Here is a 116,887-nt window from a genome sequence, read left to right as displayed (position 1 = left end):
CTTCTCTTGGTCCACAAAGCCCTGCTCCATCTGGCCCCTCCAATCTCTTCAGCTGTCTCTCTCCTCATCCTCTGCCCCAGCCTCAACCTTTCTGGCTTCTTTCACTTCCCCAAACTCAAGGGGTTTCTGTGCAGCACCTGTGCCTGACAGGATGCCTTTCTACCCGCCCCCACCCCTCCTTTGTATGGAGGGGATCTCAGCTTGGAATACTACTTCTCCAGAAAACATCTCTGAAACACAGCTCACCTTCCCACCACCCCACTTCATCCTCCTGTGAGGCACTTTCCTTTCATAGGACTCACTGCAGGGAGAAGTGTGTTGGTGGAGATCTTTAATGTTTCTTGTGTGTGGATTTCACACTGGCAGGACCGTTTCAGTCTCCTCACCTTGGTATTTTCAGTCTTGGCCCCAACACATCTTTTGACTAAAGAACGAATAGGTGCCTCCTCCTTGGTCTTTCCTGATGCTCCACAAAGGCCCCATAGTTCTTACCTGGCCCCCACACCTGACCTCTCTCCTCAGGGGTAGGGTCAGGTGCCATGTGGGGAAGATAGGCTACTATAGTCCAACTGAAACCTTAGACTCTGCAAGACTCTGTAGCTAGGATACAATTTCCCTCGTACTATTAACTGGTCAAGTAGCCTGCACCATCAGGGTACTCATAGGCAAAAATAAACAGACATTTGACAAGCACAGACATTTCAAAAGAAAACATCTTAAAGAACAGTCTTTTGTACTCTGTGGGAGAAGGCGAGGGTGGGATGATTTGAGAGAATAGCATTGAAACATGTATATTATCATATGTGAAACAGATTGCCAGTCCAGCTTCAATGCATGAGATAGGGTGCTCAGGGCTGGTGCACAGGGATGACCCAGAGGGATGGGATGGGGAGGGAGGTGGGAGGGGAGTTCAGGATGGGGGATACATGTACACCCGTGGCTGATTCATGTCAATGTATGGCAAAAACCACTACAATATTGTAAAGTAATTAGCCTCCAATTAAAATAAATAAATAAATTTTAAAAAAAGAAAAAGAAAACATTTATTGGGGAAAGGATCGGAATACATGGATCAAAAATTCAAAACTAGCCTAATAAACATATTACAAAAGATAAGGTAGAATATTAGCCATATGAAACAAGAAAGCATAAAAAAGAACAAGCAGAGGGGACTTCCCTGGTGGTCCAATGGTTAAAAACCTGCCTTGCAATGCAGGTAAAGTGGGTTTGACCCCTAGTCAGGGAACTAAGATCTCATATGCTGCAGGGCAACTGAGCCTGCATGCCACAACTACTGAAGCCCGTGCACTCTACAGACCATGCTTTGCAACAAGAGAAGCCACTGCATGGCAACAAGAGAAAAGCCCCTGAGAGTGGCAACCAAATAATAAATAAATATCTTTTAAAAGAACAAGCAGAAATATAAGGTAAAGAAATATGGCTTCATAACAAATTACCCCCAAAGATAGTGACTTACAGTGATAATCAACAAAAATATTTATTTGCTCACAAATCTGTAAACTGAGTGAGCTTGTCTCTGCTCCACATGGCATCACTTGGGGCTGGAGGATTCATTTTGAAAATGATTCATGGGAATTCCCCGTGGGTCCAGTGGTTAGGACTCCGTGCTTCCACTGCCAGGGGCCCTGGTCAGGAAACTGAGATCCCACAAGCCGAGGAGCATGAGCAAAAAAAGGATGATCCACTCACATGACCAGTAGATTGTTACTGGCTGTAGGCTAAGAGCTCAGGGGGACTGTGGACTGGGACACTGGGTCCTTCTCATGTGAACCTCTCCCTGGGCAGCTTGGCTTCCTCATAGTACAGTGGCTACAGTCCATGAGTGTGTAAGCATCCTAAGAAGCAGGACAGTTCCCTGGGCCCAGGCCTGGATGGGCACAACATCACTTCTGCCATATTTTACTGGTCAAGCAGGTACAAACCCCAGATTCAAGGGGTGGGCAGACATAGAATCCATCTTTGGATGGGAGAAGTATCATAGAAATACAGGACCATGTATAAGAATTACCACAATAGTATGTCAGACAACACAATAAGTGATCTAATAGCGATAAGTTTTCATTGAGAATGAATCCATAAATTAGAAAGACCAAGTTAAGGAATTCTCCCAAAAGAAGAAAAAGAAAACAAGAAAGATATGAGATAGAAAAAGAAGTTCTACTATCTGCACAATAGGAGTTCCAGAAAAAGAGTAAAACAAAAATGGAGAAAAAGTGCAACATGAATGAACCTCGACATTATGTTAACTGTAGGAAGCCAGATAGTATATTCAAAAGCAGAGACATTACTTTGCCAAAAAAGGTCCGTCTAGTCAAGGCTATGGTTTTTCCTGTGGTCATGTGTGGATGTGAGAGTTGGACTGTGAAGAAGGCTGAGTGCCGAAGAATTGATGCGTTTGAACAGTGGTGTTGGAGAAGACTCTTGAGAGTCCCTTGGACTGCAAGGAGATCCAACCAGTCCATTCTGAAGGAGATCAACCCTGGGATTTCTTTGGAAGGAATGATGCTAAAGCTGAAACTCCAGTACTTTGGCCACCTCATGCGAAGAGTTGACTCATTGGAAAAGACTCTGATGCTGGGAGGGATTGGGGGCAGGAGGAAAAGGGGACGGCCCAGGATGAGATGGCTGGATGGCATCACCGACTCGATGGACGTGAGTCTGAGTGAACTCCAGGAGATGGTGATGGACAGGGAGGCCAGGCGTACTGCGATTCATGGGGTCGCAAAGAGTCGGACACGACTGAACGACTGAACTGAACTGAACTGAACTGAACTGAGGAAGCCAGATACAAAGGTCATATATTATATGACTCCATTTGTAAGAAACATCCAGAACAGGGAGATACATAGATACAGAGAGAAGATTGGTGGCTGGGGGAATCACAGGATCAGGTGCAACTGCTTAATAGATAGAGGGTTTCCTTTTAGGATGGTGAAAATATTTTGGAACTAGATAGAAGTGGTGGTTGTATGACATTGTGAATGTACTAAATGCCACTGAATTATTCACTTTATTTTTAATTTTTTTAAACTTTATTTTTTATTTATTTGGCTGTATCAGGTCTTAGACACAGCACTTGGGATCTTCGATGCCATGCGCATGCTTTTAGTTACAGCATGTGGGTTCAGTTTCCTGACCAGGGATCAAACCTGGCCTCTGGGAAGTCCCCTGTAATTTGTTCTTTTTCATTGCTGTGTTCTCTTCCATGGAGTTAACACCACACCATTGATTTCTCTATTGTTGGGTTATTTTCAGTTTGAAATTACTAAACATAGTCCTTCTCTAAATATGTTTGTTCATGTCTTTCTGTGCACATGTGTGCAGGCCTTTCTGTTGAGTCTTTAGGGGAGAAAAATGGTTAAATCCTTGGGTATTTGTGTCTGAATATTCATTAGAAGGACTGATGCTGAAGCTGAAACTCCAATACTTCGGCCACCTGATGCGAAGAGCTGACTCATTGGAAAACACCCTGATGCTGGGAAAGATTGAAGGCGGGAGAAGGAGATGATAGAGAATGAGATGTTTGGACAGCATCACTGACTCGATGGACATGAGTTTGAGCAAGCTCCGGGAGTTGGTGATGGACAGGGAAGCCTGGTGTGCTGCAGTCCATGGGGTTGCAAAGAGTCAGACATGACTGAGCAACTGAACTGAACTGATACGTGTCTTTAACTTTAGTAAATAATGTGGAACAGTTTTTCAAAGCAGTTTTTTTTTTTTTAATCAGTTTACACTGCCACCAACTGGGTATGAGAAAACCTTATGCTACACATCCTTAATAACACCCTATTGTTCATCTGTTGAATTTTAGTTATCTTTTTCTGTGAGTTTTATTTTGCATTTCTCTAGTGACTAGTAAGGTTGACAGTCTTTTCATTTTCTTATTGGCCACTTGGATATCCTCTTTTGTTAAGTTCCTTTGCAAATGTCTTGCCCATTTTTATACTGGCTTGTCTGCCTCCGGATATATACCTTTCGTCAGGTATACATGTTGAAAACTTTCCCCACTCTCTGACTTGCTTTTTTCACTTTCTTTATATTTATTTATTTATTCGGCTGCACCAGGTCTTAGTTGTGGCACAAAGGATCTTTGATCTTCATTGCAGCAGGCAGGATATTTAGTTGCGGTATGCAAACTCTTACTTGCAGCATGTGGGATCTAGTTCCCTAGTGATTGAACCCGGGTTCCCTGCACTGGGAACCCACAGTTTTACCCACTGGACCACCAGGGAAGTTCCTGAGATGATACTCTTTAAGTGGAAGACTCACTCTCCTAGATATCAACGTGTTTTAATAAATGGAACAGAATTCAAAGAGAGACCCACAAGTGTATGGACACAATTTATAACATAGTTGGCACTGTAGTCTCTCTGCTAATTTAAAGTTCCCATGGAAGGAACTTAGATCTGGCTCTGGCCCACCCTGTGGACTGGGAGAGGAAAGTGACCAAAAGATGAAGGGTCTGTAGGAAGCTGAGCAGAGGTAGACCTGAACAGTTTCTTTTCTTTCTTTTAACAACTTGATTCCACCCCTGCCCATTAAAAAAAAAAAAATCAGTTTAACAAAAATCAGAGTACCTTATCTGAAAAATCTTCACACGCTTTCTCTCTTGATATTTCCAAACACATTAATTTATTCTATAAAAGGTATCCTTAAAAAAATTTTTTTAAAAACCTTTCAGAGAGAGATTGGGAATGTACCCTCTGTTATATTCCATGATGAGATCAACTCTGAACTTGATTCTTTAGCGCTCTTTTGTGGGCTCAGGCTTTTAGCGTAAGAATAAGGTAAGGTTCTTCTGCTTTTCCAGAGAGAGAGAGACAAAGCTGGAAGCCAATGGGAACCAAACATACTGGGCAGCTGGGGGTAGAACCTAAGACCCCTCACCAACCAAGAGCCCATCAGACCCGACCCCTTTCCCTGTGAAGAAAGGACAGTCACACCTGGCTCTGAACTTGAAATGTTTATTCTCAGCCTATATAGGTTTGTGCCTGGATGACTAGAAGGGAAACTTCGTGAGACTTTGGGTTACTTCGTCCCCCAGTGACCTCTGGGGGACGAGCCAGGTCACTAGAGCCACAGGATGAGGACTGAGAAGGTGGCAGCAGCCACAAGGCCTAGAATGAGTTGTGGGGAGGCTTTTGGGGTCCTCTGGAGGGCCTGGTTAGTTAGCCACTTGTTTCTCCCCCGGTGTGTGGCCCGAGGCTTACTCTGACGTTGAGTCAGGAGGTGGGAATGGCACGACCTGCCCACCTGCCTGTTTGGAAATTCATCCTCCAAAGGACTCTGACCTTTGTTTTCCTCTCTCACCTGAAGATCAAAGTCAGCAGTCAGTGGCTTCCACAGTGCCCCGTCACCCGCTGAAGCCACCGAACCCTCTGCGGCCAGCCCAGCATACCTGCTCCACCTGACCGAAGACCCGCAGCAGGTTTCCACGAAGGACGCCCTGAAGCTCTTCCTCCTTCCAGCCTCGCCTCAGCAACTCCTCTATGAGTACCGGGTATGTGGACACATCCTCCAGCCCCTCGGGGAACCTGTGTGGCCACCAGCTGGCTAACTGTGCTCCTCAGCCCCGATCCTGGCTGAGGGCCCAGTGTCATACCAGCCCCAACCACATATGGGAAGTTAAAGGCCGTGTTCCTCAGGCTACTGAATGCAACTTTGGAAGCTCCTGGAAGACGGCTTCAGCAGCACTTCCCTGCTGAGCAGATGCTCAGCCCACAGCACATCTGCTGGGCCAGGAGGGGAGTATGTGCTGGACAGGTCTTGAGAGGGGGTGGGGTTCTTAACAACTGTGATGCTCTGGAGTGGGAATGGGTCCACTGGACCAAAGAGGGACAAGAAGAATCCAGGAAACAGGTCCTGAGAGGGGAAAGATGCCAGGTGGGCTGAAAGACCAGAGTCTGTAATGGAGGATGAAGGATGGGAGGACCATGGATGGGGAACTGAGAATAAGGGACTCCCCACTGTACCCCAGTCAAGACAAACCCCAGGGAAACACTCACCGGCCAGACCCATCATAACTCCCGCTAATCCCGATGAACTCAGATCCCATGACTGCCCTGATGTGGTCAAAGTGATCTAGGAGATGAGGGTAGTGGTGGGTAGCATGAGGCTGGAGTTAGATCCTGGGACCAGCCCTGATCTGAGGAAGCTCAGCGTGGCTAGTTCCCCTGCCCAAGGCAATCCAAGACAGGACAGCTGACTCCATGGAGCTCCTAGCCTGCCGTGAGTTCTGGAGTGGCCTCAGGCTAGACACTAGACCCAGAGTAAACCTCAGGGCCTGAACCCCTTAGGACCTTTTCCTGCCTAGGAGCCACCATGCCTCTGGTTCCTTGAGAGCCTGCTCACAGGGCTCTGCCTGTCCGGTCTAGTGATATGGTAGCAAAAGAGAGACTCAGAAGCACAGGCAGTTGCCTCCCCCCAAACCCGTTGCACTGGTTGGAGCCCCAGATCTGGGTTCAGGGCAGTGAAGAGCTGTGTCTGCTCCCCTAAACTGTTGGGAGGCCTGCCCAGGGCCCAGGGTGTGCTAGGCAGCCACAGGCAAAGCTACAACTGCACAAAGAATTGAAGTGGGGCTCACCTGCCACGGTGGACACATTAGCAAACAGGTTACACTGCAGCACCCCCATGGACAGCGACACCATCACAATGCCACCATTCTTCTTCTACATGGATGAACAAAGGAACACTCAGCTTGCCCCTTCTGACCTGACAGCCTGCTACCTATGCCCTGGGGGCCCTGATAAGGCAAATGCTGAGCCCTCACCTGAGGGCCTGGGTGAGGCTTTACCTCTCTTGGCCCCTGGGTGGGAACTGATTTGGCCTTGAGTTCCAGAGATGGGAGAGGGTTAACCAGCAGAGGTCCAAGGATGAGTGAGGACTGGACTGGCAGCTTTGCTCAGGGTCAAGGATCTTTGGATGAAGTCCTGGGTTTGAGGGCTGGGGTGGCCACTCACCAGAAGTTGCAGGATGTCATCAGGAATGTTAAGCATGTTGTCACACACAGCTTTGGCAGCCGAATGGGAGAAGATCACAGGAGCCTTTGACACCTTCAGGGCTTGCTGTGCCAGGGCATGCGACCCATAGGACAAGTCCACCATCATGCCCAGGCGATTCATTTCCTCTATCACCTTCTGCAGGGACAAGTGGAGGATTTTGGGGGGGGGGGGGTTGTCAGGAGGGATGCATGTGTGTGCATACCTGTAGGGGGTGGCTGAGGTAGGGTATTGAAAAGGAGTCCTTACCTCACCAAAGCTTGTCAACCCACTGACGTTGGTGTAGAAGAGCTGAAACTTGGTGGAGCTCTCTGCCCTGAAAGACAGCCAGAGGAGGGCAATGTAGCAGGCCACACCTTGGCCAACAGAGCCTGGACATCCAGGCTCTCTGTCCATGCGTTCCACCTCAGAACAGGGTGAGGATTCGGACCAGCTGCTTTCTGGGAGTGTGAGGGACCTGCTGAGAGTCCAGCCTCTATCCTCACCTCTCTGGCACTTTACCTACCAAGCAGCTACCATTCTACCCCAGGCCAGGCAGTCTGCTCACCAGGGCGTGTTGCAGGTAAAGGTGAGCGTCAGGTAGCGAACTCCCAGCAGATAGAAACTGCGCAGCACAGAGAGGCTGCTGTCAAGTGAGTGACCGCCCTCCACGCCAATAAGGCAGGCCAGCTTTTGAGTGCTGTTCAGTCCTAGAAGAAGATAGAGGATCAAGTGGTCAGAGGCCAGGGCCGGAACCACCAGAGTAGCCCCTGACTCCCCTCCCTTCCCCCAGCCCACCTTCGGCTGAAGTCACGAGCTCCAGTTCATTGTAGGAGTCACACATGCGGCGGATGAGATCAATCTGCTCCAGTGTGAGGCGCACGGCATCCTGGTCCTGAGTCTGGCATGGCGCGTAGGCTGACCAGAACTGGTGGTTGGCCCAGGGGTCCAGAATGAGATTAGGCTGGTCTCAATGCTATAGGCCTGCTACTAACTCCTCCTCAGCCCTCAAGGTACTCACGTGGGTCAGTGGCCTGAGTGCAGCACCGCATGCCCCTGTGGTACCCTGATGACTATTCAGCTTGCTGCCAGCAGCCCAGTTGAAATCATGACACATCATTGCTTGCTGTTTGTCCATGGGCTATGTGAATGCCCCAAGGGCAATCCACCATACGTTTCCTTTGTGGTTTCAGAGCCCCCACCCTCACCAAGGATTTTCCGATCACTTTCTGTGTCTCCACAGAACCTGGGCACCCATGCAGCTGGCCTGTCTTGACCTCCTACACCCCTACACTCACTCCCCAGCAGCCACATGATGGCACATAGTATGTGCTATGTCCATCAGATCCCTGTCTACCAAGGTTTCTGTGGCCCCCAGCTTCCCCAGAGGCCATTATGTGTGTCCCTCTGGTACCTGTGCACCCACGAAGCCATCCCTGAGCTTGTCTAGGTTGGTCTGGCCGAGTCTGAAATTGCGCAGGTTCACACCTTGTAGCTTGTTCTGGAAATGCCGTTTCAGGAGCAGCGGCAGGTGGTTGTGGCTGGGGTTGTCAGGACAAAGCAAGAAGAGTAGGGGACATGGCCTCCAGGTCATGGGCCTACCCTGTGCCACCCCACGTCCCCACTTCGCACAGATGATAGTCCTGAAGAGCAGCTATTAGTTAGGGGTTTCTACCAGCCACAGCGTAGTGGGGAGGAAGGCGCCCTATGGGGGTGGTGGAGGAGAGGGGTGTGTCAGGGAGCCTTCTCTCTAACCCTTCACGCTCTGGACCTCCTCTCCTGTCCGGGAACGGGTTCAGCGCCCACCAGCCCGCACACCCCCACCTACGCACCCATCCACCAGCCGGAAGTGCCGCATCAGAGCCCGCGCGCGCTCCTGGAGATTCAGGCCTCTAGGGGTGCCTGGCGCTGTTGGGGTGCTGGAGGTGGCCGGCCTGGTCAGGGCGCTAGGGGTTCCCCACGTGGTCTGGGCGCTGGTTACCAGCCGCAGCAGCAGCCAGAGCAGGAGCAGCAGACGCAGCAGAGGCCGCTGGGTGAGCACGTGGGGACGCTCGAGGCCAAGGGGCAGCATTGCTGCACAGGGCCGAGCAGCCGGGCAGAGGCGGGTCTCGAGAGCTAAGAGGAGCGGGCGAGGGGCAGAAGGCGACAGTGGGGTCCCGACCGTCGATGCTGGTGACCCAGCGGCACGGCTTCGTGAGGAGCGGCTGGAGTCAAGACCCTAGACAGATTAGCTCGGGGATCCGCAATGCCGCCGCCCAGCGTTGCCGCCAGGGGGCGGCAGGCCCTTCCCTCACATCTAGGGTGGCGCCCCATTGGGCCAGGCCAGCCTTTGCCCCGAGCGCCCTCAGGCGGCGCACTGCGGGTTACCTCTGTCCCTGCTTCCTGCCCTGCACTCATCCCTCCCAAGCGCCAGGGGGCTGCTGATTCGGGGAGGAGGCCAGGGGGTGACTAGGAGGGGCCCAGGAATCTTCCCAATTTCACCTCTAGGCAGACAGGTCGCAAGCCCATGTGGGGTTTTAGCTGCAGGGATATGCCTGCACTCCAACTGGTTAAATATTCCATGAAATTCTGGGAAGAATTAAATTTTAAAAGAGTGAATTAGATCTGTATGTTTTGACTGACAGAAGAAAAAGATTCCCTATATATTTTTAACAAAAATGAAATTTAAGTATAATATTTATGGGAGGCCATTTTGTTTTAGTGCCTGTTCATTCACTAAGTTGTGTCAGACTTTTCTGTCACCCCGTGGACTGTAACCTGCCAGGCCCCTCTGTGCGTGGGATTTCCCAGGCAAGAATACTGGAGTGGGTTGACATTTCCTTCTCTAGGGGATCTTCCCCAGGGATCAAACCTACATCTCTTGCATCTCTTGCATTGACAGGTGGATTCTTTACCACATCTCGTATTAAAATTTACTTCTGGGGACTTCTTCGTGGTCCAGTGGTTAAGACTGTGTTCCTAATGCAGGGGGCATATGTTTGTTTTGTAGGGTGTGCCTCCGCCCAGGAAACAAAACAAAAATCCTCCCCCAAATTTACTTCTGTACCTATGTTGACATACACATACACAAAAAAAAGACTCTAGAGGACTATACACACTAAACTTTAGTTAATAATAGCCATCTTGGGAAGAGGGTTACCTGTGTGTTATGTGTGTGTCCCTCAGTCGTGTCCGACTCTTTGTGACCCCATGGAATGTAGCCTGCCAGGCTTCTCTGTCCGTGGAATTCTCCAGGCAAGAATACTGGAGTGGATTGCATTTCCTTCTCCAGAGGAACTTCCCAACCCAGGGATTGAACCCTGGTCTCCTGCATCAAAGGCAGATTCTCTACCGTTTGAGCTACAGGGTAGTCCTAACCGTTTTAGGAAGGGGGTTACCTACTCCCTGGTCAATTTATGTCTCATCTTTTTTTATATTTTTTCTTTAGCTTATTTGGCTGCACAGGGTCTGAGTTGCACATGCGGGACCTTCTAGTTGAGGCCTGTGAACTCTTAGTTGCGGCAAATGGGATCTAGTTGCTGCATGTGGGATCTAGTTGCCTGACCAGGGATTGAACCCAGGCCCCCACATTGGGAATGCGGAGTCTTAGCCACTGGACCACCAGGGAAGTCCCTAGCTCATTATCATTTATGGACTGGGGGAAGATGTAGTGGCTAAGTAGACTGAATGTCTTAGAAAGTCCCTGAGGAGCAGGGGGAGGGGTGGGCCCACCTCTAGAGCTGTCCAGCCATTAGAGGTCTGTGGCCTGGCTCTGTCCAAATAGGAACAAAGATCATTTGTGATCCAGGCAGGTTCTCTTCTTGGGAATCTGAGCCAGAATTCCCTAAAAGATCTCCAGGTGGTAGATGGTGGGTCAGGATTGAGGTGAGCTACTCAGAGGGAATGAGTAAAGTCTGCCTTCCTGCAGCCAGAGCCTCCCACTGTCTTCTCCTGGTGCGGAGCCAGACCCCCTGGGATTCCTCAGGCCACTGCCAGCAGGTCTGCCTTGAGTACCTGGTGTCTGAACTGCAGGGTCCCCCACCAAACCGCAGTGTTGGGGCCTGTACCACAGGCCCCACTACAGAGAAGGACAGCTCATGCTGATTCCATTTCTGAAACATTTATTTTTGGGAAATGTTTGTGCTTGCACGAGAGGAAACTTTGTGGATGTCTGCATCTGCCAAAGTGACATCTGGCAGGATTAATGGATCACCAGAGCCAAAGAATGAGGACCAGGAAGGCAGCAATAACTGTGAGGCCTGGGGCTGTGTTGGGGGAAGATTTTGAGAATGACCGCATAGTTGACAAAATAGGATTCCCATGCCTTGGAGTTCTGCTTAGTCTCTGGTCTTGAGCCAGATTCTCTCTCTGCTGCAGATGCGAGAGCACGGAGCGGCAGGAGCTCCCCAGCTGCTCATCTGGGAACTCATCCTCCGAGGGACTCTGTCCCTTGTTTTCCTCCCGAACCTGGAGGCGTTAGTCAGTGGGCAGCAGCTCCCGCAGCAACCCCTGCACACACACACACCTGCTCAGAGCCCCTCTGCCCCAGCCCAGCATACCTGCTCCACCCGGCTGAAGACCCGCAGCAGATTTCCACGAAGGACGCCCCAGAGCTCTTCCTCACTCCAGCCTCGCCTCAGCAACTCCTCTATGAGTACTGGGTATGTGGACACGTCCTCCAGACCCTGTGGGAACCTGCGTGGCCACCAGCCAGCTAGCCAGCTATTGGGCCTCAGACCCGCCCGCTGGTCCTGAGTCAGAACCAGTGTCCTGTGTGTGCAGGGTCCACGGAACCCCGGCCCTGGTCAAATATGGGAGATGGAGACTTGGAGAGAGTAAATGATTCAAGCCTGCTCTTCATCCTTCAGAAGAAGAGCCCTAAAGTTCCTTGAATATTCATCAAAATTCTTTTAATTGAACTATTAAGATCTATGCCTTTCACTGAATGCAAACTTTTCCTTCTGTTTATAAAAAGAAGAAAAGCTTTTGAAGAACTGGGTTGACCCCCTTGCATGCACAGACCCAATTGCAGGCAGAGAAGATGGTTAGCCCACCCCAGACCCTGCTAAGAGTCTGCTCAGAGGCCATGGGTCTGCTGGCACTGACTGGGTGCAGATGCTGGGCAGATGAGGTCTGTCTGGTTGGGTTAGCCAAATATGATGGTCTAGAGTAGGGCCAATGGGATGCAGATAGACAGGAGAGCCCAGCAAACAGACCCTGGGAGAGGGGAGATACCAGTGGGGCCTGCAGACCTGAGGCTATGGTCAAGTCCATGAGGACCATAGTATGGTGGGCACCGTGGCTATGAAAGCCCCCCGTGACACATCAGCCCAAGACAAGCCCACATGGATGCACTCACCGGCCAGCCCCATCATAATCTCCTCCAATCCCGATGAACTTGGATCCAATGACAGCCCTGATGTGGTCAAAGTGATCTGAAGGATGGAAAGTCAGCAGTGTGGGACTTCCAGGGTTGAGGGGTGGGTGGTGAGGACTGGCCTCTGTTGATTCCCCTTCTTGCAGCCTGTAGGCCAGACAGGCCAGTTCCTTCATGGCCTGGCACCCAGAGCACCGAGTAGAGAGCCCTGAGGTTTGGTCTGAAGTGATCCCGGCTGGCTCCAGACTGGACTTCAGATTTGGAGTGGACCTCAGAGCCACCCATTTGGGCCAAGATTCACTCTGCCTCTCAGTTCCCTTGAGAACCTGTGAGGTGGCCTTTCCATGGGTGGTGAGAAATGAACAAGAAAACAACTGGCAGAGACCCCAGAGACCTATGGAGCTGCCCAGTCCCTTGACCAGAGGCACAGGCAATGTGCTTTGGAGCCCCTGCAGCGGTGCAGATGGGCAGCACACGGACTCTTTGTCTGACTGCCTCCCGGATATCCATCAGCATCTGTTTCAATTCCATGGCTCCAGTTCCACATGGCACCAAGAACTGTGTACTGTTCATTATTGGGCTTGGGGGAGCAATGTCTATTGCCAACAGTGGGTCAAACCCATGGGGCCCTTCTGAGGTCCTCCTCAAATCTGGGCCCTGCTTCAGGTCCAAATCAGAACTGTTCAGAGAGCCCAGGGTGAGGCTTACCTGCCACAGTAGACACATTGGCTAGCGGGTTGCACTGTAACACCCCCACGGACAAAGACACCATCACGATGCCACCGTTGTTCTTCTGCAGGGTTGGACAATGGACATTTGACTTGGCCCCTGGCACAACCACCTGCCTCTTCACTCTCTCAGCCCTCTGAGGAAGGTGTTCAGTCCTGGCTTTGAGATCAGAGACGTCTCCTCTCTGGGTTTGTGTGAATGGGGGAGCCTCAGCTCTGGGTCTGGGTGGTGTCTTGGCACTTGCTTTGTGGGTTTGGAAGAGTATTTTTATTTAATCTTTTAGCTGCACCATGTCTTAGTTGTGGCATGTGGGATCCTCCATCTTACTTGTCGCATGCGGGATCTTCTGTCGTGGCAGGCAGGGTCTTTAGTTGCAACATGTGAGCTATCAGTTGCGGTGGGTGGGATCTATCGACCAGGGATGGAACCCAGACCCCCTACATTGGGAGCACGGAGTCTTAGCCACTGGACCCCCAGGGAGGTTCTTGAGGAATGTTTACCACCTAGAACCCCCACCTAGAGTTCAAGAGTCCAAGGGCTGTGGTTCGTGCGTTTGGGGGCAGAAGATCTTTAACCTGGGGTTTGAGGAAATTGAGGGAGCAGAAGCTCAGGTTCAGGGGCTCCTGGTTTGAATGTCTTGCTTTAGGTTTGCAGGCAAGGGCAGTCTCTCACCAAAAGCTGTAGGATGTCATCAGGAACATTCCGGGTGCTCTCGCACACAGCCCGGGCAGCCGAGTGGGAGAAGATCACAGGTGCCTGCGACACTTCTAGGGCTCGTCGTGCCACAGCATCTGAGACATGGGACAAGTCCACCATCATGCCCAGACGGTTCATTTCTGCCACCACCTTCTGCAGGGATGGGTTGGGGAGAGGGTGTCAGGGCTGCATTTGTCTTAGGTGCATTTATCTGGAGGGACCAGGTGGGGCTGTGCATTCACATGGGGCAGGGTATGGGGCCAGGGTCCTCACCTCACCGAAGCTGGTCAGCCCACTGACATCTCTGTAGAAGGGGTGGATGCCTTTAGCTGAGCTCTCTGCCCTGCAGGGTGGCCAGGAGGCAGTCTGACTGGTGGTCATGACTCAGCTACAAGAAGCTAGACAGAGGTTCCATCGAGCCCTCTACACCTGCAACTCCCCTGGAGCAAGAGGAGGAACCCAAGCAGGGCTGTGTGTGGCAGTAGGAGGGCTCTTCTGGAGATCCAGTCTTGCTTTGTAGACCTCCCTACTCCAGGTTCAGGGCCAAGTCCCAGGGGTGAAGCTTGGTGTGGGCCCCAGCATGATCTTGGGCAGATCCCTGCCTCACTGGGCCCATACCATCTGCACCAAGCTCACCAGGGCGTGTTGCAGGTGTGCGTGAGTGTCAGGTAGCGCACACCCAGCACATAGAAGGCACGCAAGACGGAGAGGCTGCTGTCCAGTGAGTGGCCACCCTCCACACCAATGAGGCAAGCCAACTTCCGGGTACCATTCAGAGCTGGGGGCAGGTGGGGCAGATTGTCATTGTCAGAGACATGGGTAGCCTAATCAAGCCCCTGACACCCACCACCACCCATCTCTCTACCTTTAACTGAGGTCACAAGCTCCAGCTCAGAATAGGAGGCACACATGCGGTGGATGAGATCAATCTGCTCTAGGGTGAGGCGCACAGCATCCCGTTCCTGGGTCTGGCATGGGACGTAGGCTGACCAGAACTGAGGGAAGGCCAGGGGACGGTTTGGGTAGGGGCTCCTTTAGAACTTCCGGGGCTTCTCACCGCCTCTGCAGCTGGTGCAGCTCTCCCTGAGCCCAGTGTCACATGCGATGCATGGCTTGTTCTGTGGCACTTGGATGCCCATTATGTTGACTCACTGTGACCCCTGTTAGCCCCCAGCATCCTTGTCGTGGCACTTTCTAGGTTGCTATGGTAACTGAGTTCCGATGTGACTAACCCACCCAAATTCCCCCACATTCCCCCAGAGCCATGGTGGCACCTTGTGTGTCCCCTTGGTACCTGGGCACCCACGAGACCATCTTTAAGCCTGTCCAAGCTGGTCTGGCCGTGGCTGAAATTGCGCAGATTAACATCTTGTAGGCCCTTGCGGCTAAACTGCCTCAGGACCAGGGGCATGTCGTTGTGGCTGGAGGGAGGTCAAGGCAAATGGGTGGGCTCCTTCGGGCTCGGGCCAGCCAGGGGATTCCCTCACCTCACACTGTCACATAGACTAGCTGAGGCCTGGGCTGAGGGGGTTCCCACCAGAGAGGGAGTGACAGAAGAGGAGAAGGGCACCCATGGATGATGGAGAGGACACCCAGGGGTGGTGTGAGGGACCCGCCCCACTGCTCTGCATGCTCTGACTTCCTCACCTGCCCAGGGCTGGGCTAGGCCCCCACCAGCCCCCACGCACCCATCCACAAGCGGGAAATCCCGCATCAGGGCCCGCGCACGCTCCCCCAGACTCAGTGTGCTGGAGGTGTCCAGACTGGTCAGGGCGATAGGGGCATCCGGTGCTGCTTGGGCGCGGGTTACCAGGCGCAACAGCAGCAGCAGGAGCAGCAGAGGCCGCTGGGAGAGAGTGTGGGAATGTTCGAGGCCCCCGCTCGGCATGCTGCACAGGGCCGGGCAGGGGGGCAGAGGCGCGTCTGAGAGCGGTGGGGGTGCTGGGGTTCTGCCAGTTGACACAGATCACGCAGTAGCGCGGCCTCTGGGAGAGGGGCATGGAGTGAGGGGATACAGAGTCACAGGACCCTGCGACCCCTGTGCAGAGAGCTGTAATCCGCAAAGCCCGGGTGCCATGGGGGCCCGAACTACCCTCCTGCCCTCTGCTAAAAGGCTGCTCTTGTGGGCTAACCTGGCCATTCCCCTCCCATCTCGGGTTCCCTCCGTCCCCACCGCTCTCCTGACCCCTCTATTCTGAGGGGGCCGCCCTAAATTGCTCTCCCCCTGCCTCTAACCTTGCTGTCCAAGAGAGAGTCCAGGGCGCTTCTGTCAGAGAGTGGCCTTCAGCCCCAGGCAGCCCCTCCCAGGAGCACAGCTTGTCCCCATCTGTCTGCAGCCTGCCCCACCCACCCCAGGGCCTCGTGCCAGTGTCTCTGTCTCCATTGATCTGGGCTCCCAGTTTCCATGTGCTGGGCCACGAGGGGTGGGTGTGAGGGAGAAGATAGGTTTTAGAAATGGAGGGTTAACCTTGTGGGTGCTAGATTCAGGAACGGCCCCTCTGCCCCCAACCTCCTGTCTCCTGCTACTTGACTCCCCAGTGTGCGTGACCATTCTCAGGGGACTTCAGCCAGCAACTGGGAATTGTCAGAGGCACCCCTCCCCCATTTCCCCCAGTCACCCTCTGGAAAGAGCACCTTCAGGAGTTGCTGCACTTCTCCAGGGCCTCACTTGAGGAACTTTGGTGATGTGAACTGAACAACCATCTGGGAAAAGTCAAGGACCCTTTTACTCAACAGAGCAAGAACCCGGTTAGTAGGTTATTAAGTGGAAGGAATTGAAGTCACTTCCATGGCAGGAGATTCCCCACCCCAGGAAGTTTCCTCCCAGAGTTGCGGGCTGACCTGCTGGCCAGGATCCCTCCTACCTCGGTGTGGAATGCCTGGCGTCTGCTGCTACCGTCGCTGTATCTCGTGGCTCTTGTGGGTCTAGCTCTCCCAGAAACCTCAAGGTCTAAGTTCCTGTGCTTGCTGTGAAGCCCCACCCCATTCCTCATTTCTAGTTTCAGGCCCTCACCCTAGCTGACTCCTCTAGGAACAGCTCCCCTCCCACCACCACCACACACATACACTAGGGATGTGCCTTCTTACAGAAGCTCAGCCACTGAGATGCTTTCAGAACCTTGCCCAGACTCCTTCATCTCCAGCCTCTCAAGTTTCTGCTCTGATCCTTGGCGGCTCATGGAGCTGTTCAGCCTTTGGAACATTTCCCGGGTGGCAAGAGTGACTAGCTCAGCGGTAGGGACCTAAGTCTGAGTGCTGGAGACCCTAGAAATCTCTCTAAAAATGAAATGAGTAAAACTCTTCCAGCAGAACTAGAGGTCCTGGGCTACCTGGGAGGGTAAGGGTCCCTGCTTGTGTATATTTCAAGGCTCATGTATATTGAATTTGACATTGCCCAGTGCCTACAGGCCAGAAGGAAGGGCACACTGGTAGTGCTATGTTGGAGGTGAGTCTGCTCCTTGCTCACTGCAGCTGGAGGGTTCTCTAAGCAGCCCGCCTGCAGAGCGTGGGTCCCCTAGGGCTCTGCTTCTGAGTACAGCATGGTGTATCCCTGCCCTGGGCACCCAAACTCAGACCTGACTCCTTTCCCTCCCCTTGCTGGTCAGCAGGCCCCACAGTCACTCTCACAGTGGGGAGAGGGAGGAGAAATTCTTGGGCTGGTTTCCAGGCCAAAAAAAATATGAGTTTGGGGGATAAACAGTTCATTCCACTCTTGATAGACCTCCAGGAAGTGCAGACAAACAGCAGCTGCTGACAGAGGAATGAGAAGAGAGACTTTAGCCTTTTTTTTTTCTTTCTTTTTTTAGCTATTCTGCAGGAACCAGATGTCTAGACAAGCTGTTTTGACCTAGAGGAGGTAGGCACCATTACTGTAGAAGATTAGCCAGGCAACAACGTTTCTGTAATGTTCAGCTTCAGTCCTTAAACAGGCTGGCACTGGTGGCCATGGCCTTGAGGTGACCATATAAAGCTGATTATGGAAACAAACACACATGTACATTCTTATATACTCAGGGGCATGGGAGTACTTACACCCAAGCGGCAAGCAGATTTTAGCCAACAAGGTGACCTGTCGTTCCCTTAATCTCACCCAAGGCATCTTCATGCCCTGTCCCCACCAGGGGGAAATGAGCACACTAGCAAAGTCTTGTCCTCTAGGATCCCCCCCATACACAGGGACAGTATGGGGGCAGAGGTTGTGACAAAATTTTCCCAGGTGCTGCCGACAATGGGCGGAAGTGAAAAGAGGATGGAGGCAGAGAAAGCCAGGGCCTGGCTCCAGAGCTGACCTGAATGTCATCCATGATACCCTCGACTCTCTGCGCACCTCTCCCCTTTCAGGGCATCTTCCAGTTCTGCTGATTCAACCTCCGAACAGCTCCCGGTCTGTCTCCTTTCCATGCCCACCGTTCCTTTCCCGGTACAGGCCATTTTCATCTCTCACCTCCTTCTGGTCTCCCCATCTCCAGTTCATTTCCCACAGAGAGGGCATACCCTGTCTCTCTTTGAAAAATCTGGTGCCATCCTCCTGCCCAAAGTTTTTCTGTGGCTTCTTGTTGCTCCTAAACCTCGGATTCTTTTATTTGGCTTTCAAGTCCTGGGGAGTCTGCCCTCACCTGCTTCTCCAGTTTCAACAAATAACACAAACCTCTAAGATCCCCTGGAGAAGGAAATGGCAGTCCACTCCAGTATTCTTGCCTGGAAAATGCCATGGAGAGAGGAGCCTGGCGTGCTACTGTCCATGGGGTCCCAAGAGTCGGACATGTCTTAGCGACTAAACCACCACCACCACCACTCTGCCCCCTATTTTCTGGCCACACCAGCCATGCTGCCCCTCAGCCTCCAAATGGTGGCGCTGTTGAGGCAGGGCCAGGGGAGGAAATCTTGCCATCAGGAAGGGTTGAACATACCATGGAGAACTCTGCTAAATCCAAACCCTCTTTGGCAACTTACCCTCTCTAAAAACAGGGGCATGAGTGAACCTCTCAGACTGCTCAGGTTCAGGTTTTTCTGGGACCTCTCCCTCTTCCTCCCCACCCCACCCTGCCCCAGCAGTCAGAAGTGGTTGCCCCTGTTGGAGCTGGCCGGTGAACTCAGTAAGGCCACGACCACCACATTCTGGCACCTGGCACCACACTTGAGCACAGCAAGCACTTGACCAGCATCCAGTGAAGAGTGAGTTGAGTGGGAGCACAGGAGGCTGCTGCCTTCCCTTCCTTCCCAGAACACAGAGATGTGACAGCCAGTGGCAGTGCATCCGGGGAGCCAGAGTTACTGTGTGCCCAGAGCTATGCTGCCAGTTAGTAGCCCATAGTGCATTCAGTCTTCACAATAGCCCACAAGGTAGGTTTTTACCAGCCTCATTTTTTTTCTCTGATTGATATTTTTTTTTGTTTTAAAATTGAATTATAGTTGATTTGGGCTTCCCTGGTGGCTCAGATGGTAAAGAATCTGCCTGCAATACAAGAGCCCCAGGTCTGATCTCCTTGGGTCAGGAAGATCCCCTGGAGAAGGGAATGGCTACCCACTCCAGTATTCTTGCCTGGAGAATTCCATGGACAGGGGAGCCTGGGGGTTACAGTCCATGGGGTCGCAAAGAGTCAGACACAACTGAGCAACTAACACTTTCACTTTTTCACTATGGTTGATTTACAAAGTTGTGTCGTTCCGGGTTACAGCAAGGTGATTCAGCCACACATGCACACACAGATATGTGTGTGTGTATATATTTTTTCTTTTTCAGATTCTTTTCCTTTATGTGTTGGTGTGATGTCTAGTCACTAAGTTGTGTCTGACTCTTTTGTGACCCCATGGACTGTAAGCTGCCAGGCTCCTCTGTCCATGGGATTTCCCAGGGAAGAATACTCGAGTGGGTTGCCATATCCTTCTCCAGGGGATCTTCCCGACCCAGGGATCGAACCTGCATCTCCTGCACTGGCAGGCGGGTTCTTTACTCCTGAGCCGCCAGGGAAGCCTCTTTTCCCTTAGAGTTTATTGCAAAATACTGAGTATAGTTCCCTGTGCTATACAGTAGGTCCTTGTTAGTTGTGTTTTATATACAGTAGTGTGTATATGTTAATCCCAAGCTCCTTATTTATCCCCAGGCCTCCCATTTGGGGGCAGCTTGTAAGGACAATGGAACTAAAGATTCTATGAAGGAGAAATATCCTTAGTCTTCTGTTGTCTGGGGCTCTGGGACCCCAAGCCAGACCTACTCAGACTTTGTCTCTTTTAGCTCATCCTCTGTGTGTGCTCCAGGCCCTGATGGGCCAGAGCTCTGAAGAATAACAGGCAGCTGTTTGGTCAAGTCTGCCATGTCTGACTTTGCATACCTCCTGTTCACCGCTGCCGGGCTCACCAGGGTTGACTCTGTCTTCAGTGAGGAAAGTTCATGGTTCATAAGGCAGGCACCTGGGGAAGCCAGCAGCGGTAGGCAGAGTAGCCCACTGGCCCTGGAGTAGAACCTACCTGCCTTAAAGCTGGCTGAGAAGGACAGGTGTGGGGAGACCAGCTGCTGGGCAGGCGCATGGTCTCAGTGGCGCCCTCCTGGCAAGTCAGAGAGTTCTTTGGACGTCTCGACTTCCAGCTGCTCCCTCTCTTGAGGAGAATCCCTTCCATCCATCTCTTTGTCCTGATATCCTTTGCTGATTACCTGCCATTGCTGGCCTTTTGCTGAGGTGTGCAGTGAGGGGGCTGGACGAGTCTCCAGTGATCAATCACATGTGCTGGCATAACACACAGAAGAGTTGGCTGTGGGAGTGCCAGGTGCTGGGAGCCAGCCCCAAGCAAGCAATCGTTTGCTTGACAACATACGTGATTGCTCATTTAGCCTCGAGTTCAGACTTGTTGTCTCTTTCCTGCTTATCTCTCAGGCCTGTCAGACCTGTCCTCCACACCACCAGGCTGCACATAGCTCACCCTGCCCGACCCGCCCGCTCCTCTCCCTGCTTTCATATGGGGAGCTGGCCCTCCTCTGCCTGACTTCCAGGGCTTGCCCAAACTAGCTCACCCTGGGAAGCTGACCACCTGAGTCCTCACTGATTCCAAATCTGGCTGAACATAGGCTCCATCTGAGAAGTTTTTATTTCTTTTTGCTTAGTAGGGAAAATGTTCAAACATATGAAAAAGTAGAGAGAAGAGTATATTGAACCCCTTTGTACCCATTGCTTAGCTTCAATAGTTATCAACTAATGCCCTCTTATTTCATTTATACCTTACTCATCCACTTTTGCAGAATATTTTAAAGCAAATCAGACATTTATTTCATCCACATTTAAGGTTGCATCTCTAAAAGACAGGTGCGTTAGTCACTCAGTCATGTCTGACTCTTTGTGACCCCATGGACTCTAGCCCACTAGGCTCTTCTGTCCATGAGATTCTCCAGGCAAGAAAACTGGAGTGGTTGCCAGTTTCTTCTCCAGTGGAACTTCCCGAGGGGCTCTTTTTAAAAGTCAGATCCTGGCAAAGGATCTAAATAGACATTTTCCTGAAGAAGACATACAGATGGCCAAGAGGTATATGAAAATGTGCTAAGCCTCACTAACCTTCGGGGAAATGCAAATCAAAACCACAGTGACTTGTCACCTCACACCTGTTAGGATGGCTGTTATCAGAAATAGAAAACAATTGTTGGAGAGGACCTGAAGAGAAGGGAACCCTTCCACACTGTTGGTGGGAATTAAATTGGTGCAATCACTATGGAAAATATTTTGAAGGTTCCTCAAAAAAATTAAAAATAAGACTATCAGATGATTTAGCAATTCCATTTCTGGGCATTTGTCCAAAGGTAACAAAAACACTAACTCAAGATATATGCACCCCCGTATTCACTGCAACATTATTTACAATAACCAGAGATGGAAGCCACCTAAGTGTCCATCATGGATGAGTGGATAAAGAAGATGTGGAATGGGGGTTCAGGATGGGGAACACATGTACACCCATGGATGATTCATGTGAATGTATGGCAAAAACCACCACAATATTGTAAAGTAATTAGCCTCCAATTGAAAGAAATTTTAAAAGTAGCTAAAAAAAAAAAAACGATGTGGTATATACATCCGATTCACTGATGAGGAAGATGGGCCTGAGATACAGGCCCAAACCCTGTAATCTTTCTTCTCTCCTAATATTCCCCTGCCCCAACTCTCCAGGATCAACTGTCCCCTTAACTGCTGAAAGAGGCGTTCCACCAGTAACATCCAGCAACTCACTGCCATGGCACACAGCAGTCAGAGTGGCCTTTCTAGCACCTGCATCAGATCACTTCACTCCCCTGCTCAAATCCTTTCCTCAACTTCCCATCACACTTAAGAGCCACACTCTTCAGTATGGCTGATGAGGCCTACTATGATCTGGCCTGTTCCTACTTCTCCAACCACATCTTTCATTCTCTTTCCTCCTTGGTCACACTGGCCCTTCTGCCGGTTCTAGTACAGGCCAGCCTCACTCCTACCTCAAGGTCTTTGTGCTTGCCATGTCCTCCTTCAGAAATTCTCTTCCCAGCTCCTCACAGGATTCTTTCACTCGCATCTCCACTGAAATGTCAGCTCCTCAAAGAAGCCTTCCCTGACTACCTAGTATAACATAGCAACCCCTCATCACTCTACCCCATTATCCTGTTCTACTTTTCTGTATAGCAATTATAATTACTTGAAATTATTGTTTGTATCTTCTTTTAGGTTGTGGGTGCCATGAGAAGAGGGTGTTTGATCATCTCACTCACTGAAACATCTCAAGCAACCAGCACAGCGGCTGGTATGTAACGGGTACATGTGTACTTGCTAAGTTGCTTCAGTCATGTCCGACTCTTTGCAGCCCAATGGACTGTAGCTCACCAGGCTCCTCTGTCTCCAGGCAGGAATACCAAAATGGGTTGCCATGCTCTCCTCCAAGGGATCTTCCAAAAAAAAGGGGGTCGAAACTGCATTTCTTAGGTCTTCTGCATTGGCAGGCAGGTTCTTTACCACTAGCACCACCTGGGTACTCAGTATTTGTTGAATAAATGGATCGACAGATGGGATGACATCTTCCCAGTCCTTCCTCTTTTCTCCTTACACACACACACACACACACACACACACACACACACACACACACCCAGGGAAGTACTCATCAGGCTCCACATTTCTTAAAGAACCTGCCTACATCCTGCCCCGATTTGCACAGGTGTCATTGCAGGAATATCAAAGGTAGAAACTACCCCCAAGGGTCTTTTTAGAGGTAGAAGTTCTCAAAGGACCAGGAGCTCCCTGTGGGAATATACTTAAAGGAAACAGGGAGGTTTGGGACTTGGTCTTAGATAACTTGGATTTCAAGTCAGACACTATTACAGAAAAACATTTTATTGAGCAGTAAGGGATCCCGTTGGGGCCAGAAAGGGCTGGGAATAAAGGAGCATGTGAGCCTCGGGGAGGGGTTGCTGCCACTTGACTCTCCATCATGTTCTTGCTCCAGGGAGCAGGTCTTCCTGGGTCTCTTTATCCTGCCTCCTGATCCAAGGCAGGAGGCTTTTTGGGAAGTTGCACATTGCTTCTTTCAGTTCGGAAAAACACAGCTTCCCTTGGTGTGTAGTGGTGGCAGCTGGCCAATGGCTCAGGCAGGAGCCTGTGTGGTAGACAGGGCCCCTGCAAAGGCTACTCCACACTTCTCTCTGCTCCTGGGTCCGCCTTGGCTCACAGTGTGCAGATTATTCTTTCTTCTGCTCACAAAGGGGCTCCCTAGAATTAAGCAGAGGAACATCAGGTTTTCTTCCAGGCCAGCTTCCGTCCTGGGATGTTCAGAGCAGACTCTCAACCCTGTTTCTGAGGTTCCTTGCTCATGGCCATTTAGTGTGGAAGGAGGCTCCTGGTCGAGGAAGGAAGGCTCAGACAGAATGGCGCAGGTTCTAATCTGTGGCAGTGGGGGTCACTGCAGGAAGCAGCATTTGCTGCCCTTAGGCAGTTAAACCATTGCCCTCTTTTCAGAGTGTGGCTCAGCTGGCAAGCTTCTGCGGGGTCAGCCTCCTGCCATCATGCTGCAGTCGCTGAATTCTGCGGCTGGAGCAACTGAGGTCTTTATCCGACTCCACCAGAGCTCGCTGTCTCTTGGGAGTGCGGCTGAGGACTGGCTTCTCTGCTTCCACCTTGGCTGGGGTGGCCACAGGAGCACCCCCATAGGCCCGGTAGCCACTGACCAGGCAGTATGTGTCCCCATGCCAGCCTGCCTGTGTTTCTCCATGCCCTCGGTAGAGGACATGGCAGTGACCAGGTGTAGGAGGGAAAATGGGAGCCAGAGCTGCTGCAAAGAAAACAGTTGATCAGTCGCTTCTGCTGTACATAGTCTTCTGCCGGAATTTCCCCCTCTCACCTCTCTCCCAGTTTCTGGCTGAAGCCCTTTAGTCTGCTTGACATCCAAAACACAGCCTCTGCCCATCGCCCCATGAGTCCCTAGAAAAGGAACATTGGCTGCCAAAGCAATTCCTAGAGCCTGTGACTGCAGCTGATGAGGAACTCTGCTCGCCATTTCCAGAGAAAACCTGAAAATAATTGCAACCAGGATCCCCTCCATCTCTCCCTTCCACACCAGAGAAAACACTCCTTAAGGTCTGTCTTTAATGGAAATGCATTTCAAGTTTTGGGAAAAGGAGTCTAATTTGGTAAGAACCCCTCCCACCTTGGCAACCCCTCCTGGGCCCCATTTATATTGCCTGTTTCATCCACACTGAACTCTAGCCCTCTGATACTTTTATCTAGATTAGAAAATACTGAGGCAGAGGGACCAGGAGATTCAGAACCAGATTGTGGGTACCAAGTCTAGACTTGCATCAGCCTCCTGGGACACCATCTCCTCAGCCTTCCAGTCTTATTAGCATTTCATCACTCCCCTGGGTTCTTCTGGTCTTTCCCTCAATACCACACCACTCTTTCCCCCAGTATGCAGCAGCTCAGTCTGGAATGTGTCCTAGGGGACCCATGTAGATGTCCCCATAACTGCACGAAGGTGCCTGGGCTTGAAGATGCAGTTCAAGAGCAGCGCTCTTCCTCAAACTGCTCCATTTATCATTTGCCAACAAAAATGCACTTGCCTCTTGCTAAGAGGCCAATCAGGAAAGGATCTGAATGGAAGCGTCCTGTAGCCCAAAGAGGAAGGCTACATTTAAAGACCGGGACCTTCCTGCTCACTTGCCCAGGGGTGACCTTTTGCTTATCCTCAGCAATGAGCACTGTGGGTCCCTGAAGGTGCCCCAGGGCACTCGTATTACTTACAGCTGGGAAAGTGCTGAGGTGTGTGTGTGGGCAAGCCCAAAAGGAATACGTGGTGGCCAGGTGAGGCTGTGTGTACACAACACCTCTTATACAGATGTCCAGTCTCAGCCTACCTGCTGTGTTGCCCTCCCAGGGGACAGAGGACAAGTTAGAGTGAATATAGAAGATTCGATCAGACATTCTCTCTTACACAGCCAAAGACTGCTATCTGGCAGAGGACTGGTAGGGAAGTTTCTCCGAGAGTAGCATATTTGTGCAGTTACCCTGCCATGGAAACTGTGATAAGGGCTGTGAGGTCATCACTACCCAGTGAGGTCATATAAGGAACCTGTGACTTGAGGGGCAGGCCGTAGGCTTTTGGGGTTTTTTGGAGGAGAGCAGAGTGAAGGCAGAGAGGTACCTTGCCTGGCCCCTCACACCTGGGCCTCCCCACATGTGCCCTAGTCTAGTAGCCACCCCCTGGGAAGTATGCCTGTGGGCTGGCACAGCCCCTGGTGCCATGGGAGGGTAGGAGAAACCCACATTCTGAGATTGGCTTGAGAGGCAAAATTGACCTAAGAGACACTAGGCTGTATGGTACTAACCCAAAGAGAGACAGAGATTTGTGTGGACTGGGGAATTGGGGAAGGTTGCTTGGCAGTGGGCCTGAAGGACTAGTGAGATATGGACCCACAGGGAAGAGTGGGGAGTCATACCAGTTTGAAAGAATAAAAGCAAAGACACACTCTTCTCGACCTTGTTCTGCCCCAAATATAAATTCATAGCCCTCTCACATTTTTACAACTGCCAAGACTTAAAAGACCGAGAGGTTAAGGGGCCTACCCAAGGCTACACAGGCAGTGGAGTGGTTCTGCTCAATGGTAGGTTCATATCAGGGTCCAGATTTACAACCAATAGGAATGTGAGGACAAGCTCATCCCAATTTAAAGTGACACCAAGAGATGTTAAAGGTGAAAAATCAGGGCCCTGATGACTTCACAAAGTGGGAGTGATAGACCCATTTTAACAGGAAATTCAAAACAAACTCATGACAAAATGACAACGTAAGCATTACACTCCCCTCTCCCTTAAAAGCAAAAATCATTATAATCCCCCTTCTCTCCACCATGAAAAGATGAGATAACAGGCTAAGTAGCAACCCAGGTGAAAAACATGGTTAACACCATGAAGAGGTGTTACTAAGGCAGTTTGATCCGACTCAAAGAAGGAAAGAGACAGCTCTGCCCTTAGCCTGATCAGGTTCACAGGACGGAAAGTCTGGGACAGCCTTTGGTAATGTGGCAATGTAAGATAACCTTCTTCAGGGGCTCCCTGTGGCTGACCTTAAAAAAGCAAAGATGGGACATTTGTTTACTGGGGCTGTTGCAGAGGGGATGTGCCCAGGAGGTGGAGACATCTTGGGCTATTATTTGAGAGGTTGGGCCACTCTGGTTGCAAATCACAAAAACCTTCCGTCTACTCCTAAATTGCTTGAATTGGCGGGTGCACATTAGGACAGATGAAGTCAGGCCTAATTAGAGCAGACTGCCTTTGGGAATGCTAGAAGGTAAAATGTGAAGGGAAATGCTCTGTAGGTTTTTCATGGCAAGTAGGCCAGAGTGAGACCACTGATTGTCCAAGGCTTCAGAGATTACTTGTCTGAGAGCACCCCTCCGGTGTGGTGGGGGTACCAATACCTTATAATAACTCAGCTGGGCACCTGGGGAAGGCAGAATACATGGTTTAACTTAAGAGGGTCGGAAACTCATCTGGGGATTCCACAAAACAACAAACACTTGTATGTGGAGTTTTGGACCAACCCTCAGAAAACTTACGTAGCTCTGAAGTAGGGTTCAGGGATCTGTACTTTTAACAAGTTGCACCAAAGTGGTCCATGGATAGTGACTAAATTATTGTCTATTTGGGGTTGCTTTTGAGAGTCAAAGTGGGCAATATTAAAAATTGCAGCAGGCATAGATATAAACAAGGAATATTCAAGGCAAACAGAAGTGTATAGTTATTCTACATGTGAATCACATTTGAGAAAACTTAGCCTAGTGGTTAAAGAACACAACTCTTAGGACACAGACCAGATTCTGTCCTTATTTGTGTGATTTTGAGCAAGTTCTTTTATCTTTCTGACTCTGTTTCCTCATATGGGAGACTGTACATTTAGTGCAATATTCTCTTTTGGCAAAGGTTGCTCTGAGCCCATTTATGTTCTCTGCAACTTAATCCGTTTCAGTGTGTGAGCAGTTTTAAGTTGTTTTCTTAAGTATTCTCTCTTTCAACCGTACCTTACTTTAGGCAAAGCTTATATAATGCTCCTACATTCTATAACACTTATAGAACGTAGGAGATAGTGAGAGGATGCTATAAGCTTATTTTGCCAGTTTTATAAAAATGTTTAACCTCTCCTCTTTCTCTGCAACCAAGAGATGGGAAAGAAGGCAGAGGCTGGAAATGCACACTAAGGAATACTTGGGTCAGTCTGCCTTTTATTCTGCCACTACTTCCCAGAGAGATTTCACTAAGACAGCCTGAGCTTGCCATGGCCATTGTTCATAAAGAAAATTTCTCTATTGCTAGTCACATCCCCTTTTCCTTCTCCTGAGGGCTCAATGGATTTTTTTTTTTTTTTTTTAAATTTGCCTGTGTAAGGTCTTAGCTGTGGCCACAGGGTGAGGCTGGGATTTAGCTGCCCTGTCCCACAGCATGTGGCATTTTAGTTTCCCCACCAGGGTTCAAATCCTGGGGATGTGGTTCAAACCCACATCCCCTGCATTAGGAGGCAGATTCTTAACCACTGGACCATCCAGGGAATGGATGGTTTTGGGGGCAGGAAATAAAGTCAAAACAAAAACATCAACTGAAGGAGCCTTTGTCCTAGGTGTAGTAGTTTGGGAGTGTGAATTTTCTCAGAATCCAGTGAATTGTGCCCCAGGTGGAAATTACAGAAACATCACTTATTGTTAGAAATCATGACATGATACAAAGCCAAAATCAACTTTATTCTTTGTGTGAAAGACTACAGAGAGCCACGTTCAGTAGTTCACCCTCCAGTGTTGACCAGCAGCTGGGGCCTTTAGAAGGTGACTAAGCAGCCCAGAGCATCCTGCTGACAAGTGTGCTCACCCATCCAGCACACAGGGAAAGATCCCTGTTATGGCATCATTTTTAAGCCTGCTGCAGTAAGGTTTCCTGGTGCAAAGGCTCACTTACGGAGGACGCTAGACCTGGTAGGCTTCTCCTTCTGCGAGCTGCCAGCTCAATCTTCTGAACCAGGCTCACATCCCAGGGATGGGTCACAAAGCTGATGACTGTTCCTGGCACCTCACTCCCCACACGGCCCACTCTCCCTGCTCTGTGGATGTAATCCTGCAGGGTGAGAGGGAAATCATAATTGATGACGAGTTCCACCTGGGTGCTGTCCAGGCCCCGCGAGGCGATGTCTGTGCAGAGAAGTATGTCTCGGGAGCCCTTCTGGAAGGACTGGAAGATACCTGCCCTCATGGAGGCTGGCATTTGTCCCTGCAGTCTTAAGTGTTGGATTTTGTGGTCATCCAGAATATATCCCAGCCAGTTCACAGTGCTGGAGCTGTTACAGAACACAAGAACAGTTCCTGTGGAGCCAGTCCTGTGTGCTCTGTCATGCTGCTTGAGGATCTGCACCAACTCAGTCACCTTCTCTGCTCCTCTCAGCCTCATGAACGTCTGTTTGACATGAGGCATGATGCAGTGGAGCTTGGAACTGGTAATGGTGGTTAGAGAGTCTAAGCTGGCAACTTTACTCAGCAGCTGGCCTACACCGTCGGGAAATGTGGCCCCCACCAGCACTAACTGAGCTTTGGGATTGAAAGGGTCTTTTAAGTCAGCGGGGCCTTCTGCTATGTGACTCTTCTCCAAGATATAATCCACCAGTTCCAGGAAACTTTCATCCAACAATGTATCTACCTCATCCAACACCAAGAAAGAGAGGTGCGCCAGGCTGATCAGTTGACCTTTCAGGGCCTTCCACAGAGCCCCTGGAGTGGCCACCAGTACATCTGCTGGAGGATGTTTGGACAGTTGCAGCCTGATCCTACTCATGCCATGGCCTCCCCCTAACTCCTGCACCCGGAGGCCTAAGGAGCTGCCCAAGGGCCGGGCCACGGCCCGCACCTGTTCAGCTAATTCTCGAGAAGGCACAAGGACCAGGGCTCGAGGAGCAGGGATACGACTGGCGTCCAGGCTTGGCTGGCCCAAGAGCCGTTGAAGCAGAGGTAGCATGTAGCCGAGAGTCTTGCCACTGCCGGTTTCCGCGGCGCAGAGGATGTGGCGGCCGCGAAGTAACGGGGGAATGGTACTCGACTGCACGGTTGTGGGCCGAACGACTTCGGGAGCAGCTTCTTCGAGTGCGCTCAGCACACGGGGCTCCAGACCCAGATCGGCGAAGCTGCCCTTGGACGAGAGATTCCGCAGCGCTGGGGCCTCATGCTGAGCGCGCTCAATGGAGAAATAGTCCTGGCGAGCGCGCCGATGCTTCCAGCCTCGCGAAACGAGTGGCGCAGCCTGCCAACGGCCCAGCGTTTGGCGTGCGGGCTGGTTCAACTCCGGCCGTCGGGCAGAGATCAGCAGCGGGCCAGGTCGCACCAACACCGGCCGCAGGGGGCTCCGCTGCCCGCTCTGCCGCTGTTCCTGCCGCCTCTGTAGAGCCCGCGGGATGCGCACCACGGGCAGGGGCTCGTCGGGACCGCGGACTGTCAGGTCCCGTCGAGGCGCCAGAAGCAACCGAGGCACGAGCGACAACAGCCGTAGATGCAGGGCTAGACCCATAGTCCCCTTGGTGCGGAAGAGGCGCACGACAGTGACGTCATGCGCGCGCCAAGTCCTCGCGGACGGTGGCCGGCGCGGCTCAGTAAGACATGAGGAATTGGCGAACTGGGTGGAAGGAGGGAGGATCTGTAGAGTTCAGCAGCGGCGAGGTCTGTAGCTCCAAACCGGATGGTGACGTCCAGGCCCCGGCTAACCCTGGGGAAGGGTGTGCGATGAAGGCAGGATCAGGGTCCGGCGACAGGCGGCGATGGGGCCCTGGCCTTAGGAATCAGGAGGGCTTCTGGCGATCCGATGTCGGATCCCTACAGTTCCCCTTTGTCGCCCTCACAGCTCTTGGAATGACATGTCCAGTTCTGATCGCCCCGTGTAAACTGTGAGGGTGCGGCGGTGTTTTCACAGATGTGCTCCCCTTGTAAGGTCTTCTAATATAAAAATTTATTGAGAATCTGAGTGAATGGTCAGGCCTGGGGGCCGAGACCAGGAGTAGATCTAGGCTCAGCGTTGCCCCACCGCCCAGAGAGCTGAGGGCCCAGAGGGCAAGCCAATGGACTTCAGCATATCATCTCTTCACTCAAGAGAACTCATCTCTTCGGACCTTTTCCGCTTGCTTTTCAGCTGAGGTTCATTCTTCCTTCTCTTGTCACCCTTTCCAACTTCTCATCCTGAAGGTCGCCTAACTCCACCGGCTTTCAGGTTAGATACCTAAATTACTTGAATAGTAGTGGGAGGGTCCTGCTACAGGTATATGACTTGTCTCACAAAGCCATGATCAGGCAGAATATTTTACCTAAATTCAGTTCAGGTTGCGAAAAAAACCTTACACAATTGGTACTTCCTGAACGGATCCAGAAAATGGGCATCAGATCATTTCTGTAATCTCTAGTGCCTGGGGTAGGAGATAAGGTAAATGTGGGTTAACTACTTGGAAGAGTCTTAACATCGGAAGAAAGAGGTTTTGGGTGTTTTTTTTTTTTTGGCCACTGCTGCACAGCCTGTGGTGCTGCCTGGAGTGCAAGTATGGAATCTTAACCACTGGACCACCAGGGAAGTCCCTGGAGAAAAGTTTTACTTTCATTAGATACTGTTATAAAGATAAATACTTTTATATTTCAAATAGTACTTTGATACACGATAGGCTTTTCTGGAGAGTTACCTGTTAAACTAGAGGAAGAGAGTTTTGAGTAATGACAGGTAATCAGAGTTACTGGATGGAGTGGTGGCTCTTGAGTGAGAGTGATTTTTGCCCCCACCCTTCCTGCAGGACATTTGACAATGGCTGGAGACATCTTTATTTGTCACATCTGGGGAAATGCTACAGGCTTCTAGCGGGTAGAGACCAGGATATTACTAAATATCACACAATGCACAGGACAGCCACCCGTCCCCCCGCCCCTGCCAAAAAAGAATGGTCTGGCCCAAAATATCAACAGTGTGCTGTTGAGAACCTTGGATAGAGGATGGGGACTGAAGAGAGGCTGAGGCTGCTGCATGTACTCTGGTTTCAGGGAGCTACATTTGCCAGGTTCTCTTGTGGCCCAGCCCCTTCCCCAGAATCTGTACCGGGCATAGTGACGTCATTGCTTGTCATGCCCTTGGGATCAAGAAACCTTGGGGGGCCCCTGAAAGCCAGAAGCACAGAAAGGAGTGATTTAAGGAGGGTGGTGTGGGAGAAGAGAATTTCGGGAAGAATAAAATTGTCCTCACGTGTTTGGGGACTGTGTCAGACGGAAAAGAGATGAGGTGTGCTGTGGGATGAACCATTCCAGAAGGCAGACTGGGACTGATGACGGAGTCAGATTCCAAATTTGACATAAAGACTACTGTAGCAACCAGAAATGCCCAGATCTGTCTGGAGAGTGCTGGATTTTCTGTCACTGAAAATTTCATGTACAGGTCAATGACCACTGAGTGGTGATATGATAGAGGGGAGTTGATACAAAGAATATGCTACAATATTGTGATTCTACACTACTTTTATGATTCTTTCGCAGAACTCAGAGCTCCTTGTTCCTTAGCAGAAGGGCTCCTTGGATGTCTGATTTGACAGGTTTCATCCATTTACCTGTGCTACTCTTTTTTCAGATACAAAACAAAGAATTCTTTTGCACTGAGGCAGAACAGATACATTGAAAGAATTATCAGAAAAGAATAATACATAGGTATGTATTTGCATTTGACTTTCATCCAAATATTTGGGACAGGGTAACTGGTTAGTGGCTGCTTTCTCATGCTCAAGCTCTTACAATGTGATTACCTCAAAATGTCATAGGGATTAGAACCTGTCTGAGCCTGTCTGTCTCTTCTCATAGCCCCTAGTTTCTTACTCTGATTTCTTTCTTTCTTTTTTTTTTTTTTCGGCTACCCTGCACGGCATGCTGGGTCTTAGTTCCCTGACTGGGAATCAAACCAGTGCCCCATGCAGTTGGAAGAATGGAGTCTTAACCACTGGACCACCGGGGAAGTCCCTTTCTTATAATTTCTTTAGATATTCTGTAAATCCCCTCTTTCCCTCCTGCTCATAGCAGACATTGAGTAACCTCTAGTTGTTATTGAGATGGATATTTTACAAGATGTTTTACAAAGCACTTTATCAGTTCAGTTCAGTTGCTCAGTCGTATCTGACTCTTTGCGACCCTATGGACTGTGGCACGCCAGACTTCCCTGTCCATCACCAATTCCCGAAGCTTACTCAAACTCATGTCCGTTGAGTCGGTGATGCCATGCAACCATTTCATCCTCTTCTCTTCCTGCCTTCAATCTTTCCTAGCGGCAGGGGTCTTTTCCAGTGAGTCAGTTCTTTGCATCAGGTGACCAAAGTATTGGAGTTTCAGTTTCAGCATCAGTCCTTCCAATGAATATTCAGGACTGATTTCCTTAGGACGGACTGGTTGAATCTCCTTGCAGTCCAAGGGACTCTCAAGAGTCTTCTAGAAATAAGAAAGGTTTACTTATTGTGGAAAAAATGCAAGCTCCTGCGAGTGGTAGCCTCATTAGGTAATATTTTTCTCAGAGCTGCCATGGAAACTTATGTTGCCTAGTTACTCCCTAAATTTTAAAAGGAATGTTTCCTTGAGTCTCAGGTGATAGTGGTACATTCATTCATTTATTCAAGCAGTAAATATTTTCTGAGCACCATGTATGTGCCAAGTACTTTTCATGTGAACAAAACAGGCAAAATTCCTGCCCTAGTGAGCTTCATATTCTGATTTAATTGACTTGAAGGCAGGCCTGGACACTGGTATTTTTTTAACTTTTTATTTTATATTGGGGTATAGCCATTTAACAATGTTATAATAGTTTCAGATGAACAGTAAAGGGACTCAGCCACATATATATGTATCCATTCTCCCCGAAACTCCCTTCCCGACCAAGTTGCCACATAACATTGAGCAAAGTTCCCTGTGCTAGATGGTAGGTGCTTATTGGTTATCCTTTTTAAAGATTTTGGGGGTTTTTTTGCTTGTTTTACTCCTGTTGACTTTACCTTCAAAGTTTATTTAGAACATGACCACTTCTCACCACCTCCACAACTCTCTCCCCATCCTGAGCCACCATCATCTCTCATGTCAGTGACTGAAGAGTCTAAGTGGTCTCCCTGTGTTTACCATGGCTTTTCATGCAGCAGTCACTGTGATCATGGGGAAATGTGATCAGTCATGCCACTCCTCTCCTTGAAACCCTTGCTGGCTCATATCGTGAAGAGCTAACAAAGCCCATAGAGCATCCTACAAGGCCATTTGGGATCTCACCATTGTGTCCTATCTGCTTAGGTCATCCATCCTGTATCTGACGTCCATTACTCTTCTTCTTTCTGTGCTCAACTATGTCGGCCTTTGTACTAGTCTTCTAACACATCAGACTTGCTCCTGCCCCAGGGCCTTTGCACTGACTGTTTCCTCTGCTGTGCACTCTTCATTCCCCACCAGCATGAAAGCTCTAGCAGAACAGGAATCTTTGTTTTCTTCTCATGTATCCACAAAGACTAGGACAGTGACTGGCACGGACCACACACTTAATAAATATTTGTTGGATGTGTGAACGAGCTTGCATTGTTTTTATGATCAGAGAAAAGGAAAACAAAGTACTACATGTTGGGAGGAAAAGGAAAGCCTGCTCTGGGTAACAGAAGAGATTTTTCTCCATTTGAATTTCTGACTCTTCTTTCTTCAGGAATGATTGTGAACAACCTCTCTCTGTGCTACCACAACAAACTCATCTTAGCCCCTATGGTTCGGGTGGGGACTCTCCCAATGCGGCTTCTGGCCCTGGACTATGGAGCGGACATTGTGTACTGTGAGGTAAGGGGCTCCTAATCCTCCCGGACAGAGAGCTTTTCCACAAGTGCAGCCTCCTAACCTGTGGGTGGGTGTGTTCAGAAGCTAGAGGAGGCAGAATGGGCCCACCCTTCACAGGTGCTCACTGAAAGCATCAGAAGACAAAAACACAGGAGTTTTGTGAGCCCTGCCAAGGATCAGAAGCCTGGGCTGCAGGGAGGCATTGTGGGACACCTGGGCCAGGTGGATAGATGAGCATCATGTCAGGTCACTGCTGTGGCTCCTGTAGGAGTTAATACACATTCATTATGTGAATGAGGAAGCTCAGTTTCAGAGTGAGAAGGAAAAGGACCAGATTCAGGCTAGAGAAACTGGACGGGGTTGGTTTGGGAAGCCATAGAATTTTCTGATAGCAATAGCTAGTAGGCCAGTTACTGGCCTGCTGCTTTGAAGAATATTATTAATAGGACTTCAGACTCAGGTTTAGAAAACATCTTCTAGGAAAAACAGTTAAAGGAGTAGCTGATATTGGATAGGGACTGTGAGCAGTGGTTCTCAGTTGGGCAGGTAAGCTTCCCCCACAACCCTTAATCCTGCTATGCCTCTCTAGTAGGGGTGAGAGGTTAAAGAAATTACCCAAGTGCTTCTGACATTTCCATCTTGAAGAGCCATCTGTGGAGGGAGAACTGTGGCTATAAGAGGGCTACACAAGGATCCTTGTGCTGATGGATCTATTCTGTGTCAATATCCTGGTTGCAATATTGTTACTACAGTTTTGCAAGACATTACCATAGTGAGAAATTGGACAGTGGGTACACAGGATCTCACATTCAGGTTCAATTGCATGTGAACCTCCAATTATCTCAAAATAAAAAAAAGAAAGGTATAGAAAGAAGAGAGGGTCTGGGACTTCCATGGAAGTCCAGTGGCTAAGACTCTGTGCTCCCAATGCAGGGGACCCAGGTTCAATCCCTGGTCAGGGAACTAGATCCCACATGCTGCATCTAAGAAGCCTGCATGCTGCAACTAAGACCCAGCGAATCCAAAATAAATAAGTAAAATAAATATTTTTTTAAAAGGAAAAGAAGAGAAGGCTTAAGAGTGAATTTGGGAAGAATGGGCCCTTTACCCAGACCTAGCTCCTGTGGAGCAGAGTCAGGCAGGCAGGCAGGCAGGCCAGCTGGCCCCTGTTTGTGGTGAGCAGATCCATCTCTGGGAACTGAGCCCTGAGTACTGGGAAAGGCACAGCATGGTGCCTGGTGCCCCCTGGTGGATCCAGAGTTGCTCTGCAGGCCAGCCTTGTGATGCTCTGTCTGTGTTCACATGAGGTGACCCATCTGTAAGGTTAGTCAAATCACTTCACCCACCTCTCAGGACCTAGTGTGGGACCTCAGGTAGTCCATGTGTACAGGCACCTTCTTAAAAACCCTGCAAAGCCCTGAGCAGCTTTAGGTGAAGAAAGGATGAACCCGCTCAGCAAAGGTTAAGGTTATTCCCCACCAAGGTCTGCCCTGTTGGTAGAGTTTTCTAGGAGTTAATCAGATGTCACATACTTATTCCTTTCTGTTATTATAAAAATGTTATTACAATGGATAGATGGACCTAGAGATTGTCCTACTAAGTGAAGTAAGACAAACAGAGAAAGACAAATATCATGTGTTACTGCTTGTATGTGAAATCTAAAAAAATGGTACAAATTAATCTATTTACAATACAGAAAGGGTCACAGATGTAGAAAACAAATTTATGGTTACCAAGAGGGCAAAGAGAGGGGGATACATTGGGAGATTGGGATTGACATATACACACTATATATATATATATATATATATATAACCTATATAATAAGAACCTACTATATAGAATAGGAAACTCTGCTCAATACTCTGTAGTGACCTATATGGGAAAAGAATCTAAAAAACAGTGGATATGTGCATATGTGTAACTGATTCACTGTGTTCTACACCTGAAACTAACACAACATTGTAAATCACCTACACACCAATAAAAATGAAATAAACAACAACAAACAAACCAAAATAAAATGGGACTCTAGTGACCCAGGCGTGAGAGGACACCTGCCCTTTAATACACAAGATGAAGGGAGAAGACAGTGGCCTTAGAGACCTTGATTACCAAAATGGGTACTTAAATTTTTTTTATGGTAAAAAATACATAAGATTTACCATCTTAACTGTTTTTAAGTGTACAATTCAGTAGTTGTGAAACAGATCTCTAGAACCTTTTCATCTTGTAAAACTGAAACTCTATACCCATTAAACAACAACTCTCCTTTCCCCCATCCCTCACAGCCCCTTCACCATTCTACTTTCTGTTTCTATGAATCTGAATACTTTAGATACCTCATGTAAGTGGAAATATGCAATAGTTGTCTTTTTGTGACTGGCTTATTGTGGCTCAGCTGGTAAAGAATCTTTCTGCAATGCGGGAGACCTGGATTCAATCCCTGGGTTGGGAAGAAGCCCTGGAGAAGGGAAAGGCTACCCACTCCAGTATTCTGGCCTGGAGAATTCCATGGACTGTATAGTCCATGAGGTCACAAAGAGTCGGACACGAATGAGTGACTTTCACTTATTTTATTTAGCATAATATCCTCAAGGTTCATCTGTGCTGTACTATGTGACAGGTTTTCCTTGCATTTTTAGGCTGAATAATATTCCATGGTATATGCACTGCATTTTGCTTGTCCATTCATTTATCTGTCGATGGACATTTGGGTCACTTTTATTTCTTGGCTATTTTGAAGAGTGCTGCTGTGAATGTAGGTGTGCAGATCCCTCTTCAAGACCCTGCTTTCAGTTCTTTGGGATGTATATTCCCAGAAATAGGGTTTGCTGGATCATGTGGTAGTTTTTTCATTTTTTGAGGCATTTCCATACTGTTTTCTCTGTCTTTTGGACTATTTTACACTCCCACCAGCAGTGTACGGTTTCTGAAATCTTTCCTAACACTGATTATTTTCTTTTCTTTTTTAATATTACCCCTGTTAATGGGTGTGAAGTGATAGTTTGTTGTGCTTTTGACTTGCATTTCTCTGATGATGAATGATATTGAGCATGTTTTTGTATGCTTCTTGGCCGTTGGTATATCATCTTTGAGGAAATTTCTATTCAAATCTTCTGCCCAGAATGGGTAATTTTTTAAAACTTACAAAGAAATTATTTATGGAAAAAATTGCAGGAATGGACAAAGAACATCCATATACCATTTACCCAGATTGACCTACTGTTAACCTTTTGCTTGATTTGTTTTATAATTTGTTCTCTCTCTCTAATATATGTATTTTCTCCATAACTATTTGAAAGTTTCATATTGTATGATGTATTACTTCTCAAATACTTCATGATATTTTCTAATAATAAAGTCATTCTTTTTTTAAGATTTTTTTGGGGGGTAGTGGACCATTTTTAAAGTCTTTATTGAATCTGTTACAATACTGGTTCTGTTTTTTATGTTTTTTTGTTTGTTTGTTTTGGCCCTGAGGCATGTGGGGTCTTAATTCCCCTGATTGAACCTACACTCTGTTCATTGGAAGGCGGTCTTAACCACTGGATTGCCAGGGAAGTCTCTTTCTGTCTTTTTTTCTTTGAGATTGTTGCCATCCTAGTCACTCTGAAATGCTATCTCACTGTGAGTTTTTTTTGTTTGTTTGTTTTTAAAGATAGGTTCTATTTATTATTTTTTACCACACTAGGGATTAAACCCAGGCCCTTGGCATTGAGAACGGAGTCCTAACCTCTGGACTGCCAGGAAATTCTCCCCTTTATGGACATTGTGGTTTTGATTTGCATTTCCTAGTAATGATATTGAGCATCTTTCGCTATGTTTATTTTCCATCTATATATCTTTTTTGGAGAAATATCTCTTCATATCTTATGTCCATTTTAAAATTATTTTTTTTTTATTCTAGGAGTTTTAAGAGTTCTTTATATATTCTGGATATTAGACTTTTAACAGATATATGATTTGCAAATATTTTCTCCCATTCTGTGGATTGTCTTTTCAGTTTATTTTTCAGTTATTTATTTTTTAAGACTTCATTTTAATTTTTAAAAATTTTATATAAGTATAATTGATTTACTTTATTGATAGTATCCTTTGATGGGCAAAAAATTTTAATTTTAATGAAGTACAATTTATCTAATACTTTCCTTTGTTGTTTGTGCTTTTGGTATCATCTCTAAGGGGCTTCCTTAGTGGTTCAGATGGTAAAGAATCTGCCTGAAATGCAGGAGAACAAGGTTTGATCCCTGGGTTGGAAAGATCCCTTAAAGAAGCAAATAGCTTGGAGAATTATATCAACAGAGGAGCCTGGTGGGGTGGAATGGAGGAGATGAAGGTAGCAGGCCATAGTTCAGATATAGGAAAATAATATCTGACAAAAATGGAAGAATAAGCCCATACATGATAAGGCACTTGAAAATTAAATGCTGTTCAAACATTTGGTAGCCATATGAATAAAATAATTTGCTTGCTGGAGAAGGAAATGGCAACCCACTCCAGTATTCTTGCCTGGAAAAGTCTATGGACAGAGGAGCCTGGCAGGCTGTAGTCCATGCAGTTACATGACTGAGCATGCATGAATAAGGATGGTGGAGGGAGATGGGCTAGTAGAAATAAACTGGTAGAACTGGAAAAAAAAAAAAAATCCTCTTGCAGTGCAGGAGGGCATACCTGACTTATACATGGCCTTACTTATCAGGTAAGTTAAAAAGGCAAAATTAGTTTCACCAAGAAGATAAAAACCAATTAAAATTATATTCTTAACTGTGATGGAGATAGATTTGGGAACTAGAAAGCATTGTTTGTGGCAAAATTTGAGTTGTCTCTTCTGTAAAAATAAATGTCATATATTGTTGAGGGATATAGGAAAAATAGTTGTGATAATTGAGGTATAAAAATAATATCCTATTTGACAAAGAATAGTTTTTTTCTGCACAACTTTTATAGATATAAAAGTCAGTTTGGTAGGAAGATGCACAGATGAACTCTATCGCATGGGAAAACAATGTTTGTTTTCACCAGTGAAGGAAATACAGTGAAAAAAAAAGAGAAAACCCTGTGAGGTTCTACACTATAACCAAAGAACTGACTAAAATGAATAAAGTTGATAAACAATAGTGTTGAAGACGTGTGGGTGAGCAGGCACACGTGTGGTTTTACTGGTGACAATTGAAATTAATTTCTCCACTTAACAATCAGCTGAGCATCTGCTGCATGTAAGGCATTGAAGCAGCTTCACCAGATGTTCAGTAAGCACTTGTAACATGCTGGGCGCTAATGACACCAAGATGAACGAGACTGTGTCCAAGCCCCAGAGGCTCTTTGGATATAATGGGGACACAGAAAAGAAAAGAAGACATTTCAAGGGCCATTTTGCCTCAGCTCCTCCTCTCAGGTCCTCAAAGCCCACCTTTATGTGAATCCAGAACCTTCCTCAGGGTGTTCATCATTTAATGGTAAAGGAATGACGGATGCATCTATAACTAGCATACAGAGAAGAAGTGGTCCAGCTGTGAAGGTGGGCGTGGCAGAGGATTTGAGGAATTCCAAGGGGGACAAGTTACTGCTGCCAGGGCTGGGATCCCAGCAGTAGGGACCCCAGCTCACTCTCACTTTCACTCAGCTCGCCTTCCCCGACTCATTCTCAGCCAAAGCTCAGCCTGGCTGCAGCCCTTTCCATAAGCACAGGTCACTCAGTGCTGCCCACTTATGTACTGGCCTTCTTGCCTACCCCTGCAACCAGGATCACTGGTCTTCCCTGCTGTACCCAGGACCTGTGTGTCTAGGACTGACATGTGCCCTTTGATTCCTCTGCAGGAGCTGATCGACCTCAAGATGCTTCAGTGCAAGAGAGTTGTCAATGGTGAGTGTAGCTGTGGTCCTAGGATTGTGTATATGCCCATTCATGCCCAGGCTGCGCTAACATTGCCTTTGTCTGGGTGTCAGTGTCCTCTGGTGCTCCTTGCCTGGCTGTGTCATTTTGTGGCTCCCATGCTGTCTTGAGTAGGGCTTCCCGACCACCTACAATGCAGGAAACCCAGGTTTGATCCCTGGTCTAGAAGATCCCCTGGAGAAGGAAATGGCAACCCACACCAGTATTCTTGAGTGGGAAGTCCCATGGACAGAGGAGCTTGGCAGGCTGTGGTCCATGGGGTCACAAGAGTCAAATATGACTTAGTGACTAAACCACCACCATCATGGTCTCTTGAGAATAGTCACTGCTCTCCAGAGACCATGACAAACTGCCAGTTGTGAAGCAGGCTGTGAATACCTTCTACCTGCTGGCTTACTGGAATATGAATCACTAGGTTTTGTAGTACAGGTGACCCCCTTGGGGTCAGGGTGGCTTCAGCACTGATCCTGACCCTGCTGCTCTCTGACTGTACCCTGGGGCAAGTCACATGACCTCTCTGGCTCAGTGTCTTTAGCTGTAAAAGGAAAATCACAATCCCTGCTTTATTTAAATCTTAGGGTTGGAATGAGGATCAAATAAGATACGGGACATGTAAGTACTTTGCAAATGGAAGTAGTTGTGCTAAATTGTGGTTTTGCTTATACTTTATTGATAAGGCTGATTCTGCTTTAATGAGAGTTGGGGTATTGTTTGAGGTTTTTGAAATGTATACACGTTTGTGAAATCTTAAAATAACTTCACTCGAAGTTTTGTCAATTTCATGTTTAATTCTTTTAGATATATGTTTTCTTTGTGTTATGAAAAATTCAGTGTTATAAATATCAGTTCAGTTCAGTCAGTTGTGTCCGATTCTTTGTGACCCCATGGACCGCACCATGCCAGGCTTCCCTGTCCATCACCAATTCCCGGAGCTTGCTCAAACTCATGTCTGTTGAGTCAGTGATACTATCCAACCTTCTCATCTTCTATCATCCCCTTCTCCTGCCTTCAATCTTGCCCAACATCAGAGTCTTTTCCAATGAGTCAGTTCTTTGCATCAGGTGGCCAAAGTACTGGAGCTTCAGTTCAGCATCAATCATTTCAATGAATATTCAGGACTGATTCCCTTTAGGATTGGCTGGTTTGATCTCCTTGTAGTCCAAGTTACTCTCCAACACCACAGTTCAAAATCATCAATTCTTCGGTGCTCAGCTTTCTTTATGGTCCAACTCTCATCCATACATGACTACTGGAAAAACCATTGACTAGATGAACCTTTGTCAGCAAAGGTCTCTGCTTTTTAATATGCTGTCTAGGTTGGTCATAGCTTTTAAAATTATTACTCCTGAAATAAAAGGAGCAAGCGTCTTTTAATTTCATTGCTGCAGTCACCATCTGCAGTAATTTTGGAGCCTAAGAAAAGAAAGTCTGTCACTGTTTCCATTATTTCCCCATCTATTTGCCGTGAGGTGATGACTGGATGCCATGATCTTCATTTCTGGAATATTGAGTTTTGAGCCAGCTTTTTCACTCTCCTCTTTCACTTTCATCAAGAGGCTCTTTAATTCCTCTTCGCTTTTTTGCATAAAGGTAGTGTCATCTGCATATCTGAGGTTATTGATATTTCTCCCAGCAATCTTGATTCCAGCTTGTGCTTCATCCAGCCCTGCATTTCACAGAATATACTCTGCGTATAAATTAAATAAGCAGGGTGACGATGTACAGCCTTGACATACTCTTTTCCCAATACTAAAAAATGAAAATTCCGCATAATCTCATGCTTGAAGAGTAATCACAAAGAGAAATGACATGTACTTTTTACACACACTTGGGATCATGATACGCGTTTTTTATTTTTTTTATTTTTTGGGGAGAAAGAGGGCAAGGGGTCCGTGAATGGCTACATGCCACCATCTCTCTCCCCATCACTGGGGACAGAGGGAAGGACATGGGCACGGACGTGTGACAGCGGCAACAGGCTTGCCACTGGCCCCCTGACCACACACATCCCCCCCAGGAAAGGGGCGGCAGGGCCTCCCTACGATGTCCCCGGTCTCTCGTCTGTGCCCTGCCTCTCCCCTGTTCCCTGTCCCAGCCCATGGGCAAGGCCCACAGCAGGGCAATGATACACATTTTGCCCCTTGCTTTACTATTAATACGAAGACATTTGTGTTTTCTTGCAGAGGCGCTCAGCACAGTGGACTTTGTTGCTCCCGATGACCGAGTGGTCTTTCGCACCTGTGAAAGGGAGCAGAGCAAGGTCGTCTTCCAGATGGTAGGACATCCCAGGGCCAAGCACATTTCCCATCTCATGCCCTGGGCCGGGGGAGTGTTACGTGCCTGGGCTCCGTTATACAGTGGTCTTCAGTCTTCCTGAAGATCCTGCATTCAATGATTTCAGAGCTCTGCTCATGAGTGATTACACTCTTGGAGACAGTTTATGGAAATCAAGCTATTAGAGGTTTATTACATGCTTCCAGTCTCAAATTTAACTTCCTTCATTGTAGGAATTATCTGTTTATCATGACTAATATATATTTTATTCCCTAGAATCAGTTGTTCAGATCATGGTCTTTGTTTTGTATAGTCTATATATATTTACCATTTAAAGAAACTAGGTTTCTTTAAGAGTAGTTTTTGGGGACTTTCCTAGCAGTCTAGTGGTTAAGACTGTGCTTTTACCACAGGGGGCATGGGTTTGGTCCTTGGTTGAGGGAGTAAGATCCCATATGCCATGCAGTACAACCAGGGAGAAAAAAAAGAATGGTTAGGATTTGTGTTAGGGTCATAGCGATTCTGTCGTTCTCTCACTTTGGGCATTTCTCAGTATTTTTTCAGAAATACTTCCTGGATAACATTTAGGTTTGTTAAAAGAAAATTGATAACAGGACTTTCCTGGTGGCCCAGTGGTTAAGAATCTGCCTGCCAATGCAGGGGACATGGGTTTGATCCCTGATCCAGGAAGATTCCACATGCAGTGGGGCAGCTAAGCCCATGCACTGCAACTAGCCAGCCCGCATGCCCTAGAGCGGGTCCTCTGCAATAAGAGAAGCCACCACAATGAGAAATCTGCTTGCTGCAACTAGAGAAAGCCTGTGTACAGCAACAACAACAACAAAAAAATTTTTATTAATTGATATCAATGAGTAACCATATGATAAAGTAGATATAGAAGAATGTTAATTGTAGAATCTAAGTGGTGGGTATATGAACGTTCACTCTAAAATCTTTCCAACTTTTTTGTATGTTTCAAAGTATTGACACCATGGATGACATTTTCTTAGCTCTCCAGCGAGCCAGTCCAGTGGGCTAGCTATTTGAGAGAGTAACACCTGGTCTCCACTTGCTGATGTGTGTGTGTGTGTGTGTGTGTGTGTGTGTGTGTGAGTGTGTGAGTGTGTGTGTGTGTGTGTGTGTGCGTTTGCCCATATGTGCCCATGCATGTGTGCATGGTGTGCCTGAGTGTGGTTGTCTGTGCATATGGACTGTGTCAGGGCCTTGGTTGATATAGCCTCTTGTTTTCCCAGGGGACTTCAGATGCAGAACGAGCCCTTGCTGTGGCCAGGCTTGTGTAAGTTCTTCCCTCTTGGGGGACTGCCTTTGCCTCTCCTGTGGACCCTGAGGTCTTACTGTTCCCTGTGACCTTGGAGGTGACTACCCTTCTGCTTCCTAGTCCACTACCTTCTGTTTTCAGGTTAAGAGGGTCATATTTCCTTCTCTATTTGTGGTGAATAAGGGCTGCCCCAGGTATGATGTGAACCCACTGTGTCTGGACCCCAGAGAACCTTTGGGTGGAAGCCTGTTTGTTAGTGGTTATTTATGAGGCTTCCTTTCTGGAGACTACCATGACTATGAACCCTGAGCTTTTAAATCTCATGAAGTGTAAGTAAGACTTACTGCTTTCTAAATTAATGAAGGCAGCAGAGTAATGTGGTTCAGGAGATGGGGTTTTGTGTTAGCTCTGGGCTGGAATCCTTACTTTGCTATCTGCTGACTGTGTGACCTTAGATCTGTTACTTAACCTCACTGAGAACTTAGGTTTCCTCATCTATAGAATAAGACCAATAATCTCACCTCCCTCTGGCATTATAGGGAAGGGTACATGAGATGATGCATGTAAATATCTTTGCAATATGTGGCATGTAGTGAGTGCTTGGTAAATTGTTAGCTCTTGTTATTAATTACAATGAAGGTGAGAAGAAACTTGGGTAGTAGTTGCCACTGGTCACAGACAAGTAACTGTGTATGTACCAGATGATAAGGAAAGGGTCCTTTCTACATCTGAGGACTGTTTGGAGGAAGCTAACTATGTAGCCGAGCACACACCAAGACAGTCCCCCACTTCCACCAGAACCAGTACTCTGGGAAAGGGCTCTTGTGCCTGGGTCACTTTTGTGCATCGGCAAATGGCTTTTACTACCCAGTTAGGACTGGAATTCTGGGATGGAGTTCCATGTGGCTATCACTCAGTATTCGAGTCATCTGATACAACTGAAAGCTGGCAGAATCCTCTACAACTAGCCTTTCCTACATGTGTGAGCACCTTATATTCTTCTTCTAGAGTTCTGCCCAGGAGGAGAGGTGGTTGCATATTTTAGAGACAGAATTTTTCATTTCCTATTCCTGAGGGTTAGTGTGTTTCAGAGAGCCAGTAAGAATTTCAGGAGCACAGACCCATACCTTTGACTTTATGTCCTACCCTCAAGTTGAATATTTATTACCTTTCCTCCTTCATGTTTTTCCAGAGAAAATGATGTGGCTGGTATTGATGTCAACATGGGCTGTCCTAAAGAGTATTCCACCAAGGTAAACTGCTTCATTGTACTCTTCACAAATATAGGGTGCAGATTAAAGGAAACTGGAGGTGACAACTAAGTACAGTGCCTGACTCTGGACTAGATCCTGTACTCATGAGCAAGAAGCTCAAGAGGGTGTTATTAGATCAGCTGGCAAAATTGGAATATAGATGATGGTAGATGAGCTAAAAATTACTGTATCAATGAAAATGTATGAAGTTGATAACTTCTGTGGTTATGTAAGAATATCTCTATTAGAAAATACACAGAAATATTTAGGAGTCAAGGGTTATGATATATATATATATATATATATAATTACCCTCAAATGGCTCAGAAAAAAATTTTTAATTTTATTTACTTATTTTTGTCTGTGCTGGGTCTTTGTTGCTCCATACTGCCTTTCTCTAAGTGCGATGAGTAGGGACCACTCTCTAGCTGTGGAGCATGGGTTTCTCATTGCCATGGTTTCTCTTGTTGCAGAGCACAGGCTCTAGGGCCTGCTAACTCAGCAGTTGGGGAGCAACGAGTCATGTGCAGTCTTGGTTTTGGAGGTGGTTTGGAGCAGATGAAAATGCCTTAGTTGCCCCGAGGCATGTGCAATCTTCCTGGATTAGGGGTTGAACTGGTGTCCCCAGCATTGGCAGGTGGATTCTTAACCATTGGATCACCAGGAAAGTCCAGGAAAAATTTTAGATGTGCATACACATACACATGTATACATATAAATATTCACACACACACAGAGCACTCGTGCCCAAGTAATAAGTGGTGTAAATGTTAAAAGAAAAATGTGAACAGAGCTCTGTCTTTTTCATGATAAAAATAGAGGATACAATATATGTATCCAAATTGTCATATCAGGAGAGACCAGACAGGACTGCAGTGGAAGCTCTGAGAAAGGAACAGAAGGGCAGCCCTTAAACACAGGCTCTTGTGGGGAAATGTGGTCCATGAGGAGGAGGCTTGGGACCTGGCAGGCCAAGAGAGTGGTACAAGCTGGGACCCGGAGGCCAACGTGAAGTAGAGGCAGGGAACCTTGATTTGACCGGAGGGTTGAGAACTGGGAGGGGAAGAGGCAGCAGAGAAACATGTGATTGAAAATCTTGGTTGACACCAGGTTAACTGAATTTTGACCTTTTAGATATCTCTGACCTGTTTTGGAACAGAGAAGGCTTGTGATTAGAAACTTCATCTCTTCCCCCAGGGGAAGTCAGCGTTACTAGTTTCTTCTGTGTCTTTCCAAATATATTCTGTAAATAGAAATGCTAATCTAGAAGCCATGTGTCTAGTGGATTCAAGTGTAAAGAGGCTAGAGGTCAGGACACAGATATCTGAGATGAGTATCTTGAGTCCACAGGGGAAACCAAGGATGGCGCAGAAGAAAAGCCAAGTTGGGGCTGAATTTGGCAGTGCTTGGCTGGCAGATGATCACACTGGGAGTGGGAGGTGGGGTGAGTTGTGGAGGCAGAGGGAGGGTAGACTGGAAGCCAAGAGGATGGTTGGTCTCAGGGTCACTGGGACTGCGGGAGGAAGAGGTGGCCTGGAGAGGATGTAAAGGGCAGCTTGGAGCTAACTGGGTGCAAGGCACCAGAGCAACTCCTGCAGGGTCACCTCAGAAACCTGATCATAGGGTGCGAGGGTCTGCAGATGTGGCAGATTGTCCCCATAGCCCTCTGCCCAGAGTCTGCTCTCAGGAGTTGGTTGGCCTGAGGACCCTTGCTTTAGCCCAGGAGGCTGAGACTGCCTGAGGGAAAGGCCCCTGGGATACTTGAAAACCAGAGGACCTTTGTGGGTGGCTGCTTCAGGGAATCGTGGAAGTTTGCCCTTGTTTCTTCCTAAGTGGCTCAGTGGTAAAGAACCTGCCTGCCAACACAGAAGATGCGGGAGATGCAGATTCAATCCCTGGGTCAGGAGGATCCCCTGGAGTAGGAAATGGCAACCCATTCCAGTATTCTTGCCTGGGAAATCCCATGGGCAGAGGAGCCTGGCAGAATACAGTCCATGGGTGGCAAAGAATTGGACATGGCTGAGCATGAACGCAAGGAGTTGAAAACATCAGGCTCTGTTTTGCTACCTTCTAATTATTCCTTTGTGCACCTGAGTTGTATATGGAGCAGAGCTGAAATGGTTGGAATATTCCCCCTGACATCATGGCATGAAAAAAGCAAGGAGCAGGATTGTATATGATGTGTCACCATATCTGTGTGGGAAATGGGGAATGAATTTATATATTTATACTTCTTTTTATATATTTGGAAAGATACACAAGAAACTGGTGACATTTGTTTCCCCTGGGGAAGGAAACTAAGTTTTTCTTTGGTTTTACAGAAGAAATAAGGTTCCCTTGCAGGGGTGCTACTCCAGATAATTAACAAGGTCACAGCACTGGCACTGACCAGTCAGAACAGATACCTCCCAGTGTGCTGTACCCAGTACCTGCCAGCTGAATATCTGCTCTCTTCTCATGGTGCAAAAATGGAAGTCATATTAAAAAAAATAAATTGAATAGTTTTCTCTCCTTCTAAGCAGGGAGAGTTCTTACTCTTCATCCTTTTGAACCTTTAAGATTTTTAATATGTTGCCTATTCAAAAAAGCAAATTAAGAAGTTAAATAGAAAGGGAAGAAGGAAGGGAGGGAAGGAGAGAGGAAGGAAAGAAACGCCAGTTAGAAAAGCCATTGCTGGGGACGGAGCAGAGAGACCAGAGTTTAGATTCTGCGATTCCATAAGGAAGGGCTGGATTGTGTGCGAGGTGAGGGACAGTGGAGCCAGGGTGAGTGGCCAGGGCTTCCTCGAGGCCTTTAAGGTTGTGTCTGTGGTAGTCTAGGGCTAGAAGCCCTGCTCATCCCGTTCTCCTCTGAAATGCAGACTCAATCTGTACCAGTTCAGTGTTCTCTCTGGTTCTAATGTGTATTTCTGAAACACGACATTAAACTGTAATAAGTAAATTTAAACCTCCTGAGCACATTCGGTGAGCATTCATTAGTTTGTAGTTTATATACTGACAGCATATATTTACTGGATTTGTCTTTCTTCCCTTCACCTCATTCTGAATGGATTCAGATTTTTAACATTCCCTCCCTTCCAATTATTAAAGTAATTCATACCATTGTCCAGAACTTGGATAATATAGAAAAGGACAAAAAAAAAAAAAGCAAAAAGAGGAAAATCATCAGTAATCTCACCATCAAGAGACGACGACTGTTATTCATGTTGAGATTTAAGTGGCTCTGGGGATTGTTGGTTTCCATTAGTTGGGGATTTTGTTAGAGTTTGACATTGGTCTGAGTGCCCAGGACCGGGGGGCCACTGTTGCTGGCAGGGGAGCAGGGCCTGGACATTATTGCAGATTGTGCCTGTGTGTGGCTTTGCTGGCAGTGGTGGCAAGTGACGGTAGGATAGGAAGAAGGTGGATTCGATCTCATTTCAAAGGAAGACCAATCCTTTTTTTTTTTAAAAAGAGACTTGGCAGCTGGTGGGGTTTAGTTTATTAAGGCACTGAAACCCTTGGTAGGAAATGGGCAGTGCTGAAAAATGATTTTTTTAGAACCCGTTTCCAGGTAGACCTGCGGGTCTTGCTAAGGGGATCAGAGTGACGGCTTTTAGAATTCGTCAAACTGATACCTGGTGTTGTGGGTGCAGATGCTGCTGCTTTCTTGCTTGCCCAGGAGAAGGGCTGATCACCAGGGGACCTTGGTTTCTGGGAGGCAGGTGCTGAGGTGCTGCCAGGTTGCCATCCCACAGGGAGGAGCTGCCCTCCTCCAGCTGTAAGAGCCCCTGTATGTGCTTGTATGTGCTTTTCCTTAGGGAGGAATGGGAGCCGCCCTGCTGTCAGATCCTGACAAAATCGAGAAGGTAAGTCTTGCCCTTAAGAGGTTTCTTACGCGTGCCTGTGAGCTAGAGCTGTTGGGAGCACCTTCCCTCCCCTCCCCTGAGATTGAGAGAATCACTCACTCTGGAAATTTTTTAAAATACTTCCTGGTGATTTTGACATGCAGCCAGATTCAGGAACTCCTGAGCCATCCTGCAACAGCCTTGGTGTTCCTGAAAAGCCCAGGCCTAGGGATGTGTCAGCCGAGAGCCAAGGGCCCTGAGGACTCATTTAGAACCACCTCTATATGCCTCTCTTCCTTCTGAGAAGATCATGAGAGCACAGGTCAGGCTAACTGTGGGTTGTGGACATGCTCGGTGCCCACGTGTGTCAAGGCATAGGGTACTGGCCTCTCCCAGTGGGTCCCCTGCACACTGACAGAGTCCACCATCCGTATGAGAGCAAGCCAAGCTAGGGCCATACAAGGTAAGCTGAATTCGTCCCCTCTGGTCCCCTTCCCCTGTGATTCTGGTGGCCAGGTTTCCAAGGCATTAGGGTCAGACTGATGTTTGCCACCCAGTGTTGTGAGCTGCCAAGGCATGTGGGAGTAACATTTTCTGTCACACCACATGCACCTTTGACTTTTCTCTATCAGTTCACCAGCTTTCTCCTTGCTGTTCCTATTAGCTACTTTGATTTCCTTTTCTTCCTCCATCCCCACTTCTGTCTCTGGGCCTTCAGTTCAGTTCAGTTCAGTTCAGTCGCTCAGTTATGTCCGACACTTTGCGACCCCGTGAATCGCAGCACGCCAGGCCTCCCTGTCCATCACCAACTCCCGGAGTTCACTCAGACTCACGTCCATCGAGTCAGTGATGCCATCCAGCCATCTCATCCTCTGTCAGCCCCTTCTCCTCCTGCCCCCAATCCCTCCCAGCATCAGGGTCTTTTCCAATGAGCCCCCTAATGCCTCCCACATGCTAACAACATGAGACAAGGCACCACCGATAAGAGGTGCCATTGCCATGTCAGCAGCTCAGCCTTGTATATTCCTCCAGCCCTACTGTCTCTGGGGTCTAGGAAATCCAGCATGTTTGTGAGTTAGGGGCCTTCTCATTTTTCCTGGGTATGGATAGGCACAGAAAATGACCTCAGATGCCTCTCTGCAGGCTGGAGTGTATGTGGACAGTTGTGGGTGTCCACCCTTAGGGGAGGGGCCTCAATAGGGGGTTTTCTTCACAACATGTACATATAGGCATTTCTGTTATCCTCTGGCCTCCTGGCTTCTCCCACCTATGCTGTTAGCTCTGTCTTCACCACTGCCCTTCTTTGGGCATGTGGCACACAAGAGGCAGCAGAATTCACAGCTCACCTTAGAAGCTCACTTCATTTCTGTCTTAACTATTTTTAAGTGGCACCTGGGCCAGCAGGCCCTGTCTTGTCTGTGATCTGTCCTAACAGCCTAGCCTCTTGGTCCAATGTCTCCTGCAGGGCCCTGCCTTAGCCTGTCCCTGAGAGAGGCCTCCTTCATTGGTTCTTGTAACCTGGCTGTCTGCTGCCCTCTCCTGTCTAGAAGAAGACTGGCAATGGCTGCCTGAATGTCCCCTCTGCTCTGCTGGACAGGGATCCAGTTTCTTGGAAGAGGGCTCTTGGGATCACCTTCCCTCTAGCTTTCCTGGCCCAAAATTTTTGATGAGGGAAGAAGATAAAGATAGCAAGATCACGAACTTGCAGTGTCATCTACCCCTTTCTTGGTCTCTGACTCTTGGTCTGGTGTTGTTACTTCCCTGACACTTTCCTATGTGACTTTCTTGATCAGTGTTTAGAGTCCTTTGCAATTAATGTGCAAAATAAACCCTTTTAAGTAGGATGACAATGTTGTCTTTTCCTTTCCCAGTTTCTCTGCTGTATATCTGACTCCCCGAAAGGGAGGACAGGGCCCAGGACCTGTTCAAGCTCTCTTGTTCCTACACTTGGCAGACCCTGGCACAGCACTCAGGGAACATGCCTTCAGACAGGAATGGAGCTGTGAGCCATGTGTTCTCAACCAGTGTTAGGCCTCAGAATCATTTCGAGGAGAGGACATGTTGGACAAAGTCTTTTGAAAACATACATTCCTAAGCCCTGCCCCTGAGCCCTGCCTCATTCAGGAAAGAAGAGGTGGAATCTATGGAGCTGCATTTCTGAGGCTCTCCAGCTGATTCTGATCCTCTCCAGCTGATTCTGATCCTGGTCCCAGCAAAGGATCGCATTGTGTCCTGCACAGGCATGTATGTAGATCCATCCATACATTCATTCCCTCACTCATTCATTTACTGAATATATGTATACTGCTATGGACCAGGTAAGGAACTGCTGGGGCTGGGGCTCTAGTGGAGAAAAAAGGTGAGCTCCTTCCTTCACGGAGCTTCCATGTAGATGGTGTGCAACAGATGCATTCACATTTACCCATACATGGACGTAAATGTGTCTGTGCCACTGGGCTCCACGGGTCTGGAGTGAAATTCATCAGTACAAGCAGCTGTGGTGATTATTCTGGAAGAGGCAGATGTTCTTGTGTTCTCCCCTACCATAGATCCTCAGCACCCTTGTGAAAGGGACGCGTAGACCTGTGACCTGCAAGATTCGCATCCTGCCATCGGTAAGGATGGTGTTTTACACCTGAAGGTCCATTTTCTCTGCAGATATTGGTCGGGGAGGGGTTGGTGTGAATGATTCTTGAGGGGACGGGTCAGGTTTGGAGGAGTGGGGAGATCTGAGCCCACTTTGGGAGCTGGCAGCTGCTCCCTGTGTGGCTGCAGTAACCACCCTGTGTGGCCCCGTCCCTCAGCTGGAAGACACCCTGAGCCTTGTGAAGCGGATAGAGAGGACCGGCATTGCCGCCATCGCGGTTCACGGGAGGTAAGTTGTCCCCTTGCTAGTGACCGACTTGTACGGAGGTCCTCAGCCATTTTGATGCTTCTTCACCGGACCCTGGGCACCTGCCAGCTTCTCTTCTATGTACCCAGCCTAGCTCTTTGCTTAGCTCTTTGACACCCCCTGAATCTGGAGGTTTGCAACCCCCATTTCTGGGGTTGCATTTTTCTTTGTTTTATTCATTGAGCATCTACTGGGTGGTAGAGACTGCACTGAGCTTCAAAGATACAGACACACCAAAGGGAAGGAGAAATGCCCCTACCCTCAGGATGTGCAAATGCTAGAGATCGAGTGATTTGCTCAAAACTGGGTCGTGCAGTCAGGAAGTGGTGGAATTAGAACTCTGCCTCTGAATCTCATTTTCTTTCCACTACATTCAGCACTAACTTTTCTCCCGAATGACCCCAGGCAGACCGCTGTTCTTTTATAGGCACCGCCTCTTTTGTCTGCCCTCGTTGGACTACCAGCTGTCACAGGGACTGCTTTAAACAGTCCTTAGGTCTGTAGCGAATGTGTTCTTTGCTGAGAGCTGAGGTGTTGCTGAAGGCTATCCTTGGTTACCCAGTCGAACTTGCTTCCTGTGTCCAGGATGTACTTGTGTACCAAATCCCAGGTTGGCAAATTTCGGCTGGAGTGACCTCCCTTCTGAATGATATTCCTTGTGAGTTCAAGGGTCTTATAGGAACAGCCCATTTCTTGCAGGTGTGTCTATTACAGCATTTTCAGAGATGGGAACCCAGAACTTCAACATATGAAAACAGAGAAAAGCAGAGCTGTGTGTGTTGAAGCCAGCAGCGGGAAGTGAAAGGCCACACACCTATACATACACACTCCTTCCAGAGGCAGCAGGCTCTGGGCTCAGATGCCTGGCTTCAAATCCCAGCTCTGCGCTGGTTGGCTGTGTGTCCTTGGACAAGTTATTTAACCTCTCTGAGCACTACAGCCCTCATTTGGAAATTAAGATAGTTTCTGCTTTATAGGGTTGTCGCAAAGCTTTTATGAGATTGTGAATATACAGTCTTGGCATAGTGCCTGGCAGATAGTGTTCCCTGAATAAATAAAGCTATTCCTTTTTCCCAGTAGTTGGAAAGACTAGGAAGACAGAATTGGGCAAGTTTAAAGAGGGACTTTCTGGCTATCAAAGCTGTTAAGGATGGGTTAGAATTGGGCTGCTGGGGGTGTGGGAAGGTGGAGGTGGAGGCTGGATTGATGGGACTTTCTTGGGCCCTGTGGGCCCTGACACTTTGGTTGAGGAGTATAGCAGAGGGACACCATAGATAGGGCCTGGGCAAGGGCTGTTTGGTTGGCCATCTGGTTTGCCTGTGAGCACAGCTCAGTTTGGGGTTTACCTTAGCATCCCTAAGACTCACTCACTCATACACAGGAACTTCTTGCAGCTGATCTTAGATTCAGGGGCCTCGGCCTCCCCGTGACCCTTGGTGACAGCCCTGGTCTGTGGCCTGCCCGTGCCAGCTACCTCTCCCCAGGATCAGCTGCCCAGCTTGACTTCAGCAGAGGCAGCTGTGTGGGAGTGGCCCGTCTGAGCAGCGGCAGCTGTTCCCTGTCCCCCGGGAAGGGCAAGACCAGGACAGTAGGGGCAGCATTCTTAGGGCAGTGTCCCTCATCTCCGGCAGAGGCGAGGAGAAGTTGGGGTTGGCCATGTGACCACCCTCATCGGCTCCCAATAGCCACGCCTCACCTGCGGGCCTCTGAGGGCTGGATTCAGTGTGTACCTGCGCTGCCCCTGTGTCCTGCAGCTGGGGTCAGGGAGAGCCATGCCCTGTAGCCTGGAGCTCTGTCCCTGCCGGCCACGCAGCCTTCCTGAGTGCCAGCAGGGAGGGCTCTCGGGCCTGGCTCATGTCACTGGGGCTCAGTGTGATGCAGCCTTTGGCATTCAGCCCCCAGCCCCATCTCTTTATCTCCAAGGAAGCGAGAGGAGAGGCCCCAGCACCCTGTCAGCTGCGAAGCCATCAAAGCCATCGCCGAAACCCTCTCCATTCCCGTCATAGCCAAGTAAGCCTTCCTTCCTCCTTGTTTGTTCTTTTATGCCTGATTTTACTCAGAGGGACTTGAACTGACAAACAGAAAATGGAATGAGATAGCATCAAAAAAATGACCCTCAGGGAAAAGAAGACAAGAATGTGGCAAAAATGAACTTGGGAACAAGGCTGAAAAGTATCTGTCATGTCCCTTGGCCTCTGGTGAGCGGCTGACGTAAGTATGTGGTAGGCAGGGGCCCAGGGCATTCTGATGGAAGGGTCGAGGTGGAAGTGTTTAGGGAGAGAGCAAGAAAGAGGCTGCCGAAAGGCCCCCCGGGGAAGGTGGCGTCCCCCAGGGCTAGGTGTGTGGGGTGTGGGGGGAGGCAATCCATGCCAGAGCACAGAGAGCCGCGGCTCAGGGGCAGGAGGCAGGTCACAGGCCAAAGCCCAGGTCCTGGCAGGGGTCAGGGACTGATGACCAGCCTGCCGGCTCAGCAGTGGGACAGCAGTGTCTTGATGTCACTGGAGAGCTGGCCTGTGTCAGCCAGCTGGGAGTCCAGCTCAGCCCTGTTCCTGCCCAATGGCAGGTTGAAAACAGAGGTTCTAAAGCCCTGACGAAAGTCCTGCCTGCCTGGAGTCAGGGAGTGAGAAGCTAAGGCAGAGGTGGGGGGCGGTGGTGGCAGCCAGGTCCACTTTGCCCAGGCCACGGTGCGTTAGTGGTGGCTTGGAGAGAGGATGGGGCTGCTCAAGACCCTAGACTCTGTTGCTACCTAAGGGAGCTCCTCCAGCCCTCATCCCACACAAAGTGCTGTCTCTGAGCTGAGGGTGCCACCTGGCTCCTAATGAAACAGACAAAGAGCAATTTCCAAGCGGCCATAGGATGGCCCGAAGGGAAATTGCGACCAACCCAGGCCTCCTTCCTTCATCTCACGACCGCCCTGCATCTGTTCCCTTTCTAGGGTTTAATCCAGCCATTAGTGGGCATGTAGGGCCCCAGCCTGGGGCTTTTCCTGTCATCCCTGTATCCATGTACAGATAGCTGTCCTTCGGATATGGGCTGGCTTTAGTCACTGTTGAGGATGAGGGGCTAGGGAGGGTAATCTTCCTGAGTACCTGTGAAGTGCCAGGCACGGTTTGGGCTGCCGTACTCTATCATCTCACTCACTGTTCCTGGCCCCACAGCAGGGTGCGTGTTGTGCTCTCCAGTCTCCAAAGCTGTCATAGCTGAAGGGCTTGGCCAAAGCCACATACTTAATAAGCAGCAGATCCAGGAGTTGCCTGTTTCTGACAATACTGGTACGAGGCTGGGGCTACCCTTCACCAACCCCCCATCCCCGCCGGCTGTTGCTTTTCAGTGGAGGATCTCACGACCACATCCAAGGGTATTTGGATATAGAGGACTTCCGACGAGCCACGGCAGCCTCTTCAGTGATGGTGGCCCGGGCGGCCATGTGGAACCCGTCCATCTTCCTCAAGGAGGGTCCACGGCCCTTGGAAGAGGTCATGCAGAAGTACATCAGATATGTACGTCTACACACTTTTTCACAACAACCTTTTCTCTCTGTCTGCCCGCTTTCTGCAGAAAGTGCTTTGGGTGAGCCTTTGATGGTGAGCCCGGCAGCCCATGTGGTTCCTCTCTTTTCCTTTGTTGTGTCGCGAGGCATTGGGTTTTCCTGGCTGCAGTGTGAAGAGTGGGCTGCTGGTGGGGAGAGGGTCATAGCCCTTCCATCACCCCCTTCTAAAGCCTCCAAGGGGTGGGGGTCATTGCATGGGCCTCTGGATCCAGGATGCTGTCGGGGCCCCTAACCCATGATAACTTTCTCTAAGTCCCTGTCACCCCTCTGCCTCCCATGTGCACAGTGACAGTGCCAGTGGGTAGACACTTCAGCAGCCACAGCCAGGAGTAGACATCATAGCGGCTGTTGCTGACAGATTCTCTCCATAAAGATGTGTCACCTGGCCATCAGTCATAATCACTTCTCAAGCTCTTCTCTTGTAATTCCCAGAAAGCAAAAAAAGCAAAAATGTAATTCCCAGTTAGGCTACTTCCTCTGACTCAGGAAGTAGCCTAACTTTAACCCTTTCCTTGGGGAATAGCTTTTTCTTCCCACCAGGATGGTGATGATAGTGCCAGGGCATTTCCTATAAAGGAGTTTTTTGTCACCTACTGTGTCTCATTGGCACAGCCCTGGCACCCTGTGGGACTCTGTGACCAGCTGTGTGTGTGTGACTGTCGGCAGAGACAGTGAGTGGTCCGCAGACTCCCACCCTCCTCTTCAGTCCTGGAGCTGCCACCCACCTGGAGGGTCAGGAGCTTCTCAGACTCTCAGGCGGCCATGACCGTGCCTGGGCAATTGTGGCTGCTATGACATGTGGGTGTCCTCAGTGCTGAGCAAGCTGGGGGTGGGGGAGGCCCTGAGGCCCGTGCCAAGAGCTGGCAGCCTCTGTTCTCAAGCCTCTTCTGCTCACTGCTGAAGCCTTCATCCCCTTGGTCCCAGATGTCCTATTGGCCAGGTTAGTGACCACCAGATTCTCTGATGGCCTGGGTCAGCCAGAGGTGAGGGACTGGGCTCAGCCTAGGTGGGCTGGCTGGTGGCCTGTGGCTGGGATGGCACAGTCAACAGAGCCAAGCTCTCACTGGCTGAATGGTGATGGTATCCTTCCTGCCCAGCCCGTCCCTTGGCAGCACCTCACGAGAGTGTGTTGGGCCAGAAAGGGAGTGGCTTTCCAGCACAGGCAGGGCTGCTTCTGGTCCAGCCAGGTGCCTCTGTCCCAAACAAGCTGAGTCAAGGCCTTGCCGCTGGCCGGGACTTACCCCTGGGTCTCTGCTTTGTCGTGACGCACTGAGGCAAGGCCTGAAGACACAAGCCTAGGTGAAGGGATTAGAAGAGTGTAGAGGGTGAGCGGTGAAGGGGTGGGTTCTGTGGGGCTGGGGCACCCTTCGACACTTGCTCTCCTGCCCTCCCCAGCCAGGCCGACTTCCACTGGGCATCCCCAGGCACTCGACTTGCCTCCTTGAGCCTGCATTTCCCCATCTGAGTAGTGATACCCGTTTGTTGAGCTCGTAACACATGTGAACATGCTTGGTCCGTGATGCTGGGTTTTTCCACGTTGGGGGAAGCTGTAGACAGGGTGTTTAAGATGTGGGAATGGCAGGTGCCTGCCAGGGTTATGAGTAGAGGAATCTCACCCCTGTCCTGGGGCTTGTCCTGCCACACCTGGGCTTGGCTGTTTCCCACTCCTCACCATGGAAGATGCTTGGCAGCAGGTCCTCAGTGGTAGCTGATGTGGGAGCAGCTCCCTGCACATCTGGACCTTGCTCAGGCTGTCCGGTAGAGTGTTCTCCTGACCGGGGGCCTTGGCTACAACCCTCAAGCCTTGTGTCACTAACCAGAGGAGTAGATGGCCAAGGTGGAGGTGGCTCTTTTGTGGGGGCCTCAGCTCCAGGCCCCTCTCAGGCCTCCTTGGAGCCACTTTCCCTGCTGTCAGAGCAGCACGAGCCTCAGAACCTGCCTGCACAGTAGGGGGGCTCACGGCAGTTCTTCTTGCAGGCTGTGCAATATGACAACCACTACACCAACACCAAGTACTGCTTGTGCCAGATGCTGCGAGAACAGCTGGAATCACCCCAGGGAAGGTTACTCCATGCTGCCCAGTCGTCCCAGGAAATTTGGTGAGAGGGGGCAACAGGCTATCATCTGTCCATGCAGACATACCCCGGACCTGACCCTGAGCCCTAAATTGACTACCAGGGGACCCTGGGGGTGGATTTGCAGAATGCTGCAGGATACAGTTTTGCCTCACACAAGGGGGTACTTGCAAAGCTTTAGAACCTACCATCCCTGGACTGATCTCAGCAGCAGAATTTTGGAAACTAGGGCACCAGTGGGATAGGGGAAGGTGAGGGCTGGTCTTGGGAATCCCTGGGGAGGAAGGGGCTTTCCTGGTCACAGATCTGTCACATGCCAGGCCACTAGGATCCAATGGTTAGGAGACTTGGGGTCTTAGGATGGAACCCCCAGCCTGTGCCCATACCTCCACCCCATCTAGAGGCTACCCCTTGGTTCTCTAGATCTGCTGGAGCTCCAATTCGGGTGGTAGACTTTGGGGACCATCACAACCTGGCCTCATGCCTGTGCTTCCTGTGCTTGTATGGGGCCTCCTGCCTGGATGCTGTCTCCCCTGCACGTTCGCAGTCTTTACCCTCCTTCCCCCAGAGAAGGCTTTCTAGACCAGGCTCGCCCTCAGGCAGCCTCCAGTCCTTAAGATGCTCCCAGAGGGAAGAGCCTTTCCAGAACCTTCCTCCTCGCCCTGGGCTTGTGGTGCTCAGTCTGTCCCTCTCCCATGTGGCTTACCAGCTCGACCTCAGTACCTTGTCACTCTGGGTAGTAACTCATTTTAGGTTTGGCCTAACTGTTTGTGGTCAGGGCGGGAAGTGGGGAACCAGTCAGTGGTCAGGCCTCCGTGTCTTCCTCCCACTGGCCCACATGAGAATGAGGCTGTGCATACCCCCAGTGCTTGGTCCCTCACCCACTGCTGGCTGGGGACACCTGCCTGTGTGTTCCTCCTTGGAAAAAAGGCTTCAGTGACGTTTGAAACCTTTTCCACCCAGCCCAGCCCGCTCTCCAGTGCTCACGCTTAGGGGGCACCTGCTCCATTCTCCAACTGCTAGTTCAGGCTGATCACAGGGAGGTGTCCCTGGTGGTGTTCCAGTGCGTGTAGGGGACGTTTCTCAGTGGCGGGCCCTGAGTTTCTGCAGCAGTTTCCTGAGCGCTGGCTGCACTAAGGGGCTTGCCCTACTCTTCTCATCCCTTCAAAGTGAGGCCTTTGGCCTTGGTGCCTTCTACGAGGAGACGACACGAGATCTGGACGCCCGGCGGGCCAAACTTCTGACCAGGAGCCCAGAGGAAGCAGAGGAACCAGCTGAAGACACTTCTGGTATCATTAAGATGGCCATCAAGTTTGACCGGTAGGTCTCCAGCTTGGCTTCAGCTTGGGCAGGGCCAGTCCTCAGGTCTGACTGGGCCAGCAAGCTGGCTGGTTAATGCCAAGCCATGGGACCACAGGCCTCCTTTAATTTGGACGCTTGTTCTCAGTTTTCAGCAACCCAAAGAAGGCACTTTGGAGAAGACAGACCCTGAAAGCCCAGGCAGTGCTGTCAGGGTGTGCATGCTGTCCCAAGGGTGACTAAACTATACCTTTTTCCAGACCCATCCCCTCCCACAACTCAATCTGGGGAGACTTGTCCCCTTCTTTTACTGAAAATATGTGTTTTCTCTCTGAAAAAGTAGTGAAAGTATTAGTCACTCAGTAATGTCTGACTCTTTGTGACCCCATGGACTGTAGCCCACCAAGCTCCTCTGTCCATGGAATTCTCCAGACAAGAATACCAGAGTGGGTTGCTATTTCCTTCTACAGGGGATCTTCCTGACCCAGGGATTGAACCCAGGTCTCCCGCATTGCAAGCAGATTCTTTACCATTTGAGTCACCAGGGAAGCCCTGGTTTTCACCTTGGTCCTCAGGAATTAGCTGCCCATAAGAAGCTCCAAAAGAGCCTCAGGCCCTGAGCCCTTATCTAGCTGAGCAGTCCACCCTTCACTGCCCCTTGTTAGGCCTGTGGTGCTGTCTGTAGGCAGAAGTAGCCTCAGGCCAATTATTGCCTCAGCCGGTGACTCAGCTTCAGATGGGGCCCTGGCCCTTATCCTCTGTGATCTAGGATCTGAGCCTTTCTCGGGTCCCCAGACCCAGACAAGGAGTCAGTCTTGTCTGGCAGGGACTTGGGAGGTGGGATGTGGGCTCAACTGTTGGGCAGTCATACCCCGGGAGAGCTCCTGGTGGGAAGTTGGAATATGGTGCTTCCGTCCATCACCACTTGGCTCTGGAGCCAGAGTCCACTGTGCCCACTGACTCTCAGGGGACATAATCAGGGTGGAGGTAGAGCCTGAGACCATTGTATGACAACCTTGCTCCCCACTCCTACCCACTCCCTCCTGAGGTTGTCTTGAGAGGCGAATGGTACCTCCCTTCTTGGCTGTTTAAGGCTGTTTCCCAGGCTGGCGCACACTTCCCACTGTGATTCCCCAAGCAGCCGAAGCTCGTCTTCCCTTCAGGTAGAACACAGGCCCCAAGCTGCAGGTGGGACAGAAGCGGGAGATGCAGGGACTCGGAGCAGGAGTCCTGAGGCAGCAGTCTGTGGTCTCAGTTCATGCAGCTCCTCCAGGCACTGAGTCAGGCCCCTGCTGAGGAATGCAGTGCTGATGGTCGGTGGGCCCTGACCCCTTCTCTGCCTCTCTCCAGGCGAGCATATTCACCCCAGATCACCCCCAAGATGTGCCTGCTAGAGTGGTGCCGGAGGGAGAAGCTGGCACAGCCGGTGTATGAAACGGTGAGTTCCTAGCTGTGTCCTGCCCTCGTCCAGCCCAGGCACTCCTGCTGCCGCTGTGGCCCCCAGCCCACCCATAGCTCTGCCTGGGCTCCAGGTCACTTGGCTGGAGCCTGATGTTGCCTTCTGTGGGCTGAATGCCACTAGTTCCTTCCCGGTAACAGTGGCCCTACTGTCTAGTTCTGGCCACTTTCAGAAAACGAACTAGAGACTTAAGTAAGTAGTGCTCAGGGCGGTCCCTTCTGCTGGCATTGCCTGGGCAGGGGTCTCGTCTCTGGAAAGGGCTGACTGGTTTAGGAAGGATGATCCAACCTGAAAGTTAGATTGATGGGTTTTTGAACCAGGCCTCAGCCAATGGGGCACAGAATTGGGCCCCCCACATCTGGGCCCCTCAGTGGAAACTGAGATAGTCTTGCTTCACTTCCTTTGGTCCCCATGGCCGTGCCTGTTTAGCTTGCTCTGTCTCTTCTAAACTGGCCTGTGGACATCCAAGCTTATATCTTCTGGGCCTGGTGTCCCCGTCTGCCAGAGTGACTTTTCCAAAACAAATCTGACTCTGTCTCCCTTGCTCACATCTTCATCAGCTCCCCAGCGCCTTTGGGATCCAGCCCTCCCACCTCAGCACAAAGCACGCGTGCCCCACGTGTCTTTCCACTTCAGGTCGCGCCCACTCAGCTGCCCACCCACCACTCCACCTGGTCGCTCTGCCTGGTGTACTTTCTGCGCCCGTTCTTGTCCCCTCTCACCCCTTTGCCATCCGGTGAGCTCCCCCTCACCGAGGGGACCTGGCCCATCCAGATGTCTGCGGGAGAAGGCTCCACAGTCATGCGCAGTTGAGGGCTGTCATGGCCTTTCGCTTAGGTCCATGACAGAACCCCTGACACACTGGGATGTCATTGACTGTGTATCTGCCTCTCTTCCCTGGAAGATGTATACAGGCCCTTCTGGGGAGGAGCATGTGATGGAGGTAGCCTTCATGTGACCTAGGTGAAAGTAATTCCTTTTCTCTGCCTTTGTTGTGACCCTGGCAGGTGGGCCTCCAGGGCTTGGCCCTCTGGCTCTCATGCAGCTGTCTCTGTTTCCTTTGCTCTCTCTGTACCAGGTCCAGCGCCCCCTGGATCGCCTCTTCTGTTCTGTTGTCACTGTCGCTGAACAAAAGTACCAGTCTACCTTGTGGTGAGTTTTCTCATCAGTGGGCATGAGGCTTGGCGGCAGGGCCTTATCCTTGCATTGGCCTGGGAGGGTTAGGGGGGCCGGTGTACCTAGATAGTGGTATCCCTGGGTGATGACCACTTCTCCAGTTTTGTCAGAATTTCTGCCAAGGGTGTATAGAGTCAAGCCTCTCAGCCTCTCAGCCTGTAACCAGTCTGCCTATCTCCCTGCCTTATTGTCCCTCACCTCGTCTACCCAGGGACAAGTCCAAGAAACTGGCGGAGCAGGCTGCAGCCATTGTTTGTCTGCGGAGCCAGGGCCTCCCAGAGGGTCGGCTGGGTGAGGAGAGCCCCTCCTTGCACAAGCGCAAGCGGGAGGCCCTTGACCAGGACCCTGGGGACTCCAGAACTCAGGAGCCGGCCGTGCCTGGGGAGCTGTGCAAGAAGCCTTTCGTGGCCTTGGCAGGTGGTCAAGAGAGCCCCCTGGAAGGCTGGTGACTGCTGCCTCTCCCTGGCCTGGCCCTAGGATGGCTGTGGCTGCAGAGCATCAGCCAGATGCCACTGGACAATTTTCTGCCCCTGGTGGACAGGAATTGAGAGGTTCTGGCTCGGGTCAGCAGCCCGGAGCACAGGCCGAGCAGTGCCCAGAGTGTCCATCTCCCTCAGTGGGTCTGAGCAGCAGAGCCAAGTTCCCAGTGACCTCAGTCTTTTCTTTGCAAACAGGAGCTCTCAGACGGCACCTCTGCAACCTGACATTGGTACGGTGCAATGAATTAAAGAGAATCTACCCCCGGCTGACTGCTTCAGCCTGGCTCTTTATGCATGGGGGGATGTCTTGGCATTAGTCTGCTTCCAGCCTCTGGGCAGAGCTGGGGCTTCCTGAAGCATTTCTCCTACCTATCCTAGATGGAGGTGGGGAATGGGGTATCACCTTTAATGCTCCCTGGACTCCTGGACTCAAGTTGAGCGAGGAAAGCCCAAGAGGCCCATTCTGCAGATGCTAAACCTGAGGCACTGGCCATCAGTTGGCTTTCCTGATGAGAGATGATATGGAATCTAGGGGAACTGTTAGGGTATCTGGTACCCTAGTAAGGGACCAGGTCAGGCGAGTGGCGGGGTAGGGGGTGCTCAGTGTGACCCACCCCACCTAGCTGGAGTTCAGGCCTATGAGGCACCCACTCTGGGCAGAGGACACCGGAGACTGCTGATGACAGCAATTTGGGGCCCTTGTGATTGCCTGCCCACACCACTGCTCCCCCGCCTTCCGCCCCCACCATCCCATCCCATTGGGCCGGAAGGAAGTGGCAGATTCTCTTTAATTTCCTCCTGGCAGTGAGAAGCAAACAAACGGCTACTACCACATCTTGTGGGACCTCCCCCACTTAACTGGGAGGGGCCTTCTGACCAAAGGTCTCTGCCCAGCACCGCCCACGCTTCCTCCGCTGTAAACACGTGGCTTCTCCTCCTTTCAGAGCTCTGTGTGGACGGGGGATCCCCCTCTGGGTCAAGGCCTTGTTCATCTCATCTCCAGTCTGTTCTCCTGGCCCTGAGGACCTGAGTCAAGGGTTGGGTGGGGTGGGTGAGGCCCCTGCCTCAATCCTGGAGCGGCCCCTCCCTGCACCCACACTTGCTCTTCTGTTTGCAGATAAGGATACCACAAAACCAGGGCCTCTAGGAGCCCATCACTCTTTGACCTTGGGCGAGTCACTTCTAGTTCTTGCTGGGCCCAAGAGCCCTTCTCCGAGTGGGATCAGCTGTTCTACTGCCTGAGGCCAGAGGATAAATAGTCTCACCTGGCACTGTGCAGCTAATGGGGTCACTCTATGGTGAGGCTGCCCTAACTTCCCAGACCAGATCCTCCAGAGAAGGGCCCCCACCCAGGAGACAGACTGAGGCTTGGTTCAGTCTCAGTCCAACTTTAGCATAATTTATTTCTCATTTTTCCCACAAAAAACTATTTTCAGTCAAAATGTCCCCTTTGCTTTTCCTCATACCCAACTGGAACAGCACAGACAGGTCCCAGTGGATCGACCCTCCAGGCATCCTGAGCTTGTCAGAGCTTGTGGGAGGACCCTGGTGGTCCAGGTACCAAGTCCGGAGATCCACTTCCCTGGTAGGGTTGGGCTCTGTCCTCAGACCTCTTCTTCCATCAGTGTAGTTTTCTTGCAGGGGGGTGGGGGCGGTCCCTGCTCTAGAGTGGTCAGGTCTATTTCTGGGCTATGGGCAAGGAAAGGCAGGGGTAGAGGTCAGCTGCTGAGACAGAGGTTAGAGTGTGGAGACTTTCAAGGGCCAGGAAAAGTATCGAGGAGAGGGTGAGTCACAGGGGAGCAAGTATGGGGGCTAGTGTGTTCGTTGACTGAGGATGTCCAGCAGAATTCTGGTTGAATATGTTGCCCCTTAAATGGTCTCACTTTAGCACTCCTCAGTGATGCCTGCCCTGGTCTCAGAGAGACGTAAGACCTGGGACCAACTGGGAGGGCCCAGTCAGATCTGAAAGCTGCACCCACTGTGCTCACCATGCTCACCTTAAACTCAGGCTACTTAGATACCCAAACTGCTCTCTGATCCATTCCAGCCACCTTGATTGAGGACTTCCTCTTAACGCATCATATTTTGGGGACGCTTTTTTTTTTTAAAGATTTTTTTTCGATGTGGACCATTTTTAAAGTCTTTATTAAATTTGTTACAGCATTGTTTCTGTTTTGTTTTTTTTTTAAGTTATATATATTCTGTTTTTTTGACGTGAGGCATGTGGGATCTTAGCTCCCTGATCAAGGATCTAACTCGAACCCCTGGCACTGGAAGGTGAAATCTTAACCATTGGACCACCAGGGAAGTCCCACACATGGTTTTAATATGAGCACGGGAGCAAGAGGGGGGCAGGTCTTACGAAGGCTATGACAAACAGACTGGACTAGATGCAGTGATGGGTGGGGAATCTCTTGCTCCTGCCGTTCTGCACACTTGGTCCTTCCAGGTGTCACTCCCGCTCAGAAACTCCTCCAGCGCTCTCCGCTGCCCTCTGGATTAAGTCCAAACTCCACAGCCTAGCGCTTGAGGACAAAGTGCTGACCCTGTCTTCTCAGCACCCTGTGCTGACTTCAGCAGCTAACTTTTCTCGATTGTAGTTGGCTGGTCACATCCCCTCCGCCAGATTGGGAGCTGCTCAAGGGCAGTCCTTTTGCCCCTCTGGCCAGCCTGGGTGTTGGGGTGGGGAGCAGGCACAGAGGAAAAGTCAAATAAGAGTTTGTGGTGGGGGTGGGGAATGTGTGCCATGGAGGGGAAGAACTTTTCTAAACTCTGACTTTTCTCCAAGGCTCCTGTTGTCCCTAATGTGGAACAAGGTGGGCAGGACTGAGCTAAGCTGTACCGTCACTCAGAGGCCACAGGAGAGCCTTCAATGGTGAGGGCTCAGGGCCAAGCATGTGGCAGCTGACAAAAGGGATGGTTTCCCTCATCTCAGGCCCTGACTGGCATACACACAGGAGGGAGAAGGGACCCACACCATCCCTGTCCATGAGCCTGGCGCAGTCTGGGGTTCTGTCTATTGCACTGGGTCCCTGGGTCTCCTGGTTTTGCACAGGGCTCTCAGGAGGCTGGAGGTGGGTCAGATGGCCACCTGCCATCTAAAAGAGCTTTGGGAGCTGACCTGAATCCTGGCCCTGGGTAAGGAAAAGGGGTAGAGAGAATTTATGTATGGATGTGTGTTGATTCCTCACAGCCTGCAGGGCTCCCAGCCATTGCCGGCTTTATTCCAAAGGTGCTAACACTCTTCCTGCAGTTGGTGCTCACTTCCACCCCAGCCCTCATCACACTCCAGGTTAGGTTCTGTCTCCTCCATAGCAGAAACCTTCCCCAAGACATGAGCCTTTTTAAGTGTTCTCCAGGTGCACAGTGGCTGGGAACACAGATGCATCGCTGAACATTTGATGAATTGGTGAATTTCTGCAACCGTCTATAGCTTCTGTGGTCCCTGCCCAGTGGTGGGGCTGGTGGGCCCACCATCTCCCTCCTGTCTTCTCTCTGGCCTGACCAGCTGAGCCCCTGGTTCAGATAGTCATGTGTGGAGGGCAGAGGGGTTAGATAAAGGTTCATTTTCTCCATCTAGATAACCTGGGAGGTATTGGTGTATGTGTGTGTGGCCAGGGGGAGGGGGAGGATGGGGTGGTAGGGATGACACATCCTGAGATTGCATCATTTTATGATGAGGAAGAGGTGAGCTGGCTAAACTTTTGGGGCCTTTTAGTATACTAAGGGTCGTGTTACGTGTAATACTAATTGGCAGACCAAACATCTGCCTGGGGCAGAAGGCTGCAGTTAGTGTGATGTCTGGACTCTAAATTCCATACTTAGGCCCTCAAGGTTGGAGATCCTCTGAAGGCAGGATTGCTTATTGGAAGGCTCTTTCACCCACTTAATGCTGTTTGCTCCCTCTCCTTGACTACTGTTGTCTTCTGCCTCAAATCTTCCCCTCCTCCACTCCAAGCCAGAGATTCATTCAGGATTCTGAAATGGAAATCTCCTGCTCTAAACCCTTTGGTGGCTCCCTTCTGCACTCAGGATAAAGTCCAGAGAGCTCACAGTGGCATGAAGCCCTCTCCCCATTCATCAGGCCTTATTTTTGGCTTTTATTCACTGCATGTACTCTCTGGTTTCCAAGTCTTTGGAAATCTGTTCTCTGCCTGGAACCATCATGCCCATCTCTCCAGTTCCTACTTAGCCCTGCAGCCAGGGTGATTATGAGTTTCCTCTGAGTTGTTGGCAGAGCCATAATCTCTTTGCACAGTGATTATTAGATTTGTTGGCCTCTCCCTGATGCCTGAAGGGAGATTCATTTATCTCTGCCTCCCCAGGTCCAGCACAGGTATGGGTACAGAGCATAGGGCAGGAAAAATTTTCTGATCTCAGGGATGAACCAATCCAAGATAGACGTCTCACTGGTCTGGATGTGCCCTGTCTTCCTGACCCTAGGGCTTAGTAGGGCTCTCCCTAGGGTTCCCTTGTAGCTCATGTTGTCAGTCCACATATTGAGATATTTCTTCAGGGTGGTCCACCTTGCCCTCTTCAGTTCAGTCAGTAAGTCAGTCAGTCATGCCTGACTCTTTGCGACCTAATGGACTGCAACACCCTAGGCTTCCCTGTCTATCACCAACTCCCTGAGCGTCCTCAAACTCATGTCCATCGAGTTGGTGATGCCATTCAACTATCTCATCCTCTTGTCATCCCCTCTGCCTTTAGTCTTTTCCAATGAGTCTGTTCTTCGCATCAAGTGGCCAAAGTATGGGAGCTTCAGCTTCAGCATCAGTCCTTCCAATGAATATTCAGAACTGATTTCCTTTAGGATTGACTGGTTGGATCTCCTTCCAGTCCAAGGGATTCTCAAGTCTCTGGCTAGGGTTTTTTTTTTTTTTTGTGGACAGTGTAGAATATGCCTGGGCTGTTGCATCTGCCTGAGACCCTGGTTCTTCTGGCAAGACACTTCTAGGGATGCTATGCCCTTCAGAGCCTGGAACTAGGAGAGTTGGTCACTGTTATCTCTCCCAGATTTTGGTTCACCCTGTGCCTTGGAGGAGTCCTAAGTAAACAAGCCAGGCTCAGCGTCCCTGGGCACAGCCTCCACCCCAGGCTCCAGGAGGAGGCATGTTAGGTTGTCTCCGGGGAAGACTGGCCCGCTGGGGAGGGGCCGAGAGTTTGAAAACTGTTGATACAGTGTCACTTCCTTCCCACTAACAGCCACTCAGTTTGGGCAGTACAGTTACTCCCGCTTTAATGGATGTGCATCGGGATGCAGAGGTCACAAGAGCCCTTACAGTGGCGTGAGCTCATGATGGGCTTTCCCGTTCAGTTAGCCTGACTTACAGCAGGGGACAGACCCTGCTCCTAGGACTTCGCCAAGGTCTCGAATGCGCCGCCTGTCCTCGAGAGAGGCGGGCTGGCGAGGGTAGACAAAGGCTCAGTCGGCGAAGCGCGGGCTCCGCCCCGCAGGGGTGGGTCTGCAGCGACGGGTAACTCAGGCTTGAGGATCATCTCGCAAGCCAGGTCTTCTCCCGCTCTCCTCTAGCTTAGCTGGAAGCCCAACCCAGTCCCCGCCCTCTGGAGACTCCGCCATTAAGGTTGGGGTGAAGAGATGAGGGTGTGAGTGATAGCCACATAACCCTCCCGAGCGCTGTTGCTTTCCCAAAACTCAGCCAGCAGAAGTAACTCTGCAGCCACCAGTCATCGCACCCTTAACCCCAAGGCTCTTAGCGCCCCTTCCCCAGCTAGGGGTCCACCCAAGAAGGAAGGGGATCTCTGATTGGCCGGTAGTGGGCTCCTCAATCTAATTAGAGGGCTATGGACCCCACACTCTGGTACCGGATCTGGAGGTGATGGAGTAGAGGCCAAACTACAACTCCCAGGAGGTAGCAGGGCTACCCGACTCTCCATGATCATATGGCTTCCTTCTCCGGGAGAGGGAGTCACGCGGTAGGCCGGTTGAGAAGGCGGGGCCGTCGGGCTAGCCCCGCGGCGCCAGTAGCCTATGGGCTGCCGGGTCAGACGGGCGCGCGGTAGGGGGCGGGGCCTGGCGCGCGTTACGGCGCGGGAGCGCGCCGGTGGCGGCGGCTGTTGGGGGGCGGGGAATATCGTCTAAGGCGACCGTGGCAGCTTGGGCACCCACAACTGCCAGTGGCGGCGGCTCGTGGTGCGGCTCGGCGCGCGGCCAGTTTTCGAGTTCGGAACGAAAAGCTCGGCGTCGCGGTCCCCGCCCGGAAAGTTTGGTGCGGAGCCGCGAACTCCTGGCCGGCGCGGCCCGGCATGAAGCGGCGCTGAGGAGCCGCCGCCGCCGCAGCCGCCTGAGGAGGAGCCGCAGCACCCCGGGCCACGCCGATGACTACTGCAAACTGTGGCGCCCACGACGAGCTCGACTTTAAACTCGTCTTTGGCGAGGACGGGGCGCCGGCGCCGCCGCCCCCGGGCTCGCGGCCTGCAGGTGGGTGCCGGGCGGGGCGAATGAGGAGCGTCAGCTCTTCTTGCTCGCACGAGCTCGCCCCCTCCCTGGTCCCCTGGTCGTCCGGAGTCTGGTAACGTCGTGTGTGTGTGGGTGTGTGTGTGTGGTGAGTATAGAGCGGATTTAAACCACTGAGGAGGCGTGTGAGTCGCAGCGACTTGGACGTGGCTGCGGGCTTGGCTGGAAGCAAACTAGTGGGGACCTGGACTCCGGGAGTTTTGAGGCCGAGGGTCGGGGCCGCTGCCCAAGTGGCGTCTGGTTGTCTCTGCTTTGCCAGCGTGGTGTGAAGGAAATGTCCCTGTGAAGTGTAAGCAGGCTTGGTTTTTCATCTATTCTAGGTGTTAAAAACAATCTCCATTTGAAAGATGCGCATTCTGGAAGTGCAGGAGATCTCTAAAATTCGTGCTCATGTCTATTTAAATATACTTCGCTAGGAGAGTAATGCTGTAGTGTTAAATTTCCACTTGTGCAACTTAATGGCTCACATTTAATTAGAAGTGTAACTATAACGGGACTTTTCTGAAAAATAGTTTTTTTTTTTTTTTTGCAGCAAAGTGTTTCGGAACATTTTTAAAAGTGGGGTGCCTTGTCCATAATTCTCCTAGAAAGTTCTGGAAGTCAGTTTTTATTTTCAGAAAAAGCTCACCTCGGAAGATGTTTTGAAGGAGATCCTGTATTGAGTTTAAAGGAGATCATGAAAGGCTGGGCACCATAATGCTTGGAGGTCAGACCAATCAGGAAATAGAAACAGGATGGCTGGGGACTTGGAACTCTCCTGTGACCTGGTTTGGAATACTGTGGTTCATTAAGTTCAGTTTCCCTATTACTTATGCAAGCGAACTTCAAAAGGAAAATGTATAAAATTAATCCCCCCTTTATTCTTTCCGGGTGTTACGTGAATTACTTAATGTTCATACTGATGTTCAACAGACTGTTCTGTAGGCTTGCCCTGAAAAACATATCAGAACGTATTATGTAAAAATTCTCTGCGAAGTATTTGTACTGTATTATCAGTTCTCTTAGCTTTTTTTTTTGTTAGATGTCTTTTTCAATTCCATTGATATCGTTTGAGCACCTGTTATACTCAGCATGGTGTTTGGTAGTGTTATGATGGGCGAAGAAAGAACTGAGAGGCCCCTCAAGGAACTTGGGAAATGGGATGGAGGCACATAACCCAAATAACTGTGCTACTAGGCTAACTGAATGGTGCAGGTTATGATAGAGGTAGAAACGGGAAAACTGGCTTTTGTGGAGGGTTGCATTGAATTGTACTTAGATCATTGGGGGTTTAACAAAAAAATACATCGTTTGAATGAGTATTTTCATTATAGAGAAGATAAACAGTTAATGATGTCAGCAAACTTTTATTGGACACAAATTTGATTGAAAACATGATCTACCAAACAGATGATCCATAAGGATGTTAATCAAACATGTAATAAAGGAGAATCATCATGTAGTTGGAATTGTATGTACATCTCAAACATTAACATTTACAAGCTATGAAAACAGCTTTTTAAGGAATGATTTTTGCCATAAGTCCTCTAAAAAACATTTTGATATGGGTCAAAATCAAAATGGGTCTAGAAGAAGTTAAGATTTGAAACTTGATTTATAACTGGTTTTCCCAAAGTTAAACTTGAGCAGTTTTGTGACGAAACGTCCCTTTTAAAGTAGTCTGGTAGCTATTTTTTTAAGTCTTAAAAACTTCGGGTAGAATACACATGACACAAACCATTTTTAATTGAATGATTCAGTGGCATTTAGTGCAGTCACAGCATTGTGCAACCACATCTGTCTAGTTTCAAAACATTTTCATCACCCTGAAAGGAAACCCCAAACCCATTAAGCAGTTGCTTTTCTTTCTCCCTTGCCCCCTCCCAGTCCCTGGCAGCCCAGTCTCTAACCTGGGATCTGTCTCTGTGGATTTACCTATTCTGGATATTTCATATAAATGGAATCATACATATATGACCTTTAGTGTCAGGCTTCTTTGACTTAATGCAGTGTTTTTGTGGTTCATCCATGCTATAGAAAATAGCAGTATTTTTTTCCTTTTTATGACTGAATTACATTCTATCGTGTATTTATTGCGATTTCTTTATCTATTCATCCATTGATGGACATGAGTTTTTTCTACCTTTTGGCAGTTGTAAATAGTGCTGCTATGAACACCTACTAGCTAATTTTAAAATTCTTTTGAAAATGATGTGTTAAATGGTCAAAATTAAGGTTTCAAAGTTATTTGTCATATTAATTTTCATTAAAAAATATTTATTTATTAGGCTGTGCTGCATGTTAGTTGAGGCATGTGGGATTCTAGCTCTTTAACTCAGGATTTAACTCAGGCCCCTGCATGGGGAGTACAGTCTTAGTCACTGGAGCACCAGGGAAGTTCAAAATAAATTTTCATTTTATTAAGCATAATTAAGAGTGTGTAGTTTGAAGGACTAAGTGGATTAACTAACATGCTTTTAGGATGATAATATGCAGTAAGGTGGGCCATGAGAGTAAAATTGCTTACTAGAATTCAGATCAGTATTGGGTCATATCAGTGAGTTTGCTTGTGTCCGAGTTCTCTTCCTCAGTGAAGTGGAACATTCCACGAGGGCAGGGATGATATAGATATCTTGTTTATAGATGCCTAGCACAGTGCCTTTAACATAGTAGGCACCCAGTATTTGTTCAGTTAATGAAAAAGTACCACTTAAGTTTTGAGTTAGTTGTTTTTTCTTTTTTTTTTGTCGTAAGGGAAGTTTATGAGTCTTGTCTTAGTTCTTTGACTTTTATTGGTCAATACCATAAGACAGTCATTTTGAGTTCCAGGTTTTCCTTCTCTCTAAAGGCTTGAGAGTACTTGTGTCATATCTAAATTTCCATACAGATTTTAAAAAATATTTGGAGTTGGAGAGGATAGTGGATGAAGACTGAGGACAAGGCAAGAAGCTGAATTTACTGAATATCCTAAGTAAGCTTGTAAAATACAAATTAGATGATTTGACACTTGAGAAAGTCAATACATTGTGACTGACTTAAGTTTATTACTTACCAAGGTATTTTGAGATTTTTTTTCCATTAAAGAAAATTTAAGATTCTAGAGTCTTTAGCTTTTTTTTTTTTAAATATGAGGACAGTGTCAACTTTGACATTTTTTCCAGTTAAAAGTGAATCAAAATACTATGTTTACATTTCCTTTACTTAATGCCTAGTTTGAAAATGAAGATCTACCTCATGAGTAAATAGAGAATTTTAAATTGGTGTTTAATGTATTTCGCTAATATTATTTGCCACCATGAAGGGTAGCTTCTGGTGCTCTATTTTAGTGTATTGATATATATTAGTTAGATGTTGTAATAATCTTTATGTTTCAGATTTAAAGTTTCATTCTTAGGATTTGTTCGTTACTAAACTTTGACTTTCTAGTCCCGGAGGAGAGTCACTGGGAGGAGAGTGTGCTGTAGGTGTGTTGTATTTTATTTGTTGTTCGTTTTTAAAAGGGGAGAACTAGATGGCATATGTATTTTTACTAGAAATTTACTTTGTGATAAGTGTAGTTTTGTCAGATACCACTTTAATATGCAGCTTTTTCACACATAAAGTTGAGGGGAAATTTTTTTAAAATAAAAATTAAACAGTGAGTTTGAGGAACTTTTTCTAGATCATTGTCCTAATCTTTAATCTGTAGTGTTTGACTTTGTTTAGTGCTTGGACATCTGATTCATGTATTCTTTATAATTTACTGTCTTTTAGATAATTTCATTTTCTCACTTTTTTGTTTTTATTAAAATTTGTACTCTATTTTTGTTTCTCTTGTTTTAAATGAGATAATGTATTTAAAGGTCTTAGCACAGTCCTTGGCCCAGTGATACTCAGTAAGTGGTGGTAATTTTTTTTCAAAATGGTAAGATTTTTTAAAAAACACCTGAAAATTGATGATTGATTATTTTTTTATTTCCTCCCATTTCCTAGACCTTTTTTTTTTTATAGTAAACTAAAATATTGAGAGAGAGAGTAAGGGCAGATGAGAGATCTAGTCTTTTAAACCTTACTAAATGTGTTGGAATATTTGTCTTAAATATTTTTATTTTTTCCTTTTAATTTTATTCCAGTTTTCAATGTTACCTCCTTTCTCATATCTTTCTAAATAGACGCACTGAAGGTCACTTGCTTTTAATTACATTTTTCTACTTACTTGAATTAGGTTGTTACTAGCTCAGAATGGTGTGAAGGATGGTTGCTTTACTAACCATACTAAGTATAATTGGATATTTAAATCAGTATGAAAAAGGGAAGTTGCGTGTATGGTTTCCTGTAGGAATTAATGGTGTGTTTATACAGCACATTAGATACCATAAAGGAAGATTTGATTATTGCTGAACCTTACTTTCATACCATCAGTCAGCTTTTTCCTTAGACTTGAATGCAGTGAGAATATATATTTGGTGATGGAATCAATGATAAACGTTTCACCATTTCACTTGGAAAAATAATATTCTGTTTCCTTGACATTTTTCCTGATAGACGTAGACAATACTCCTGAGGGTATTAGCAGAATTTTGTGATGGAGATTAGTGAATAACTGTGTTTTAGTGAGTATGGGGGAAAATTAAGGAAAACATTTTAGTTGTTTTGTTAAAACTTTTATCATTGTAAGAGCACTGCTATATCTGTGCTTTCTTAGATTTCCCCATTTGCTAATTGTTTTTGTTGTTGTTTATAGTTGCTCAGTTCAGTTCAGTTGCTCAGTTGTATCTGACTCTTTGTGACCCCATGGACTGCAGCACGCCAGGCCTCCCTGTCCATCACCAACTCCCGGAGTTTACCCAAACTCATGTCCATTGAGTCGGTGATGCCATCCAACCATCTCATCCTCTGTTGTCCGCTTCTCCTCCTGCCTTCAATCTTTCCTAGCATCAGGATCTTTTCCATTGAGTCAGCTCTTCACATCAGATGGCCAAAGTATTGGAGTTTCAGCTTCAAATCAGTCCTTCCAATAAACACTCAGGACTGATCTCCTTTAGGATGGACTGGTTAGATCACCTTGCAGTCCCAGGGACTCTCAAAAGTCTTTAGTTGCTCAGTTGTGTCCAACTCTTTTACTACCCCATGGACTGTAACCTGTCACGTTCCTCTGTCAATGGGATTTGCCAGTACAGAAAGGTTGTTTTGGCATATATTCTAAACTATTACCAGAGATAATACTATAGTAATTTTATTAGATGATATAAAAATTAAAACTTGGGTATTATGTATATTGCCAAGACACTGTGGGGAGGGTCTAGTAAGGCCTGAAACTTAAGTATTTAAGGGCATTTGAAATATTAAGATAAGTTGTAGAATTAACTTTAATAATTTATTATGACTTGCCTTTGGTAGCAACCAGTGAACTTTGCCTAAAATTATTGTATATATTTTTACTTGAATTATATCCCAGGCTTTGCTTTTGAGTCTTGCTCTGTGTTTATTTTTTTCAATGAAGTGTGATCATGAAGACATTCTTGGTAAGAAAATGTGGAGTTCATTGTTCTTTAGAAAAAATGATAAATACTAATATATAAAATGGAAACATTTTAAGAGAAGATAATGAGTTGTGTTATTGATTGTGAAGTTTAATGTATCTTTTACTTTCCTTCTTAGTATGTGATTCAGTATGGTGATGTTTTATATTAAATAAGAGGTAAGATTGAGGAAGCCAGAATACATTGAAGTCAATTGTATTACTCCTAAGAGATAGGAAACCTGAGTTGGTTGAGCCTCATTTGATAGGAAGCAGTGGTTTGACTGCTCACAGCAGTAACATAAATAAGGAAGGTGTTGTCTAAAGCTGTCCTGGTGGGTCAGGGGAGTAGACATAGCAGACTTGGCAGGAAGCCTGGCTTCTAAAACAAAATCCAAGTCATCAAATTTGCCCAGGCATGCCATATGAGGTTCAAGTAACAGTGGAATTTAAGAGGAGTGAATTTGTTCAGGGAGGCTTAGGAGAGTCACAAGCAGTAGCAAGCTTTTTTAACAGCCATAATTTTAGCTCACATATAGCATGAGTCTGCATAAATTTCAATATTTCTGGTAATGTTTGTAAATTATATAGCACGAGTCTCACCTGTTTGCATGAATTCAGTAGACTTGAGAAGACAGGAACAATTGGATCTGTAAGATTTGAGCAGAATATTCTATGAATTGTCTATGAATTGATAGCTGAACTTTAGTTGTTGGGACAGTTCTAATTAGCATATTGATATTCCTGTGTGTAAGGGAAATGCATCTTTATGAAAACCTGAAAATCTCAGGTACACTGGAAAAGTCACTTGATGGTTTCATTTTCTTACAAAATGTACAGTTTCTATTTATCTTATGTTTCAGAAGTGGGTGAGATTTTTACTGTTTTAAAATCTATTTTCAGTGTCTTAAAATTTTTATATTTCTTAATTTTGTATTAAATTTGTATCACCTTTGCTGTTTAATTAGAAAATAGGATTATGTGAGCTTTGAAATTATAACTTTTTAAAAATAATGTTGATTTATGTCACACGTAAAAATATTTCTAAAAACATTTTTTCCATCATTGGCCAGAACACTTTTATTGGACAGTTTGTGAGTCATACTTAAATGTAAATATTTTTCAATATTAGTTTAAAAATATTTTTAAATAGCATTCAGGAAAAATATGACATTCAGAAATTGTTGAAGCTAGATGATGGATATATGGGAATTCATTGTAATATTCTGTATTTTTATGTATGTTTTAAAATTTCCATAATAGAAAGTTTTAAAATGACAAACTCTTCAAGGCTCTCTATTAGGATAAGAAAAATATTCACTTAAAAAGTAGCATTGTGAAGTTGATAGAATTTGCTGTGGCATGTACTTTTTTTGAAAACTGCTTTAGCAAAAGCTAGTTGTGGTATGTCTGATTTCCAAAACCCATTACTCTCTTTGGGAAGAATTAGCAGTGGGATGTTGGTGTTGTACATAAATAGGAAGGAAACTGATCTTGTGATGTGCTTTTGAGTAGGTATTTTTTAGTTTTTCTAAGTTTTTCTAAAATATTTTCTAAGTAACTACATGGGATCAGAAAAATTCACTTACTGTTTAATGATTTAATGGCTTGAAATTATTAAAAAAAATTTTAATGTTTGAAAAGTTTTAATGTTTGACCGTGTTGCTTATATCCATCAGTCTAATATTTATTAAGTATTGTTAATCTCTTAAAGTTTTAAATTTAATATGAAATGAAACTAGAGAACTTGATCTTAATTTTAAGACTAGATTTTAAATCTTAGTGGGTATCCCTTCTCCAGAGGATCTTCCCAACCCAGGGATTGAACCCAGGTCTCCCACATTGCAGGCGATTCTTTACCATCTGAGCCACAGGGGAAGCCCTGTACGTAATTAGTGGAGATTAATTCACAAAAATAATGCACATATAAATTCTTTTGATTGTGTACCTTTCAGAGCAAAGAAGATTTGAAATTTATATCTTACGTTTTGCCGTTTATGAATCATACTGAATTCTAAAGGAATATAAGTTTTAACCTTGTCCTTTATATAAGGAAAGTCTTTGGGGAAAATACAGAAAGTTGTATCTAAATGTTACTTTTTAGGGACTTCCCTGGTAATCCAGTGGTTAACAATCCACCTGCCAATGCAGGGGACACAGGTTCGATCCCTGGTCCAGGAAGATTCCACATGCCACTGGGCAACTAAGCCTGTGCACCACAACTACGGAAGCCCATGCGTGCTCTGCACACCATAGTGAAGACCCAGCGTAACCTAAATAAATAAATTATTTTTTTAAAGTTACTTTTTAATTTTTTATTGTTGTATAAGCATTTTAAGGAAACTTGATATTTCCTCTGCCAGCAACATTTCCTTATTAGTTTTCACTTCCTTTCAGTAAAGGTTCAGTGAAGAATGACGTTTAGAAATTGTTGAAGTTACGTGATAAGGTATGGGGACTAATTATACTGTATTCATTACTTTATGTTTGAAATTTTCTATAATAGAGAGTTTCAAAACCTTTAGGCCATGATGCAGAGTAAGAAATTTTGTTTTGAGCCAGCAAACAGATACATGTTTAAACAGAGAAAACTGAGACAGAAGTGTCAATAAAGTAGCATTTACCTTTATTCTGGCATTACTTTCATATTTTCTTTTTCATTATTTTCTTTTATTATTTTTTTCTTTTTCATTATTTTAAAACATTGTTGGTCATGTCTCACTAATAGATAACTACCTTCAGTTTGAAAAACAGCTCTAAAAGATGGTTTCATATTTCTGATTATATTAAAACTGGTAGGTCGTTGACAAGTTGTTATTATTCAAGCCATATTTCCTGTGTCTGTAGTTCTTTAATACAATACAAAAAAATACTTTTTATTGTGGTTGTCATGGTTGTCAAGGGAGGAGGGGAGGGAGAAGGATGGACTGGGGATTTAGGGTTGGTAGATGCAAACTATTATATTTAGAATGGATAAACTACGAGGCCGTACTATATAACTATATCCAGTCTCCTGGGAACAATCATAATGGAAAAGAACATTTAAAAAAGAATGTATATGTATGTAACACTGAGTCATTTTGGTGTAAGATTGGCACAGCATTGTAAATCAGCTCTACTGATTTACATTATTTTTTTGTTGAATTAGCATATTGCTGCCTTTTTATTTTATTGCTGTCTTTTATACAGCATATTGCTGTATTTTTATTGCTGAATTTTGCCACTTCCTGAAAATGAGTTATATCTCCCCCTTTCTCTCTGCTCTTTGTTCTAACTCAAGTCTTGGTCAGCTTTTATTTGGATTTATGTAGTTTTCTCTTCATATTTTATTCCCTAATTCAATTTTAAAAGTCACAGCTAAAATCATCTTTGATTCTTGCTCCCTTCTGTCTGTAACTTGCCTCTAAACTGGTTTTCCTCATTGTGCTTTTACCTTTTTTATATCCCTTACTCTATACATTAATATAACATTTTCTTTCTTTATCTCCTTTCAGGCCCAGTATGAAATCTTTCTACCCATTTGTCTGAACTGCCTCTGCCAGCCACATATTGTTTCATAGTCTCTTTTGTGAGACAGTTTAGAAACATTATTTTGAGGTAGTATTGAACTAGGTCTGGGTTCTATATTCATATCCATTGCTAGTTGAGTGACACTGCCAAAAAGCACAGAATAATTTCAGGCTCATTTTATTCTTTCATTTTATAAGAGAGGAAACGTAGGTTCAAGTTGGCTCGCCCAGGGTCATTTAACTAGTTAGTTACAAAACAGAGGCCCGGGATCTCTGGCTCCTAGTTTTTGTTTTTCGTTAGTAAATTGCTTAATTTCTACTTGAAAATCTTGAACTGTTTTTGCCTAGCCTGTAATTTTCATCAGTTTTGTAACTTCTGTTTTTGTGTGTGTGGTGTTAAGTAAATACTTAACCCAACATTATTGAGTACTATTATATGCAAATTATTTATATATATATATATTATTTCTAAGTCTTATGATAACCTGAAGAGGTAGGTACTATTTCCATTTTACCCGAGGAAGCATAAATGAAGGTAGATTTGATCATCTAGAAAATAGAAGGGTTGGGATTCGAATCCTGGTTTTCTGACTTTGGCTCTTTCTGGTATTCCTCTTGCCTCTCTACTCCCAGAAAGAGTTCAAGTACAGAAATAGTTTTTTCTTTGGTAAAACCAAGACTCATGATGAGCACATGGAATCAAACATACCTGAGGCAGTTACCCGTGTTCCTGTGACTAGACTTTCTCCTTTGGGCTCAGAGTGGCCGCTTGAGTGCCTCTTACTCCTGCCTGCTCTAGACCTTTTTAAATGGTAGCTGTAGTACAGCCAGACCAATAAAGGGTACCATGCAGCTAACCATGCTCGGCCAAAATTTGGCTCTTCTGGATTTCTTTGCTTCCTTATGGGTCTGAAGGTCGAGAAGTCATACTTTCTAGGTTTTAAGTAGTAAGGATTTCGTCTTTCTCTTTGGTAACTCTCTCCCAAGTTGTCCTAATTAGGGTCTGGCTTGTGGCCTTTGCAGGCCAATTATGCACTTCTTAAAATTTAAAGCACTTTTAGATTTGTCATGAAAATTATCCTAAACCTAAATAAGGCAAAAGTTCAAAATTTACAAAATGCTAAATTACTAGTTAAGATAGTTTTTTTTTTTTTTTAATTTAAACATTTTGCTTTCAAATGCTTCAGCAGATACATAAGTACTACTTATTTCTTTGGTTGAATTTAGAACTGAAGTAAAACTGCTCTACCTTCTATAGCCGCTAGTGCTGACACATTTTTTTCCTTGATATTTTGATCAGTATGCCATCTGCCACTTGTTCTTATCTCCCAAGATCAGTACTGCCTTTGGGTTTCTCTTTGTCTACTACCTGTTTCTTTTTACATACACTCTTATGACTCTAACCAGAACTCTCCTTTCAGAGCAAAAGCAAGAAGGTTCTTTTGTTATGTTACCTGGTACATGTTGACTGATCATTGTTTTGAAACTTGCTTTGACTTTTTATCATCTGATGACTGTTTAAAGGAAATAGTAGTGCTTTTTATTTTCTAGTTTAAACATATGCAAAATAGGTATGTTTGGGGTTGACATTTGGTGAGGGCAGGGGAAGAGACATAAACACTGACTTCACTTGCTTCTTTTTAAGCATGAGGACAGATTTTTCCAGAAGCCTAAAGCAAATATAACCTCTCATTTCATTGACCAAAATTGGGTTACATTCCCTTTCCTAAATTAGTAACTAGTAAAGACAAATGGAATTATTCTTAGCCAACCAGGCCCATCCCTTGGCCTGAGGAGGTGATTGGCTTTCCCTGAGGTACAAGGCTGCACAGAAGAGAAAACCTGTTAGGAGGAAACGGATGCTGGGGCAGGAGGTTTGAGATCCTTCAAAATAATTATCTGTTTTTTCTATCCACAGTATGCTAGCAGTTGAGGAACTTTAAAATGTAGATGTGACTTTTCCTTTGCAATTACTTTTACTGGCACTTGAGTTTGTGCTTTGTCAAAGTTCTTCGGGTAGACAAGGGAGCCTATATAAGTGCAGGGAAAGAGAATGAAGTATGGTTAGTAGGTTTCTAGTGGGCTTGGTATCTGGTAGATGGCATATATGAGGCACCAAATCATGTTCCTTGTATGGTTCAAATGGAATCAGATGGTCTTGCAGACGTACAGAAACATAAGGAAAGAACCTTCTAGTTAAACCAATCCCAATTTAAAATTTTTTTTATTTATTTTTAAATTGAAGGATAATTGCCTTACAAAATTTTGTTGTTTTCTGTCAAACATCAGCATGAATCAGCTATAGATGTACGTATGTCCCCTCCCTCCTGAGCCTCCCTTCCCATCCCACCCCTTTAGGTTGATACAGAGTCCCTGTTTGAGTTCCCTGAGACATACAGCAAATTCCCATTGGCTATCTATTTTACATATGATAAGTGTAAATTTTCATGTTACTCTCTCCATACATCTCACCCTCTCCTCTCATGTCTATAAGTCTGTTCTCTGTTTCTCCATTGCTGCCTTGGAAATAAATTCATCAGAACTGTCTTTCTAAACCAATCCCAATTTTTAAAAATAGACATAGTGAAGTATTTTTTACATGCTTTATGTATTTATCTAGTCTGTCTGTGTAGATATCTGTCTAGCTGTCTGTCTATCTTTTGGTCTTGCCTTGTGACTTGCAGGATCTTAGTTCCCTGACCAGGGATTGAACCTTGGTCCTTGGCAGTGAAAGTGCGGAGTCCTAACCACTGGAGCCCAAGGGAATTCTTTATAAATGCTTTTTAAAGTATTTTATTTCATCCTTTATCTTTAAAGCTAGTCTAAAAATAACACTTGTTAAAAGATAAAACAGAAGGATATGCATGGGGAAGAGAAAGTAGAAACCAGACAGGGACGTTGTATAAGAGCTCAGAGTAACTGAGTGGGAAGGGACCTCTAGATCATTAGTTGAGTGAATATACTAAAATGCTCAGTCTTTCAATATAGCTTACTGTGTCAATATTATTACGTATGAATATGATTCAGTTAATTGGAGTGGATGTATACTAAATACAGTAGTAATACAGGTATAGAGAAGGCCCTCTGAGAGCATAAATGACAGCTTAACTTGGAGAGGCCACAGAAGTTATATTTGAGCTGAATCCAATAGGATTATTTGCCTAGATAGGGTAGGAAATACATTTCAGGCCCACTTTCAAAAACACAAGTTAGTGTAGTCCTTTTCTTGTTGGAAGACGAGGCTGTAGTATCCAGATGTGACTGGAAAAGGAGAGCCTGTTGTGCTGTATGAAGGAGTTGGATTTTAGACTGAAGACAGGGAGCTGTCAAAGAATTCCAAGCTGGACAAGAATGTCAGATTTATGACTTAGATCTCTCTGCTACACTGCGGATAATGGACTGAGTAAGGCAGGAATGGAGGCAAAACCAGTGTTGTGTCTGAGAAATGATAATGGGCAGAGGTGTAGAGATGGCAAGTTGGAAATGATGCTGAGATAGATTGAGGGGAAAGCAATCAAAAGGACCTGGTATCAGCTAAATAAAGAGAGGAAAGAGACTAGGATTATTTCTTTTTTTCTAATTTGGGTCAATTGTGATAGGAGAAGCAGATTTGGAAGTAGGAGGGGGGAAAGTGATTTATTTTAATAAAATGTAACAGGCACTGTGAAAAGTCTTATCAAAGAGTGGAAAAATATGGAGAAGAGACTAGACAAAGTAAAAAGGGGGTTGGGGCTTTTGGTGGGGTTTACGCTGTGGGAAGGTGACTAGGAAATGTATTATAAATAAAGGTTGTTTTTGTAAGATTTGTTATGCAGTTAACAGTAGTTCTCTTCCTGGTATGGGAGAGGGGAACACCTTTACAAAGGGAAATTTATGCCCAGCTTTTGGGCAGAAACGGAGAGAGAGGATAGAGAGGTTTTCCTGTTTGCTGTTTTTCAGTTGACTTCAGCTCAAATAATCCTTATGCCATAGTAGCATATTTTGGAATAGCATATTCTGATCTCCTTCAATAATAAACTATTTATTTGAATTGTGCTATTTGATAAGTTTTGACACATGTGTATCTATGAAAATTTCATCACATTAAAGATGGTGAACATATCCATCACTTCCGAAAATTTCCTTGTTTGCTTTGTCATCATTCCCACACACTTACCTTTCCCCTTTTCCCAGACAGCCACTGAAATCACTATAGAAAACATATAAATGGAATCATGAAGTATATAATTTTGGTCTTTTTTGTTGTTGTTGTTTTTGTTCTAGTTTCTTTCATTTGGCATTGTTATTTTGAGATTCATCCATGCTAGTGAGTATATCAATAGGTCATTCATTCTTATTGAAGAATAGTTTCCATTGTATGCATATCCCACAGTTTGTTTATCCATTCACCTCTTGATGGACTTCTGGATTGTTTTGGGTTACAAATAAAACTGTTATGAACATTATGTATAAGTCTTTGTGTGGGCACTTATTTCCTTTACCCTTAAATCTGTGGTTGGTTATATCGTAGGTACAAGTTTAACTTTTTGAGAAACTGATAAACTGTTTTCCAAAGTGGATGTATCATTTCACATACCTTACTAGCAGTGGAAATGTACATTTCCACATTTTCACCAATGTTTGAATTGTAGTTTTAGTTCCAAATAGGTGCATAGTAGTATTTCCTTGTCGTTTGATATTTCCCTAATGACTAATGCTGTTAAACATCTTTTTATGTGCTTTTTCGCCATCTGTATGTCTTTTTTGGTGAAGTGTCATTTAAATCTTTTGCATATTTAAAAAAGCTTTTTATTTCAAAACAATTGTAGATTCACAGAGTGTTGCAAAAAATATAGAGAGGGAGTTTCTGAGTATCCTTTACTCAGTTTCTTCTAATGTTAAACTCTTGCAAAACTATAGTATAATATCAAGACCAGGAAAATGACATTGTTGCAATCCACCAGACTTATTCATTGTTCCCATTTTTACGCACACTGTCTGTGTGTGTATGTGTGTATAAAATGTTATATAAATTGAGTCATACAGTGTTTAACCTTTCGAGCCATTCTGATGTGTGTGTAATGACATCTCATTGTGGTTTTAATTGATATTCCCCTAAAGGACTACACTATTAAGCATCTTTTTAAATCATCCATGTATAATTTTTTGGTCAAGAGTCTGTTCAAGTCTTTGCATCCTTTAAATTGTTTTTTATTGTTGAGTTTTGAGAAGTCTTTTTTTAAACACAAGTCTTTATCAGGTGTATGTTTTACAAGAGTTTCTCCTAATCTATGGCTTGTCTTTTCATTAACTGTCCTTTGCAGAGGTTTTTAGTTTTGATGACATTTGTTCCTTTATGGATTATGCTTTTGATATTATAGCTGAGAAATTGTGCCAACCTATATAACAAAAAAGAAGCAGACCTCATAGAGAAGAAACTAGTAGTTAACAGTGGAGAGAGGGAAAGGAAGAGGGGCAATAGAAGGGTAGAGCATTGAGAGATAAAAAATATTAGATAGAAAATAAGCTACGATTACATATTGTACAACATGGGGACTATAGCCTACATTTTATAACAACTATAAATTAAGTTCAATCTTTAAAAGAAATAAAATAAATTGCAAGGAAAAAAAGAAATCTTTGCCTAACCTGAGTTCACAAAGATTCTCTCCAAGGTTTTCTTTTGGAAGTTTTATAGTTGGGGTATCGTATTGAGGTCTGTGATCTATTTTGATCTATCTATTAATTTTTTGTGTGTATGGTGTGAGGTATGTACCGAAGCTCACTGTTTTTACATGTGGATGTCCAGTTCTTCCAGCCCTATTTCTTGATAAAGCTATCCTTTTCCCCACTGCATTGCCTTTGAACTTTTTTGAAAACTCAATTGACCATCTATGTATGAGCTTATTTTTCGACTCTGTTCTGTGTTAAGCTGTGTGTCTGTCCTTTACCATTACTATACTGTCATTTCTGTACCTTTATAATATTCTTGAAATCAGGTAGTGTCATTTTTTCCAAATTTGTTCTTTTCCAGATTGTTTTGGCTATTCTAAATCTTCTACCAGTCTGTATAAATTTTAGAATCTGCTTGCCATCTTCTACAAAAGTGCCTAGTAAAATTTCAGCTAGGATTGTGTTGAATCTATAGACCAGTTTCAGGAGAACAAATATCAGTATTGAGTCTTTAAATCCAGAAGTGTCTCTCTCCGTTTATTTTATTAAATATCTTTATTATTTTATTATATTGCTATTATTACTTAATTTCAGCAATAGTTTGGAGTTTATCATGTGCAAGCTTATACATCTTTTGTCTGATTTATCCTTATGTAGTTAATATTTTTTGATGCTATTGTAAGTGTTTTTATGAATATTCATGTACAGAGTTTGTGTGAGACCTTTGTTTTCATTTCTTTTGGGCATATACCTGAGAGTGGAATTGCTGGATCATAAATTAATTCTATGTTTAACCTTTTGAGGAACACCAAACTATTTTTTAAAAGAGCTGCACCATTTTATATTCCTGTTAGCAGTTATATGAGAGTTCCAGTTTCTCTACATCCTTGCTAATACTTGTTATTTTTCCATTGTGTTTTCTTAATGTGCTTTTGATTTTCATTTCTCTAATTACTGATTATGTTGAGCATGTTTTTATTTTTACATCTTCTTTGCTGAAATGTATATTCAAGTCCTAAATATATTTCCATTTTTAAATAGGGTTGTTGTCTACTTGTTGTTGAGTCTTAAGAATTCTTTATGTATTCTGGATACTTTTTGAGATTATATCATATGCTTATAAAATAGTACATTCTTTTTGCATTGTGTGCATTCCATCCTGGAATTCCCCAAACTCCTTGTTGATTTTTTAAAATTTGCATAGGTTAAAGTTTCATTCTTTGTGATGTACAGTTCTTTGGGTTTTGGCAAATGCATAGCGTTACTTATTCCTTACCTGAATACCATAAAGAACAGATGCGTTATTTTAAAAATTCACCCACTCCTTCTTTCCTTTGTGTCTGGTTTCATTCACTTTGCAAAATGCATTTAAGATTCATTCATGTCATTGGATGAAGAAATATCTAGTTCCATTTTATCACTGTAAAGTATTCCACTGTATGGATGTATCACAGTTAGTTTATCCACTTATCTCTTGAAAGATGTTTTGGTTCTTCTTGATGTTTGGCAGTTATGAATAAATCTTCTGTAAAGAGTCACATACAGGATTTTGTGTGACCGTAAGTTTTTAATTCACTTGGTCTTCTCTTACAGTCATGTTTCGGTTTCATTAATTTTTCTCTATTCTCTGCTTTCATCTTCATCATTGCTTTTCAAACAGAATCTTAAGAAAGAGAAGTGGTTGATGTGTCTGTTTCTTCAAGGAGATCAATATAGGTGCAGTGAATGGATGAGACTTGAAGCCAGATGACACTGAAGAGTGAAGAAGTGGTGACAGTGATGGTACATTACTCTTTTCAAAAACTGAGTTTCTGGAGCAGAGTCTTTCAGCTTTGGCATTACTGACATTTTGGACTAGATATCTTTGTTTTAAAGGGGGCTGAGGAAATTCCCTGGTGGTCCAGTGTTTGGTACTTATGCTTCCATTGCAGGAGGCCCGGGTTCAATACCTGGTTGGGGAACTAACATCCCATGAGTTGCATGGTGCAGCCAAAATAATAAGTAGAGGTGCTGAGCTGTATATTGTAAGTTCTTTAGTAGAATCTTTGGTCCCTGTATGCCAGTTGTAGCCCTCTAGTTGTGACAATCAAAAATGCTTCTAGACATTATCAAATGTTCCAGGAGGGCATTATGCTCATTATGAGAAGCTGTTGTTTTAGAGAAAGGAGGAGAGAGAAGACCCTAAAGAAGAACTCATATCAAGGAAGCTTTTTTTTTTTTTAAAAGAGATTTTATTTGGCTATGCCAGGTCCTAGTTGCAGCATGTGGGATCTAGTTCCCTGAACTGGGATAGAACCCAGGCCCCCTGCATAGGGAACATGGAGTCTTATCCACTGAACCACCAGGGAAGTCCCAAGGAAGCTTTTTTTAAAAAATTACTTATTTATTATTTTTATTTAGCTGTGCTGGGTCTTCATTGCTGCTCCAGCTTTTCTCTACTTGTGGAGAGTGAGGACTACTTTCTAGTTGCATTGCACAGGTGTCTCATTGTGGCTTCTTGTTGTGGAGCATGGGCTGTAGGGCACACAGTTTTCAATAATTGCGGTGCATGGGCTCAGTAGTTGTGGTTTCTGGACTCTAGAGCACAGGCTTAGTAGTTGTGACTCGAGGAGTTAGTTGCTCCTCGGCATGTGGGATCCTCCTGGACCAGGGATCAAACCTACGTCTGCTACATTAGCAGGAGGATTCTTCACCACTGAGCCATCAGGGAAGCCCTTAGGGAAGCTTTTTAAAGGAAGTGAGAGATTGAGGGAAGTAGTGAGTAAGAAAAAGAGAGAAGGAGAGGGTTGAAGTTATGAAAGAGAAGATAGCTAATGGAACTTGGGTAGGAATTTAGATCAGAGGTGGAGAGAGTAGGTTTATATCTGAGACAAGGCACTTTTTTCATGAGGAAGGAAATGAGAAGGTGATCGTAGAATTTGTATAGATACATATTTTTTTGAGGGTGATATGGAAGATACTCGCTTTCTGCTGCCTTTGTCAAGTAGGGTCAAGATCCCTTGCTAAATGAGGTGTCACTATGGAGAAGATGACTGAAGAGATGAGAGGTTTGGGATATGGAAAATAAGGAAGGGAGCTGAGCAGAAAAAAACTGATGAAGATAAGACAGCTAGTAAGTAGTAGATTTGACTTTAAGGCAGTGTTCTCCGTTGTAGTTTTCTCCTTTAAGTCCCCCATTTAGGCTTTTTTTTAATTATTAGTTTTTGGCTCTGCTGGATCTTCATTGCTGCACTCGGGTTTTCTCTAGCTTAGGTGCATGGGCTTCTCATTGCGATGGCTTCTTGTTGCAGAGCACCAGCTCTAGGGCATGCAGGCTTCAGTAATTGCAGCTGTAGAGCCGTGGCTGAGTAGTTGTGGTAATGGGCCTAGTTACTTCATGGTATGTGATATCCTCTCCGACCAGGGATTAAACCCGTTGTCCCCTGTATTGGTAGGCAGACTCTTAACCACTGGACCACCAGGGAAGCCCTGTTGTCATTACTGTTCTACGTACTTCAGTTCAGTTCAGTTGCTCGGTCATGTCCAACTCTCTACAACCCCATGGACTGCAGTACGCCAGGCTTCCTTGTCCATCACCAGCTCCCAGTGCTTACTCAAACTCATGTCCATTGAGTCGGTGATGCCATCCAACCATCTCATCCTCTGTTGTCCCCTTTTCCTCCCGCCTTCAATCTTTCCCAGCATCAGGGTCTTTTTCAGTGAGTCAGTCCTTCGCATCAGGTGGCTAAAGTATTAGAGTTTCAGCTTCAGCATCGGTCCTTCCAATGAATATATTCAGGACTGATTTCCTTTAGGATGGACTGGTTGGATCTCCTTGGTGTTCAAGGGACTCTCAGGAGTCTTCTCCAACACCACAGTTCAAAAGGATCAATTCTTTGGCGCTCAGCTTTCTTTATTTATAGTCCAATTCTCACATCCATACGTGACTACTGGAAAAACTAAAGCTTTGAGTAGACAGACCTTTGTTGGCAAAGTAACGTCTCTGCTTTTTAATATGCTGTTTAGATTGGTCATAGCTTTCCTTCCAAGGAGCAAGCGTCTTTTAATTTCATGGCTGTAGTCACCATTTGCAGTGATTTTGGAGCCTGAAAAAATAAAGTCTGTCACTGTTTCCACTGTTTCCCCATTTATTTGCCATGAAGTGATGGGACCAGATGCCATGATCTTTGTTTTCTGATTGTTGAGTTTTAAGCCAACTTTTTCACTCTCCTCTTTCATTTTCATCAAGAGCCTCTTAGTTCTTCTTTGCTTTCTGCAAAAAGTGTGGTGTTATCTGCATATCTGAGGTTATTGATATTTCTCCCAGCAATCTTGATTCCAGCTTCTGCTTCATCCAGTCAGCGTTTCTCATGATTTCCTCTGCATATAAGTTAAATAAGCAGGGTGACAGTATACAGCTTTGACGTACTCCTTTCCCGATTTGGAACCAGTCCATTGTTTCATGTCTAGTTCTAACTGTTGCTTCTTGACCTGCAGGTCAGGTGGTCTGGTATTCCCATCTCTTTCAGAATTTTCCACAGTTTGTTGTGATCCACACAGTCAAAGGCTTTGGCATAGTCAATAAAGCAGGAGTAGATGTTTTTCTGGAACTCTCTTGCTTTTTCCATGATCCAGCGGATGTTGGCAATTTGATCTCTAGTTCCTTTGCCTTTTCTAAATCCAGTTTGAACATCTGGAAGTTCACGGTTCAAGTACTGTTCTGTGTACTTAAACTAATTCATTCCTAAGGTCTCCTCCAAGTGTCTGAATCTCTTCTCAACACTTTCAGACACATTAGTTGGTCTATCAATTTTATTTTCTTGGAAATTTCTCTTAGAGCCTTCTAAATTTCTCAAACCTGGACTGGTTGTACAGCTTAGGCAGTTGTACGTCTGTCATTCTAAGATCTCTCTTCTCCATCATCTTAAGGAATCCCTTTGCCTTTTGTTGCATCACCTGTTTCTTGCATGTTTCTTGGCTATATATCATATATCCTCCTTTTGCTTGGTTACTTCACACTCATTTTGGTGGAGTATTTACTCCAGGAGCATATGAGAGGTAATGGGAGGTAAATATTCAAGAGCTTACATATCGGTTGGCCAGAAAGTTTGTTTGGGTTTTTCTGTACGATGCTATGGAACTTTTTGGGCAACCCAATGTTTTTAAATGTCTATATTCTCTCCTCACACCTCATTATTCCTGGTTTTAAATATCTAGATTAGATATAATTTTTTCTCAAGTTTTTGAAGGTATAGCTCTCCATTTTTCTTCTAGCTTCCAGAGTTGCTTTTGAGAAGTCTGATGACATTCTGATTTCTGTGTTCTTCATGTGTAACCTGTTTCTCGCCTTCCATTTTTAGAGTTTTTCCTCTTAGTTCCCTGTATTCTGAAATTTAATGATGATGTGTATCAGTCAGGATCTGGTTTTCACCCATTGTGCTGGACTCTTCAGTGATCTTTATTCCTCTTCATTTTTCTATTCTCTTCTTCTGGAACTTAAAAAAGTTTTAGCTGGAACTCCTGGACCAGTTCTGATATTCTCTCCCATTTCCTATTTGTCTTTTTGCTGAACTCTTTGGGTGAATTTCTTCAACTTGATCTTCCAGTTTTTCTTTGAGCCTTTTATTTGTTACTTTTAATTTCTAGGGGCTCTTTATCTTTTTAAGTAAGCATATGTTCTTGTTTTGGGGTTGCAATATCTTTTTTCTCCAAGGTTGTTGAGATGAGTTTTATTGTTGAGATTTCCATCTTACTGCATAGTCTTTTCCCCCCCATATTTCTTTTCTTCTCTACTTGCCTCTGTCTTTAACGTTGAAGGTTTTCTTGGATCTTTGATGATCTTTGGCTATTTGCTTGTTGTTATTGTTTTTTAATGGGGCACCAAAATCTTAATGGCAGTTCTGTGATCACAAGTGGCACTTGCTAACTGCAGGCCTCACTATAGGATTTTTGCTATGTTACCTGTGCTGTCAGTGTGTTGCCTGCAGAGTACAAGCCCATTGTACTATGACAAGGGAGGAAAAAGTCCTGGGCGTTTCAGTATACACGTTTCTAAAGAGACTTTTTAGTTCATCACTCTGTTTTCGGTATGGTAACTGGCTCTCAGTTATCTTGTTTTACTTCTTCAGAAAATCTCTAGCCTTATGCCTAGAGGGACAGTTGTCCAGTAGTGCAGAGTTAGGAGGTATGTGAAACTGGGGAGGTGATTAGTGACTAACGAAATAAGTAAACTTTGTGTCAATCTTGTTTTCAACTTTGCCTTCATGTCTACTTCCAAATGTACCTGGTAGTGTATTTCCTGAGTGTTTGGTTGTTTATTGGAAATAAGTTTTCTTTTCACTGTTGGCTTAAGATTTAGCTTTTTCAGGTGCTAAATCAGTTACCATGTGTCCTACATTCCAGCTTCTAAAAGTTTTGTTGCCATGGTTTCATGTCCTGTTTTGTTGTTGTTTCTCTTGTGAGTTTACACCCTTAAAAAAAAATCCTTTTACTATCATTTAACGGAGTTTCAGTAAGGAATGGGTGAACTTGTGTTTTCAGTTCTCTGTGTGAAAGTTCTTTCGATTTGTTTTTGTTTTTTTATTGAGGTAAATTTATATAACACACAGTTAAACATTTTGAAGATTACAGTCAAGTGGTGTTTGGTGTATTCACAGTGTTGTGCAACTATCAGTTCTCTAGTTTCAAAACTTTTTCATCACCTCTTGAAAACACCCCATACCATTAAGTAATCACTCCCCATTTCCTCTCCTCCCCCAGCCTCAGTAACCTGTAATCCTCTTTTGCATATTCTGAAACTATCATATAAAAGGCATCATACAATTTGTGACCTTTTTAGTCTGGCTTTTTTTCCTTGCTACGGTGTTGTTCTCAGGTTCATCCAGGTTGCGGCATCTGTTAATATTTTGCCTCTTTTAATGGTTGAATAGTATTCCATTGTATGTATACACCATAATTAGCTGCCCTATTCATTCACTGATCCAGTTAGTTGTTGTTGCTTCTTGACCCACATACAAGTTTCTCAGGAGACCAGTAAGGTGACCTAGTATTCCCATCTCCTTAAGAATTTTCCACAGTTTGTTGTGATCCGCACTGTCAAAGGCTTTACTGTAGTCAGTGAAGCAGAAGTAGATATTTTTCTGGAATTCCCTTGCTTTCTCCATGATCCAGTGAATGTTGGCAGTTTTTTTCATGACACTGGGAAAGATTGAAGGCAAGAGGAGAAAGGGGTGGCAGAGGATGAGATGGTTAGCCTCATTTACTCAGTGGACATGAGTTTAATGGGTTTAGCTGTTATAGTTAGGTCATTGATCCATTTTGAGCAAACTCTGGGAGATAGTGGAGGACAGAGGAGCCTGGTGTGCTGCAGCCCATGGGGGTCGAGAAGAGTCAGACACAACTTAGCGACTGTTATGAGTAATGTTGCTATAAATATTTGTGTATAAGCTTCTTTCAAGACATATGTTTGCATTCTCTAGGGTATATACCTAGAGATAGAATTGTTGGATCCTGTGGTAATTTTATTTTTACCTTTTTGAAGCAATCTGAATGTCAGATTGTTTTCCATAGCCTCTGCACCATTTTACTTGGCCACCATGAATGTATAATGATTCCTATTTTTCCACATCCTTACCAATACAACACTTACGATTTTCTAGGGGTTTTTTGTTTGTCTTTTCTTTTAAAATTAAAACCATTCTAGTGGGTCTGAAGTGGTATCGTGGTTTTTATTTGCATTTCTTACTGACCAGTGATGTTGAACATCTTTTCACATGCTTGTTGACAATTTATGTATCTTATTTGGAGAAATGTCTGTTCAGGTCCTTTGCCCATTTAAAAAATTGGTTGTCTTTTGGTTGTTGAGTTGTAAAGAGTTATTTATATCTTCTGGATACTAAACCCTTATTAGATATATGATTTGCAGATATTTTCTTCCATACTCTGGATTTTCTTCACTTTATTGATAGTATCTTTTGAAGAACAAAAGTTTTTAATTTTTATGAAATCCATTTCATCTAGATTTTCTTTTGTTGTTCATGCTTTTAGTGTCAAATCTAAGAATCCATGCCAAATCTGAGGTCATGAAAGTATGCACCTGTGTTTTCTTCTAAGCGTTTAATGGGTTTAGCTGTTATAGTTAGGTCATTGATCCATTTTGAGTTAATTTTTGTGTAAGATGTGAGGGTGGGGTTCAACTTCATTCTTTTGTATGTGATTATTTAGTTGTCCCAGCACCATTTGTTGAAGGGCTGTTCTTTCCCCATTGAATTGTCTTAGGACCCTTGTCAAAAATTAATTGGCCAGAACGTCTTCTGGTGGTTCAGTGGTTAAGAAGCTGCCTCCCAATGCAGGGGACACAGGTTCAGTCCCTGGTCTGGGAAGATTTGACAAGCTGAGGGACAACTAAGCCCTCATGCCACAACTGTGGAAGCCTGCTCACCCTAGAGGCCGTGTTCTACAACAAGAGGAGCCAATGCAGTGAGAAGCCTGCACGCTGCAGTTAGAGAGTAGCCCCCACTTGCCGCAACTGGAGAAAGCTCACATGCAGCAATGAAGACCCAGTACAGCCAAAAATAAATAAATAAAAATTTAAAAATTCGTTTGGTCAGATTCTCAGCATTGCTAATTATTAGAGAAATGCAAATCAAAATTATAGTGAGATATCACTTCACACCAGTTAGAATGGCCATCATCAAAAAGTCTACAGATAACAAATATTGAAAATGGTATGGGAAAAAGGGAAGCATACTATACTGTTTGTGGGAATGTAGATTGGTGCAGCCACTATGGAGAACAGTATGGAGATTCCTTAAAGAACTAAAAATAGAGTTACCATATGATCTAGCAATCCGACTACTGGATACATCCAGAAAAGACAGAAGCTCACATTCAAAAAGGTATATGCACCCGTATGTTCATAGTAGCTCTATTTACAATAGTCAAGACATGGAAGCAATAGAAATGTCCATCAACAGATGTGTGGATAAAGAAGATGGAGTATGTTTAAATAATGGAATGTTACTCAGCTATAAAAAAGAAGGAAATAATGCCATTTGCAGCAACGTGGATGGACCTAGAGATAATCATGTATAATGAACTAAGTCAGACACAAAGTATAATATGATATCACTTATATGTGGAATCTAAAAAAAATTAGAGAAAGCAACTTATTTCCGAAGTAGACTCACGGACATGAAAATAAATTTATGGTTACCAAAGGGGAAGGAGTGGGGAGGGAGGGATATGTTAGGAGTTTGGGATTAACAGACAGACACTACTATATAAAAAAATAAACAAGGACCTACTATATAACACAGGGAACTATATCCCATATCCCACTCTCAGTTCTGTTTGTTCCATTAGTTTGTGTGTCTTTCCTTGGGCACTGTTTGTAGTAAGTTTTGAATTGTGAGGTGTGAGTTCTCCTGCTTTGATTTAAAAGTCTTCCAGTTCATGAACAAGGAAGTCTCTTACCATTTATTTAGGTTTTCCTTCATTTCTTTCAGCAATGTTTTGTTGTTTTTAGTGTGCAAGTATCACCTCTTTAGTTAAATTTATTCCTAAATATTATATTTTGGAGGTTGTTGTACATAGAATTCTCTTAATTTCCTTTTTGGATTGTTCTTTGCAACATATAGAAGGACAGCTGAATTGTAGGTATTGGTATTTTAACCGGCAACTTCCCTGAATTTGTTTATTAGCTTTAGTTGTGTTTTGTGGATTCTATGAGAGTTTCTATATATAGAATCATGTCATTGGCAAATAGAGATAGTTTTACTTCTTCCTTTCCAAATTGGACGCTTTCTATTTTCTTTTATTGCCTAATTGTTCACTAGGACTTCTAGTACAATGTTGAATAGCAGTGGGTGAAAGCTGGTGCCTTTGTCTTGTTCCTGATTTGGGGGAGAAAGCCTCCAGTTTTTCACTGTTAAGTATGATACTACCTGTGGGTTTTTTGTAAACACCGCTATTCATTTTAAGGACTTTATTTCTGTTCTTAGTTTGCTGAATATTCCCTCCCCCTTCCCTGCCACCATGATTGGTTATTGAAATCTGTCGCATATATTTTCTGTGTCAATTCAGATGATCATGTGTTTTTTTTCTTTCATTCTGGTAATGAGGCAAATGATTTTTGTATGTTGAACTATCCTTACGTTCTTGGGATAAATTCCACTCGATCCTTTTAATGTGGTGTGGGATTTGTTTAGAGTTTTGTTGAGAATTTTTCCTTCTATATTTATAAGGGATATTGGCCTGTAGTTTTCTTGTGGTATTTTTGTCTTGCTTTGGCATCAGGGTAAAATTGGCCTCATAGAATGTTTAGGAAGTGATATCTACTCGTCTATATTTTGGAAGAGTTTGAAAAGGATTGCTGTTAACTCTCCTCTAAATGTTTGGTAGAATTTACCAATGAAACCATGTTGTCTTGGACTAATTTTGTTGGGAAATATTTTCGCTAGTGATTCAATCTCTTGATATCAGTCTCTTGAGAATTTTTGTTTCTTCCGAGTCACTTTCGGTAGTTTGTGTGCTTGTAAGAATTTGCCTGTTTCTTGTATATTGCCTAAGTTGCTGGTGTGCAGTTGTTCACAGTATTCTTGTTATCATAGTATTCTCACATATGTTTCTACCAGTACCAGTTATAATAACATCCTAACAGAGTCCACTTAGGTGGTACTAAACTATTTTCTCAATTTTGAAAACATTGTTGCTTGAAGTTGTTCCATGCAAACTATTCATGCATGCGTGTTCAGTCACTAAGTTATGTCCAACTCTTTGCGACCCCATCGACTCTGTGTAGCCCACTAGGCTCCTGTGTCCATGGGACTTCGCAGGCAAGAATACTGGCATGGGTTGCCATTTGCTTCTCCAAGGGATCTTCCTGACCCAGGGAATATAACCTGTGTCTCCAGCATCTCCTTGCATTGGCAGGCAGATTCTTTACCACTGAGCCACCTGGGAAGCTTATGCAAAGTATTCATAGGAGGCTAATAATTCTTCAGTAAACTCTGCATTGAGTCTTCAAGTAAATAATAAATAAGTAGAATCAGTAACATTTGGTTACACATCAGGAGCCAAGGAAAACCTTGAAACTTTTTGTCTTGTTTTGTAATTGCTTCTTGTTGCTACCAGTGTTTTCAGTCTTTCAGTCATTCTTGCTGATGGTCTTTACCAGTTTATTTTCTCTGACATTTCTTCAGTCACAGCAATCAGACACAGTTTAAGTTTCACCATTAGTAAATGGCTTTTTTGCCTACCTGACAAGTGAACCATTCAGAAACTTTCTTTGGTTACAGCCTCATTTTAACCTTATCTTCTTGTGAAGAAATCTTGCTGTGATAAGATATTCTGTTTTTTTCTGATCTGTTTTTTCTTTTGTTTTCCTGTAAGTTGGTATTGTGATGAATGCTTACTGGTAATGCTGATGTATAAGGTATTCTTACAGCACAGCCGTAATGTTGTTGTACAGTAAACATAATCTTTGCCCTCTAATTTGATAAGAAGATAGCCCACACTCCATTGTGTCTTAGAAGCATGGCATTCAATTTGAAGTCCACTCTTTTCTTTCCTCTTTTTTAGTGATATCTATGCATGACAAGTTTTTTGTTTCTTTTTTACTTCCCGTCCACCCACCTGAAATTTTTTTTTTTTTTTTTTAGTATTTATTTATTTGGCTGTGTTGGGTCTTAGTTATGACATGCAGGATCTTTCGTTGTGGAGCACTGACTCTGGTTGTGGTGCACGGGCTCCAGAGAGCTCAGGCTCAGTAGTTGTGACCTGTTCATGCTTAGTTCCTCTGCAGCAGGTGGGATCTCAGTTCCCTCACCAGGGATCAAACCTGTATCCCCTGCATTGCAAGGTGGTTTCTTAACCATTGGACCACCAGGAAGTCCTTGCACTGGTAAGTTTTTTTAAAGTGTTGCAATGTTAACATCAGTATGCATTGCACTCAGAATACTGTCCAGTTTGTCACTGCAATTTGTTAGTGCACCAAGTAACAGTGGGAAACATCTCTCACAGCTCCTCAACTCTACCGTTGTTCTGTGAGATTAACCATAGGCTGTACATAAATGAATGAGCATGGTTATATTCCAATAAAACTTTATTTGTGGATACCAGAATTTGAATTTCATATTATTTTGTGTCATTAAACAGTATTATTTTGATTTTCTTCCAACCATTTGAAAGCCATTCTTAGCTTGTAGCCCGTGCAGAAACAGGTGGTAGGCCAGGTTTGGCCTGTGGGCTGTATTCTGCCAGTGCCTGCTTTACAGTTTAAATACATTGGTAGGCAACCTGTGTTGCCCAGATTACTGCATGCTTGCCTGGGGCCCCCTGGTGGCTGAAGGGAGTAAATAAGTCTTGAGATGGTCAAATTTCTGAAGCACCATGAATCTTAGAATACTACAATTGGAAATCTAGATGTAGGACTATTTATCATAGGGAGATTGTAGTGGCCACTCATCATTTCCAGAATGTGGGCTTTGGTGACACTTAGGAAAAAAGATAAAACAGCACTCCCCGAAATTTTGTATGCAAATCTTAACAGTGCTTTAAGACATCATTCTGATATAAAATATGTCTCTTCATCTGCAATTCATTTGTGTGAAGGGTGTGAATTTCAGCATTATTCAACACAAAATGGCACTGGTACAGTAATTACATTTGAATGAATCCATATCTTCCAAGGGTAACTTTATTCTCTTTTCACCCACCCTTTTTTTCCCACTCAAAGGCTTCAAGTTTAATGTATTGATAATTTTTGCTACTTTATTAAGTACGTTTCTAAGTAAAACTGTGTTTTAACTATGAGAGTATGGTAGTAAAGAATTCAGTGATTTTGTATAGTTGAGTGCTGCTATCTTGCTTTGAAGTAGGGTACCAGCAGTTTTTGTATTTTTGTTTTTTAAATTTTAGTAAACTATACATAGCATAAAATCTACCATCTTATCCATTTATAAGGATATAGTTTAGTAGCATTAAGTATAGTCCCATTTTTGTGCAACTACAGGGGTGAGTTTTTTTAATCTGCCATTTTAAACTCTTGATCCGAAAAAATGAAACCCTCCTGTTCTGGTCAATCCTAGGTTTACTGTAGTAACTAGGAATGAAATTATCCTCGAATATAGTAGAGATCATGTCATTGCCTTTGTAAAGCTTCGCTGGTTTATATCACCCTTAGAATATTTAAGCTCTTTACCTGATCCTTCCAGGCTTTGCCTCTTTCGGTTTTCCCCTTTTAGCTGTTAGCTGGCTCTGGCATAGTTGGGCCTTTCATTTCCTCAGAGAAGCCAAGGTCTTATCTGACTCACCATTTTCTTGTCTGCCCCACGGTGCTGGAGCTGCCCCGGTGTTGAAGCTTGTATACCTAGGCCTCCCCCCCACCACCACCTCCTCCCTTTTCTTTGCTTGCTGGTTCCTGTGCTCTCTTCTCAGAAAGTCCATCCCAGTACTCTCTGTAAAATAGGTTCCTTCTTTAGACTGTTTCCCCCTACTTAGTAATACTTAAAATTTTTGGTTTTTTGTCAATCTCCTAACCTATCCAAATTAACTTCCCCTCCTACTTACTCCATTCTCCTTACTCTTTTTTATTTTTCCTTATAGCAAATATAGCCATCTAACATTTTACTAGAATGTAAGTTCTAAGAGGATGGGGACTTCGTTTTGTTTACTCATATGTTTTCAGTGTCTACAACATGTCTGCTATATAGTACCTACTCGAAAAATATTTAACTGAATGATCACATTACTTTTGGCTTTAGGGCAAAATACACGTATATGATTGAAAAGTGAATACGACAAAGTTAGGACTGGCAAAATGGGAATATGGAAAGAAACTTGTTGAACTGAAGAAATAACCAATACTGGAGCTATTCTACCTTTGGATTTTGTGTTATTGTTGAATGATAAATATCACATCCCCTTCAGCTATTTTTGAGTTCAGTTTTCTGTCCTTTACAACCTGCAGACATCATTTTCATACAGAATCATTTCAATCCTAAATAGCACTAAATTAAAAACAAAAACTTTCTATTTATTGTCCACACCTGCAGCCAACCAGAGATCGAACCCATACTCCCTGCATTGGAAGTATGGAGTTTTAACCCTGGACCTCCAGGGAAGTCCCTAAATTACACTAAATTTAAAAATAACATCTTGATTGAAGAAACTGATTCTTCTGTCCCTCCAGTGTTGCAAATTGCCAACATTCATTGGATCATAGAGAAAGCAAGGGAATTCCAAAAAAACATCTGCTTCATTGACTACGAGAAAGCCTTTGACTGTGTGGATCACAACAAACTGTGGAATATTCTTGAAGGGATGGAAACACCAGACTACCTTACCAGTCTCCTGAGAAGCCTGTATGTGGGTACAGAAGCAGCAGTTAGAACCTTACATGGGACAGCTGACTGGTTTGACATTGGGAAAGGAATATGTCAAGGCTGTATATTATCACCCTGCTTATTTAACTTCATGCAAAATACATCATACGAAATGCCAGGCTGGATAAATCACAAGCTGGAATCAGGAATGCTGGGAAAAGTGTCAAAAACCTCAGATATGCAGATTATACCATTCTAATGGCAGAAAGCAAAGAGGAACTAAAGAGCCTGTTGATGAAGGTGAAAGAAGAGAGTGAAAAAGTTGGCTTAAAACTCAGCAATCAAAAAACTGAGATCATGGCATCCGGTCCCATCACTTCATGGTAAATAGAAGGGCAAAAGTCGAGGCAGTGACAGATTTTATTCTCTTGGGCTCCAAAATCACTGTGGATGGTGACTGCAGTCATGAAATTAAAAGACGCTTGCTCCTTGGAAGGAAAGCTATGACAAACCTAGACATCGTATTAAAAACCGAAGACATTGCTTTGCCCGCCAAGGTCCATATAGTCAAAGCTACTGGTTTTGCCAGTAGTCATGTATGGATGTGAGAGTTGGACCATAAGAAAGGCTGAGCACCAAAGAATTGCTGCTTGTGAACTGTAGTGCTTGAGAAGACTCTTGAGAGTCCCATGGTCTGTAAGGAGATTAAACCAGTCAATCCTTAAGGAAATCAACCTTGAATATTCATTGAAAGGGCTGATGGTGAAGCTGAAGCTTCGGTACTTTGGCCACCTGATACCCAGAGCTGACTCATTGGAAAAGACCCTGATGCTGGGAAAAATTGTAGGCAAAAGGAGAAGAGGGTGGCAGAGGATGTGATGGTTAGATAGCATCACCTATTCAGTAGGCATGAATTTGAGTAAACTCCAGAAAATAGTGAAAGACAGGGAAGCCTGGTGTGTTGTAGTCCAGGGGGTCACAAGGAGTCAGACACGACTTGGCGACTAAACAACAATAACAGATCCTTTCCATTAATAAACTAGTGTGTATACTTGCAATTAAAAACTTTTCAAAAACTCTGCTTTATCCTTTATTTACTTCATTTTAAACTGCTGACTCCAGATGAGGCTGAATTTATATGATTGTATCCTTATATAGTTTTGGGGATATTTTTTAGAATTATGGATGTGATTATTTCTTTTATAAAAACATTTATTGTTTTAAGATTTTCAATTTTAGAAAAATGTGGAAATAAAAAGAAAAAATTGCATAAAAAAATGATAATTGCATGTATCCACAGATACATTAAAACACACAGACATGCCACTCTTTAGTGGAGCTAATGATGTACATTTTTTGTTCCACTCTCTTCTCTCAAGATTATTATTATTTACATTCTCATCTAGTAATTTATACATCTAAAATTTCTGATTTCTTGTTTTGTTAATTATTTTTCTTTTTTGCTCCCCCCAACCCCCATAGATCTTGAGCCAGATGATTGTGCATCCATTTACATCTTTAATGTAGATCCACCTCCATCTACTTTAAACTCACCACTTTGCTTACCACATCATGGATTACCGTCTCACTCTTCTGTTTTGTCACCATCGTTTCAGCTCCAAGGTCACAAAAACTATGAAGGAACTTGTGAAATTCCTGAATCTAAATACAGCCCATTAAGTGGTCCCAAACCCTTTGAGTGCCCGAGTATTCAAATTACATCCATCTCTCCTAACTGTCATCAAGAAATTGATGCTCATGAAGATGACCTACACGTAAATGACCCAGAAAGGGAATATTTGGAAAGGCCTTCTAGAGATCATCTCTATCTTCCTCTTGAGCCATCCTACCGGGAATCTTCCCTTAGTCCTAGTCCTGCCAGTAGCATCTCTTCTAGGAGCTGGTTCTCAGATGCGTCTTCTTGTGAATCTCTTTCACATATTTATGATGATGTGGATTCGGAGTTGAATGAAGCTGCTGCCCGATTTACTCTCGGATCCCCTCTGACTTCTCCTGGTGGCTCTCCAGGAGGCTGCCCTGGAGAAGAGTCCTGGCATCAACAGTATGGACTTGGACATTCCTTGTCACCTAGGCAATCTCCTTGCCACTCTCCTAGATCTAGTATCACTGATGAGAATTGGCTGAGCCCCAGGCCAGCCTCAGGACCCTCATCAAGGCCTACTTCCCCTTGTGGGAAACGGCGGCACTCTAGTGCTGAGGTTTGTTACCCTGGGTCCCTTTCACCGCATCATTCGCCTGTTCCTTCTCCTGGTCACTCCCCCAGGGGAAGTGTAACAGAAGATACCTGGCTCAGTGCTTCTGTCCAGGGTGGATCAGGCCTTGGCCCTGCGATTTTTCCATTTCAGTACTGTGCAGAAACTGATATTCCTCTGAAAACAAGGAAGACTTCTGAAGATCAAGCTCTCATACTACCAGGAAAATTAGAACTCTGTTCAGATGACCAAGGGAATATTTCACCGTCGCGGGAAACTTCAATAGATGATGGCCTTGGATCTCAGTATCCTTTAAAGAAAGATTCATCTGGTGACCAATTTCTTTCAGTTCCTTCACCCTTTACCTGGAGCAAACCAAAGCCTGGTCACACCCCTATATTTCGGTGAGTTGATGGAAATGACTAATGGTCATTTTTCATGTTTATGTTTATTGGTGGCATGTAATTACTACATTATCTATATAGAATAATTTGACCATCTTTCCTCCTCCTTTTTGTTCTTTAGTTTCTTCCAGACAACTTAAAAAAGACCACATTTATTTTCCTTTTAGTCTTAAAAGTGTCTTTAAATAGGCTAAAGTTATCATTTTAAAAGTGTATAATGAATTGTGAATAATAACAAATTGCATTAGAAGCCCTAGAATGAATTTTCTGTTTTAAGAATGAATTTTCTTATCCACAAAAGCTTCTTATAAAAGATAATGGTATAAATTACTGATTATGTCCACTTAGGGATAAGGTTTATATTATATATATTTTTTGAATTTTTATATTTTTAAGAACTCAATAATATACAAGTGAAATTTGGCTTTTTTATATTTGTGACAAGTGTTTTTTTTCCATAATTTATTTTATCTCTAGACTTCCTATAAGTTTGTGATTTTTGTTGGTTTAGAGGAATTTTTAAATTTTATATATTCAAATTTGTCTTTTCCTTCACAGCTTTTAGATTTTATGTTATATTTGAAAGCCTATCCCATTCTAAAATAACTACAAATAAAGAGAAAATCTAACTTTCACGTTTCTAATTTTTATGCGTAATTTTTATAATATATGTATGTAACTTATATACTGTTTGTATTTGTACATATATATATATATTTTCGAATCTTGAATCCAGCTAAGGACTAAAGACTGTTGTAATGACTGTTTTCTCAATGGCTTATCAGTTATCACAGTGCCATTTTTAGAATCAATCTAATCTATAATTGATTAGGGAATATAAATTATCATGTGTTAATCCTCACACAGATGTGGGTCTGTTTACTTTTTTAAAAAATGCTTTGTTATTGGTACAAATGTTTATTTCTGAATCTAGATATTTAGAAAATTATAATGTGGAATTATGGTATTGAAGACTCCTTTGAACCCATCACTTTGCTTCTGAAAATTATCTTAATCTTTTTAGGGATTTGCTTAAACAAGTACAGAAACTTGCTGAGAGTTGATGAAGTTGACTTGTTTCAGACTAATAAAAATTACTACCTTTGAGCTTCAGAGTAGCTGGTAATGCTAAGCCAAGGATATTAAGGGAAGCAATGAAATAACTTAGAAATTTACTCTAGGCATGGTATCATTCAAAGGTAGAAAAGACGTCTAAAGTCTCATTTCACCAATTATTAAGATATTTTTTTAAATAGAAGATATTACTTTTTAATACAAATCATTCTAGTTTTGTGTCCATTAATATTTGACCTATAGACTTAGAAGTTGTTTCTTTTCTAATTTCATATTTTCATTGTTAACATATCTAAATGAACCTGTCCCCTTTAAGCTATTTAAAAATTGTTTTGATTGTTTTTGTGGTTATACACATAGTTGAGAAATAGTTATAGTTTTATGGAATTTTTTATTTTTAATGAAATATTAGAATTTGTCCTTTTTTTAAAAAAAAATAGAAACCAAAAATAAATAAAATTGATTTTATTATCAGGTTAATTATTTCTAAAACGCCCTCTGTATCCAAGTTACAACTTATTAAGTGAAATTTTGTGTTTTTTTTTCTTTTTCTTTAAATTTTATTTTTTAAATACTTTACTTCAAAGATCATAGGAAGAAATGTTGGTGCCTTCAAAGAAATAATTTTAATCGCTGCTTGGCTGGCAATAACAGCATGGTGAAATGGGTCTCTGTGTTTTGTTTATAGCACATCTTCATTACCTCCACTAGACTGGCCTTTACCAACTCATTTTGGACAATGTGAACTGAAAATAGAAGTGCAACCTAAAACTCATCACCGAGCCCATTATGAAACTGAAGGTAGCCGAGGAGCAGTAAAAGCATCTACTGGGGGACATCCTGTGGTGAAGGTAAGAGATTTTAGGGGTGTGTTTTGCAGATACCATATATCTGTTGTTGGTAGGGTCCATTCAGTCAGGTACTGCTGAGCCTGAAGAGAGAAAAATTTCAAATCTGAAAAGCTTCCATTGAGATTTTGTGTCCTTGTTGATACAGTTGCACTTTTGCATTTTGGGGTTTTTTTTTTGTTTTTTTTTTTTTGCCTAAGCTAAAAGATATTCTTACTGGACTGACTCTTCAGCTAGTAAAACTCTAAGGAAAGATCATAATGGTCAAGTAATTGTTCTTCTGACTAAAAGAAAAGACTATTTATAAGTACAATGCATGTTTGTTTAAGGTCCAAATAATACAGAAAAGTAAAAAGAATAAAGCAATGAATTACCTAAAGTCTAAATCTGTCAGGAATAAGTAGTCGTTGGCATTTGATAAACAATCCAGATAATTCTCTATTTGTATGTTTAGTGGAAGAGTAGATGGATGACTAGAAAAATGAATGGATTTTTTTTTAATGATAGGACTATATATTGAACATCTTTGTAATTAAATTAATTTATTAGAAAATAAAACTAAAGTGAAATTATTAAAATTATATAATATCTGAGTATATAAAATATAATACATACATAAGTTTTAAGAGTTGAATATTAATTTTAATTTTACTTGAATGAAACATTTAAAAAAATGAACCAAAACTATATGAACTGCTAAATTCTGGATATTGATCTTCACTTTAAGAGATCCTGAACAGTCTTTCTAAGGCCAAAGAAATTAAATAAATTATTGAGAAATTAAATTTTTGTCTTAGATTTAAATGTTACAAATTGCTCCCTACTCTGAAAAATGAAGTAATTGTCTCTGTTAAACTTCTTCCCCCTGCATTGCCATCTACCTCCTGAATTTTGTTGCTTATATTAATTAATCTTCTTTTCAAATCTGTAGTCATCTCTCTGCCTCATGTCCCACCACTCCTATTGTTTAGCTTAGTTCTATATGTAGTTGGATTCCAGGTTTAGTACTAATTCTTTTTTATTTCTTTTTAAAGTGCTTTTTTTTTTGTTTAAGTGTTTAAGGAGGGCTTTAGATTCTTTATTTCCTGGATTCTTTCATATTTGAAATTATTTGCTGCTTTTATATACTCAAATATCAGAACGGCTAAGTTGTAATATGTTGTCACTTATTTTTTTCCCTTAGTGCTTGTCTTATGGCATTGTGTATTGTAGTGGAGAAATTAATTGAACAAATACAGTTTATAGCTGATCATTTCCTATACTAGCCATATTTTATGATTTATTTTCATTATCTAAACATGATTTATAGTTCTTGACAAACAAACCTTTACATTTTAGGTGGGTTTTTAAATGACTTGTAAGAAGAAATGTCAGTTCTAGAAAAAGAGATCAGATTTATTGTTACCAGAGGCAGGGGGTTGGAAGAGGGGAAATGGATGAGGGTAGTCAAAAGATACGAACTTCCAGTTAAAACATTAGTAGTGGGGATGTAATGTACAATATGGTGACTGTAGTTAACACTGTTGTATGCTGTGTTTGAGAGTTGCTAGGAGAGTAGATCCTAAAGTTCTCATCACGAGAAACACCCTACCCCCATATAACTATAAGAAGTCATGGATGTTAGTGAAATTTATCATAGTAGTAAGTTTGCAATATATGTAAAAATACATGTAAATCAAGCAATTATGCTGTGTACCTTAAAATTTCAGTACTGTATGCCAATTATAGCTCAATAAAACTGAAAGAAAAAGAAAGCTCAGGAAAATTCAACATAGGAATTTTACCATTTGTTATTAGAACTTTAGTTTACTCTTAAATGAGAGCTTAATTTAGGAGAAGGAGTCTTTGGTTCATTCTTTTATCTTTTTTTTTTTTTAAGTCACACCACACAGCTTCCGGAGTCTTAGTTCGCCGACTAGGGATTGAACCAGGGCCCCGGAAGTGAAAACACTAAGTCTTAGCCACTAGACCACCAGGAAATTCCCCATTTCTGTGTCTTTGACTTTTCTTCAGTTCAGTCACTCAGTTGTGTCCAACTATTTGCAACCCCATGGACTGCAGCACGCCAGGCTTCCCTGTCCATCACCAACTCCCAGAGCTTGCTCAAACTCACGTCCATCAAGTCGGTGATGATATCCAACATCTCATCCTATGTTGTCCCCTTCTCCTACCTTCAATTTTTCCCAGTATCAAGGTCTTTTCCAGTAAATCAGTTCTTCTCATCAGGTGGCCAAAGTATTGGGTTTCAGCTTCAGCATCAGTCCTTCCAATGAACACCCAGGACTGATCTCCTTTAGGATGGACTGGTTGGATCTCCTTGCAGTCCAAGGGACTCTCAAGAGTCTTCTCCAACACCACAGTTCAAAAGCATCAGTACTTTAGCTCTCACCTTTCTTTATAGTCCAACTCTCATATCCATATATGACTACTGGAAAAACCATAGCTTTGACTAGGTGGACCTTTGTTGGCAGAGTAATGCCTTTGCTTTTTAATATGCTGTCTAGGATGGTCATAGCTTTCCTTCCAAGGAGCAAGCATCTTTTAATTTCATGGCTGCAGTCACCATCTGCAGTGATTTTAGAGCCCAAGAAAAGAAAGTCTGTCACTGTTTCCATTATTTCCTATTCTATTTGCCATGAAGTGATGGGACTGGATGCCATGATCTTTGTTCTTTGAATGTTGAATTTTAAGCCAGCTTTTTCACTCTCCTTTTCTACCTTCATCAAAGGACCCTTTAGTTCCTCTTTGTTTTGTGCCATAAGGGTGGTGTCATCTGAGTATCTGAGGTTATTGACATTTCTCCCAGCAATCTTGATTCCACTTTGTGCTTCATCCTGCCTCACATTTCGCACAATGTACTCTGCATATGAGTTAAAAAGTAAGGTGACAGTATACAGCTTGATGTACTCCTTTCGCAATTTGGAACCAGTCTGTTATTCCATGTCCAGGTCTAACTGTTGCTTCTTGACTGCATACAGATTTCTCAGGTGGCAGGTCAGGTGGTCTGGTATTCCCATCTCTTAAAGAATTTTCCACAATTTGTTGTGATTCACACAGTCAGAGGCTTTGGCATGGTCAATAAAGCAGAAGTAGATGTTTTTCTGGAACTCTCTTGCTTTTTCTATGACCCAGCGGATGTTGGCAATTTGATCTGTGGTTCCTCTGCCTTTTCTAAATCCAGCTTGAACATCTGGAAGTTCTTGGTTCACATACTGTTGAAGTCTGGCTTGGAGAATTTTGAGCATTACTTTGCTAGCGTGTGAGATGAGTGCAATTGTGCTGTAGCCTGAACATTCTTTGGCATTGCCTTTCTTTGGGATTGGAATGAAAACTGAGCTTTTCCAGTCCTGTGGCCACTGCTGCGTTTTCCATATTTGCTGGCATACTGAATGCATCATTAACAGCATCATCTATTAGAATTTGAAATAGCTGAACTGGAATTTCATCACCTCCACTAGCTTTGTTTGTAGTGATGCTTCCTAAGGCCCACTTGAGTTCGTATTCCAGAATGTCTGGCTCTAGGTGAATGATCACATCATGGATATCTAGGTCATTAAGATCTTTTTTGCATAGTTCTTAATGTATATTCTTACCACCTCTTCTTAATATCTTCTGCTTCTGTTAGGTCCATCCCATTTCTGTCTTTTATTGTGCCCATCTTTGTATGACATATTCCCTTGGTATCTCTAATTTTCTCAAAGAGATCTCTAGTCTTGCCCATTCTGTTGTTTTCCTCTTTTTTTTTTTTTTTGCATTGTTCACTTAGGAAGGCTTTCTTATTTCTTCTTGCTCTTCTATAGAACTCTGCATTCAGATGGGTATATCTTTCCTTTTCGCCTTTGCCTTTCACTTCTCAGCTATTTGAAAGTTCTCCTCAGACAACCATTTTGCCTTTTTGCATTTCTTTTTCTTGGGGATGGTTTTGATTACAGCCTCCTATACAGTGTCATGAACCTCCATCCATAGTTTTTCAAGCACTCTGTTTATCAGCTTTAATCCCTTGAGTCTATTTGTCACTTCTGCTGTATAATCGTAAGGGATTTGATTTAGGACATACCTGAATGGTCTGATGGTTTTCCCTACTTTCTTCAGTTTAAGTCTGAATTTTACAATAAAGAGTTCATGATGTGAGTCACTATCAGTTCCCGGTCTTGTTTTTTATGTCTGTATAGAGCTTCTCCATCTTCCGCTACAAAGAATATAATCACTCTGACTTCAGTATTGACCATCTGGTGATGTCCATGTGTAGAGTCATCTCTTGTGTTGTTGCAAGAGGATGTTTGCTATGACTAGTGCATTCTCTTGGCAAAACTCTGTTAGCCTTTGCCCTGTTTCATTTTGTACTCCAAGGCCAAACTTGCCTGTTACTCCATGTATTTCTTGACTTCCTACTTTTGCCACCCGGTCTCCTATGATGAAAATGACATCTTTTTTTGGTGTTAGTTGTAGAAGGTCTTATACGTCATCATAGAACTTTGTAGGTCATCATAGAAAGTCAAGAAATTGACTTCTCTTAACAGGAGAAAAATTATTTACACATGTTTATATGAATTTCCTGCCCCCAAATCAGGGAAGGGGCGATTCCCTGGCAGTCCAGTGGCTAGGACTTAGTATTTCCATTGCCAGGGCCCCGGGTTCAATCCCTGGCCAGGGAGCTGAGATCCCAGAATCCATGTGACAGCAGCCAAGAAAGAAAAAAGATTCCCTAAGAATTTTGTAGTTTAATTCATACAATATTTAGGTCTTTTCTCAATTTGAGTTAATTTTTCTATATGGTGTTAGGTGTGGATCCATCTATATTCTCTTGCATGTAGGTACCTAGTTTTCTCAGCATTATTTGTTGAAAAGAGTTCTTTCCTCACTGAATGTTAAAAATCATTCCTAGTGATCCAGTGGTTAGGGCTCAGCTCTTTCACTGCTGGGGCCCAGGTTCAGTCCTTGTTTGGAGAAAATAAGATCCTGCAAGCTGTGTGGCATGGCCAGAAACAGAACTGAAAAAAAATCATTTGACCATATGTGCAAGAGATTATTTCTAGGCTCTCTATTCTATCCCATTGGTCTTGATGTCTGTCTTTATGCTAGTCCCGCAGTGTTTTGATTACAGTAGCTTTATAGTAAGTTTTGAAATCTAAGAATGGGTGTATTCACCTTTGTTCTTTGTTTTTGAAAATTGTTTTGGCTATTCAGGATCCCTTGAAGTTCCGTATGACTTCTGGGATGGATTTTTCTATTTCTGTAAAAATAACTTTTGAGATTATATGCAGCTTGCATTGAATCTGTCGATTGCTTTAGGTAGTATTGTTCCAGTTCTTGAGCATAGGATTTTTTTCTATTTATTCATGTCTTTAATTTTTTTCAGCAATGTTTTATAGTTTTCATTGTGTTAATTCCTGGGTATTTTATTCTTTTTGGTGCTATTGTAAGTGGAATTGTTATTGTAATTTCCTTTTCAGATTGTTCATTGTGTATAGAAATGCAGCTGATTTTCATGTGTTGACTTTATGTGCTGCTACTTTGTTGAATTCATTTATTATCTACAGCAGTTTTTGTTTTTTTGGGTAGAATTGTTAGTTTTCTGTAGAGAAGGGGCTTCCCTAGTGGCTCAGATGGTAAAGAATCTGCCTGCAGTGTGGGAGACCTAGGTTCAGTCCTTGGGTCGGGAAGATCCCCTGGAGAAGGGAATGGCTTTCCACTCCAGTATTCTTGCCTGGAGAATCTCATGGACAGAGAAGCCTGGCAGGCTACAGTCTATGGGGTTACAAAGAATTGGACATGACTGAGCGACTAACACTTTCTGTAGATAAGATTAATCTGTGATGTGATAGAGGTTAATTATGGATGGAACCTTACCTCCTGTTCCTTTTTCTCAAAATGAGGATAGTAATACACCTAGTTAAGAGCTAAGGGGGATCAAATGAAATGTTGCATGTAAAGAACATAATAAATGCTCAGTAAGTATTTGTTGTTGTTTAGTCACTTATTTGTGTCTGACTTTCTGCAACTCCATGGACTGCAGCAAGCCAGGCTGCAGTCTCAAACGGTTACAATATTGTGATTCCATTTGTATATGTGACACTGTTAGTAGAAATGGAGACACTGTTAGTAGAAATGGAGACTAGATTAGTGGTTGCCAGGGAACAGGAACTGGTTGAAGATTATGAATATAAAGGGGTAGCACAAGAGCAGTTCCTTTGTGGTAATGAGGAGTTCTGGATCCTGACTGTTACAGTGGTTACTTGAATCTACATATGGGATAAAATTGCTTAAAACTAGACACATACTTTGTTAAACAGTGATAAATAAATGTTACTGAAATTTAAGATGGAGATTATAGTATTTTTTTCCATAACTAGACTTTGTACTCATCATATACTAAGATTCGTTTCCAGGCAATGACTTTTTATATGATATTGGTATATGCACATTTACAGTTTTAAGCAGTTGATATTATGGAAGTTTTGAATTTTTAGCATCTCTACATTGTATATCATGTTTCTAATATTAATATATTCAGATCCCCTCCCTCCAAGTAATGTAGCAGAACTGATAATAGAACTCCCCTTTTTGAAGCTTCACTAGTCTGTCCTATAGTGACCTTCAGGCTTTAACCCTCCAGCTTTAGTTAAATTAAGCACACACAGACCTTTGCTATGGAAACGTACAGAGTCATAACAAACAGCTTACTTTCTTCTGCAGCCCAGAAGGTGATCTGAAAAGTGTCCTGATACTAAAAGAAAGATTTTAGAGTAGTGTTAACAGTAACAATAATTTGTTTCCTGTAACAAATGGGATGGGATTGGATAATAGTCTAATTAATTTGATGTTCTTTTAAAATCCTTGAAATGCGAACGAGAAGCCCTATTTTTCCTATGCTATAGTATATATGCTTAGAGCAGATGTTGGCTGAACTATGTATTATGAAATATGTTCCCTTTGAAATTTTATATGCCTGATTACCTTCCTCCATCACTGGCTCATTTTACTATCAAATATAAAGGACAGGTGGCTTATGTCTTTGCCAAACTGATATTAATATGAGTCATCTAATACGACTGGCATACTTTGGAGTATATTGAATAGTACTTACTGGTATGTTATGTGATATTTGGGTAACTTTATAGTTAGTAATAAAATTTTTAATTTATATTTTCTATTTTAGATTTTACTACTTCATTTAAAGTAATCACTTTAGTGGCTGTAATTCTTATTTAAATAATTCTGTTGACTAACTTGGTGTCATTTTGTTCCACCAAATTGTACTCTCTCATTCCAAAATACATTCATTCAGCAATGACTAGATGCCTGTAACATGCTAGGTGCTATACTAGGCTCTGGAGATGACAAAATGGACGCTGTCTTCTTCACAGTACTTTGGGACAAGTGGTAAAGTTGTTACTTTTTCTTCCACTATGTGAACACTTGGTTCCATAGAGTAATTTGTTCAATGTAGGATTAAACATGAAAAAGCAGTAAGTATAGCAGAGAGGATGGTTAACCATGAATTTGGGGGTAGTTCCTTAACCTTTCTTAGCTTCAGATTCTTCATCTATAAAGAAAATGACATAAATTCCATGGGAGGTTTAGAATTAAATGAACTAATTTAGTTAAAGTGTATCTCCACTCTCTATCTTTATTTTTTCACCTCTGGGTCAAAATGTGAAAGAATCTGTTTCTGCATTGTCACTTACCCCATCTGCCTCCATACAAACCAAAAGGGAAAAATGATCAAACTTTATTTGTGTGCATATGTACATCTACGCCCTCATTTTTACTATTTCTTCTTTAGTTAGTGATTTATTTAGGCTTTTTTTCCTACTGTAATCATACTGACATTTTATCATTTTATGGAATATTTTCCATTCATTTAAAGCTTTAAAATTTATTAACTTGTTTATACCAAGATGTAAAAAGATATCACAGCTACTATTAATAGATTTCTTAAATACACAATATTTAAGTATTTACAGGAAACTGCAATTTCTAGTTCAATATACTGGATTAAACACATGTATTTACCTTCATTAGACATTAAGCAGTTAAAGCTTAAGCTTGTTGGTTGGAGAAATCATTTTACATAAGAACCAGAAATCATTTTACACTAAAGAACTTTGGGAAGGCTCAAGGGGTTGAAGCACTGATATCTATGAAAGTGGGGTGTGAGGTAAGGCTGAAAACAGAAGAATTGGTTGAAGATTTACAAAACAAGCAAACATCACAGTTTTTCCTTTCTTATGTGGTATAACCAAGCAATAACCACTGGCTTACCTTGGGAGAATTTTGGAAATTTATTCTTTAGAGAGCGTGAAATAGAAGTTCTAGGTTCTAGAATAACTGAAGGCAGGGTTTGGGGCTTTATACAGAAAACGGTATGGGGCTGAAAGAGGAAGCATAATGAAAGTCTGTGTCTTGAATAGAGAGACTTCTAACTCTTGACTTCTAAAGGTTTATGTTCCTTAGACAGGAGACTGGAGGATTTGCTTTTAGGCAAACTGGTCCAAGATAAAATACCTTTGTGCCTCTTGACTTGCAAATATTCTAGACCAGTGGTTCTCAACTCTATCAGACCCAACCTCACTCTCAAAATTTTAAACAAATATTTTATAATGCTATTTTATTTACGTGAAATGGAAATGCAAAGATAATATAATCAGCCTACATAATATAATTTTATAAATGTCAATATAATGCTTTAATATTGAAGAAATAAATTTAGAAAACTAAATTATAGCAAAAAGTTATGTTTCAAAATGAAAAGGCTTGGTAACAACTGTTCAGTCTCTCAGTTGTGTCCGACTCTGCAACCCCATGGACTGCAGCACGCCAGGCTTCCCTGTCCATCACCAACTCCCAGAGTCTACTCAAACTCATGTACATTGAGTTGGTGATGCCATCCAACCATCTCATCCTCTGTTGTCCCCTTTTCCTCCCGCCTTCAATCTTTCCCAGTATCAGGGTCTTTTCCAATGAGTCATTTCTTTGCATCAGGTGGCCAAAGTATTGAAGCTTCAGCATCAGTCCTTCCAGTGAGTATTCAGGACTGATTTCCTGTAGGATTGACCGGTTTGATCTCCTTGCAGTTCAAGGGACTCTCAAGAGTCTTCTCCAACACTGCAGTTCAAAAGCATCAATTCTTCAGTGGTCAGCTTGCAACCCCGTGGACTATACAGTCCATGGACTTCTCCAGGCCAGAATACTGGAGTGGGTAGCCTTTCCCTTCTCTAGGGTATCTTCCCAAACCAGGAATCGAACCCTGGATTCCCACATTGCAGGCAGATTCTTTGCCAGCTGAGCCATAAAGGAAGCGGTAACAACTGTACAAAACATAATAAAGTAGCTAGATATTTGTACCTACAGCATCGCTACAGTGTTGCAGGCGCAAAGGCAGATGTGTTGATCAGCAGCCTGAATGCCACAAGTGAGTGGCATTACTGACAATGACATGATTTTCTGAAATGATCAACTCTTGCTTAAGTTTCTTCAGTTTACATAGCAGTTATATTCATGAGAAATTCTTATGTGTTAAACCTGTGATTTGGGTGATATTTATATATTCTAAGGAGTTGAGTTCCAAGTTCACAAACTTTTCTGTATAAATATATATACATGATGGGACATTCTGAAGTTCTGTGCAACACAGGCTAGTTCTGCTCTTTGAAAAACAATGATTATCTCATGCATTGATAGGTATTTGAAGAACAGTGAGTATCTCATGAAGTGATAGGAATTTGGATTTCTGGCCCCTTTGCATTAAATACCTGTAGTGTACCTCAGTTGTCATGTTGCCATACTCATTCATTTATATATTAACTGTGGCTATTTTTTGTGCAACAGTGGCAGAGTAGTTAAGATAGAGAGTATACTGGCACTCTGATCATTTCATACTGCTGCTCAGGGAACACAAATCAGTGATAGTGTTTCAGGAGCTGTGAGTACTGAAACTTTCACAGTGTATACTCATGTTGTCATGATGTCATCGTTCTACTCATCATGTCAAAATAAGAAACAGAAAGCATTTCAGTCATCCTTTGAAAGCACAGTAGAGTGTATAATTTTGTTACTGTGCAATAGCGCTATGGCTAGGCTAAAAGAATGTATGTGTTACATAGCCTCATATTTCCATCTAGATATCTCACCATTACCTTGAATACAACATGACTAACATTGAAGACATGACCTTATCTTTCTCCAAACCTATTCTAAATAAGTGACTTGTTTATTTCTTTATTTGCTAGGGATGCCGTCATTCTCCTGCGTACTGAAGCGCAGAACTTCTGATTTCTTTGTTCCCTTCTCTTTATTGTTCTATATGTAGTCAGTTATAAAAATCTCTTCAGGGTCTCATAAGAAAGATTTATTGCATTAATCCATTTTCATTCCTATTTTCTATTCATGTTCTCACTTCTGTCCTTGTTTAAATGTTGAGTACACATGATTTTAGTGCTTTAGCCTCTTAGCTGGTTTCCATGATTTTGTCTTTCCTAAACAGAGCCTTAATTGCTTTTTATCATGTACTTCCCTATTTCCTATATTATTATGATTAATAAATTTCTGCCTTTAAATGTCTTCACTAATTCCTTAAAATTTAATACATGCCACTTTGTTCTTTATTTTAGTGTCACCTATATAATACTGGCTGAAGCAGTGACATTTGATATATATATTTTCATAACACATCCTCAATAAAAAGAGGAAAAGATAGAGTGGTAAACAAGACAGAGTTTTTGCCTTTTTGAAACTTATGTAGTACTGAGGCAAACAGATATAAACAAATATATAAAATACTTTTAATCATAATAAATACTATGAAAAATAATAAAACAGGATAAAGGGGTGAAATACGATGTTTCAGATAGGGTGGTTTTCTCTGAGGAGCTGACCTTTGAGTGCAAGCTGAAGCAATGAGGTAATGTGACGATCAGAGGGAAGAATATTCCAAAGGGATAAATATTAAGTGTGAAGCTCCTGAGGGTCTGAATGAGCTTAAGTGGTTCATGCAATAAGGCCAGGATGATCAGAACAGACTGTGGAAGGGAGAGAGTAGGAGAAGGTAAGGGAGCAGATTATCTAGGGCCCAGATCACATAGGACTTGTAAATATTTGTAGGGCATTTGAATTTAGTTCTCAGTGTGGAAGGAAGCCACTAGAGAGTTCTGAGCAGGGAGGTAAAGTTATCCGGTTAATGTTACAAGTTTGTTCTGGCTCCTTGACAGAAAACAGGCTATCAAGGAGCAAGAGTAAGAACAGGGAGAGCAGTTACAAGGTTGTTGGAATGGTCCAGGCTTTATTTGCTTCTCTAAATGTTACAGGACTGAAAACCATCTTGAGAAAATCTTTTTTTTCTGATAATAGGCAAAAAAGTTCATGTCCTTTCCTGGGTAGAGGAGGATAATCAGTAAATTATCATGTTGCTTGGTTACAGACTCTAGTGTAAAGCCAGGGATGGGCAAGCCTGAGGGAGTAAAACACTCACCTGAAGGACAACATAATAATCAAATAAATTTGAAACTCTGACTAGATTCCATACTTAGACTCCAGATGCACACTGATAGCTAACATTTGTTGGCTACATGCCAAGCACTGTACTAGGCACTCTGTTGCTATCATATGTCAGAATACTTTACAAAACCATAATATACAAATAGAAGAGAATTTCTTTTAAGGTTATTAAGTAGCTCGTAAAATCTCAGGTTTGAAAGCTATGTGGCCTGAAACAGTGTCCAGCCACCCTTCTCAGTTTTGCTCTAGTGAAAACATGACTGACTCTGACTCAGCATCCACAGCTTGTAGAGATAGTGCTTGGGTCAGGGCACCAGAAGCTCCACTGCCTTGAAGAGCTTCTCCACTGTGCTTATTGAAAAAATAAACTTTATGCAGTCTATGTTATCATACTGTGCCCTTGGCAAATTTTCTTCCGAGGGGCACTTAGGTCCAGAAGTAGAAGTGAAGATTGCGTGGACCTCCCAACCAGGTGCCATGTAAACCACGACTCCAAAGCAGAGGAATCTGACTAAAGCTGCGGTAGTAGAGCTGAGACAGCTTAAGAACTGTGACCTGATCAAATAAAAAAATTTTTTTCAATAGCATGCCTCTTTCTGGAGATAAATATTTTCTACTTCAATTCCTAGAGTTCTTTTATACAAAATGTCTAGTATATGTTAAACAATGCATACACACATGAGAAAGTGTGAACCAGGGCTTCCCTGGTGGTGTAGTGGTAAAGAATCTGCCTGCCAATGCAGGAGACACAGGTTCAGCACCTGATCCGGGAAGATCCCACATGCTGCAGAGCAACTAAGCCTATGTGCCACTGCTGTTGAGCCTGTGCTCTAGAGCCCAGGAACTGCACCTCCTGAGCCCATGTGCCACAATTACTGAAGCCTGCACTCCCTAGAGCCTGTTCTCTGCCACAAGAAGCCACTGTAGTAAGAAGCCTGTGTGCTGCAACTAGAGAGTAGCCCCCACTCACTGCATCTAGAGAAAAGCCAGTGTAGCAACAGAGACCCAGCAAAGCCACTACATAATTATATATTAAAAAAAAACAACTGTGAACCACAGTGAAGAGAAAACAGTCAGTAGAAGCAGACCCAGAGGTGGCCCAAATCTGGCCCTACATCTGGGTTGGACTTATCAGAAAGAGACTTTGACATAACAGTGATAAAAATGCTAAATTAGCTAGTAGAAAAGATGGGCTAAATATGTGAAGGGATGAAGGAATTCTAGTAGAGATGTGGAAAAAAATTTTTAATTGAAAGGATAATAAGGACAAAGATACAAGAAAACTACAAGAACAATATCCCTAAAATATATAAGACAAAAATCCTCAACAAAAAACTAGCAAACCGAATCCAACAACACGTTAAAAGGATTATACAGAGATTTTCCTGGTGGTGCAGTGGTTAAGAAACCTTGTAATGTAGGGGAGTGTTTTTGATCCCTGGCCAGAGAACAGAGATCCCACATACCACGGGGGGAGTATACCTGCAAGCCACCACTAAGACCCAATGCAGCCAAATAAATAAATATTTTTTTATAAAGGATTATACAGCATGACCAAGTAGGATTTAACTCAAGAATGCAGAAGGTGATTCAACATATGAAAATCAGTTGTTACAATCATATTAATAGAATGAAGGCATAAAAAACCACATGATCATCTCAGTTGACACAGAAAAGGCATTTGATAAAATTTAACAGCTTTCATTAAAAAAACAAAAACACCCAAGCAAACTAGGAAAAGTGGGGAAGTCCTTAACATGATCAAGGTCATTTATGAAAAGCCCACAGCTGACATCATCCTGGTAAAAGACTGCCAGCTTTTCCCCTAAGATCAGGAGCAAGACAAGGTTGCTTGCTTTTGTCACTGCTAATGCAGCATTTGTGCCGGAAGTTCTAGCCAGAGTTATTAGGCAAGAAAAAGAAATAAAAGACATCCAGCTTGGAGAGGAAGAGGTAAAATTTTCTCTGTTAACAGATGACATGCTCATCTACTTTAAGAATCCTGAATAATCCCCAAGAAAGCTGCTAGAGCTAATAAATTAGTTCAGGGAAGTTTCTGGGCAGGAGATCAACGCATACTTAAGCAGCTGTGTTTCTGTGTATTTCTATGTGAAAGTTGCTCAGTCGTATCTGACTCTTGGCAACCCCATGGACTATTTTCAGTCCATGGAATTCTTCAGGCCAGAATACTGGGATGGGTAGCTAGTTCCCTTCTCCAGGGGATCTTCCCAACTCAGGGATCGAACCCAGGTCCCCACATTGCAGGCAGATTCTTTACTATCTAAGCCACCAGGGAAGCACGTATAGGTGATAGACAACCCAAAGAGGACATTAAGGAAGCAGTTTCACTTACAATAGCATCTAAAAGAAATAGTTAGGATTTAACCAAGGAGAAATATATAAGACTTGTATGCTGAAAATTATAAAATGTTGCTGAAAGAAAACTAAATGGAAATATATAAAGTAATTTAAAATATATATATAAAGTAAAAATAGGGACTTTCCTGGCAATTGAGTGGTTAAGACTTTGTTTTCCAGTGCAGAGGGTGCAAGTTCAGTCCCTGGTTGAGGAGCTAAGATCCCATGTATCTCCAGGCCAAAAAAAACAAAACATAAGATAGAAAGCAATATTACAACACATTCAGTAAAGACTTAAAAAAATGGTCTACTTAAATAATATTGTTTAAAAAATATAAAGTAAAAATAAAATCTAAGTATACTTGGAACAAAAATAGACATCCCATTTTCATGGGAAGGAGACTTAATTAAGATATCAGTGCTCCCCAAAGAAATCTACAGATTTAATGCAGTACTTAACCAGATTCCAACAGTCCTTTTTGCAGAATGGAAAAGCATATTCTCAAATTCATATCGAATTGCAAGGGGCCTCAAGTAGCTGAAACAATCCTGAAAAAGAAGAATAAAGTTGGAGGATTTCCTCTCCCTGACTTGTAACATACTACAAAACTACAGTATTTTAAGCAGTATGGTGCTGGCATAAAGACCAATGAAGTAGAATAGAAAGCCCAGAAATAAGTTCTAACATATATGATGAATTAATTTTTGGTGGGGTTCCAAGACCATTCAGTGGGAGAAATGAGTCTTTTCAACAGATGGCGCTGGAAAAATTAGATATCCACAAGCAAGACAATGTAGTTGAATCCTTGCCTTATATGATATACAAAAATTAACTCAGTGGATCAGAGACCTAATGTAAGACCTAAAACTATAAAATCTTGGAAGAAAACTTGAGGAAAATCTTCTCAACATTGGACTTGGTAGTGGTTTCTTAAGTATGATAGCTAAAGCACAAGCAACAAAAGAAACAAATTAGACTCCATCAAAATTAAAAAGGATCTTTCCAGGTGGTGCAGTTGGTTAAAAATCCACCTGCCAATGCAGGAGACACGAGACGTGGGTTCAATCCGTGGATCAGGAAGATCCCCTGGAGTAGGAAATGGTAACCCTGTCTAGTATTCTTGCCTGGGAAAATCAGGGGCAGAGGAGCCTGGTGGGCTACAGTCCAGGTGTGCAGAGTTGGACATGGCTGAGCATGCACAAAGGCAAAAGGCAAAATTTAAAAAACTTCTGTGTGTCAAAGGACACAATCAAGAAAGTGAAAAAAATAACCTGCAGAATGGGAGATAGTATTTGTAGATCACATATCTGCAAGGGATTAATATTCAGATTATGTGAAGAACTCATACAACTTTGATGAAAAACATCAAATCAAATATAAATGCACACCCATATGTACTCCCAACAAATGTTGAATTTTTTTGTTTAAGCAGGCACTTAACTTGGTTGGAGTCAACCTGTAAAACCTGTCTCCCTGTGCTTGGTGGTAGCTCATTATCT

The 116,887-nt window shown here is 44.4% G+C and overlaps 6 protein-coding genes across 9 annotated transcripts in view; 2 read left to right on the top strand and 4 right to left on the bottom strand.

Annotated features, from left to right (window-relative positions):
* Window positions 1-4,975: 4,975 nt before the first annotated feature.
* Window positions 4,976-9,191, bottom strand: LOC120872728 (dipeptidase 3-like). Its single transcript, XM_040253323.1, has 10 exons — window positions 8,831-9,191; window positions 8,413-8,539; window positions 7,797-7,926; window positions 7,567-7,708; window positions 7,269-7,335; window positions 6,981-7,157; window positions 6,605-6,689; window positions 6,027-6,102; window positions 5,420-5,555; window positions 4,976-5,331 (listed from the first exon to the last, which is right to left on the bottom strand). The coding sequence occupies exons 1-10, from the start codon at window positions 9,067-9,069 to the stop codon at window positions 5,092-5,094; spliced, it is 1,419 nt and encodes a 472-aa protein (XP_040109257.1). The 5' UTR covers window positions 9,070-9,191; the 3' UTR covers window positions 4,976-5,091.
* A 36-nt stretch (window positions 9,192-9,227) lies between these two features.
* On the bottom strand, window positions 9,228-16,776 carry LOC120872729 (dipeptidase 2-like). 2 transcript variants are annotated; one of them, XM_040253326.1, is made up of 12 exons: window positions 16,644-16,776; window positions 16,414-16,482; window positions 15,468-15,764; window positions 15,074-15,200; window positions 14,645-14,774; window positions 14,416-14,557; window positions 14,053-14,122; window positions 13,756-13,932; window positions 13,063-13,147; window positions 12,337-12,412; window positions 11,537-11,672; window positions 9,228-9,566 (listed from the first exon to the last, which is right to left on the bottom strand). In XM_040253326.1, exons 3-12 carry the CDS (start codon window positions 15,665-15,667, stop codon window positions 9,447-9,449), a joined length of 1,263 nt encoding a protein of 420 aa, XP_040109260.1. In that variant the 5' UTR covers window positions 15,668-15,764; window positions 16,414-16,482; window positions 16,644-16,776; the 3' UTR covers window positions 9,228-9,446. The 2 variants fall into 2 exon arrangements, with proteins under 2 accessions (XP_040109260.1, XP_040109259.1); XM_040253325.1 differs by lacking the exon at window positions 9,228-9,566 and adding an exon at window positions 11,078-11,444 and having other exon boundaries at window positions 16,644-16,769.
* Window positions 16,777-23,675: 6,899 nt separating this feature from the next.
* DPEP2NB (DPEP2 neighbor) lies at window positions 23,676-25,205 on the bottom strand. The gene is made up of 2 exons (XM_040253361.1): window positions 25,139-25,205; window positions 23,676-24,057 (listed from the first exon to the last, which is right to left on the bottom strand). The coding sequence occupies exons 1-2, from the start codon at window positions 25,203-25,205 to the stop codon at window positions 23,753-23,755; spliced, it is 372 nt and encodes a 123-aa protein (XP_040109295.1). The 3' UTR covers window positions 23,676-23,752.
* Window positions 25,206-27,989: 2,784 nt separating this feature from the next.
* DDX28 (DEAD-box helicase 28) lies at window positions 27,990-30,146 on the bottom strand. Its single transcript, XM_040253299.1, has one exon. It carries the CDS (start codon window positions 29,817-29,819, stop codon window positions 28,182-28,184), a length of 1,638 nt encoding a protein of 545 aa, XP_040109233.1. The 5' UTR covers window positions 29,820-30,146; the 3' UTR covers window positions 27,990-28,181.
* On the top strand, window positions 29,881-63,731 carry DUS2 (dihydrouridine synthase 2). Of its 2 annotated transcripts, XM_040253308.1 has the most exons (18): window positions 29,881-29,968; window positions 30,435-30,512; window positions 31,902-31,978; window positions 33,990-34,117; window positions 39,935-39,980; window positions 42,194-42,285; window positions 43,538-43,581; window positions 44,756-44,816; window positions 48,616-48,663; window positions 51,192-51,257; window positions 51,447-51,517; window positions 53,459-53,545; window positions 54,867-55,035; window positions 57,063-57,184; window positions 58,331-58,480; window positions 59,810-59,897; window positions 60,997-61,070; window positions 61,306-63,731. In XM_040253308.1, exons 4-18 carry the CDS (start codon window positions 33,992-33,994, stop codon window positions 61,541-61,543), a joined length of 1,482 nt encoding a protein of 493 aa, XP_040109242.1. In that variant the 5' UTR covers window positions 29,881-29,968; window positions 30,435-30,512; window positions 31,902-31,978; window positions 33,990-33,991; the 3' UTR covers window positions 61,544-63,731. The 2 variants fall into 2 exon arrangements, with proteins under 2 accessions (XP_040109242.1, XP_040109241.1); XM_040253307.1 differs by lacking the exon at window positions 30,435-30,512 and having other exon boundaries at window positions 29,888-29,968.
* Window positions 63,732-67,912: 4,181 nt separating this feature from the next.
* The window catches only part of NFATC3 (nuclear factor of activated T cells 3), a 94,242-nt gene continuing 45,267 nt past the window's right edge, over window positions 67,913-116,887 (top strand). For both annotated transcript variants that reach the window (XM_040253256.1, XM_040253257.1), the window contains exons 1-3: window positions 67,913-68,015; window positions 98,477-99,611; window positions 101,374-101,536. In XM_040253256.1, coding sequence (XP_040109190.1) covers window positions 67,913-68,015; window positions 98,477-99,611; window positions 101,374-101,536 — 1,401 coding nt within the window. The remainder of the gene's footprint in view (window positions 68,016-98,476; window positions 99,612-101,373; window positions 101,537-116,887) is intronic.

The sequence above is a fragment of the Oryx dammah genome, unplaced genomic scaffold (assembly GCF_014754425.2).
Source record: "Oryx dammah isolate SB20612 unplaced genomic scaffold, SCBI_Odam_1.1 HiC_scaffold_13, whole genome shotgun sequence".
NCBI classification, from domain to species: Eukaryota; Metazoa; Chordata; class Mammalia; order Artiodactyla; family Bovidae; genus Oryx; species Oryx dammah.
The sequence above is the reverse complement of the archived record's forward strand: the minus strand, read 5'-3'. Positions and strand labels throughout refer to the sequence as shown.

Bases quoted from the DNA above. Each gene is read 5' to 3' on its own strand.
- LOC120872728 (XM_040253323.1), bottom strand. From the start codon at position 9,069: ATGCTGCCCCTTGGCCTCGAGCGTCCCCACGTGCTCACCCAGCGGCCT. The intron at 7,336-7,566 runs GTGAGCAGACTG...GCTGTCTTTCAG, and splicing joins TTTACCTGCAACACGCCCTG to GGCAGAGAGCTCCACCAAGT. The intron at 5,332-5,419 runs GTATGCTGGGCT...TTTGATCTTCAG, and splicing joins TCTTCGGTCAGGTGGAGCAG to GTGAGAGAGGAAAACAAAGG.
- LOC120872729 (XM_040253325.1), bottom strand. From the start codon at position 15,667: ATGCCGAGCGGGGGCCTCGAACATTCCCACACTCTCTCCCAGCGGCCT. The intron at 15,201-15,467 runs GTGCGTGGGGGC...ACCTCCCTCCAG, and splicing joins GATTTCCCGCTTGTGGATGG to CCACAACGACATGCCCCTGG. The intron at 11,445-11,536 runs GTATGCTGGGCT...TAACGCCTCCAG, and splicing joins TCTTCAGCCGGGTGGAGCAG to GTTCGGGAGGAAAACAAGGG.
- DPEP2NB (XM_040253361.1), bottom strand. From the start codon at position 25,205: ATGTCTGATCGAATCTTCTATATTCACTCTAACTTGTCCTCTGTCCCC. The intron at 24,058-25,138 runs GTAGGCTGAGAC...TTTTCTTTGCAG, and splicing joins CTGGGAGGGCAACACAGCAG to CAGCTCTGGCTCCCATTTTC.
- DDX28 (XM_040253299.1), bottom strand. From the start codon at position 29,819: ATGGGTCTAGCCCTGCATCTACGGCTGTTGTCGCTCGTGCCTCGGTTG.
- DUS2 (XM_040253308.1), top strand. From the start codon at position 33,992: ATGATTGTGAACAACCTCTCTCTGTGCTACCACAACAAACTCATCTTA. The intron at 43,582-44,755 runs GTAAGTTCTTCC...ATGTTTTTCCAG, and splicing joins CTTGCTGTGGCCAGGCTTGT to AGAAAATGATGTGGCTGGTA. The intron at 55,036-57,062 runs GTACGTCTACAC...TTCTTCTTGCAG, and splicing joins TGCAGAAGTACATCAGATAT to GCTGTGCAATATGACAACCA.